Source organism: Podarcis muralis, chromosome 3, assembly GCF_964188315.1.
Source record: "Podarcis muralis chromosome 3, rPodMur119.hap1.1, whole genome shotgun sequence".
NCBI classification, from domain to species: Eukaryota; Metazoa; Chordata; class Lepidosauria; order Squamata; family Lacertidae; genus Podarcis; species Podarcis muralis.
In genome coordinates, this window is record NC_135657.1 from 6,207,516 (window position 1) to 6,326,329 (window position 118,814).

At 47.0% G+C, this 118,814-nt stretch overlaps 3 protein-coding genes across 4 annotated transcripts; all 3 read left to right on the forward strand.

Annotated features, from left to right (window-relative positions):
* Positions 1-6,535: 6,535 nt before the first annotated feature.
* Positions 6,536-64,049, forward strand: GATA4 (GATA binding protein 4). Its single transcript, XM_028725185.2, has 7 exons — positions 6,536-6,848; positions 12,568-13,327; positions 55,380-55,546; positions 57,878-58,003; positions 59,300-59,387; positions 61,303-61,454; positions 62,289-64,049. Exons 2-7 carry the CDS (start codon positions 12,805-12,807, stop codon positions 62,469-62,471), a joined length of 1,239 nt encoding a protein of 412 aa, XP_028581018.2. The 5' UTR covers positions 6,536-6,848; positions 12,568-12,804; the 3' UTR covers positions 62,472-64,049.
* Positions 64,050-71,510: 7,461 nt separating this feature from the next.
* On the forward strand, positions 71,511-83,767 carry NEIL2 (nei like DNA glycosylase 2). Of its 2 annotated transcripts, XM_077925417.1 has the most exons (5): positions 71,511-73,934; positions 74,872-75,227; positions 76,358-76,554; positions 79,222-79,421; positions 82,899-83,767. In XM_077925417.1, the coding sequence occupies exons 1-5, from the start codon at positions 73,797-73,799 to the stop codon at positions 82,923-82,925; spliced, it is 918 nt and encodes a 305-aa protein (XP_077781543.1). In that variant the 5' UTR covers positions 71,511-73,796; the 3' UTR covers positions 82,926-83,767. The 2 variants fall into 2 exon arrangements, with proteins under 2 accessions (XP_077781543.1, XP_077781542.1); XM_077925416.1 differs by lacking the exon at positions 82,899-83,767 and having other exon boundaries at positions 79,222-80,140.
* A 10,974-nt stretch (positions 83,768-94,741) lies between these two features.
* On the forward strand, positions 94,742-112,178 carry FDFT1 (farnesyl-diphosphate farnesyltransferase 1). Its single transcript, XM_028725182.2, has 9 exons — positions 94,742-94,895; positions 96,327-96,444; positions 100,674-100,771; positions 105,580-105,763; positions 107,164-107,292; positions 107,964-108,155; positions 109,313-109,489; positions 110,044-110,196; positions 111,517-112,178. Exons 2-9 carry the CDS (start codon positions 96,343-96,345, stop codon positions 111,736-111,738), a joined length of 1,257 nt encoding a protein of 418 aa, XP_028581015.2. The 5' UTR covers positions 94,742-94,895; positions 96,327-96,342; the 3' UTR covers positions 111,739-112,178.
* The last annotated feature ends 6,636 nt before the right edge of the window (positions 112,179-118,814 follow it).

A 118,814-nucleotide genomic window follows, 5' to 3' on the forward strand; every position in this document is an offset into this window, starting at 1 on the left:
TTTAAAAATTAAAAGGGGATAGCCACCAAAACAAAAACCCCTGTAGCTACTTGCCTGCAGTGTGGCGCACTTTATACCATGCCCCATATGGGGAAAAAACCCAGAAACAACACTTTATGGCCATTTTGAAACATTTTTAAGTTTAAAGTTGTTAGCATGAAAATTCCTTGATCTAGCTGTCAAAAAGCAACAACAACAGGATTAATCCCTTGTATAGGGACTAGCACAACTGCAAAATTCACAATCCAAAGACCCAAATTTATTGTATTTATTTGTTTGTCTGTATACACCACTCTTCCTCCCAAGATCTCAGGGCGGTTCACAGAACATTGTGACCATTTTGGCTACCCAAAGAATGTCAAGGATTTGCATATTCCAGACTGTGATCTGGATTCAGTTACGGCGCAGGCCAGATTGGGTCCAGTCCAAATCAGGTCTGATCTGGATTGACAAATCAGACCCATGAATCACACAAAGGCTACTTCTTTCTTCAGAGCAGTCTCCTTTGTAATCTTTGAGCTGCAGGGCTCTAACAAACGCATGACAGTGGTACCTCTGGTTAAGAACTTAATTCGTTCTGGAGGTCTGTTCTTAACCTGAAACTGTTCTTAACCTGAGGTACCACTTTAGCTAACAGGTACTCCCGCCATCGCCGCGCCACAATTTCTGTTCTCATCCTGAAGCAAAGTTCTTAACCCGAGGTACTATTTCTGGGTTAGCAGAGTCTGTAACCTGAAACGTCTGTAACCCGAGGTACCACTGTACAACCACTGGGAGCTGCAAGAGAATGTTGCAGCATGGAGTCCCCCAGCCAGGACACTCCATTCCATTCCACCTCCCCACTTTTGGTTTTCTGCATTCTCCCCTTTTCCAACTATCTGTCAGTGCCTTCTGCACCCATAAGGAGTTTTTAACCCAGGGGTCAGCAAACTTTTTCAGCAGGGGGCCAGTCCACTGTCCCTCAGACCTTGGGGGGGGGGGGGCTGGACAATATTTTGAAAAAATAAAATAAAATGAACGAATTCTTATGCTGCACAAATAACCCAGAGATGCATCTTAAATAAAAGGACACATTCTACTCATGTGAAAACATGCTGATTCCTGGACTGTCCATGGGATGGATTTAGACGGTGATTGGGCCGGATCTGGGCCCCGGGCCTTAGGTTGCCTACCCATGGCTTAACCCTTGTTGGGCTGCTTAGTTACTTAATTCTGTTGTCCTTCTACAACATTTGGGGGTTCCACTCCCCAGCTTGCTTATCCCTCCCTCTGTGGATGATGCCTTTGGGGCTACTTAAGAACCAGCACACACAGAATTGAGTTTGCATTTGTCATGAGTGCTTTAGTTGAGGTTCCTGCATCGCAGGGGGCTTGGATTAGATCACCCTCAGGGGTCCCTTCCAACTCTGTTGTTGTTGTTTAGTTGTTTAGTCGTGTCCGACTCTTCGTGACCCCATGGACCAGAGCACGCCAGGCACTCCTGTCTTCCACTGCCTCCCGCAGTTTGGTCAAACTCATGTTAGTAGCTTCGAGAACACTGTCCCACCATCTCGTCCTCTGTCGTCCCCTTCTCCTTGTCCCCTCCATCTTTCCCAACATCAGGGTCTTTTCCAGGGAGTCTTCTCTTCTCATGAGGTGGCCAAAGTCTTGGAGCCTCAGCTTCAGGATCTGTCTTTCCAGTGAGCACTCAGAGCTGATTTCCTTCAGAATGGATTGGTTTGATCTTCTTGCAGTCCATGGGACTCTCAAGAGTCTCCTCCAGAACTCTTCCAACTCTTCTGATCTTTGCTATCCCAGGAGACAAAGTTCAGAGTCATTGGGGGTGGGGGTATGGGGCTCCACTCCTCAGCAGTCTCTTATCCAGGCCATGACCCCGCAGCCCCCCACTTTGCTTCAGCAAGGGATTGGTATCACGTGCCACGAGGCTGTTCTCTGTCGTCCTTAGTTGGACCTGTGCATGTGATTATACGTCAGGCAGACAGAAGGGTCTAAAGGTTAATAGAGTAATAAGAGAGCAATATTGATGCATTTAAAAAAAGGGGGGGAGGGAGGGATATCATCCATTATTCTGCAGCCTTCAAGACTGATAACAGGAAAAAACAGCCCTTGATTCTGGGCAACCATGATTTATCATTTCCTTACTGCTGGTTTTCATGTACTGGGTTTATTTAAAAAAAATAAATAAATGAAAAGTTGCTATCTTAATGCATTCTGTCTCCATTTTAAAAAAATAATAATTTATATGCTGCTTTACACGCCAAAATGCCAAACTCCTGTCTGCAAGTTAGCAGGGCTAAACCTCTGTTATGTACTGAGTTGAATAGGATCCAAAAGGCAGCAGTCTGATTGGTCCTAGAACAATAGGGTCCAGAATGCAGCAGTCTGATTGGTCCTAGAACAATAGGGTCCAGAACGCAGCAGTCTGATTGGTCCACAGGAGCCACCCAATCCAGCTCCAGGTGGAAGTGAATCCGCAACCTGATTGGCCTACAGGTGAATCCTGGAATTAGCCAATCATGTGGGGCCCATAGTGTAAATAATGTACAGTATATAAAGCAGACATTCTGGGGGAACTTCCATTCCTCCTCACCGCTATGAGCTGAATAAAGAGCATGAAATCCACTCTTGACTCCGAGTATATTTCAACCCCCAAGTAGGAAGCTAGGCTGGCAAGTCTGCAAATCTCATGGACAAGAAAATTATGGTTATTTTGCTTCCTCAATGCAAGTTAATGGGATTTCTGAAGATTTGTGTCCACGTAGATGGACTTCCTCTGCCCTTAACCCCCCCCCCCCCCCCGATATTGATTCATTGGAAACGTATGGCTCAGTCAGTAGAACATGAGGATTTTAATCTCAGGATTGTTGATTCGAGCCCCTCTCTTGGTAAAAAGATTCCTGCATTGCAGGGGTTGGAATAGATGACCTTGGCGGCCCCTTCCATGATTTTACGAGAATACCATGGCCCCCTTCCATCAATGGATAGAAGACACAACAGCTCTTGCAACATGCAAGTAGACGCAGAATGTGCATGGATAAATATAACAACGTTTGGAATTCATTTATAAATAGTATAATGACTTGTTCATAATTTTGTTGGAATAACTGTATTACTTTCGGACCCATATATCGTATTGGATCACAATTTCAATTTCAAGCTTTCTTTGTTAGTCGCTTGCTTTGTTTTCTTTCACTTCCTCACTGAAAACTTTCAGTACTGTATGTTTTGTGGACTAGGCTCTGGATCAGTCCGGATGAAAGAAGGTGTGATCCAGGTTTGCAAATCAAGCTTTATAAATTGGATGTATTTAATAACCCTGCCCTGCATAATGAATCACAAGACACAGCATTTGAATGGCAATGATGACCATCAACTTTTGGGGGACCCCAGCACCCGCAAATATTTTACCAGGGGGGTGGGGGTAGAGGGACCTCAGCCCCTAGGACTTGGCTTCTATGCTAGTAGCCATCTCTAGCCCTCTCCCCCATGAATTTGCCTAAAAGGTAAAGGTAAAGCGGCCCGTGACCAATAGGTCCAGTCGTGGCCGACTCTGGGGTTGCAGCACTCATCTCGCTTTATTGGCCGAGGGAGCCAGCGTACAGCTTCCGAGTCATGCGGCCAGCAGGGACTAAGCCGCTTCTGGCGAACCAGAGCAGTGCACGGCAACACCATTTACCTTCCCGCCGGAGCGGTATCTATTTATCTACTTGCACTTGACATGTTTTCGAACTGCTAGGTTGGCAGGAGCAGGGACCAAGCAACGGGAGCTCACCCCGTCGCAGGGATTCGAACCGCCGACCTTCTGATCGGCAAGCCCTAGGCTCTGTGGTTTAACCCACAGCGCCACCACGAATTTGCCTAATCTATAAAAGCCATCTAGCTTGTTGACCAACACTGACTCCTATAGAAGTGAGTTCCATAGTTTAACTATGTGCTGTATGATGAGAAAGACTTTCCTTTTATCTGTCCTGAATTTCCCAGCATCCAGCTTTCATGAGTTCAGCAGCATAGAAAGGCAGGGACAAGGTGGGAGGGGCACACCGGGGATTCGCAGGGTGGCACATGGGGGGGGGGGAGCTGCAAGATGGCACAGGCTCTGTGCTGGGCCCTTGGGTAACCCATGAAATGTGGTCCAGAACCAATCCAGAATCCAAAGGTTCTGCTGGGAGTCAGTCTGGCAGGGCCAGGGCAGGACATGAGGCAGGAAACCAGGCAAGGACAGGCACAGGATCTCAGGCAGGATCTGGCATACAGCAACATTGCTCCTGCAACCTGGGGCGGGGTCCGACAGCCTTTTATCTTTGTCAGGGTAGCGGCCGGTCCTGATCCCCCGGCGACTCACCTCCCTGTTTCGCCCGAAGGTGAGCACTCCTCCTGCGAGTACTCAGGTCTCTCCTTCTCTCAGACCTTAGTCTCTGCAGCTCGGGAGATGTCGGTGGGTTACTAGACCCAGGGGCCACCTCAGCCTCCCCTGACCCAACTGGTAGTGGAGCAGCTGTAAGTGATGGCCCAGCGGAAGGCAACGAGGGAATCCCCGCATCTGGAGCCAGGGCAGGCTCAGGCCCCTGACTCAGCCCAGCTGGTGTTTGTTGCAGGGGAACCTGTGCAGACTGGGACTCTTCAGGATCAGGCCCCAGACTTGGTTCAGATGATGCCTCAGGCTAAGGATCCAGTGCAGACTGAGTCTCCTCTGGTTCCGAGTCCGAGCCTGAGTCCCACGCCATCACAGGCGCTGTCCTTCCCTCAAAAAGCTAGCTAAGCAAGTTGTGGAGATGTTCCCCCAAAAAACTCAGTTTAACAACTCTGGCTGATCTCCTAAGAAAAGCTCAAGGACTTTGGGTGATCTCTTAAAGAAAGTCCCACCTCTTGATCATTTCAGTTGCCCTTTTCTCGATCTTTCCCAATGCCACAATATCCTTTCGAGGCCCACACTCACAGCATGTTCCCACTCCTGTCTCAGTGACATCTATCCTGGCTTGGTCATGTCCATAGAATGGAAAATTTCGGGATCCCCAAGGACTTGCTGGCCTGGCTGTGTGGGAATGGCACAAAGCCTGGAGACAACCAGTAAGGTTGCTCATCCGTAATAGTGACCAGCAGCAGAATGAGCACTGGGAAGACCACTTGAAGACTTGACGTTTTCATCCCCCAAAAAGTTTTTGATTTGTGTTTCCATTGAAATGAGGCTGTATTTTAATGCTTTGATGTCTCAATGTTGTATTTTAATCTTGTTTTTAAGTTGTATTTCAATCAATTTGTTTTTATATCGGGTGTTAGCCACCCTGGCTGGGGAGGGTGGGGTATAAATAAAATTTATTATTATTAATATTAGAGGGAATAAACCACTATGGGACACCTCTGTCTGCCACAAAGCATGCCTCTCCCATAATGGTCTCTGCCAAGACAGACAGGTGCCAACAACAACAATAATAAGACCTTTATTTATTCAGGGACCTAATGAGAATATCCATTAAAAAAGCAACTGTACCAAAAGGAATTCTTGTGAAAATAAGTAATATTTAGGTGGGGGGCAGGAATTTTGTCCTTGTGCTATACTGTATTACCTAATAATATTGCCAATCTATCTATCTATCTATCTATCATCTGTCTGTCTGTCTGTCTGTCTGTCTATCTATCTATCTATCTATCTATCTATCATCTACACATAGACACAGTTTCCATCCGATCTGGTGGAACACTCTGTCACAAGAGACCAGGGCCCTGCGGGACTTGACATCTTTCCGCAGGGCCTGCAAGACAGAGCTGTTCCACCAGGCCTTTGGCAAGGGCACAGCCTGACTCCCTCCTTCGGCAATCTTCGCGGAGCTCTGGCCCAATGGCTGCCAGTGGCTTGAATTAATTAATTTTAGAATGAATGATTTTAGAGTGTTGTTTATGCTGTACTTTTGTACTGTTTTATTGTTGTTAGCCGCCCTGAGCCCGGCTCCAGCTGGGGAGGGCGGGATATAAATAAAATTTATATTATTATTATTATTATTATTATTATTATTATTATTATTATCCCCTGCCCCCAAAGGAATGAAGATTGGCTCAGTTGCGCAGCAGATACACTCCCTCGTCGAAAACGCATCTTTTGAAAAAGTGGAGGAGCAGGAGGTCCCAGGTTCAGTTCCCAATGGCATTTCCAGGCAGGGCTGGGAATCATAGAATCTTTGAGTTGGAAGGGACCCGACGGTCATCTAGTCCAACCCCCTCTCAACCCGACGTGCCCCCATCCAATGTGAAACCTGAGCAGACCCTTCTGAGCTTTGCAAATGTGCCGGCTGTTCCGTTGCTGCGACGCTAGCAGGGTGCCTCCTCCTTGCCTGAAACCCTGCAGAGCTGCTGCTGCCGGCCCGTGCAGACGCTACTGAGTTGGCTGGACCAATGGTCTGAGTCATGGGAAAGCAACTCCCTGTGTGTTCCTATGGTGTGGCGAGGCCAGGAGGCAAGAAAGTGGGGAAAGGGGAGGGGGAGGACCGGAGGAGGAGGAGGGAAGAGGTGGGAAGCGTCAGCAGAAGCCCTGCTTGGCGAGGTCCTGGGCGAGGGGGCTGGGCCGGAGGCGCCTGACGCCTTTGCACCTCTCTCTTTCTCTCCTCCGGCAGGAGCGAGGCGTGTTGCTCCTGCGGCCGCCCGAGGCAGGCAGCCTGCAGAGACGGGCCAGGAGCCTCCCGCGGGCCACTTGCGGGCTTTTTCAGCTGGGTGACCAGCGTGATCTAGGCTCCCTGGCCCCCGGAGCGCGGGCGCTGACACAGCAGGCTGCGCCTCGGCGCTGCTCCGGAGTGGAACCGGCTTCGCGGGGAAGAGAGCCCGACTCGGAGCAGGCAAACGGAGACGGAAGAAAGCAGGTCGGTTGGATCTCTCCCTCTCTCTCTTGCAGACCATTTTTCTTTATTTTTTTCCCCCTTGCTCGCCGCCGCCACCGCTTCTCTCCTCGCCAACTCTTCCCAGATATATATATTTTGCGCGCGCGCGTACTGGACCTTTATACGTAGAACCGTAGACCTGTAGAGTGGAGAGGGATCTCCAAGTGCCATCTAGTCTACCTTCTGCCACGCAGGAATCGCAGTGAAAGGGCGCCCAAAGAACATTACCCACCCTCAAAGAATTCTGGGCTCTGTAGTTTAGGATGGGCTGCTGGCAATTGTCACCCTGCGAGGGGAAAACTACGGTGCCCAGAATTCTTTGAGGGAAAAACTGCTCTTTGGATATATTCCATGGGTACGCGGATCGAGAAAATCTGGTCGTTCTTCTCTGCGTCTGACACTCGATTCTTAGGGCAGCACATGTCTCTCCCTCTTTGCGCAGGATCCACTGTTCCTTTGGATAGGTTCCGATATATTTTTTCTCCAGTCTCTCCCTCTCCGCAGCCAACCCGGCCTTTCCTTTCCCAGCTGAAACTGTAACCTTCTCCATGATTGAGGATCGCTGAACCCCACGAGGCGAGTAAAACGAGCTTAGGATCGCACTGCGAGGATTTCACGACCCCCAGCTTCCACGTTCTCGTTCTTTCTCCTTTCCAGTTTCATTTCGCCCCTTCTCGTTCTCTCTCGCTCCTTCTTCTCCTCCTCGCCAGCTCCCTATATCTCCGTTCGCTTTATTTTTATATCATTCCCTTGCTTCTCACAATGCAGACATTCTTTTCGCTTAAAAAAGAGAAGAAATCAGCGACTGGAAACGCAACGAGGGTCCCTTTTTAGAAAAGTGAAAAATTAAGCTTCTTAAATCCTACCCAATTTTTATAAATAATCCCATCGCGGTAGTTTCGGCAGGATTTTATCTCTCTCTTTTTCTTTTCTTTTCTTTTCTTTTCTTTTTTTTTTTTTTTTGCGCAAATCTCCTATACCTCTAGTTATCCCCCTCTTAAAGTTAATAGTGGTTGATGCAGGATTGAGTCAGTCAAACGTGAAAACTTTTAAACTCCGATCTCAGCTGGATTGATAGATGTCGTGTAGAAATCGATGGGGCTGAACTGTGCGTAATAGGAATTATTATTTCTATTCTTCTAATATTCTCCCAGGTCTCCTTGCTGTTTTGAAAGTCTTCCTTGTTTGCCTTCTTTTTAGCTACTTGCTACTATATTTATTTATTTATTTATTTACTTACTTATTTAAAAGATTTGTGTAACAAAACCTATATGCCGCTCGAGAGTAATAAAACTTCTAAACTGTTTGCAATAAAATATCCAAGCGGCCTTAGATCATCATTGGCTACTTTGTAAACCGCAGGTTTTGCTGATAGAGATTCTCAATGAACGGGGAGGATTTTCATTTTTAAAGGGGAGTTCTTGTTTAAAAGGTGATTTTTCTCCCCCTCTCGCTTCTCAAAGAGGGGTGTTTTTTTGGGGGGGGCGGCAATAAGAAACATTTTTTAAAAAAATAATAATAATAGTTAATTATTATTTCCTAAACAGTCTCTGCTTTTTGTGATCTCTTTTTAAAAGCAGGGAGCAACAAATATCCGATTTTGGAAGTTAAAAACCCCTTTTGAGGGCGGGACGGAGCCACTCAGAGGATCTGATTCAGTATTCTTATTTTTACTATGATTTCCGCGTAAAAAGAGGGTTCCGTTCCGAGTAAATCGCTCTTGCAGTATTTCCAAGTAAAGCGGGGGGGGGGGGCAAGTGAGTGAATAAACCTCCGCTTATTCCCCACGTTCAAATCTCCTTCGTAAAACGTAATAATAAAAACATTCCGATCTTAAAAGAGGGAGATGGAAACGATGGGGAGGACAAACCCCTGTAAGGATAGATTGAAAAAAAACCAAACCATTCCAAATATTTCTAGTATGTTTATCCTGTTTGGATTCCCCCCCCCCCCCAATACACACACCTTTAAATTTTGCAAAGTTTTCAACCCAAATCACTTTTTCTTCTGCCAACTATTTGCATCTACATATAAAGTGGGGGTCTGTTTATTTACATCTGGGTTGGAGTTAATTGAATTTCAGAATTGCAAAAGCACCTTTTTTAAACCCCGCTGGGAGAAACGTAGTGGGACACACATTCGTTTCTAAGTCGACCTCCTGCTTTCAGTTTTGAAGTGTTCAAAGTTGGCTGGAGCGTGTCCGTGTTTCCTGCTCGTCGTGCTATTTTGTGTGATCATAAACTCTACGCTTCTCAAGGCTGCAATGCAACGCTGAAGGTTATGCCTTAAACCGCAATATTTTGTGCGTAAATTGCACGATCGCCGTCCACAGATTTTATATTTGTGCACGTTGCAATTTAGATTTGCTCCTGCGTCGTCAGAAAATATTCATTATTTTGAAGAGTTTAGTTCTACAAACATTTTCTGGAGGAGATTGCTGAAATATATTAGATCAATCCGATTTATGAGTGAATCAATATAAGGATATGATTTATTTTTTTAAAGGAAAAAGTGTGGGGTTGTTTTTTGTTTTGTTTTTTAAAAAGGAACGCTGGAGCCGATTTCTAATTATCTGTTTGATAAATCTGGAACGGAAACGGCTAAAACTTTGAACGAATGCTGCGGGCGTTTCGTACAGACAGACTTGTGTTAATTTCAAGTTACTTTTTAAAAGGGGGGGGGAGATTTCCCCACTTAAGTTTATTTCTGCAGTTATTGAGCAGCAGGGGATAATTGGGGAAGAATCTTCGCGACGCTTGAATTCGGTTTCACCTACGGGGAATAAGGAGGGGGGGGGAGTGTTAATTCGTATTAACCTGGAAAATCTGGAAAGAGAAGGTTTGTTCGCTTCACCATGGCGCAAAACCAGCGGGCATGCTGGGAACAGTTTTTGGGGGGTGGGGAGCTGAGACCGCGTATGATCCGATTTAAAAGAGAAGCCACCCTATCCATAAAAATAAAAATTCCCTAAACTCCGTTTACGTTTCATTTCCACGAGAATCTCCTTTGGGGCCGATTGGCAGGAGAGAGAGAGACTGGGGAGGGCGGCGAAGGAAGCGGTCTCTAAATTCAAATCGAATTCAGTGTGTTTTTGAGAAGAGCTCGATTTTAGACATGAACGCTGGCCCGTCTCTTTGGGAAAGAAGCTTTTCCGAGAGGTTTCAGGGACTGGATCTTGCAGTTCTTGGGAGTCAGGCTATCAAAGTCCACGTGCTTAGATGGTGGGGGTGGGGAGCTGGAGAGCCAGGCAGTGATTGTTCAGCAGTCTGGGGCTGACACTTTGCACATGCCCAAAGGTTGCCGGCCCATCGCCTTGCGCAAGAGTCAGCCCTAGCGTGGAAAGCAGATTGTGTTTGTGTTCGAAGTAGGTTGCTAGTTCCTGTGTCTCCTAATGGGTTGTCCATGCAATCCTTTTCAGTGACCCCATCAGCCTCTGCCCTTTAAAAGATTCTAGTCCTCTCTGTTTCAGGCATTATGTGTTGAGGAGATCATTTGAGAAGAGAGTAGAGGTGGCCTCGCTCCCTTGGTAAAGGTAAAGGGACCCCTGACCATTAGGTCCAGTTGTGGCCGACTCTGGGGTTGCGGCGCTCATCTGGCTTTACTGGCCGAGGGAGCCGGTGTACAGCTTCCGGGTCATGTGGCCAGCATGACTAAGCCACTTCTGGCGAACCAGAGCAGCGCACAGAAATGCCATTTACCTTCCCGCCGGAGTGGTACCTATTTATCTACTTGCACTTTGACGTGCTTTTGAACTGCTAGGTTGGCAGGAGCAGGGACTGAGCAACGGGAGCTCACCCCATCGCAGGGATTCGAACCACGACCTTCTGATCGGCAAGTCCTAGGCTTTGTGGTTTAACCCACAGCGCCACCCGCATCCCTCTCACCCTTGGTGCCTGCATGCAAAATGCAGACTGCTTAAGGGGTCTGGTTTTTTGTGTTGCGGGGCAGGCTTCCAAAGGCCTTGGAGAGACATTGTGGCACAGTGGTTAGAGTTGTGATTACACTTTGGCTGGGGAGACTCTGGGTTCAAATCCCCCACAGCCACGAAGCTCACTGGGTGACGATTGCACCCTCTCCATTTAATCCACCTCGCAGGGTTGTGGTGAGGATGAAATGCAAGAGGCTTGGAGGGATGGTAGGACATGAAGGTTAAGAACAACAGGAAAACGACACCTTCATATTCTCCTGCGTCAACAGAAGGATGAGCAATTAATGTTAGTTAGCCTGTCCTGCGTTTCCTGCTGCTGTTTTGAACATGTAGATGTACATGCATTGAAGATGGGGGTCACACATGTGTTCCATGCATGTGTTGCAGTGCTCCTGCGCACAATTATGCAGTATGCACATCCCACATGGGTCCTACTTCTTGCCTCTCTAAGTGGGCAGAACTGGCAGATCTTAACTGCACAGGAGGAAATCATGACTCATTACAGTTGCCTTTTGATGTGTGCACAAATGTGCATTTTGACAAGCAGGGAGAGGGGTGTTGTTCAAGGCTGCAAGGAATAGCTCTGTAATGAACATTCCTCGCCCTCTGAGCACGCACAGAAGTCATGAACCTGGGAGGAATTGTGGCCTGTGGCATTTTCATCCCTGAGCATGCGCACAGTTTCCAGACGTCCCATTTCTGTGTTGAAGTGAGCCTCAAACGGAGCTCTGGTTCACAGAGCGGGGATTCCTCCCTTGAAGGTTGGACTAGAAGACCCTCGGGGTACCCTCTCAACTCTACAATCTTATCCTTCCTGGAAAAGTATACACCTATGCCACAGCACACAGGGACCTAACTGACTCCCATCTTTCTGTGTGCAAACCGTCTTATACCTTTGCTCACCTGCTTTCTGCTGCCTGCCTCCCCCCAAAACAATTTTTTCCATTTTCTCCCCCCCCCCCACCAAAGACAAAGGTTGGATTCCACAATTGCAAATCTGGAGAACCTCAAGCCATTCCTAACCTACCTAACTCTAGGCTCCAGTTTCAGTCCTTTATTATTTTCACTCCCTTTCCCAAAAGGACACCCTGCTGCTGTGATGTGATTTCAGATCAAGCAGCCAGACTTGGTCCAATTAGCAGCATCTATACCCCCAGGGACAAAGGTTTGGCTGTCCTGGAGGTGCCCTCTAACCGTCTCTCACCTTCCCTAAGTTTATTATACCTGCCTTAAGTAGGACGGTGGCAATGTGGGTTAAACCACTGAGCCTAGGACTTGCAGATCAAAAAGTTGGCTGTTCGAATCCCCATGACAGGGTGAGCTCCCGTTGTTCGGTCCCTGCTCCTGCCAACCTAGCAGTTCGAAAGCACGTTAAAGTGCAAGTAGATAAATAGGTACCGCTCCAGTGGGAAGGTAAATGGTGTTTCCATGTGCTGCTCTGGTTCGCCAGAAGCGGCTTAGTCCTGCTGGCCCATGACATGGAAGCTGTACGCCGGCTCGCTCGGCCAATAAGGCGAGATGAGTGCCACAACCCCGAGTCGGCCACGACTGGACCTAATGGTCAGGGGTCCCTTTACCTTTATACCCCCAGGGACAAAGGTTTGGCTGTGCTGATGGTGCCCTCTAACTGTCTCTCACCTTCCCTAAGTTTATTATACCTGCCTTAAGTGGGGAAGGGAGCCTTTTTGAACCACATTTTCTCTCCCTCTTTCTCCTCCCCCCCCTACCCACACTTTACCTGCATGTCTCATTCTGTCTCCCCTTCCTTTCTAGGTGTGAACCAGGCCCAGAAGGGAGAGAAGGATGCCAGACCACGGAAGCCACTGCTGGCCCTGATGCCTGGAACCACCTTGAAGGTTAGGACCTGTTAGGACCCGGAAAACTGCTTCCCCACCCTATCCTCTCATCCTGGACCTGATTGGGAACGGCGCACGGTCACCTCCTGTCTTGATTTTGGAGGTAGACTCTCTCTCCCTCTAGCCCACTTGGATCTCGCCTGCTCCTCCAGAGATGTACCAGAGCTTAGCCATGGCTGCCAACCATTGCCCTCAGGCCTACGAAGGTGCGAGTGGCTTCATGCACGGCGCGGCTGCCACTTCTCCTGTCTACATCCCGACCACGAGAGTCGGCACCATGATTCCCAGCCTTCCTTACCTCCAGGGGTCTGCCTCGTCGCAGCAAGGCAGCCCCTCCGGCCACTCCATCTGGACTCAGCCTGGAGCCGAGAGCACCTCGTTTAACCCCGGCTCGACGCACCCGTCCGTCTCACCCAGGTTCTCCTTTGCCGCTGGCTCCCCCATCCCGACCACCACCTCTAGAGAGGGGGCCACATACAGCAACCCCCTCAGCATCACAGCCAACAGCAGGGAACAATATGCCCGCAGTTTCAGTGGATCTTACTCTAGCCCCTACCCAGCCAGCTACATGACCCCAGAGCTGGGGGCCACTTGGACTTCCTCGCCTTTCGACAACCCCATGCTCCATAACCTCCAGAACCGGGGAACCCCAGGAGGGACTAGACACCCCAACCTAGGTAAGATCCGCTCTCTCTGTTAGCTTTACGATACGATACAATAATCTTTATTGTCACTGTCCCATACAGAAGAACGAAATTGAAAAAATGTACATCAGACATTCAAAAACCAACAAGGCTGCTATCCCAGCTATCCCAACCTGGTTAGCCTCTAAAAACTCTGATACCCCATAATTGAATACAATATACCCACATAGAGACTACCTTACACTGTGTTTAAATTGGAATGGCTTGCATTAAATTGTAATGAAATTGCATTTGGATAGAAACTGTTTCTCAGGCGGCTAGTCCTAGTCTTTATAACCCTGTACCTTCTTCCAGAAGGCAGAAGCTGAAAGAGATCGTTTCCGGGGTGCGCACTGTCCTGCGCTTTCTCTGCAGCTTTCTTATGGCACCTGGAAGCATAGATTTGATCCAAGGTGGGAAGAGTGCACCCAATTATTCTCTCCGCAGTCTTTACAACCCTGGACAGCATTGTTTTTTCCCTGACTGCGCAGCTCCCAAACCACACACACAGACCATAAGTTAATACACTCTCAAGAGTACAATGGTAAAGTGCCATCAACAGGTTCTTTGAGTGATTATTTTTCCAGAGGATTCTCAGATTCTTTAGTTGGGGTCTTTCTAGAAAGAAAGAAAAAAGCTACATTGCTAAGCAGGTTCCTGGTATGTTGATTTTGAACTGACCAGCATCTAACCAATTAACAAACTGAAACATTTATCTGGAGAAGAGGGCATTTTGAAATAATATTTTTATGCTTAACGGCAAAATCGTAGATGTGAACAAATAAGGTGCAAGAAAGCAAATGAAAGCATCTGTTTACAAACGTTTGTGTTGGTTAGAGTGTGATGCTGATAACTCCAAGGTTGCAGGCTTGATCTGCATAAGGGACAGCTTCTTATTCCTGCATTGCTGGGGTTGGACTAGATGATCCTCAGGGTCCCTTCCAACTCTGTGATTCTTTGATTCTTGAAATGGAAGGCTGCATAAGGTTGAGCTTTGCTGCTAAACCTCTTGTTCCAAATCATTACGATAAATGCCCATCTTTCTATTAACTTGTTGGGTTGATTTATGTGTGTACTTTTAAAATAAGTTAGTCATTTTTACTATAGACCAAACTTTTATGAAAGCATTCAATGTACTCTCCGTCCCTCAGTTTTTAGCTATCGTGATTCTTTCTGCCGACTGCTATTTCCTGCTCATACATTTAGGTGAACTCTGAATATTCTACTACCTGGTTATTTGAAAGACGTTATCTCTGAAAACGAGGACGTTTAAAAAATATCTTTCTTTTCCCTGAGTGTGAGTTAACTTAACCATGAATAGTAATTAAAAGGCTACTCTAGGAAAAGAATTGGGAACATCGTACATTCCACTTTAAGAAAATATAAACAGAGCTAATTCTTTCTTTTTTAAAGTTCTGGATCCATCTATCTTGCTAAGTAAAAACAAAAATCTGAATGATGCTGATTTCAGAGAGAATGCCTTTCCTTCAGTTGTTGGTTTTTTGTTTTGTTTTTTGTTTTATTTAAAAAAAATATTCATTTTATAACACAAATAGACAACACAAACAGAAAAACAATACAAACAAATTCTTGTCTTATCCTCATTTTTTCTAAACATTGTAAGGCAGGGTCCCCCAAGTCCCCCCTATCTGATTTTCATTTTACCACATCTTTAGCAGTTTACATATATCATAATTTCTAACCATTTTTTAAAAAAATCACGCTTACTTTAACCATAAAAATCTTCACGTTTTATCACTCACAAATAATACTATTCAGTTGTTGGTTTTGGGGAAAACCTGATTCAGTGCTATGAGGTTTCAAAGTTTTTTTATATGCATATGTTTGTTGTTGTTTAGTCGTGTCCGACTCTTCGTGACCCCATGGACCAGAGCACGTCAGGCACTCCTGTCTTCCACTGCCTCCCGCAGTTTGGTCAAACTCATGCTGGTAGCTTCGAGAACACTGTCCAACCATCTCTGTCGTCCCCTTCTACTCATGTCCTCCATCTTTCCCAACATCAGGGTCTTTTCCAGGGAGTCTTCTCATGTGGTGGCCAAAATATTGGAGCCTCAGCTTCAGGATCTGTCCTTCCAGTGAGCACTCAGGGCTGATTTCCTTCAGAATGGATACGTCTGATCTTCTTGCAGTCCATGGGACTCTCAAGAGTCTCCTCCAGCACCATAATTCAAAAGCATCAATTCTTCGGAGATCAGCCTTCTTTATGGTCCAGCTCTCACTTCCATACGTCACTGCTGTTATTTCTTTTAAATGCAGAGGGACTGAACTTGAGCATGCCTTGCCTTAAGGCTGCTAAAGACCCAGCAGTCTGTGGGTGGGGCCCTGATCTGGTAGCTCCAGGCTGGAAAAAAGCAAGCTTCCTGCTTGATTTAGGACACAAAGGGAAAGTGATGAGTTTCTTTCCCTGTAAGGATGGAAGCAACTAAACACTTTGTTGAGGCCATAGGGTGATTTTTAATCTGCTGCTAACGATGCCGTATTTTTTCCTCTCTCCTTTAACTTTGGAGCTTCTGTTGAAATGAATTAAAACTATTTGACAGGTAGGGTTCTAATCCCAGGAGACTTTGTTAGCAATAAGAAGGTTACCAGGTTGCTCAAGAAATCCAGCCCATACACAAACACACCACAACATCCTGTTGCAAAGGAAGAAATTGGGAGTGAAATCAAATAGGGAGACTAAGCATTTTGATGTGGTTCTGATGTGTCTGAATCTGGGAGACAAAGGTTGGATTCCACAATCGCTATTCTGGAGGACCTCAAGCCATTCCTAACCTACCTAACTCCTAGTCCTAACCTACCTCTCATGGTAGTTGTGAAGGTAAAATGGGGAGCGGGAGACCTTGAGCAGCTTGGAGAAAATGTGAGAGCTACATGTAACAAAATTAAAAAGTGAATAAGAAATCATGTTTTCAAACAGGCAGCAGCAACAAACTTGCAGCACCTTAAAACTTGGCATTTTGCAAATATATCTCTTCCCTGTATGGCAGGACAACATTGTAGTTGGTGCTAGCCAACATTGAATTAGTGGGGTGCCAATAATAATAATAATAATAATAATAATAATAATACCCCACCCTCCCCAGCCAGAGCCGAGCTCAGGGCAACTAACACCAATAAAATTTCAGTAAAAACATAAAAGGGGGGGGGACACACAATTTAAAATACAAGTTAAAATGCAATTTAAAATGCAGCCTCATTATAAAGTAGCCCATAGATCAAAACCATAAGGGGAGGGAAACATAAGGGTCAGACTGAGTCCAAACCAAAGGCCAGGCAGAATAGCTCTGTCTTGCAGGCCCTGCGGAAAGATGTCAAGTCCCACAGGGCCCTAGTCTCTTGTGACAGAGTGTTCCACCAAGTCGGGGCCAGTACTGAAAAGGCCCTGGCCCTAGTTGAGACCAATCTAACCACCTTGCGACTTGGGACCTCCAAAATGTTGTTATTTGTGGACCTTAAGGTCCTCCGCGGGGCATACCAGGAGAGGCGGTCCCGTAGGTACGTGGGTCCTAGGCCACATGGGGCTTTAAAGGTCAAAAGCAGCACCTTAAACCTGACCCTGTACTCCACCGGGAGCCACTGCAGCTGGTAAAGCTCTGGATGAACGTGATCCCATAGCAAGTACCACATAAGGAGCCTCGCCACGGCATTCTGCACCCGCTGGAGTTTCTGGGTCAGCTTCAAGGGCAGCCCCGCGTAGAGCGAGTTACAATAATCAAGCCTGGAGGTGACCGTTGCATGGATCATTGTGGCCAGTGATCAACGAAGGAGGTCCATCTCTCAGATGATATCACAGAACTGCAAAGTTGGAAGGGACCCCCTCTGCAATGTAGGAATCTCAGCTAAAGCATCCATGACAGATGGCCATCCAACCTTTGCTTTAAAATATTCAAGGAACTCGGAGACATATCCCCAGATTTAAGATTTCAGAGACCGGAGGGGATCTGGTGGAGAGCCTTGACTCCAAATGGGACATTTGTGTTTGGAGAAAAGGCGATTCAGAAGTGGCACGATGATAGAAGTTTCTGAGTCATGCATGGCACAAAGGAAGGGAACAGAAGAAAGGATTTGTCCCTCTCTCATAACACTAGGACCAGAGGCCATACAATGAAGCTGGATAGGCAAAAGAAAGCACTTCATAACAAAGGGGGAATGGTTAAGTAAACTTTGTGAGTACAGTGGTACCTCGGGTTAAGTACTTAATTCGTTCCGGAGGTCCATTCTTAACCTGAAACTGTTCTTAACCTGAAGACCACTTTAGCTAATGGGGCCTCCTGCTGCTGCCGCGCCGCCGGAGCCTGATTTCTGTTCTCATCCTGAAGCAAAGTTCGTAACCTGAAGCACTATTTATGGGTTAGCGGAGCCTGTAACCTGAAGCGTATGTAACCTGAAGCATATGTAACCCGAGGTACCACTGTACCTGGAGTTAGCAAAATTGATGGATTTAATAAGGCATAAGTCAACAGTTTTAATTCAGAAACAATAGAAATGTTTAAATGATTAAGCAGAGCTCAAAAACAAAAGTTTTGTTGTGTCTAGACTAACCTTGTGAAGAATACAGGGAACATAAAGAATTGATTGATTATGAAAGAATCTAAGGAAGGGAAATGATTGAAGAACAGATGTAAATGCGAGTAAGACAACTAAGAGACATGCGGTGAATGTGGTGGAAGTCTTTTATAATATTTTAACTAAGATTTCTGTACTTGCAGTATTTGAAGCAAGAATTTGGTAATATTCCGGGTTATGAAAAGTATTTTTTCTTTTCTTTTGTCTTTATATTTTTTATTTTTCCTTTTCTTTCTTTTTATTTTTATTAGTTTTCATTCTGGTAAATGTTCTTATAGTGTTATGTATTTTTCTTTGTTTAATTTCTCTTTTTTGAAAAAATTAATAATAATAACAATAAAAGAAAGCACTTCTCTGCACAGTGGTGGAGTTCAACTGTGGAACTCCCTTGAGACAGGGATGGCCACCAATTTGGATGCCTTTAAAAGAGGATTAGGCAAATTCATGGAAGAGAGGTTTTAATGATTGCTATGCTGGAGCTGGGGACGCGGGTGGCGCTGTGGGTAAAAGCCTCAGCGCCTAGGACTTGCCGATCGTATGGTCGGCGGTTCGAATCTCCGCGATGGGGTGCGCTCCCGTTGCTCGGTCCCAGCGCCTGCCAACCTAGCAGTTCGAAAGCACCTTCGAGTGCAAGTAGATAAATAGGGACCGCTTACTAGCGGGAAGGTAAACGGCGTTTCCGTGTGCGGCTCTGGCTCACCAGAGCAGCGATGTCACGCTGGCCACGTGACCCGGAAGTGTCTCCGGACAGCGCTGCCCCCCGGCCTCTTGAGTGAGATGGGCGCACAACCCTAGAGTCTGTCAAGACTGGCCCGTACGGGCAGGGGTACCTTTACCTTTATGCTGGAGCTGTGGGTTAAACCACAGAGCCTAGGACTTGCCGATTGGAAGGTCAGCAGTTCGAATCCCCGCGACGGGGTGAGCTCCCGATGCTCGGTCCCAGCTTCTGCCCACCTAGTAATTCGAAAGCATGTCAAAGTGCAAGTAGATAAATAGGTACTGCTCCGGCAGGAAGGTAAATGGCATTTCCATGCGCTGCTCTGGTTCACCAGAAGCGGCTTAGTCCTGCTGGCCACATGACCCGGAAGCTGTACGCCGGCTCCCTCGGTCAGTAAAGCAAGATGAGCGCCACAACCCCAGAGTCGGCCACGACTGGACCTAACAGTCAGGGGTCCCTTTACCTTTACCTATGCTCTGCCTCAAAGAGATACTTCCAAATACTAGTTGTTGTAAACCCCAGGAGGGGAGAGGGCTCCTGTGTTCGAATCCAGAAGGCTCTTCTTATGTTCCTAATCATTTAGACAGGCTGATGCAGTAGCTGAGTGTGGTCAGTCCTTTATCTTTGAAGATAAGGCTGTCCATGGATGCTGGCCACAATGGCTATGTTCCCAGTTCCGTGTCGGAAGCACGATGACCCTGAGTGCCATTTGTGGAAATCCCCAGTGGGGAGAACACTATTGCTTGTGGGACTCTGTAGGCATGTGGTTAGCTACACAAGATGCTGGAGAATTTGAGCCTGTGGCATGATCTGACGGGGTCTTCCTTACATTTTTAGGTGCGTATGAAAACACTCAAGACCGCTTAGTGTCTGGGCCAATAGCTGTGTTTAGGGCAGTTGGGAGAGCATGAGACTCTTAACCTCAAGGTCGTGGGCTTGAACCCCACGCTGGGCAAAAGATTCCTGCATTGCAGAAGTTTGGACTAGATGACCCTCACGGTCCCTTCCAACTCTACTACAATTCTATGGTCCCAAATGCTCAGAAACATTTCAATAGGATTTAGGTTCTGTTCCAGTTCTGATGGCGTCAGGGCCAGATTTAGGTCTGATGAGGCCCTAAGCTACTGAAGGTCATGGGGCCCTTTATATGTCCAGCTCTCCTTTGTCAACAACAAACTGTCACTGTTTTTTTTGTGTTGTCATTTATGGACCTAATAGGTCTCTCAAGCCATTTGCACATGTGGCCATGCGACCAGTCCATGCAGAATGTAGGCACCCTATATATAGAAAGGAGCAAACCTGTGATATTTTAGGGAGCAGGCGGGGCCCATTATTTACATCATAGGTGCCTACACAACACAAAACACTGTTGCTGCATGTAGGTTTTATTTGTTTTTTATCTTCTATTTTGGAAATGTACATCTAGTTTTTCTCCATTTAATTTTTTTGGGGCCCCCCAAGAGAGGGGGCCCCTAAGCTATAGCTTGTTTATAGCTTATATGTAAATCCGGCACTGGATGGGGTTTGTATTCAGAGTGGCCTGGACTTCCCAGGATACCCTCAGACATCTCTGCTGTTTAGAGTGTTGGAGTAAGACACAGAAGACCAAGGTTCAAATATCCACTTGGATATTTGGGGTGACCATGGGCCTATCATGAACTTTCCGCCTAACACACCTCACTGGGTTGTTGTGAAAATAAAATGGGGGAAGGGGAGCAACATGTACGTCCCATTGAGCTCCTTGGGGGGAGAGGTGTGATATAAATGCAATTGATATAAGGAAGGGCCATGGTTTAGTGGTTAAGCATCTGCTTTGCATGAAGGTTCAATCCTGCTGGCATCTGCAAGTAGAACTGGGGGAGACCATTGCCTGAAATGCTTGAAGGTTGCTGTCAATCAGTGTAGATGCTACTGGGCTCGATGGACCAATGGACTGGCTTGCTGTACGATAGCTTCCTACGCGGTTGGCATCTGTCTGAGTGCAGGAGTGTGCCTTTGGGGGTGAAGTCAAAATATTATTAATAATAATAATCAGAATAATCAGAATAATAATCAGAATAATTTTTATTTGTACCCTGCCCTCCCCAGCCAAGTCCGGGCTCAGGGCGGCTAACAACCAATAATAAAAACAAGTTGAATGAATGAAACTTAAAAACAAGATTAAAATACAACATTAAATATTGAAAGATTAAAATATTAAAATGCAGCCTCATCATAGGAGGAGAAAGGAAAAAGAAAAAAGAAAAAAGAAAGAGGGGGAGGGAATCAAATTGGCCCCAAGCCAAAGGCCAGGCAGAACAACTCTGTCTTACAGGCCCTGCGGAAAGAAATCAGATCCTTCAGGGCCCTGGTCTCATGAGGCAGAGCGTTCCACCAGGCCGGAGCCAGTGTTGAAAAGGCCCTGGCTCTGGTTGAGGCTAATCTAACTTCCTTAGGGCCCGGGACCTCTAGGGTGTTGCTATTTATGGACCTTGAGGCTCTCTGTGGGGCATACCGGGAGAGGCGGTCCCGTAGGTACGAGGGTCCTAGGCCGTGAAGGGCTTTAAAGGTCAAAAGCAGCACCTTAAATCTGACCCTGTACTCCACCAGGAGCCAATGCAGCTTGAGAAGCACTGGATGAATATGCTCCCATGGCAGAGACCCTGTGAGGAGCCTCGCTGCAGCATTCTGTACCCGCTGGAGTTTCTGGGACAGCTTCAAGGGCAGCCCCGCGTAGAGCGAATTACAGTAGTCAGTAATTGGAGAGTTACAGCACTTGCTGCGACTGTAGAGACTGATACGGGAGAGGCATGCTTATGTTGCACCTGGAGCAGACAACGTCATCCAGTTTCGCAGTTACAGATGCACGTGTATGCAGTGGTACCTTGGTTCTCAAACTTAATCCCTTCCGGAAGTCCGTTTGACTCCCGAAACGTTCTAAAACCAAGGCGCGGCTTCCGATTGGCGCAGGAGCTTCCTGCACTGAAACGGAAGCCACGTCGGATGTTCAACTTCCGAAAAACGTTCGCAAACCGTAACGCTTCTGGGTTTTTGGTGTCCGGAAGCCAATTAGTTCGTCAACTAATCCGTTCGAGAACCAAGGTTCCACTGTATACATTAAACCCGCAACTTGCATGCATTTAACTTGTGTGCATTCAGCTTTACATGCTGGGCAAACTTTAAAAATAAAAAGGAGCTGTTGTCTGGGGCGGGGGGGGGGGGAGACTTTGGCAGTCCCACCCACAGTTGCGCCCAGTGGGTTTTGACTATATGCGATTTTGGCTTTAGGCGCGATCCCCGGGACATCACTGCCTCCTAATTTTCAGGCTCCCTGCCGATTTTCTGCTGGGATGCAGCTGTTTGTTCCTGGGTCTGGCCTTCAATGCTCAGGTAACGCCTGTGACTTTGTACTTTGCTGCAAGGCCTGATAGTTCAGCCCTTCCAAGCGCACCCAAATATGCAACACAAACACACTGCGTTCAATCATGGCCTTTTGTTGATGTGACAAGGACAATTTATTGGCTGGTGTTGGAAAAAGAGCTGGCAGAGTTGTAAAAGGAACATGCAAATGTTTGCTTGGGCCTGCTGAGAAGGAGAATAGGACCCACCCCCACCCCCCTGAAACCTGGCTCCCTTCCTTCTGTAATAATACATCATTCAAATAGCAACTCCAGGAACCTCTAACTGGTAGGCAGGAGGTGTTGCTTGCAATTGGATTTGGCTGCTCTCCTTAGCAGGGATTTAAGGAAGGCAGGAGTTGGGGTTTCCTCCCTTTTTAAATGGGAGGATCCAGAGATACTTAAGCTTTGAACTTAAAGAGTCTTTAAGCCTGCAGTTGCTACCAATTTGCACTTCTTATAGGTTCTCACTTGTCGGGAGCTGTGGGCAAGGGACTTAGCTTGGTGGTAGTAGAGGGTTGCCAGAAGACGATTTCAGGTTCCATCCCTGGGTGTCTCCAGGTAGAACGAGTGTCCGGCCTAGATGGGCCAGTGGTAAAAACAGCTTTCTGTGTCAATCAGAATTTGAAAACCCATATTGGATCCACCTTGACCATTCCGCTCCCTCACACCCTCTGAAGGCAGAATTGCACATCCAAGCCAACTGGAAATGATCCTGTCTTTGCATCTCTGTGTTTGTCTGTCTAGCTCCTGCTGCTTCTTTGGCAATCCCTCGTAGCCGAGTAAGATTGTCTTCCATAAACACGGTTTTAACAATGAGTCCGTAAGTGAGTGTGGAGGCCAGTTCTGGATCCACACGTCCTTCCACAGTGGGGATATTGGTTTCCGGATGGGAGTTGATCACGGTGTGGATTTGCCAAGCGTGCCTTCCTCTTAGCACATTTCTCCCTTGCGTCCCAAGTTTGAGTGTCTTCAAAGCCCATGACACCTTTGGAAAAGGCTGTTCTCCAGTTGGAGCACTCACAGGCCAGTGTTTCCCAGTTGTCAGTGTTTATACTACATTTTTTAAAAAATTGCCTTGAGCCAGTCTTTAAGCCTCTTTTGTTGACCACCAGCATTACGCTTTCCATTTTTAAGTTCGGAATAGAGTAGTTGCTTTGGAAGACGATCATCAGGCATCTGCACAACATGACCAGTCCAGTGAAGTTGATGTTGAAGAATCATTGCTTTGACACTGGTGATCTTTGCTTCTTCCAGTACACTGACATTAGTTCGCCTGTCTTCCCAAGTGATATGTAAATTTTTTCGGAGACACCTTTGATAGAATCTTTCAAGGAGTTGGAGATTAAATAACTAACCATTTGCTGCCATTTCAAAACACCCCATACAAGGCCATTTCGGTGAGGTGAGATGGCTGCCCGAATAGTAATAATAATTTATAATAATAATTTGTCTGTTTGACTTCCGAAATGTTTGAAAATCAATGCACAAGCTTCTGATTGGTGCAGGCGCCCCAGAAACAATAGCCATCAGATGTTTGGCTTCCAAAAAACATTTGAAAACCGGAACACTTACTTCCAGGTTTTTGGCGTTTGGGAACCAAGGCATTTGAGAACCAAGGTACCACTGTATGCATCCCCACTAAAGACCTTTAGATCATCAGGCTGGCTCATGTTTTAGGTTTAGAAGTGGTTGTCCTAAATGCCGACAGCATGCTAGTGGAGGGCTTTGCCATATACATAATTCTCAAAGGCAGATGAGTGTTATTTGTTTGGGATCTATGAGATCTCCTCTTCTGTACTGCAGTAAGTCCAATGGAAGCCAGCAGCGCAAATTCAACTCAGAGTGGTGTTGTTGTTTTGTTGTTGTTTGCCTTGGCTCTGAACGTTTTTCAAATAACCAGCTTCTGGTTTCGGTTCCTATCGCCTTCCTCTACAAGCAGAATTCTAGGATTCGGTCAACAGAAGACCATAATCTGAAAACAGTCCCTGACACAGTTCCCTTGTTTGTGGCAGATTCAATTTTTGCTACAGCTGCAGCTGCCTTCATGTCCAGCTTGGTTCATGCGAATGTTCCTTCCCCGGGAGAAAATAAGCAAGACCGTGATGAATTTTTTTAAAAAATGGAAGGTGCCAGGATTTGAAGTCAACACTCTTTGGCCAGAGAGCAAATTCCTAAATTCAAGAGGTGCATTGTCAATATTATTGTTGCTTCTTCTGTTCCTGGTGTTTCAGCACGGACGTCAAATTCAATCCAAGGCACTAGTCCTCAGTGCTGCTGCATTACGGTGACCGGATCTCAAGTGAGCTGCAACAGTGGCACTATATGATGCAGATATATTATGAAAAATCGAGAAACGGGTCCCTGGATGCATGTTTGGGGGTAAAGGCAGGTCTGGATCACAAAAGGTTGAAGATTGCTGTTCTAAGAGCAGATTTCTTTTTTTTTAAAATATTTTTTATTGGTTTTACAACATTTTTATAAACAATACAAACAAATAAAGAAACAAACAAACATGTATAATTTCCTCTCCTTTTTTTCATAAACCTCTCTTCTCCGACTCCCCCAAACCTCCCCTTTCTACATCCCAATTTCCAAACTTATTTCAGCAAATCCTAAATTTAATTTTAATAAATTTATCCCTTATTGTTCTTTTCTTTAACTTAATATTTTGTCGCTGTAATCTCCTTTTCTTACAAAAACCTCAACATTTTAACATTCATTAATTTTATGATATTTCTTTAGATAAGCTTTAAACTTCTTCCAATCCTCCTCCGCCGTCTCTTTCCCCTGTTCACGGATTCTGTCAGTCATTTGTGCCAATGTCATATAGTCTATCACCTTCATCTGCCATTCTTCCAGAGTGGGTAATTCTTGGATCTTCCAATACTTTGCGATGAGTATTCTTGCTGCTGTAGTAGCATACATAAAAAAAGTTCTGTCTTTCTTCGACACCAATTGGCCAACAATGCCCAAAAGAAAGGCCTCTGGTTTCTTAGGGAAGGTACATTTAAGTACCTTTTTTATTTCATTATATATCATTTCCCAGAAAGCCTTAATCTTCGGGCACGTCCACCATAGGTGGTAGAAAGTACCTTCAGTTTCTTTACACTTCCAACACTTATTATCAGGCAAATGATATATTTTTGCTAGCTTGACTGGGGTCATGTACCACCTATAAATCATTTTCATGATATTTTCCTTTAAGGCATTACATGCTGTGAATTTTATACCGGTGGTCCACAACCATTCCCAGTCAGCAAACATAATATTATGACCAATATCCTGTGCCCACTTGATCATAACTGATTTGACTGTTTCATCTTGTGTGTTCCATTTCAGCAACAAGTTATACATTCTTGACAAATTCTTAACATTGGGTTCTAACAGTTCAGTTTCTAATTTTGATTTCTCCACCTGGAAGCCAATTTTCCTGTCTTGTTTATAAACCTCCATTATTTGATAATAGTGGAGCCAATCTCGTACTTTTGTTTTTAGTTTCTCATGACTCTGTAATTTCAGTTGATCCCCTTCTTGTTCCAAAATTTCCCAATATTTTGGCCATCTGACCTCCATATTGAGTTTTTTCACCGCTTTAGCTTCCAAGGGTGACAACCACCTTGGAGTTTTATTCTCCAACAGATCTTTATATTTAGTCCAAACATTATACAGTGCTTTTCTGACAATGTGATTTTTAAAAGCCTTATGCACTTTGACCTTGTGATACCATAGATATGCATGCCAACCAAATGCATTATTAAAACCTTCTAAATCCAAGATATCTGTATTCTCGAGGAGCATCCACTCTTTAATCCAGCAGAACGCTGCTGATTCATAGTACAGTTTTAAGTCTGGCAGGGCAAATCCCCCTCTTTCCTTCGCATCTGTTAATATCTTAAATTTTATTCTGGGCTTTTTGCCCTGCCAGACAAATTTCGAAATATCCTTCTGCCACCTCTTGAAACAGTCCATCTTGTCAAGAATTTGTAATGTTTGAAACAAAAATAACATTCTAGGCAATACATTCATCTTTATAGCTGCCATTCGGCCCAACATTGAGAGCTTCAGATTTGACCATATTTCCAAATCCTTTTTAACTTCCGACCAGCATTTCTCATAATTATCTTTAAATAAATTCAAATTCTTAGATGTCATATGAACCCCCAAATATTTCACCTTCTTAACCACCGTCAAACCTGTTTCATTCTGAAACTTCTCCCTTTCCGTGACTGATAGATTTTTTTCCAAAACCTTAGTCTTTTGTTTGTTCAATTTGAACCCGGCCACTTGACCAAATTCTTGAATTAACTCTAAAACCCTTTTCGTACTAGTGTCTGGCTCTTGTAAAGTAAGTACTAAGTCATCTGCAAATGCCCTTAACTTATACTGTTTAGCTCCGACCCGAACCCCTTTAACCAGCTGATCACTTCTAATCATATTTAGCAACACCTCCAGGACTTCTAAGAGCAGATTTCAACTGAATAGAGTCATTTTCAGATATACGTTGGTGAGGTTTCTATGTCTGATGTTCAATGATAATTAAATTGCTGCCGTTACGGTTAAAATAAAGACATAAATCATTTTTAAAATGTGGTTTGCTTAGGGGTAGTGTGCTTCCTGATACTTTCTTTTATATATATATATATATTGGCTCCTGCCAATCTAGCAGTTCGAAAGCATGTCAAAGTGCAAGTAGATAAATAGGTACCGCTCCAGCGGGAAGGTAAACGGCGTTTCCATGTGCTGCTCTGGTTTGCCAGAAGCGGCTTAGTCATGCTGGCCACATGACCCGGAAGCTGTACGCCGGCTCCCTCGGCTAATAAAGCGAGATGAGCGCCGCAACCCCAGAGTCGGCCATGACTGGGCCTGATGGTCAGGGGTCCCTTTACCTTTACCTTTACCTCGTACACCTCTGTGGCTACCCAAAGTCCGCTGAACTTCAGAGCTCACGTGTGAATTATAAGCAACCCCAGAACAGTTTTATGAATATATGCCTCCACTTTTAATTGTGGGGAGGGGGCAGAGAGATGTACCCCAGTGAATTCTTGAGAATCGCATTTAGGTTGCTGTTTGGTTCTAAGTTGCCTTGGGTTAAAGAGAAAGCTACCAGCAAATTTTGCAAATGAATCAATACACAAGCAAGCAGGGAGCGTGACATTGTAGCTCTGAAAGAAATGTGAAACTTGCTGCAACACACACAGTCCCACACTCATCCTTGACAAGCAGCTACAGTGGTACCTCGGGTTACATACGCTTCAGGTTACATACGCTTCAGGTTACAGACTCCGCTAACCCAGAAATAGTGCTTCAGATAAAGAACTTTGCTTCAGGATGAAAACAGAAATCGGGCTCCGGCGGCACGGCAGCAGCAGGAGGCCCCATTAGCTAAAGTGGTGCTTCAGGTTAAGAACAGTTTCAGGTTAAGTACAGACCTCCGGAACAAATTAAGTACTTATTGTTTTGTAGTCCTCATTGTTTTGCATCCATTACATGTGCTCTCAATGTTTCTCTGTGCTTTGGGGAGTGGGGGTTGGGCCGGGGGTCAGCCTGAGCGTTGTTTTCAGTAGAGGAAACCTCTGAGCTTTCCTTGGCTGCAAACAGTTTATTCTAGGCTCTGCAGCTCTGCAGATAACAACAATGAAGTCCTGTTCATGTTGCAATTGCCAGCACTTTTTATATGCCACTGCCAGAGATACGTTTGAAATACACAAGCCAAACGGGATGAGAATGAAAGGAGACCACTCTTGGCAGATTGCAAAAAAAATAGTAATGTTTTGGGCTTTTAACGTGCCTATGATGTGAGTCAATAAACCTTTTCGAGGTCTTATATTTGCAAGGTCACTTGTGAATCTCCCTTTCAATCCAAATTTCTATGGTGGTCCGAGACCATCTCAAATAGCTTCTAATCCATTTCACTGCTCCTATTTTGTCCTGATTTTGCTTGGGGGGGAGGTTACCTTCTTAAAAGCGCATTAGTACACACATCCATGCATTAGAGCTGCTTTTTAAAAGCTGGTCCTTGTTGTCAATACAGCATCAGCGTGCATAGCATTTTGCTGAGAATAGGAGGGAAGTCAGGTCTCTGCCCCAAGGAACCTGCAATCCAAAATTATAAGTGGAGATGAACGGAGGAAGGGGAGGCAGGGATATGCACAATGGAATTGCTCCAATTGTACATTCTTGAGCAGGGGCAACACGCTCTGCCCAACAGTGAAATTGGGCTTTTCTTCTTTCTTAATAATAATAATTAATAATAATAATTTATTATTTATAACCCACCCATCTGGCTGGGTTTACGCAGCCACTCTGGGCGGCTTCCAACAACATATTTAAAATACAATAAAATATTTGATTTGGATTTGATTTTAATGTTTGAATCCTGCTTGAGCTCAAAGCAGCTCGTGATAATCACAGTAGCATTAAAAACAACAAACGTAGGAATCATGATAATATCAAATACAGTGGCTCATAAATAAAGGAAACAGCAACAACAAAATCATCAAGGCAACCAATGCAATTCAATAAAGTCGTCATACTTTCTTGTTTTTAACCACTGTACCATACTGCCCCCTGCCAGTGTTGGAGAATCTGTTCTTCCCTTCCAAAAGAAGACTCAAAACTAATCTCCTAGACCTGGAGGGCTTACTTGAGTAATGCGTCACCAACTGGCACAAAGAGTGCTGTGCTGTTTTTATCATGTATATTTTAATAGATTTTAAAAGTATTTTTAATTACTTGCGAACCAATTTTCTTTTTATATGTTTTTAGCTTTCTGTATTTTATCTGTGTTGTAAGTTACTTTGAGTCCTGGTCTGGTGGAAATGTGTGATTATAAATTATTATTATCATCATTATTCAAGCAGGATATTTCAGCTGCAAATGGGCATTGTACGTTCAGAGTGTACATATGTGTTCAGAGTGGCTCAGTCAGTAGAACACAAGACTTTTAATTTCAAGAGTCAAGGGTTCAAATCCCACGTTGAGCAAAAGATTCCTGCATTTCAGGGGGTTGGACTAGATGACCCTTGCGACCCTTTGCAAACTCTGCAGTTCTGTGATTCTATGACTGCTACGCCAGGAAAACATCAAACCATGCCCTTGGATGTGCTTACAAGCATCGCTGCAATTCTCAGCCCCAAGGCTGACTCTCAAGGTGTTGGAAGGCCAACGGTGGGAGAAAATCGAGCAGCTGTGGGGAAGGAAAGGTGCAAAAAGAACCCTGGAGTGATTTTAGGGAATCAAATGACAGCAAACATATGGAAAGAAGCATTTTTTCCATTTACCCTGCTTGTGTGCTTTTAAAAAATCCTCCTAAGGCAACTGAACAAGAGGAATGCCTTTTGCTGTGGCAATCTCTACAGCACCTCTGCCTAACTTCCTATTTAAAAAGTCAAATAACCGCAGCACAAGACATCTGCTTGAACACTGTGAGTCACAGGCCTTTGATCTGACCCTATATTCCTAAAATTTCTTGCATGCTAATGGGTGGAACCTCATAGCTGGATTTTCAATGCCTGACATAGGAGATATCATCTATTAAGGGGTCCATTCCACCTCCACCAGGTGGGATGGACCTTTCTCCTCCCTAGGTAAAGGTAAAGGTACCCCTGCCCGTACGGGCCAGTCTTGACAGACTCTAGGGTTGTGCGCCCATCTCACTCAAGAGGCCGGGGGCCAGCGCTGTCCGGAGACACTTCCGGGTCATGTGGCCAGCGTGACATCGCTGCTCTGGCGAGCCAGAGCCGCACACGGAAACGCCGTTTACCTTCTCACTAGTAAGCGGTCCCTATTTATCTACTTGCACCCTGGAGTGCTTTCGAACTGCTAGGTTGGCAGGCGCTGGGACCGAACAACGGGAGCGCACCCCGCTGCGGGGATTTGAACCGCCGACCTTTCGATCGGCAAGCCCTAGGCACTGAGGCTTTTACCCACAGCGCCACCCGTGTCCCTTGTTCTCCTCCCTAGCAGGTTTTAAATCCCAAGCCGGAATTAAGATTGCTGGAAGAAATATCAACAACCTCAGATATGCAGATGACACAACCTCGATGGCAGAAAGTGAGGAGGAATTAAAAGAACCTTTTAATGAAGGTGAAAGAGGAGAGCACAAAATATGGTCTGAAGCTCAACATCAAAAAACCCAAGATCATGGCCACTGGGCCCATCACCTCCTGGCAAATAGAAGGGGAAGAAATAGAGGCATTGAGAGATTTTACTTCCTTGGGCTCCATCATCACTGCAGATGGTGACAGCAGTCACGAAATTAAAAGATGCCGGCTTCTTGGGAGAAAAGCAATGAAAAACCTAGACAGCATCTTAAAAAGCAGAGACAATGCCTTGCTGACAAAGGTCCGTGTAGTTAAAGCTATGGTTTTCCCAGTCGTGATGTATGGAAGTGAGAGCTGGACCATAAAGAAGGCTGACCGCCGAAGAATTGATGCTTTTGAATTATGGTGCTGGAGGAGACTCTTGAGAGTCCCATGGACTGCAAGAAGATCAAACCTCTCCATTCTGAAGGAAATCAGCCCTGAGTGCTCACTGGAAGGACAGATCCTGAAGTTGAGGCTCCAATACTTTGGCCACCTCATGAGAAGAGAAGGCTCCCTGGAAAAGACCCTGATGTTGGGAAAGATGGAGGGCACAAGGAGAAGGGGACGACAGAGGACGAGATGGTGGGACAGTGTTCTCCCACTGTTCCCCTCAGAGAGCTACGATTCCTTTTTATTTATCTATTTTTAAAATCATTTTTGAATTGAAAGTTTTTCATTTGATATGCAATAACAGCCAAACTAATGTAAAAAAAGAAAAATAGGAAAGGAACTGGAAAAGAGAAAAAGAAAGAAAAAAAGAAAAAAGGAAAGAAAGAAAGAAAGAAAGAAAGAAAGAAAGAGCAAAAGAGAGAGAGAGAAAAGAGTATAATAATATCAAGCTCTTCGCATCTTTATTCCACATACAGAAGCCTTGCCTCGCCCCCTTCCCTCAGTCTCCCAGTTTGAGGGATCCAAAGAACTACAATTCCCAGAGCTCCCTGGGAAAGGGGGTTAATAGCTAAACCAGTGTTCTTTCACTCAAAGTGCTCTCTTTTGCACCAGGATCTGGTTTGTTTTCTTTTTCTGCTAAAATGCAAGTTCTACATTCCCTGGTTTACATTGTATCACACACCACTTTTAACAAGTCAACAGTTTCCCCAAAAAGAACCCCGGGAACTGTAGCTTTTAAAAGGTACCAGACATTGTTAGGAGACAGAGCACAACAGTTCCTAGAGTTCCTTGGGAAACGGGATTGATCTCATCATTTTGCAGGATATCTCTGCTCGTTTTCTGTACGCAGAGTCCTCTGCAACCAAGGAGCAGTAATTGCTCTCTCTCCTGCATTTCTTGACATTTAAATGGCCCTTTGCCTTCAGCCAGCAGGAGATGGAAAGGGGTTTTGCTAATGAGGACAGTCAATCTCCAAGTGTTGATGACCAAACCTGACCTGAAGGTTTGCTGAGCCAGTGTGAATGTTTGGGATCAAGGTGCCAGTCTAATTTAAGAGGCAGGCGCCAAGTCTTCTGAGTTTAGCTTCCCTGGATGTGGGAATCCTAAATGTAAACTGCTAATGGGTACACAGCAGGCCTTAATTCTCAAGGAGAGGAGGAGCAGCTGGGATCTGGGGCTGGTGGGTCTTCCTGGTTGTTGTACCTGAGTAGCTAAAGGTTAGAACCATAGAGTTGGAAGGGTCAACTAGTTTAATCTCAGCTAAAGCATCTAGGTTACTCACTGGGGATGGGGGAAACTTTACTGTTTTTCTTTTTAAAATATCAATGCCCCACCCATCTGGCTGGGTTTCCCCAGCCACTCTGGGCGGCTTCCAATAGAATATTAAAAACACGATAAAACATTAAACATTTTAAAAATTTCCCTATACAGTGGTACCTCTGGATGCGAACGGGAGCCCCATTCGCATCCTGAAGCAAATGCAACCCGCGCCCACGGGTCGCGATTGGCTGCTTCCGCGCATGCGTGTGATGTCATTTTGTGAGCGTCTGCGCATGCACAAGCTGCGAAACCCGGAAATAACGCGCTCCGTTACTTCCAGGTCGCTGCAGAGCGCAACCCGAAAATGCTTAACCCGAAGTTACTTCAACCCAAGGTATGACTGTACAGGGCTGCCTTCAGATGTCTTCTAATTGTCAGATAGTTGTTTATTTCCTTGACATCTGATGGGAGGGCATTCCACAGGGCGGGCGCCACTACCGAGAAGGCCCTCTGCCTGGTTCCCGGTAACCTCACTTCTCGCAGGCAGGGAAGCGCCAGAAGGCCCTCAGAGCTGAACCTCAGTGTCTGGGCTGAATGATGGGGGTGGAGACACTCCTTCAGGTATACTGGACCGAGGCTGTTTAGGGCTTTAAAGGTCAGCACCAACACTTTGAATTGTGCTCGGAAACGTACTGGGAGCCAGTGTAGGTCTTTCAAGACCGGTGTTATATGGTCTTGGTGGCTGCTCCCTGTCACCAGTCTAGCTGCCGCATTTTGGATTAGTTGTAGTTTCTGGGTCACCTTCAAAGGTAGCCCCATGTAGAGCGCGTTGCAGTAGTCCAAGCAGGAGATAACCAGAGCATGCACCACTCTGGCAAGACAGTCTGCAGGCAGGTAGGGTCTCATCCTGAGTACCAGATGGAGCTGGTAAACAGCTGCCATGTTCGGGTGCCATTCGAGCTGTGTTTTCACCTACTTCTCAGTTTCTCTGGCTGGACTGTGGCACTGAAAGCAGGACCCTGTCTCAAAAGGGGGGGTGGCCTGTCCGACGTGGGAGGCCACAGTCCAGGGTTCAAATCCTCACTCAGCCATGTAAGGTCAGTGGATGACCTTTACCCACTCACCTACCTCACAGGGTTGTCGTGAGGGGGACCAAACTGAGGGAGGCAGTGAAATACAGGAGTGCCTGGCATGCTCTGGTCCATGGGGTCATGAAGAGTCGGACACGACTAAACGACTAAACAACAACAACAATGACTTCCCTTGATCTGGAAACTATGCTTCTGTTGAAATATAGTGTTATATACATGATGTATGATACATCAGAAAGGCCTATATGGTATATACAGTGGTACCTCGGGTTAAGTACTTAATTCGTTCCAGAGGTCCGTTCTTAACCTGAAACTCTTCTTAACCTGAAGCACCACTTTAGCTAATGGGGCCTCCTGCTGCCACAGCACCGCCGGAGCACGATTTCTGTTCTCATCCTGAAGCAAAGTTCTTAACCTGAAGCACTATTTATGGGTTAGTGGAGTCTGTAACCTGAAGCGTATGTAACCCGAGGTACCACTGTACATTGCTAATGGCTACATGGAAATGCCTGCTATCTGCAATGCGGCCTTTCTTCCTCATGCATAAAAATGTAAGGCTGTCGTCACGCAACCTCCATTGGAGGGTTTTTGTAGTGTCATGTCACAATCCTGGGTTTGGTTGAAGTCAGGGTGGAGCAAGGGAGCAAAAAAGAAGGCAGGTTGCACAACAGCAGGGGTCAGCAAGGTTTATCTTGCCTAGGCCGGATCAGTCCTGAGGAGATCCCTCCGAGAGTGCGCGTGAGTGCGCGCGCCTGCGAGCGAGAAGGGAGGAACAATGAGAGGCAGGAAGTGGTGGATTAAAACAGTGGCAGAAGCTCGAGTACAGCAGAGATGGAGGAACTTGCATTCTGCATTTGAAAAACAGCTAAGTTCTGTTATCTGTTTAGATTATGCCAGCAAAGCAAAGATGGGTCGATTAAATAGAAGGCAGAGGAAAACAAAGAATTGTGTGTGCATCTTTCATAGAATTATGCCTTATCGCTGGAAATCCTGCAGTGCAAACTCATTGACTCCAGGGCTGGCATGCAACTAGGTATTAACGCTGCTATTAATAGATCTAGCACACGTCATGTTCATTAATTTCAGTGGGTCTACGCTGAGTAAAACGTAGCTGAATGCCAACCGCTGGAATTTACCGGGTGTTTGCAAGGGGTGAGGTGGGGCGGCGAATGATCTCTGCTCAGTGCTCTGCACTCAAGAAGGTCCCAGGTTCAGTGCAGTTTAAACACAAGGGAGTAGGGGGAAGAACCAATCTTCTCATAGAGGAATTCCTGAACAGCTTCAGAGGATACCCGGGGTTTGTGTTGCAACAGCTACAGAGTGTTGTCGAGCACTGTAGGACTTTGAGAAGCTGGTTATCACTGGATCAAGTTCACCAGGTTTTTAAAACTCAGTTTTATTAAAGGTTTTCAACATATAATACAATAAAAACTAAGTAAATCTTATATCTGTCTGTCTGTCTATCTATCTATCTATCCATCTATCTATCTATCTATCATCTATCATCTATCATCTATCTATCTATCTATCTATCTATCTATCTATCTATCTATCTATCTATCTATCATCTATCATCTATCTATCAATCATCTATCACATATAATACAGTAAAAACCAAACAAAGCTAATATCTGAAGAGAACAAAATAATAAAAAAGAAAAGGGGAGAACGAAAATAAAGAAGAAGAAAGAAGCACTCCCACGCAAGCACAAAAGCTCATTGTATAATAATAATAATAATAATAATAATAATAATAATATCCCGCCCATCTGGCTGAGTTTCCCCAGCCATTCTGGGCGGCTCCCAACAGAATATTAAAAACACAATCAAACATCAAACATTCAAAACTTCCCTAAACAGGGCTGCCTTCAGATGTCTTCTAAAAGTCAGATACAGTAGTTGTTTATTTCCTTGACGCAGGTTGTTCCACCGGGCAGGCACCCCTATCGAGAAGGCCCTCTGCCTGGTTCCCTGTAATCTCATTTATTGCAATTTGCCAGAAAGCCCTCAAACCTGGACCTCAATGTTCTCAGTATAACTCTGGGCCACCTAAAGTTGTATGAACCCAGTTTGCTAATCTGTCAAATGGGTATAATAGAAATCTACTTTCCTGGAGCTGTTGAGAAGGGAAGATCTATATCCCCAAACATTTGTCTACAAACAAATACTACTTTTCACCTCCACAGTTCCTGGCTACTTTCAGCTCTCCTCCTTTCCAGTTTTCCTTCTCCACCCAGACTATTATTCTGACCTCTTCTCATTCATTTCTCCCAAGTCACAGCATTCATTTCCTTTGATCAGTCATGCTTATTTCTGACTGCATAGGTTCTCCTTGGAAAGCAGGCTGGAGCCACTTAGTTTAAGCTGCAATGTTACCCATTAGCTTTTATCAGAAATGCAAACAATCCCGCAAAGAATGGGTAGCCTTTATAAACCGCTAGTGTGAAGATGGAACCCCCTTTAAGAAAAGGAAAGAAGTACCCAGCCTCTGCTTGATTATTTTCCTTTCACTTCAGTGGCGTAGCGTGGGGGGTGCAGGGGGGGGGCCGGCCGCACCGGGTGCAACATCTGGGGGGGGGGCGCGCTCGCACTCGCAGCTCTCTGCCCCTACCTGGCTCACTCACTCTCTCTCAGTTAGGGGGCTCAAATTACTTGCCTTGCCCCGGGTGCTGACAACCCACGCTACGCCACTGTTTCACTTCCTCTATGCTAATCTGCCTCGAACAGTAATAATGCTTGAAAGCTTCTTTATCACTTCATTCAATGCTTAGTGAAAGTAAGGTCTGTCAGTCAGCTGCAGAAGATGGCATCATTTGCTGCTGCTTTTCAAAAGAGTCCTGGATCTGTGCTCTCCAGCATCATCTCCCACCTGCACCATGGTCTATGCCAATTTTTGGACCACTCCACTGCCTTTTAAGTCTTCTGCATCTTTCCCCTCCTCCTTTCCTATTCCCTTTTGCTTGTTTTTCTTTCCTCTGCAATCGCAGCAGCTCAGCCAATGGCGGCCTTCTGCCTGCCCCGCTTCTCTGTGACATCAGCCAATCAGGGCCGTCTTTCTCCACGGAATGTTCCATTTGGGAAGCTCCAGGGGTGAGCTCCCATTGCTCGGTCCCTGCGCCTGCCAACCTAGCAGTTCGAAAGCACGTCAAAGTGCAAATAGATAAATACCGTATTTTTTGCTCTATAAGACGCACCAGACCACAAGGCGCACCTAGTATTTGGAGGAGGAAAACAAGAAAAAAAATAATTCTGAATCTCAGAAGCCAGAACAGCAAGAGGGATCACTGCGCAGTGAAAGCAGCAATCCCTCTTGCTGTTCTGGTTTCTGGGATAGCTGCGCAGCCTGCATTCGCTCCATAAGACACACATACATTTGCCCTTACTTTTTAGGAGGGAAAAAGTGAGTCTTATAGAGCAAAAAATACGGTAGGTACCGCTCCGGCGGGAAGGTAAATGGCGTTTCCGTGCGCTGCTCTGGTTCACCAGAAGTGGATTAGTCATGCTAGCCACATGACCCGGAAGCTGTACATCAGCTCCCTCAGCCAATAAAGCGAGATGAGCGCTGCAACTCCAGAGTCGGCCACGACTGGACCCTAACGGTCAGGGGTACCTTTACCTTTACCTTTAGGTAGGTCCATCTCTCCTTTCCCTCGCTCTCATCCTTTGCCATCTTTCTTCATCCCTTCCTCCCCTCTTGCCCTCTCTCTTCTCTCCCACACTTCTCCTCCAAACAAACTTTGGCACCTCCATTCTGAGACTTGATCGATAGGGACCAGCTTACCAAGTTAATGATAATCACAGAATAAACGCTGGTGTTTCAAAGTTCACCCAACTTTAGCAGCGGTTCGGATTCCCACTCCCCAACCCCCTGGCAACACACATAACCAAATGACCCGAGCCACGAGGATTTCATCGATCGGGTGGAGGAGTTTGAACTTACCTTGCGCTCCTCTCTCTCTCTCCCTCTCCTGGCCCGATCTGATCTGGGTTCAAGACTGCTTTGATTCTCTTCCTTATCGAAAACCTTTTCCCCTATCTTATAATGTCTGTTATTTTAGATAAAAAGCCCAATCAATTGAGCCCGAAAGTTTTATTTCCTTCTGATAACTCCGGTCCAGGCTATTTTAACGGGGAGGTCAGTGTATTTGCAGAGTTTGGAACTGACCCCTGCAGATACGTGTCAGCTGCTGCAAAAAAATGCATGTTGCCGTTGTTATTAATAATGTTAATATAGGTGCAGCCTTGCACCAGTTGTGAACAGATGCAATGCATGAGCCATGCATTTATTCATTTCTTCTTTTGTGGACTAACATAAGGAGAGCAGGCTGGATTGGCCCATCTAGTCCAGCATCTCATAAACCTTAGTGCAGGGGTCACCAAACTTTTTCAGCAGGGGGCTGGTCCACTGTCCCTCAGACCTTGTGGGGGGCCAGACTATATTTTTTTTGGGGGGGGAATGAACGAATTCCTATCCCCCACAAATAACCCAGAGATGCATTTTAAATAAAAGGACACGTTCTACTCATGTAAAAACACACTGATTCCTGGACCGTCCACAGACCAGATTTAGAAGGCTGTTGGGCCTGATACAGCCCCCAGGCCTTGGTTTGCCTACCCATGCCTTAGTGGGACAGCTGAACATATGCTCAAATACCTCTCATTTAAAGGTAAAGGGACCCCTGAACCATTAGGTTCAGTCATGGCCGACTCTGGGGTTGCGGCGCTCATCTCGCTTTATTGGCCGAGGGAGCCAGCGTACAGCTTCCGGGTCATGTGGCCAGCATGACTAAGCCGCTTCTGGCGAACCAGAGCAGCGCACGGAAACGGCGTTTACCTTCCTGCTGGAGCGGTACCTATTTATCTACTTGCACTCTGACGTGCTTTCGAACTGCTAGGTTGGCAGGAGCAGGGACTGAACAACGGGAACTCACCCCGTCGCGGGGATTCGAACCGCCGACCTTCTGATCGGCAAGTCCTAGGCTCTGTGGTTTAACCCACAGCGCCACCCGTGTCCCTTTACCTCTCATTTACAAAGCCCTAAACACCTTGGGATTTAGGCCCTTAGCAGGCTGATGCTTCCGGATGCAGGTTTCTCTCATGCTACCTTAAGACACTTCAATCTTATGCAGCCGTGCAAATCTGGGGATTATAACTCAAGGGCAGTTTGGAGCTCCTGTTCACTTCCTTGCGTTTCATGAGAAAAGCTGGCTGCTCAAAATGCGCGACGCCTCCCTTTCTCAGCCCCACCCACTTTCTCAGCAAGCCCCGCCCAGGCTCTCTGGCAAGACGACGCCCCTTATTTTGCTCTTCCTTCCACGTTTCCTGCACAGGAAACACTCCAGCAATGCTGTGGCCAAAGTTCAAGGGCAGCCGTGCGAGAGGAGGAGGGATGGTTTTCTTGGAAATGTTTTTTTCCCTCCCGTCCCAGGAAGTCAACAGGATGTGATCTTTTTGCCTTGATCCTTAAAAGGGCTGGCTCTTAGAATATGTGCTGTCTGGAAAGAGTAACTCCACGTGACTGAAAGCACCAGATCGTCCTTTTAGCTGATCCTTCCGCTTTGCGATGGTCTATAGCAGGGATCGGCAAAGTTTTTGTGGCTTGGGCCGGTTCACGGTTCTACAGACACCGCGGTGGGCCGGAGTGTGCATGCACGCATGCGCAAACGCTATTTCCGGCGCTCCTTCCAGCGCGGAGGAGGCGTGCAGAGCTTCTCATTTGCTGCAGGCCCTCGTTGCGGAAGGCGGTCTCCACTGTGCTCCATGCCGGTGTAGTGTGGCGCACGGGAGCCGACCGAGCGGGCGGCAGGGATCCATGAGCTGGTTAAATGACCCCCATGGGCCTCTTGTGGCCCATGGGCCTTAGGTTACCAACCCCTGGTCTATAGGGTGTGAAGCAGATGAACAACTTTTGCTGCCCCACAACAACACAGTGAAATCAGCCATTAATGGCCCCCCATTTTGCAGATGAAGAAGCTGAGCCTGAGATACTTCTCTGAAGCAGGACTGCTGCCCTGTGTCTTCTGGGAATAAAGTAGGATAAAGGTAAAGGGACCCCTGACCATTAGGTCCAGTCGTGACCAACTCTGGGATTGCGGCGCTCATCTCGCTTTATTGGCCGAGGGAGCCAGCGTACAGCTTCCGGCTCATGTGGCCAGCATGACTAAGCCACTTCTGGCGAACCAGAGCAGCGCACGGAAACGCCGTTTACCTTCCCGCCAGAGTGGTACCTATTTATCTACTTGCACTTTGGCGTGCTTTCGAACTGCTAGGTTGGCAGGAGCAGGGACCGAGCAACGGGAGCTCACCCCGTCATGGGGATTCGAACCGCCGACCTTCTGATCGGCAAGTCCTAGGCTCTGTGGTTTAACCCACAGCGCCACCGGCGTCCCACAGCGATAGCTGCTCCCAATTAGTCTACTTTCAGGGAACAATCTTCTATGTAGATTCAACTCCCTATGGACCCCTGCATGTCTACCAAGCAACCCCTTTGTGGATTCTGCAAAGGATTCTGGGGGGTGTTCTAGGGCAGGGGTCGGCAAACTAAGGCTCGCAAGCCAGATCAGGCCCAATTGCCTTCAGGATCCGGCCCCCAGACTGTCCATGGATCGGTGTGGGGATTCTGAAGGCTGGAAGACTCAGGACAGAGAAGGAGGTATTTCTTCACGCAGTGCATAGTTGAACTGTAGAACTCCCTGCCACAGGAGGCAGGGTTCAACCTGGATGGCTTTGAAAGAGGATTAGACAAAAATCATGGAGGAGAGGGCTATGGTTGGCTCCTGGCCATGATGGCACAGTTGGAGGCAGCAATGCTTCTGAATACCACTTGCCTGGAAGCCACAGGAGGAGAAAGGGCTCTTGTGTTCGAATCCTGCTTGTGGGTTTCCCACAGGCATCTGGTTGGCCCTTGTGGGAAAAGGATGCTGGACTAGATGGACCATTGGACTGATCCAGTAGGCTCTTCTTGTGTTCTAGGGACGTGAGTGGTGCTTTGGTCTAAAGCACTGAGCCTCTTGAGCTTGCCGATCGGAAGGTCGGTGGTTCGAATCCCCGTGATGGAGTGAGCTCCCGTTGCTCTGTCCTAGCTCCTGCCAACCTAGCAGTTCAAAAGCACACCAGCGCAAGTAGATAAATAGGCCCCAATGTGGCGGGAAGTTAAACAGCATTTCCGTGCGCTCTGGCTTCTGTCACGGTGTCCCATTGGACCAGAAGCGGTTTAGTCCTGCTGGCCACATGACCCAGAAAGCTGTCTGTGGGCAAACGCCGGCTCCTTCGGCCTGAAAGCGAGATGAGTGTCACACCCCATAGTTGCCTTTGACTGGACTTAACCGTCCAGGGGTCCTTTACCTTTCTTGTGCTCTTAAAAATAAAACTCTGTGCATTTGGCTTCAGACCAATTTGTTGTTGTTTTAAGAAAAACACATCTGCCCATACGATCAGCTATGTTTTCCATAAATTGGGTGATGGCTGAATTTTCGTTCAGTCGTAAGCTTCTGGGAAGTGTTGATCTAATCTTAGCGGTGAAAAACATTTATTTTATTTCTACATTCGTCAGAACTCTTTTCAAGACGTGCCCCAAATCGAAGGGCTATGGGGCATGTGCAGATTGTGTCTGCAGATTGTGGAAGCAAAATTTGGGATCCTCTCAAACCTGTGCCAAAGTTTTGCAGAGGTTTTTTTTTGGGGGGGGGGGGCGGCAGCGGCAGTGTTTTAACTGCAAAACTTTGGCATGGATTTGGAGAGGATCCCAAATTTGGGGGTTCATGAGTCCGATAGTGGACTCTTGTGGGAAGACTTTCAAGTTGTCTTCCAGCGCTTACATTCTGTAGGAGCACCCGAAATGCACAATTGGTGGCCAGGGTGTCTTGTGACAGACAGACCTAAATATGTGAACTATTCCTGATAAGGCCATCAAAGGCAGGTCGGACACAAAAGTAATCCTGTTTGTTTTAACGTACAAAGGCTCCAGATTCTTCAAGACTGGGCTGGTATCAAAGGAAAGGTCTGGTCTGATGTCCTACACGTTCACTCAACTGCTGGTCCTGGGACAGAATGAGGAAGCCTCCTTCTTGCTGGGGTTGTCTCCTCGTTGAGTGCTCTTAGTTAAATTTTAACCGCTCAGACCTCCAGACTGCCCATCCCAGCCCCACCCTGCAGCTCTGCAGACATCTGGTGTAGGAGCTTTGCAGAAATCCTATAGGCAATTGATTTGGATCAAGGGCTCCTGGTTCAAAATGCTGCCATGCAACTTTTTCAGACTTTGGTCTCCTGCTCCAACCTCCCGGTCAACCCGGCCCATGTAAGTCCTATGATTATGTGAGCGATTGTCAGCTTTCATGTATTTTCTTTTCCAGGCTGTGCGAACAAAGCTCTAAATAAGGCCGGCTTAAGTGAAACCTATTGACTTTGAGACTTAAAAGCATTCTTTCAAACAAAAAAGCCGGGTGGGTGGAAATCTCATGATTCTAAAGCTAGGCTCGGGATTTTTTCAACGCCCAGGTTGCAGTGGGCGCTGGACATCGCCTTTGCGCGCAATACTGCCCTCTGCAGGATGAAGCGCTGAATTGTGAGCCTTCGATGATGAGAATTAAGACACAGAACAGGTGGGATTGAGCCTTAGATGGGTGGAAGATTACCGGGCTGAGGTTCGCCAAGGCGAAACTCTTGATTCTGGACTCGAAGCGTGACTGCAAGTCATTGGCACTGATTTCTGGTGATTTCAGAGTGGTTTCTTGTGATTTCAGAGCTTTACTGCTTGTATAATTTGTTTGCTTTTCATTTCATAAATTTGGTTATACCGCCGGATTGTAGACAGACAAACCTCAGAGTGGTTACTTCTTTTTCTCCACCATGGATAGCTCAGTTGGTTAGAGCGTGGAGCATGTAAACGCCAAGGTTTGAAGTTCGACCCCTGTATGGGACATCTACAAATTCCTACATCACAGCGGGGTTGGACTAGATGACCCTTGGGGTCCCTTCCAACTCTTCAATTCTTTGATTCTATTCTATGATTTATTCCAGTATTTTGAACAGGAGGCTGAATGAGATGTGCCATTGGCCGCACCCAGCAGGCACCTTCTTATGTCCTGACGTAGAATGTAGACGTGTCTTTTAATCTGGTTTTTAGCTTATCCTTGATTTTAATTAATGTGATCTTTCGGGGTTTAGAATTCCTTAGTTCATTGTTTTATTCTTCCTGTAATCGCTTTTGAGGTTTGGGGGGGGGCGTATTCTCCTAACAATCAAATATACAGTGGTACCTCAGGTTAAGTACTTAATTCATTCCGGAGGTCCGTTCTTAACCTGAAACTGTTCTTAACCTGAAGCACCACTTTAGCTAATGGGGCCTCCTGCTGCCGCCGCGCCACCAGAGCACTATTTCTGTTCTCATCCTGAAGCAAAGTTCTTAACCCAAGGTAATATTTCTGGGTTAGCGGAGTCTGTAACCTGAAGCGTATGTAACCCGAGGTACCACTGTACAGTGGAAGCTCGGGTTGCGAACGTGATCCGTGCGGGAGGCACGTTCTTAACCCGCAGCGTTCACAACCCACAGCACTGCGTCTGCGCAAGCACGGGTCACAATTCGGTGCTTCTGCTCATGTGCAAAGCGCGATTTAGCACTTTTGCTCATGAACAAAGCACCGAAACCCGGAAGTAACCCGTTCCAGTACTTCCAGGTTTGGTGCGGTGTGCAACCTGAAAACGTGCAACCTGAAGCATCTATTACCCGAGGTATGACTGTATATGATCTATTTGAAACAAATAATCAATAAATGGTAGCCCAGAACATCTGGAGAGCACTGAGTCGGTCTAGGCTGCTTTTACTAATACCTGCATTATGGTGCCTTAAGCCATCATTTAAAAAAAAACTAAAAAAAAAAACAGAACCATATGAGCTTTATTTTATTTTTTAATGTCAAAACCAGCTCACAGCCTGGATAGTTTGAGAAGGAAACCTGTAGGCAGTCTCCTTTTTTTCCAGCAGACCAAATCAATCATGCGTGGGGGGTATTTTTTCTGGACATGTTTCCAAACACAAAAGTGTTGAAGGAAGAAAAGGAGGGCACAGGGTTTTCCAGGGCAGGTGTTTGCACTTAATTCTGCAGAATTCGAAAGGTGGATTTTTATTATTATCATTCCCAGCCATACGGAAGGAGGCTGAGCATCTGAGAGTAGGGCTCCTTTTTCAGGTTGAACTAAGGGTCTCCAGGACCAATATTAAGTTGCCAGTAGTGACCAGCCAGTTCCCTCCCCCCCCAAAAAAAAACCCTCACAGGCAGAGTAGATAATGGGGGTGGGGCACTTCAGTTGGATCCGGCCCTCCATACCTTTTTCTCTGGCCCTCAGAACTCTCTCCCAAGCCCCACCCTTCACATCCTCCATGGGTGCTTTTGTCCCCGTTGAAATTCCATTTTGTTAGCTTGCCCTCACAGGCACTGTGGTCTAAACCGCTGAGCCTCTTGGGCTTGCCAATCGGAAGGTCGACTGATGGGGTGAGCTCCCGTTGCTCTGTCCCAGCTCCTGCCAACCTAGCAGTTCGAAAGCACACCCGTGCAAGTAGATAAATAGGTACCACTGTGGTGGGAAGGTAAACTGTACGCCGGCTCCCTTGGCAAATAAAGCGAGATGAGCGCCGCAACCCCAGAGTCGGTCACAACTGGTAACCTAATGGTCAGGGGTCCTTTTACCTTAACCTTTATATTATTTGCAGTATTCTTCTATTGCATGGTTTGGACTCGATGATCCTTTCCAACTCTGCAATTCTACAGTGCTTTAAATGGATGGTTTGAACAGATGCTGCAATAGAAGGACCCAATTTGACCCAATTCAGCTCTCATCCTCTTCTTCCTTACGTACAGGGCCGGATTTAGGTTTGATGAGGCCCTCAGCTACTGAAGGTAATGGGGCCCTTTATATGTCCAGCTGTCCTTTGTCAACAACAAATTGTCGCTGTTTTTTGTTTGGAATATATGCTATATGGTAATTTATGGACCTAATAGATATCTAAAGCCATTTGCACATAACAAAATATATACATCATAGGAGCCTACACAACACAAAACAATGTTGCTGTATGTAGGTTTTATTTTATTTCTTTTTTATCTTATATTTTGGAAGTGTACATCCAGGTTTTTTTTGGAAGTGTACATCCAGGTTTTTTGGGGGGCCCCAAGAGAGTGGGGCCCTAAGCTATAGCTTGTTTAGCTTATACAGTGGTACCTCGTGTTACAGACACTTCAGGTTACAGACTCCGCTAATCCAGAAATAGTGCCTCAGGTTAAGAACTTTGCTTCAGGATGAGAACAGAAATCGCGCAGTAGTGGCGCGGCGGCAGCTGGAGACCCCGTTAGCTAAAGTGGTGCTTCAGGTTAAGAACAGTTTGAGGTTAAGAACGGAGCTCCGGAACGAATTAAGTTCTTAACGTGAGGTACCACTGTACGTAAATCCGGCACTGCTTACGTGGTCCTACTTGATATGCCAGTCCTTTTCATTTAAACCAACACTTATGCAATGTGCATTCAGCAGAATTTAAGCACCGAGTTTGTTAACTGCACGCCAGGCCTGATAGCTAAGGAACTGGGGCGGAGGAGGTTACCCAAAACAGCCAGAGAACAGGTGTGCACAGACTGGATGCTCTGCAGCCGGGATATTTTCCACATTGCAGGAAGACCTTGACATTCCTCTCCCTTTCCAACCAGCCCTTGCTTGACATTCATCTTTGCAGGATTTCGCGAGGCTGGGTACCATTGCACCAAAGTCACCCCCTTATCGTAGCAATTTGTCGAAGGAAGAGCAGCTTCTCAGGGTTTGAGGACTCTGTGGAAGTGCTCCTCTCGAGATCTGTTTAGACGGAGCCTCTTAAGGAGAGCACAAATCCCTCCTCCGCCGAGGCGATTTGCCCATCTGGGTGTGTTGATATTAAATTTCCCTCTGCCTGTAAACAGAGCGCCAGGGGCAGGATGAAGGAAGGCCCCTTGGCATTGGGGAGGAGGTGGAGATGAAAGCAGCTGGGATGATGAAAGGGAGTCCAGATAACTGATGGGGGAACAGGCAGATTCCAGCCATCAGTGCCTGAACTGGGTACCTGGGAGGCAGCTCACCAACCCCCCCTTGTGGCTGACTGTGGATTCCTTTTTTGTGTGCAAAACTCAACTTTCTCTCTCTTTGGTTCTTGGGGGGCTAAGAAGAAATTGGAAAATAATAGCAATTAGGGCCTCAAATAAAAACTGTTGCCGCACAGAGTGCTGCTGTTTATTTTTATTTTATTTATCTCGTTTTCGCCATCTTATTATTTGTTAAAACTGTATCATTTATTATCTAACAAATGCCATAACATTTGTACCCCACTGGGCCGTGGAAAAAACCCAACCAACCAAATGAAAACACCTCAAAGCGGTTTACAAAAATGAAGAAGATAAAACGATTAAAAATCACCCATAAGAAAAATTAACGGCAATAATTTTGCCAACTTTTAAAAAGTTTAAAAAAAAAACAAAAAAAGGCTAAAACCAAATTAAAATTGTTTTATAACTGCCGTAAGCCCCTCAGAGTGGCTAGGGAAACCCAGTGAGATGGGGGAGTATAAATAATAAAATTATTATTATTATTATTATTATTATTATTATTATTATTATTATACCTGCATCAACTTTCTAAACATCTGGGTAGGCTTGTCTAAGCAATATTTTTTTAGCAGGTGCCTTCACTGTGTACTTTCCGGTGTCTGCCTTGAACAGCCCTCCTGGCTAGTAGCCATCAATGGATCAATCAAGTGCGCCTTCCTCTTAGCATGTTTCTCCCATGCAGTCCTGAGTTTGACTGTCTTCAAAGCCCATGACACCTTTGGTAAAGGTTGTTCTCCAACTGGAGCGCTCGCAGGCCAGTTTTTCCCCGTTGTCGGTGTTTATACTACATTTTAACCTCTTTAAACCTCTTTTGCTGACCACCAGCACTATGCTTTCCATTTTTAAGTTCGGAATAGAGTAGTTGCTTTGGAAGACGATCATCAGGCATCCGCACAACATGACCAGTCCAACGAGGTTGACGTTGAAGAATCATTGCTTCGACAACTGGTGATCTTTGCTTCTTCCAGTACACTGACATTAGTTTGCCTGTTTTCCCAAGTAATAAGTAATTTTTTTTGGAGACACCATTGATGGAATCTTTTGAGGAGTTGGAGATGGTGTTTATAAGTGGTCCATGTTTCACAGCTGGTGATCTTTGCTTCTTCAAGTACACTGACATTAGTTCACCTGTCTTCCCAAATGATGTGTGTAAAAATTTTCAGAGACAAAATTTAACTATGTGCTGAGTGAAGAAAACCTTTCTTTTAACCAACCTGTATCTTCCAACATCCGTGGATGTCCACAAACTTGACTCTCCTGTTGTTGTTGTTGTTTAGTCGTTTAGTCATGTCCAACTCTTCATGACCCCATGGACCAGAGCACGCCAGGCACTCCTGTCTTCCACTGCCTCCCGCAGTTTGGTCAAACTCATGCTGGCAGCTTCAAGAACACTGTCCAACCATCTCGTCCCCTATCGTCCCCTTCTCCTTGTGCCCTCCATCTTTCCCAACATCAGGGTCTTTTCCAGGGAGTCTTCTCTTCTCCTGAGGTGGCCAAAGTACTGGAGTCTCAGCTTCAGGATCTGTCCTTCCAGGGAGCACTCAGGGCTGATTTCCTTCAGAATGGATCAGTTTGATCTTCTTGCAGTCCATGGGACTCTCCAGAGTCTCCTCCAGCACCAGAATTCAAAAGCATCAATTAGCGGGAGAGCAAATATTCCCTGCGACAGAAAGAGGGTTTTTTTTAAAAGCTCCAAGAGCAACATAAATCTTTTCTGAATGGAATGTGCTCGCCTGCTGCAGCTATTGTTCTGTTGCCGGGCAGGAGCTCTCCAGACCCTTTGCTGCCTTGAATAAGCATTTCCTTTCCAAGTTGTTGGGACACCCACGGGAAAGAATCGGTGTCAAGAGGCCTCATAATGACAGGATTTAGAGCCGGTGCCAGAAGCCGAAAGCCATAAATTGAGACGCCTTTGCCTGCTGCTCTTGGCACAGAGAACAGGCTTCTGAGTCCAATGGCCTCTGCAGCTCCTCTTTTAAAATTTGCAAGAAGTAGGTGAGGGGTATGGCACTGTGGCTGGATCTACGCTGATATGAAAAACGCTATAAAAATGCAGTTTATCGTTGGCGATGGACTGCTGCTCTGCGGCGCCCTCTGGCGTCACATTTTTATAATGCATTTTTTAACGTTCTGATTGACCCATGTACCTGAGTCCTGTGTCATGAAAAGAATCCTTACCTGCTACCATAGGAGTCAAGTCCTAGGGACCAAGGTCCCTGCAGGGGCTGGGGGCCCCCAAATTTGAACGCCATTGCAATTCAAATAGTGTGCGTACGCCACGTCATGTGATGGATTCTGTAGGGCGGAGCTTACCTGGACCCCACAAGTTTTACCCAAGTTTTACCCAGCCAGGCTTTGCAAAAGGGAGAAAAAGCTGGCCAAGGCATCGAAAGAGCCTGCCCAAAGATTAGACAATCTACTAATCTACTAATCGCAATGGCCACAGCTGGTGGTGCTGTGGGTTAAACCACAGAGCCTAGGACTTTCCAATCAGAAGGTCAGGCGAGCTCCCGTTGCTCTGTCCCTGCTTTTGCCCACCTAGCAGTTCGAAAGCACATCAAAGTTCAAGTAGATAAATAGGTACCGCTCTAGCGGGAAGGTAAACGGCGTTTCCGTGCACTGCTCTGGTTCTCCAGAAGCGGCTTAGTCATGCTGGCCACATGACCCGGAAGCTGTACACCGGCTCCCTCGGCCAATAAAGCGAAGTTAGCGCCGCAACCCCAGAGTCAGTCACGACTGGACCTAATGGTCAGGGGTCCCTTTACCTTTACTGTGTTCTACCTGCACAGTTGGAAGTAGCAATGCCATATTTCATAAAGTGGAAAACTGGACACAGAAGTTGTTCTCCAAAAAGAAATTGAGTTTTTGAGCTTTTTGCGGGGGGGATATAAAGGAACACTTCCAACATGGGTTGCCATACACCCAGGTTTTCCCAGAAGTTTTACCGATTTATATGCGATTGGTGCCTGGATGCTATTTTTGACAGGCAAATCCCAGCTACGTCTGGACATATACACCAAAGAAAATCCCGTGTTGCAAAACAGAACACTCTGAACAGCGTACAGTACATGGCCATGAATCAGCTATCACTAAAAAATGTACGCTTTTTAGTGATAGCTGATTCATGGCAATTTGATGTGCCTTTGGTGACTGTTAATTTGCTGGTGAAGGTTTCTCATTGAAACAGTTCATGACCCTGGAAGAACTGTACTGCCTGCTGCTATGCTTGGAGCACCCTATTGCAACGTTTGGAGCACCCATCATCTCACCTTTGTAGGATATTCAGCTCAGAAAGTCATTCTGCCTCCCATTTCAGTGATCTTTGACCACGACTCACCATTCCTGTTCATGGAACATTTATTTGTTTCTTACTCGTTTGTGACTCCATGTACATATTACCAGATTTTTTTCAATGAATTCGGGGACACTTTAATCAGTTAATTAATTAATTACTACACGTTCGGGACATTGATGCTGCAGCGATAGCGGTGGCAGAGGGGCGGCCGCTGCCTTGACCTCAACCGCCACATTCCCCCTGGGCAGCCCCTGAGTTGTTGGTTCTTCGGTGGTGGTGGTGGGGAAGTGGTGCGCGGTGGGTCAGGCATGGAAGGCGGAGGTGGAGGGCCGAGGGCAGCGCGATGCCTCCCTTCCCATCGGAGCAGCCCCAATCCCATTCCTACTTGCGTGCAAGCAGGAGCGGCCAGGGATCCCTCAGCTGGGAAGTGAGGCTTCACACTGCTTTCAGAGCAGCCCCATCCTAACTCCTACTTGCGTGCAAGCAGGAGGGGGCAGGGATCTCTGGCAGCGTGATACCTCTCTTATATAATAATAATTTATTATTCATACCCCGCCCATCGGGCTGGGCTTCCCCAGCCACTCTGGGCAGCTTCCAACTGAATATTAAAAACAATACAGCGTAAGACATTAAAAACTTCCCTAAACAGAGCCACCTTCAGTTGTTTTTTAAAAGTAAAATAGTTGTTTATTGCCTTCACATCTACTGGGAGGGTGTTCCACAGGGTGGGCGCCACCACTGCGAAGGCCCTCTGCCTGATTCCCTGTAACCTCACTTCTCGCAGTTAGGGAACCGCCAGAAGGCCCTCGGAGCTGGACCTCAGTGTCCGGGCTGATTGATGGGGTTGGAGATGCTCTTTCAGGTATACAGGACCGAGGCCGTTTAGTGCTTTAAAGGTCAGCACCAACACTGGAGCAGCCCCAATCCCATTCCTACTTGTGTGCAAGCAGGAGGGGGCGGGGATCCCTCAGCTGGGAAGTGAGGCTTCCTGTTGCCTAACTGAGAGATCCCTGGCCCCTCCTGCTTGCAAGCAAGCTCTGATAGGCAGCGTGAAGCCTCCCTTCACAGCTGAGAGATCCTTGCACTGCCCTTACTTGCACACAAGTAGGAGTTGGGAGGCTGCTCCAATAGGCAGCATGAAGCCTCCCTTCACAGCTTAGTTGCTGGGGTCAGGGAAGGTGGAGGCAGCCCAGAAGCTGCATCTTAGGGCCCCTGCACCACCATCATATGGGGATTTCCGAGCAGCTCCTGAAGCCAGCCAGAGTGAAATATACTCTGAGTCAAGTGTGAATTCCATGCTCTTTATTCAGCTCATAGTAGTGAGGAATAGAGGTTCCCCCAGAATGTCTGCTTTGTATACATTATTTACACAATGGGCCCCACGTGATTGGCTAATTCCGGGATTCTCCTGTAGGCCAATCAGGTTACGGATTCACTTCCACCCGGAGTTGAATTGGGTGGCTCCTGCGGACCAATCAGACTGCTGCATTTTGGATCCTATTGTTCTAGGACCAATCAGACTGCTGCATTCTGAATCCTATTGTTCTAGGACCAGTCAGGCTGCTGCAATTTTGATCCTATTCAACTCAGTACATAACACAGTGCCAACTGCTCCGGGCTGCTGAGACTGCCGCCGCTGCGTTTCCCAGGGACATTAGATGAAATCCGGGGACATGCCGGGGATGGGATTTGTCCAGGGACTTAATTTGCAAATCCGGGGATTGTTCCCCGGAAACGGGGACGTCTGGTAACCCTAGGCTGGGTGAATGTTTGGTTTGGTGGACCTCAACTTCTTCTTTGCACCATCTTGGAAAGGAGAGCGAGTCCATTCCAACAGCACAATTAGCAGGGCGGAATTTGATGCGTTGCAGCCTCCAAGGCCTGCAGCTGTTATTTTTAAACCATTCCACTCCATAGCCAGTCCCCCCCCCCCCACCTCTGCAAGTGATTCCAGCTTCTGTCTGGCACAGGACTGAAGCTGAATTTCTTCCAAAGAAAAGAAGAAATGCATTTCTTATCAGCTTGGGCCTGGACGTTATGTATGCTCTGCCTAAGAATTGCAGCGTGCAGCACAAACAGCCCTCTGTTACTGCATGGTTATAAATCCTGGGCCACATATAAATCCACAGCATATCAGATGGCAGGGGCATCGCTTAGGATTATTTTCCTAATAACGTGAGAAGAGCATACTCTCCAACATTTCTCTGATGAAAATAGGGACATCCTATTCTATCATTATCATTATTGTTATTGTACTGTTTATATCCCACCCATCCAGGGCCGGATTTAGGTTTGGTGAGGATTTAGGGTTGATTACTGAAGGTAATGGGGCCCTTTATATGTCCAGCTCTCCTTTGTCAAGAAACAATTGTCACTTTTTTCTGTTGCATATATGCTATATGGTAATTTATGGACCTAATAGGTATCTCAAGCCATTTGCACATGTTGCCGTGCAACCAGTCCATGCAGAATGTAGGCACCCTATATATAGAAATGAGCAAACCACTGATATTTTCGGGAGCAGGCTAGCAGGCGGGGCCCATGACTTACATTATGGGAGCCTACACAACACAAAACACTGTTGCTGCATGTAGGTTTTATTTTATTTGTTTTTTATCTTATATTTTGGAAACGTACATCCAGGGTTTTTTTCCCTTTAATTTTTTTGGGGGCCCCCAAGAGAGTGGGGCCATAAGTTATAGCTTGTTTAGCTTATACCTAAATCCGGCACTGACTGGGTTAGCCCAGCCACCCTGGGCAGCTTCCCACATATATAAAAACATAATAAAACATTAAGCATTCAAAAGAAAGCCCCTTCCCTTTACTGGGCTGCCTTCAGGTGTCTTCTAAAGATCTCCATGGCTCAGGGGTTGCGTAACTCCCTACCCACCCAAAATTTCTCCAATGAAAATAGGGACGTCCTAAGGAAAAGCCGTATAGTTAAAGCTATGGTTTTCCCAGTAGTGATGTATGGAAGTGAGAGCAGGACCATAAAGAAGCCTGATCGCCGAAGAACTGATGTTTTTGAATTATGGTGCTGGAGGAGCAGTGGCATAGCGTGGGTTGTCAGCACCCGGGGCAAGGCAAGTAATTTGCACCCCCTAACCCGTGGATTTGCGCCCCCTAACCCTAACCCCCAGATGTTGCGCCCGGTGCGGCTGGCCCCCCCGCACCCCCCACGCTACGCCACTGAGGAGGAGAGTCCCATGGACTGCAAGAAGATCAAACCTCTCCATTCTGAAGGAAATCAACCCTGAGTGCTCACTGGAAGGACAGATCCTGAAGCTGAGACTCCAGTAATTGGCCACCTCATGAGAAGAGAAGACTCCCTGGAAAAGACCCTGATGTTGGGAAAGATGGAGGGCACAAGGAGAAGGGGACGACAGAAGACAAGATGGTTAGACAGTGTTCTTGAAGCTACCAGCATGAATTTGACCAAACTGCGGGAGGCAGTGGAAGACAGGAGTGCCTGGCGTGCTCTGGTCCATGGGGTCACGAAGAGTTGGACACGACTAAACAACAACAAAGGAAAAGCGGAACATTCTGCAATCAAATCAGAAATCAGGACGGCTTCTGTAAATATGGGGCTGTCCCTGGAAAACAGGGACGCTTGTAATAGATAGAACGGACAGAGGCTTTTAAGTAGAAGTTTTGTAATTGCAATTCCTGCAATGCCGGGGTTGGACTAACCCAAATACCTGCGGGAAGCAGGAGAGGTGCACAAGAGCAGTCTCCCTTCTCGCAGTTTTCAGTATTAAAAGCTTTTTCAAAGCAACTTATGACTGCAGAAATAAGCTGGGTCCTAAAAATATGCACAAAACCACCAGGAGCTTCTGCGTGGAGAAAATTTTCTAATAAATGCAGAGAGACATAAAGGGGGGGGGGCTTTTTACACATCTGCACCTAGGAATAACACCCCTGAGACTTTTCTTCTGCTGTCTGAAACATTTGTTTAAGCAGGAAACCTCCACCAGTCTCTCACAAACTTATTTTTCGCACTGATACCTCAGTTTTCAATCAGCTTGGAGCTCGAACGACTTGGAGCCTTGCCTGCAAGCAGGGGTGGAGGCGGGGATCTCTCAGAAGTGGAGCTGGCTGGGAGGCGGGGACGGGGGCGACATCCCTTACCTGCCTGATAGGGCACTAGGGATGCAGGTTTTGGACGCACCCGTTCCATAGGTTTGCCACCACTTGGCTAGGTGACCCTCAGGGTCCCTGCCAACCTGACAATTCTACGATTCCCTATGAAACTTGCCCTGTCCATTCTTCTGGCCTAGATTGGGATGATGCCTCCCCCTAGTGGCTGCACTGTTAGCAAGCAGGCAAAGTTAATTTGTGCTGGTGATTCTATACAGTGGCACCTCGGTTTACAGACGCTTCAGGTTATAGACTCCGCTAAGCCAGAAACAGTACCTCGGGTGAAGAACTTTGCTTCAGGATGAGAACAGAAAAGGTGCAGCGGTGGTAGCAGGAGGCCAGGTTAGCTAAAGTGGTGCTTCAGGTTAAGAACAGTTTCAGGTTAAGAACGGACCTCTGGAACGAATTAAGTTCTTAACCTGAGGTACCACTGCACAAAGAAGTCCTGTACAGTGGTACCTCGGGTTACAGATGTTTCAGGTTACAGGCGTTTCAGGTTACAGACTCCGCTAAGCCAGAAATATTACCTCGGGTTAAGAACTTTGCTTCAGGATGAGAACAGAAATTGTGTGGCGGCAGCAGGAGGCCCCATTAGCTAAAGTGGTACCTCAGGTTAAGAACAGTTTCAGGTTAAGAACGGACCTCAGGAACGAATTAAGTTCTTAACCCGAGGTACCACTGTACAGCTTTGGGACCAGGGTACTTAAGATAAGGCTGCCATACATTCAGAGTTTCCTGGACGTAGCCGGGATTTGCTCTGTGGAAAATGGCATTCAGGCGGAATTTTTGAAAACCGATTAAAATGCCTGAGAAAACCCAGGCATGTGGCAGTCCGTATTGGAAGTGTTGATTTTCAGGGGGCAATTTTCCTAAATAAATTGGTGGAAACTTCATTCTGGGGGGAGATTCTGAAGGGGAAAAAAATTGCAACAATTTTGCCCACCCCACCCCCCAAGAAAAGCTCAAAAAAAAAAGTTCAACTGATTTTTACTTTTTTGAAATTTATCTCCTTATGTTGTACCCATCTGCACTTCTGCATCCATCATCTTATCAGGAGAGCTGTTCCATACAATGTAGGAACAGGTCTGGTGTGGCACTCAGCTTTTAGAATACCTTCCTGTAATATATAGTTTTATTATAGTTGCATTTTATAATATATATGTATCGTAATTCTGTCCCATCCCATCCCCCTCCGTGCCTATATTTTGGTCACTGTCTCGGGTGTACCCGGTCCAGAAAGGTGGCTTATAGATTTTTAAATCAAAAAGTGAAATCAAGAACTGTAATCCCTTTGAATCCTCCTTCCTGGAGCTATATGCACTTAATCTTGATTGGCCTCGGGGCAGGAGAGTCAATCGACTCAGATTTGCCTATTATTCTGTGTATCACCTGAATTGGAAATGCATTTCCAGACCAAGCCTTATGAGGAACAGTTGAAGGAGTTGGGTATGTTTAGCCTGGAGAAGAGGAGACTGAGAGGAGATTGGATGTTGTTGTTGTTTAGTCATTTAGTTGTGTCCGACTCTTCGTGACCCCATGGACCAGAGCAGGCCAGGCACTCCTGTCTTCCACTGCCTCCCGCAGTTGGGTCAAACTCATGCTGCTAGCTTCAAGAACACTGTCCAACCATCTCGTCCCCTGTCGTCCCCTTCTCCTTGTGCCCTCCATCTTTCCCAACATCAGGGTCTTTTCCAGGGAGTCTTCTCTTCTCATGAGGTGTCCAAAGTACTGGAGTCTCAGCTTCAGGATCTGTCCTTCTACTGAGTACTCAGGGCTGATTTCCTTCAGAATGGATAGGTTTGATCTTCTTACAGTCCATGGGACTCTCAAGAGTCTCCTCCAACACCATAATTCAAAAGCATCAATTCTTCAGCGATCAGCCTTCTTTATGGTCCATCTCTCACTTCTATACATCACTACTGGGAAAACCATAGCTTTCACTATACGGACCTTTCAAATATCTTAAGGGCTGTCCCATGGAAGATGGAACAAGCTTGTTTTCTCCATCTCTGGGGGGGTAGGACTCGAACCAACGGCTTCAAATTACAGTGATACCTTGGTTCTCAAACGCCTTGGTACTCAAACAACTCGGAACCCAAACACTGCAAACCTGGAAGCAAGTGTTCTGGTTTGCAAACTTTTTTCAGAAGCCGAATGTGCTTTGTTTTGAGTGTTACGCTTCCGTTTTGAGTGCCACACTTCCGTTCTGAGTGTTTATGCTGAGGTCTGCCTGTTTTTGCTATTTATTTTGCGTTTTTGTTTTTGTCGCTCTTACGGTTTTGTTTTTGTGACTGTGTGGAACCCAGTTCAGCTACTGATTTTTTATTGCTTTCATTTTATGGTTCAATGGTCTCGTTAGATACTAAAATCCATGTTAAATTGCTGTTTTAGGGATTGTTTTTAAAAGTCTGGAACGGATTAATGCATTTTGCATTACAGTCATACCTCGGGTTACAGACGCTTCAGGTTGCGTTTTTGCGGGTTACGGACCTGCCGAAACTCGGAAGTACTGGAATGGGTTACTTCCGGATTTTGGGAGTCGCGCATGCGCAGAAGCACTAAATTGTGCTTTGCACATGCGCAGAAGCGCCGAATCGCAACCCACATGTGCGCAGACGGATTAATTCATTTTGCATTACTTTCTATGGGAAAGTGCGCCTTGGTTTTGGAACGCTTTGGTTTTGGAACGGATTTCCGGAACGGATTAAGTTTGAGAACCAAGGTACCACTGTACAAGAAAGGAGATTCCGACTTAACATCAGAAAAAGCTTTCTGAGAGTAAGAGCTGTTTGACCATGGAACGGTCTCCCTCAGGAGGTGGTGGACTCCTTGGAGCTTTTTAAGCAGAGGTTAGATCTATCAGGGATACTTTCACTGTATTCCTGCATCACAGGGGGTTCCTTGCAATGCCGCAACTCTATGATTCTGCAAGACCAACTTTTGTTTCCTCTTTCTCTCCCCCTTTCCCTCTTGCTCCTGCAGATTTTTATGACGATTACTCCGAAGGCCGGGAATGCGTCAACTGCGGAGCGATGTCCACCCCGCTGTGGCGGAGAGACGGGACCGGCCATTACCTGTGCAACGCTTGCGGTCTCTACCACAAGATAAACGGCATTAACCGACCGCTGATCAAACCACAGAGGAGGCTGGTAAGGAAACGCCTGCGCCAACCTAGAATGCCGTCTCTGAACTCAGCCCGAAAGCGAGATCTCAGTTTCTGGCGGCCAATTAGAAATTCCCATTCCCTAGTTTATGATATTGCATAATTGCTTGTTATAAATTTTCATGTTCAGACCCAGAAACCACCCCCCTAAACAAATTCACACTTGACTCAAATTTTGGTTTTTGGCAGAATTTAGGCCACAACTTTATTGATTACAGAAAGTGAATGGTTGTATAGGCTCTGGTTCGACCTGCTCCCTGCCATGCAGGTAGCGCTGACCCAGGGTTCCAGCATAGGTCAGCCAAGGGTGAACACCTGGATAAGCGGAAAGCCGGGAACAGGCTATCTCTGCCACCCAAATGTCCCCCTGGACTCAGGCATGGTCACAACCCCCTCCCAGGGGTTGACCAAACCATCGAGTTCCTAGATTCCTTTAACGGAATACCCGTCACATAGGGATGGCGAGAGCGTTCTCCCATCCCTATCACCTGAACCAGAGCCTATCTGCAACCTTACAAGTTGTGACGATTTGCTACGCGGCAGGCGAAACCCAAATGGCAACAGCCAATCAGCCAAGTGGGGAAAATTCCTGCTGTGCCTCTGTCCCAATGACAGACGACACATGACGGCATAGCAAGGTCAAGCGCACAAGCGCTAAACGTAGGGAGAGGTGGGCGGGTGGTCCGAATGCACACGCCGAAAGAGGAAGCTCTGGGTCACGTGCATAGGCATAAATAGGTCCCTTGAACCGTTTGGACTGTGTCCCATTGGCCAGACTGCACCCAGCTACGAGGGACCTACCAATAGGGGATTGTGGCTGAGCAATCGTACCCACCCACAACACAGGGAGACGGTTGTCCAGGTCTCACCGCAATACATGCCCTCTTTAAGGGAGGACCCGATTTAATACAAAGGTTCCCAGAGTGGAAAGTAGCGCCCCCTAGTGGCGGTGGGATTACCTAGGAGGCGCTAAGATGCTTGAAGAAAGTAAAAAGTAAAGTAAAAAGACAGTAGGCGGTTGCTGGAGATGTAAATGACTATCAGACTCTGATAGTCTAACAAGGCAATAAAACAACACAGTAACCATCAATTGCACGTTCCTCCAAAATGCAATGAAAACTAGTTTAATTAATTCAACAAAATGATGAACTTGATCCAAGTTCATCAGTTTTGTTGAATTAATTAATTAATTAATTTAATTAATTAAACTAGTTTTCATTGCATTTTTGAAGGAACGTGCAATTGATGGTTACTGCGTTGTTTTATTGCCTTGTTAGTGGGTTGTGCAAACTGACATTCTGAATAATGCCTTTTGTAAGGGGTTGCAGGGACAGGAATAGGGTGGGCCCTGAAAATGCATGTCTCAGATGTCCAAGGTCAGGGTAAGAAGGGACCCTGAGGATCATCTAGTCCAACCCCCTGCAATGCATTAATATGCAGCTGTTCCGTAAGGGGATCGAACCTGCAACCTTGGCGTTATCCGCACCATGCTCTAACCAACTGAGCTATCCGGGTTGCATCTTCAGCATTCGCAAAAGCTGTGTAGCGAAGAAGCCAGAGGCAGCTCTGTGGGGAGGGAATTCCACAACTTAGGGGCTGCTGCAGAGAAGGCTCTGTCCTAGGCCACTCTGGCTGAGCTTCTGAGGGTGAAGGAACGACCAAGGGGGCCCCCTCTGTGGATCTTAATACCCGAGGGGATCTGTAGGGAAGGAGCCGGACTCTCAGATGCTTAGGGCCTGAGCACCTTGAATTGGGCCCAGAAACAAACCAGAAGCTGACGCAGCTGTTTTAGAACAGGGGTTTTTGTGAGATCTAGGGGTGACCACAGCCAGGAACCCGATCTCTGCAGACTTTAAAAGGTAAAGGTACCCCTGCCCGTATGGGCCAGTCATGTCCGACTCTAGGGTTGCGTGCTCATCTCGCTCTAGAGGCCGTGAGCCGGCGCCGTCTGAAGACATTTCCGGGTCACGTGGCCAGCGTGACGAAGCTGCAGCTGGCGAGCCAGCACCAGCGCAGCACGCGGAAACGCCGCTTACCTTCCCGCTATAAAGCGGTACCTATTTATCTACTTGCACTTAGGGGTGCTTTCAAACTGCTAGGTAGGCAGGAGCTGGGACTGAACGACGGGAGCTCACCCCGCCGTGGGGATTCGAACCGCCGACCATACGATCAGCAAGTCCTAGGCACTGAGGTTTTACCCACAGCTCCACCCGCGTCCCTCTGCAGACTTTAGGTATTCTTAAATAAGAATGGTTTGCCCAAGACCACTGGTGAGTTAACAGCCATTTGTTCTCTCTTCCGACCCTTGTTCCCGCAGTCGGCTTCTCGTCGGATCGGACTCTCATGCGCCAATTGCCATACCACTACGACCACGCTGTGGCGCCGGAATGCAGAAGGCGAGCCGGTCTGTAACGCCTGCGGTTTATACATGAAGCTCCACGGGGTAAGAGCAACATGCCAAAGCAGAGCATTCATTTTGCAGTCTCTCTGGAGCATGGGATATGTAGTGTACGAAAATGGCTTTTCCTGCGCGTTGGGGAACCTTTTTATTTTGTTCAGTCCTTCCATTTGTTTCCTCACCCTTCCTCCACGAGGTAAGAGCGGCACACCAAAGAAGAACATACGTCTTGCAGTCTCTCTGGAACATGGAATATGTAGTGTACATGGCACCATGGAACTACTGCCCGTGCTTGGCTTTCCTCTGTGGCGTGAGATGCGTTGTGGAACTATTTGATTTTGTTCGGCCATAAAATGAAAAGAAAACACTTATTCAATTAGTGCACAAGTTACCGTATTTTTCGCTCCATGGGGCGCACCTAGTTTTTAGGGGGGGGGAATAAAGAAAAAAAATTATTCCCCCCCCCCACCAGCCCCAAAGAGCAAAGAAGCCAAGACAGTGAGCAGGATCCATCCCGCTGGCTGTCTTGGCTTCCTCTTTAGCCACGCGCAACCTCTCCAGCCGGGAGAGGCTGTGTGTGACTTTGTTTTTAGCCGCGGGGCTGGGGAAGCCCAAGCTTCCCCCGACCCCAGCCCCCAAAACAGGCAGCTCTCCGCAAGCCTTCTGAGCGCAGTGGGAACTCCTGCTGCACTCAGAAGGCTTGCAGATAGCTGCCTGAAGCCTGGAGAGCGAGAGGGGTCGGTGCGCACCGACCCCTCTCGCACTGCAGGCTTCAGCAAAAGCCTGCATTCACTCCATAGGACGCACACACATTTCCCCTTCATTTTTGGAAAAGTGCGTCCTATAGAGCGAAAAATACGGTAATACTGTGGAACTCCCTGCCACAAGATGGCCACCAAGCCGGATGGCTTTGAAAGAGGATTAGACAAAATTCACAGAGGAGAGGGCTGTTGATGGCTACTAGACACAGTGACTATGCTCTGCCCTTCACAGTTTGAAGCAGCAATGGTTCTGAATACAGTTGCCTGGAAACCACAGGAGGAAAAAAGGCTCTTGTGTTCGAATCCTGCTTGTGGGTTTCCCACAGGCATCCAGTTGGCCCTTGTGGGAAAAGGATGCTGGACTAGATAAGTCCTTGGCCGGATTCTGCAGGCACTTCTTACGTTCAGATGTTCTTACCTTGTCTTCCTTGTGGTGAGATGAAAACCAGCTACGAAACAGTTCTGCCTCATTTCCTGGATTTGCAGCCCAGCTCCCGTTAGCCATGGACTGTTGTAATATTGGGAGGGGTTCATGTTCCTGGGTTTTTGTGCATGCTCTAAAAGGTTGGTGTCTCCTTAGGTCCCGAGGCCTTTAGCAATGCGGAAGGAAGGAATCCAGACCAGGAAGCGGAAACCGAAGAATTTAAACAAATCCAAGGCGCCATCAGGTGACTGCAGGGTTGCTTGCTTTGCAAAATGTATATACAGCTTCACAGCCCAATTCAGAAACAATGGAACAATTTGTACAGATCACAGAGCCATAGAATTTTAGTCCCAACTACAGTCATACCTCATGTTACGTCCGCTTCATGTTACGTTCTTTCAGGTTACATCCCGCTGTGACCTGGAAGTACCGGAAAGGGTTACTTCCGGGTTTCGCCGCTCACACATGCGCAGAAGAGTAAAATGACGTCACGTGCATGCGCAGAAGCAGCAAATTGGGTTGCGCTCTTTTCATGTTGCGAATGGGCCTCCGGAACGGATCCCGTTCGCAACCAGAGGTACCACTGTAAAGAAGAATGGCAATTTAAGCTGATGGAATATGCGCAACTTGCCAATTCAACATATAATAATATACTACTAAGAATAGTTTATTATTTCATAGAATCATAGAATCATAGAGTTGGAAGAGACCACAAGGGCCATCGAGTCCAACCCCCTGCCAAGCAGGAAACACCATCAGAGCACTCCTGACATATGGTTGTCAAGCCTCTGCTTAAAGACCTCCAAAGAAGGAGACTCCACCACACTCCTTGGCAGCAAATTCCACTGTCGAACAGCTCTTACTGTCCGGAAGTTCCTCCTAATGTTTAGGTGGAATCTTCTTTCTTGTAGTTTGGATCCATTGCTCCGTGTCCGCTTCTCTGGAGCAGCAGAAAACAACCTTTCTCCCTCCTCTATATGACATCCTTTTAGATATTTGAACATGGCTATCATATCACTCCTTAACCTCCTCTTCTCCAGGCTAAACATGCCCAGCTCCCTTAGCCATTCCTCATAAGGCATCATTTCCAGGCCTTTGACCATTTTGGTTGCCCTCCTCTGGACACGTTCCAGTTTGTCAGTGTCCTTCTTGAACTGTGGTGCCCAGAACTGGACACAGTACTCCAGGTGAGGTCTGACCAGAGCAGAATACAGTGGCACTATTACTTCCCTTGATCTAGATGCTATACTCCTATTGATGCAGCCCAGAATTGCATTGGCTTTTTTAGCTGCCGCGTCACACTGTTGGCTCATGTCAAGTTTGTGGTCAACCAAGACTCCTAGATCAATACCCCACCCATCTGATGATGATGATGATAATAATAATAATAATAATAATAATAATAATAATAATAATAATAATAATACCTTTATTGTCATTGTACAACCTGTGCACAATGAAATTAACACAGCCACTCTGGGCGGCTTCCAACAAAAGATTAAAAATACATTAAAACATCAGTCATTAAAAACTTCCCTAAACAGGGCTGCCTTCAGATGTCTTCTAAACGTCAACAAGAAGAACATACACTTAGAAAAGACTGGAAAATGTTTATTGAGTATAGCGGGGGTGGGGATTGTGTACACTTGAAAAAGGTTCGCAGCATTTAGATAAATTCAACCATGTAAATAAGTTTTGATGGATGTAATAATGGTTTAGTTTATGTAAAATGCGCAGGGATTTATGGCATGCCAAATGAACCATGGAAAGAGAAGAAGGGAAGTCATTGATATTTTAAGGTTGTTCAAATGAGTATTCTAAATTGTAAAACAGAAAATTCGAACCACCAGCCTTCTGGTTAACAGCAAAACCCATTGCGCCACACAATTAATATTCCATAAATGACACATAAACATCTTTCCAAACATCACAACATTGCAATTTATGTAATTTCAGCTGATTCCAGAGGACTTGAGCTGCAGTGCTAAAAGCCCAAGGGAGAGCCACCAGATGCCCAGTTTGTTATCTTTGCAAAAGAACGGAAGGCTCCCCACCCCCACCCCGATGAAAAAATTGACCACAACAGAATCTGGCACAGTCTCAAGACAGACCTAGTTTAACGCATTGTTGTCTTCTCCCTTCTCTTCTGCCATGTCCAGGGTCTGCCAGTAGCGACAGCCTCCCCTCGTCCGTCAGCTCTGCCCCCTGCACCACCACGACAACCACCACAACTGCCATGGAAAAAATGCACCCCATCAAAATGGAACCGGGGATCTCCCCTCATTACGGGCACCCGGCGCCCATTCCACAGGTGAGGAAGGAAGGAACCGCCGCAGGAGGAGCGGGGCAAAAGGGAAAGATTGTGGGCCCAACTCGTGCGGCGATTATAGAATCATAGAACTGTAGAATTAGAGGGGACCCTGCAGGTCATTTCTGCAATGCAGGAAGCGCACCTAAAGAGTCCCTGATGGATGGCTACCCACAGGGCCAGATTCAGCTTTGATGTGGCCCTCAGCTACTGAAGGTAATGGGGCCCTTTATATGTCCAGCTGTCCTTTGTCAAGAACAAATTGCAGCCAATTTTTGTGTTGAATATATGCTATGTGGTAATTTATGGACCTAATAGGTATCTCAAGCCATTTGCACATAAAGAATGTAAGTAAAGGTAAAAGGACCCCTGACCATTAGGTCCAGTCGTGACCGACTCTGGGGTTGCGGTGCTCATCTCGCTTTATTGGCCGAGGGAGCCGGCGTACAGCTTCCGGGTCATGTGGCCAGCATGACTAAGCCGCTTCTGGCGAACCAGAGCAGCGCATGGAAATGCCGTTTACCTTCCCGCTGGAGTGGTACCTATTTATCTACTTGCACTTTGACATGCTTTCGAACTGCTAGGTTGGCAGGAGCAGGGACAGAGCAACGGGAGCTCATCCCATCACAGGGATTCGAACCGCCGACCTTCCGATCGGCAAGTCCTAGGCTCTGTGGTTTAGACCACAGCGCCACCCGCGTCCCTTGCACTATTAAGCATATTATTGTGTATAATTGCGAGTTGCTGCTGTTAATTACTTTCTTCCCCTGCGCTTCCATTGATAATCTGTTTTTCTCTCTCTTTCTCCGTTCCACCTCCACACCCCCCCAAAATCAGGCATTCTCAGTCGCTGCCATGTCTGGACATGGACCTGCTCTTCACTCTCCCATGCCAAGCCTCAAACTTTCTCCACAGAGCTACCCGGTATCTATGAGCCAGTCTCCGCAGCCCAGCTCCAAGCAAGACACCTGGAACAGTTTGGTCTTGGGCGAAAGCCATGGAGACATTATCACGGCATAACTGTCTCTGCGCCGCAGCTTCAGGCTCGGGATACAAAGGCGTCTTTCCACCATCAGACAACACAAGAATGCTTTCTTTGTTTCCTTTCGCTTGCTTTCTCCGGCCACTTTCCTGAGGGCTGTAGATCCCGATCCGAGGGCACGCCGTCCCTTGAAAGCCTCTCCGAGGCGCATTCTTTCTCGCAAAGGATTCTGGGTACTGTGGTTCGCCCCTCACAGAGTCTGGATTCCCAGCAACCTTTGGCAAACTACCGTGCCAAGAATTCTTTGAGGGGGACAAATGTGCTTCGGAGGTGACTGAAGTGTACACAACCGTTCCAGATCATGCCATCGAAAGGTTTTGTTTGGGGGCTTGCTTTGAAAAAGACTTCGGTGAAGTTGCCGCCACGCTTGGAATGAACGAGGTCTTCAGTTGCTTCAGAGCCTCGAATGACAACTGCCTTCAGAAAAGCTGACAGAAACTCCAGTTAAAAGTATGTATACACATGGACAAATCTGGCCCTGCAGTCTTTGTCGGCTTTTGCTATTAAATTCCCCACTCTGGCCCAGCAGGTGAAGAGAAGATTCCCTTGCGCTGGCATTCCCTGAAATACAGAATCCTAGAACCAGAGAATTTTAGTGTTGGGACCCCAAAGCTTCATCTAGTCTAACCCCTTGCAATGCAGGAATGACGATCATTTCCAAGATGATTCCCAGGGCAAGCTTTGGCTGTATGAATGGGTTTTCCAGACATCTGATGCTCACTGAAATACCCAAGGTCAGATAACTGCAAGATTATGTGTCTGAGCTGTCAACAGATCTATCCCCTCCGACGGATCTTTCACCTTGCCCAATGCCCCTGGAAAGGCAGCCAGGTTTTTCCACACAGCTTATTGATCGAATCTTGAAAAAGCAAAGCGATGGACGTGAATTGTGCAAAGGCGGGAGGAGAAGAGAGAACATGTGGACCAAACAATACCCCAATACTTACGAGTGATGGGGAGACGGTCAGCGGCTGGCGGCCCCCATGCACAAATCTGGCTCCTCTCAGTGGTGATATTTGCCTACTCGGTTGCTAGCAGTCGATTCTTTGAAACGAAGGGTGAGTAGACTCACGGGGGACTAGTTGGGGCGTTATCCCTCCATGTCCCCCGTTCGATTGTCAAAATGTCCCCACCCACAATGCAAAAGAGAACTTGTTGCTGGGCAGGACTCTCGAGTTACCGTCGCTGATGACTGCAACGCCGAATGAATACTTAAGATTTATTTGGGGTTTTCTCCTTCCCTGAATGGAGGACTGAAATCCCATAATAGGCCAGGATGGAAAAGGAGCTGCATTGTACAGCAAATGCCACAGATAAACACTAAGTGGGAGACTTCAGGGTCTGGAAAAAGACACGAGAGCTGGGATAGAATTGCCGGGTTCTGGATACCACGGCTAGTGACTATCGCAAGAGGAATCTGGTGCACCCAGCAGTTTTGCAACTACCTACACTGTGCCAGTGTTAATTTAATTGCTTTTCCGACTTCTTGATTATGCCTTCTCCTCTTCCTCCTCTCCCCACCCATTGCTATCAATAAATCTTTATTATTATTATTATTTTCAAAGCGGCTGTTCCCACCAGGAATGGATCAGAAAGAGGGATTTCCTATCGCCCTTAGAAACACAGGACCTGAGTCAGACCGCCGCTCCATCTATCTCAGTACTGTTGACACAGACTGGCAGCCGCTCTCCAGGATCTGCAGACTGGGGTCTCGACCAGCCCTATCTGGAGATGCTGGGGATTCATAGAATCATAGAATCTTAAGAGCTGGAAGGGACCCAAGGTTAATCTAGTCCAACCCCCTGCAATGCAGGAATCTCAGCTAAAGCATCCATGACAGATGGCCATCCAACCTCTGCTTTAAAATCTCCAAGGAAGGAGAGCCCACCACCTCTTGTGGGAGTCTGTTCCACTCCCAAATAGCTCTGACTGCCAGAAAGGTTTTTCCTAATGTTTAGTCGGACTCTCCTTTCTTCTAACTTGAAGTCATTGGCTTGAGTCCTACCCTCCAGAGCAGGAGAAAACAAGCTTGTTCCCTCTTCCGTGTGACAGCTCTTTAAATATTTGAAAGTGGCTCTCATATCTCAGTCTTCTCTTCTCCAGGCTAAACATACCCAGCTCCTTCGACCGTTCTTCATAAGGCATAGTTTCCAGACCATTGATCATCTTGGTTGCCCTCCTCTCCACACGTTCCAGCTTGTCAACATCCTTCTTAAATTGTGGAGCCCAGAATTGGACGCAGTATTCCAGATGTGGTCTGACCAAGGCAGAATAGATTGGTACTATGACTTCCCTTGATCTGGACACTAGACTTTGAACCTTGATTGAACCTTGGCCCTTCTGCATGCAAGGCAAATGCTCTCTCCTTGCGCTATGGCCTCCCCAAATTAAATTCTCTTTCATTCTCACACAAAACGCTCTTGCTTTTTTGAAAGGAAGAGGTGAAACGTAGGTCACAGGTGGCGCAGTCCTTAAACAGCAGCTCGCTTGATCGGTGATCAGCTTTGTTTGGACACAACGATTACCATCATTTAACCAACGCTAATCCTGGCATGTTTAAAAACAATATTGCAAAGCTGCTGTTTAAGGCTGGCATTCCCACTCCTGCAAACATCAAGGAGCTATAAAGCGCTTGAGCCGATTTAAACAAAAGCAAGCCCAGCCTTGCCTATCTGAAAGCAAACAGAATGGCTTTATTAAGATTAATCCTCAAAGCTTTTCGGTGCATTTTGCACTTGACCTCGTTCAATTTGGCCCTCCTTTGCAAATCTTACAGGCTCCAGACTGTAATCAATTGATGGCAAAGATGGTTGAGCTCAGTCTTTAGATGAAAGTGGTTCAGTCATAGAGGGCGTATTTTGCATACAGAAGAAGCCAGATTTGATCCTTAGCATGGCTAGTTAACTGAATCAGATGGCAAGGGATAGAGAAGATATGAGAGTCCCTGGATCAACGTCTTTGGACTACAACTCCCATCAGCCACTGGAAGGCACCACCTTGGCAAACGCTGCCCTAGAGGGCTGCTGCCCATCAGACAATACTAATCTAGATGGACGCAAACACCTTTCCAGTTATAGTCTTCAGTTCTGCATCAAAGAGAACTTTCATCTGGCTCCACGGTTTGGACGTTGTAACTGAGGCCACAAACCTTGTGCGACTCGCCCAGCCGAACCCTGGCTGGCGTTCTTCCTCAGTGGCACTCCCGTCAATCTGAAGGCAGCGTTTGGTTAGCAAGCCACAAGTTAGATCTGTTTGTGCCCAGCGCTGAAACGACAAGATGGTGGCAAAGGGCTTTCCTGCAGGAACGCTTTTAGAAGGCAGGCATATGATTTTTGCCTAAGGTCCATGCATTTCATAAAGGGCCCACTTACATTTTCTCCAATATTTCAGGCACTAGGGAGTCCCAAGACCTGATCCCCTTCTGCCACCAAATGAACATTAATTAAAACACATCGCAGCTTTTGTAAAATCTCTGCTAAACCCTGCTGGCCAGTTTCATGCAGCTCATTCCCCTTCCCTCAAAGAAACAGTCGTTTTTCTGCCATGTTTGTATGGATGGTAGACATTTGTGAGGGGCATTAAGCTAAATCGTTTACGTTGCTGAGAGCTGTTGTCCCTTCCTTCTAACATGAAAAAATAGCCTTTGCAGCCTCTGGGGCTGTCACACTTGCAAGGATGAACTCATGGTGTAACTTCTTCCCTGCTAAACATTCCAGGAACTGTAGCAGCTGGGGAGGCTGCAAATTATTTACATGTGCAAGCACAAAATGGGAAGACCAGCCTTCAAACCTCTACACTTCAACCCAAATGTCCAGCAGAACATTGGCTGTCATTTTTGGAATGGAATTAAGACTTATAAACCTGTCGGTATGTTGTCTTTCGGTTAAAAGAAAAGAATAAAATATAGATACAGTAAACTGAAAGGAGAATTCCCTGGATGCCTAGCTCCAGGTTTGGGGCGAGTACTCTTTGGTGAGAGAGCCCCAGCAGAAATTTAAAATCACAAAAGCATGCAGCAAAGTCAAGCATGGAAACGGAGCCTTTAAAATATCCACTTCTAAGTTGCTTCCAAAGTCCCCCAATTCCCTTAGCATAGAAAGAGACCATAGATTTGGCAAGTCAAAAAATGGTTTACTTACAAACTCTTTAAAGGTCAGATTCATGTGCTTTTCCATACATCAGTCAGAAAACACGGGCAGTCAAACTTAAGATTAGTTCCAAAGTGGTAAGGGTTCCTAAATTAATTGTATAGAAACACGAAGATGGATTGCTTAAGCCACACGGTCTCCTTACCGGAAGGGTTCACGTGATACAAGTGTGGTGGAAAGTGGGAGAACCGAGAGTTTGATAGCCCTCCCTTTGAATGTGAGCAGAGGTGACCTTGTCAAACCTTGCAGGACAGCATACACTCTGGTCTTAATCCTTCCATGCATTAATTCGAGTTGAGCACACTGGTTACAAAACCCAGGGGACAGTGCCAGGGTTTTGCTGCATTTTCATTTTTAAAAATAATGTTTTGCATCATTCAGACGCTTCGCTAAGGGAGCCTCCTTTTGTACATATGCGGAGCATGCCAAGATCTGCGGAGATGGAACGGGCATGCGCTTTTCATCCCACAGGGCTGTTTTTTCCTTTTCTTTTTAATATAGTACATTACTCAAAACGTGTGCCCTAAAATTCAGCTGCGCTGAAAATTTATCCCATGTTCCAGCTCCAGCCATTTCCAGAGGCTTATTATGGGGTGCAGGATTTGTCCTTGCTCTGACAGCTGGTCTGGGGAGAAGGGTGGCTCCTCCTCCTGGAGAGGAGGCAAAAGACAGGCAGGGACCTGATCCATCGCCAGAGGGAGGTGCCATCCATCAGTTTATAGGGGGAAAGAAATTGCTTTCTGAAATTATGAAAGCGGTAGAAAAACTTGGGTGAAATTCTTGTGGCTTTTTGCTGTGCATACCTTACTCTCGGGATGCGGGTGGTGCTGTGGGTTAAACCACAGACCCTAGGACTCGCCGATCAGAAGGTCGGCGGTTCGAATCCCCGTGACGGGGTGAGCTCCCATTGCTCGGTCCCTGCTCCTGCCAACCTAGCAGTTCGAAAGCACGTCAAAGTGCAAGTAGATAAATAGGTACCACTCCAGAGTCGGCCACAACTGGACCTAATGGTCAGGGGTCCCTTTACCTTTTTTACCTTACTCTCAGGGTAACTGAGGGGTTTCTTTCCTTCTGCAAAAGAATGTGTTGGACTCTTCAGCCTTGCTGTTTGCCTGTGTTTCCCCAAACCTCACGGCATTCTCAAGTTGGCTTTCCCATTTGCACGAGAAGGTCAGGTACTGTCTATTCTGGAACTGCTCTTTTGGGGGGGGGGGTTGCATGAAATTTTCTTAACTTTTAAGCAAATCCATGTGGATTTAAAAAAAAAAGTATAAAGGGGAAGACTTCCCTTAAAAACAAAATCAGCAGGCACCCTGATCTCCAGCACTTGGTAGCTGGCTTCCCTAGTTTTCTATGCTTCAGTTAATGCCCAGGGGTAAATGTCATAAGTAAGCCATTCAGAGGGTTGGACTAGATGACCCTTTGGGTCCCTTTGAATTCTATGAATCTGTGACTCTTCCCATGGGGCTTTTCTTAAAGATAAATAAATCAGGAAGCTCAAGTAACCAGGTAGGCTGCAGAGAGCTGGAGAAATGTCGAATGGGGAAGTGACCCTCCCCACTGTTTGCATCACTCTGTGCCAAGAAACGCTTCACCTGTTGAATTTCCATGTATTTTACAAAAGAAGTGACAGCCAAATTTCAATGTGTTCTGGGTGACCCATGCTGGAGCTTAGCTGAGGATGCAAACCTGTGCCTTTACCGCGCCAGGCTGCAGGAGGTCGGTCGTATTACGCAAGACTTCCACCATGCTGTAAATAAAGAAGTTAACAGACGCCCCCTGCAGTTAGAAAACTAGCTTCTCAGGGAGAGGGCCGGAGGGGAATGTTTCTCCCTGACTTGCTAGTTTTCTACGTGCAGGGAGTTTGAAGCATTTGAATATGTGAGCCCCACCTGCAGGTGGAAGTGCTGGAGTCCAGAAACAGGTTGACCACCTCCAAGTCGAACTACTTTGAACTACAAGTTGAACTTCTTTGAACGTAGTTCGCCCTAGTTGGCAGCCCTAGATGCTTAGGCTAGGGGAAATTGACCAGCATCTTTGGGCCTATAAACTGGCTGGTAACTTTAAGTGACATTCATACCATTTCTTTAATAATAATAATAAAAACAATCCATATATTTTTGCGTGATAAGAGTCTGTGGAAAGGTGCCGTTCCAATAAGATGCTTGCTTGAATGGTCGATGGCGAGGCAGGAGCCCGAACAAGTTTAAGATTATTTAAAGTTATAATATATACGTGTGAATATCTCTCTCTGTATTACAATGCAATATGACTACCGATCTGCATACTGACTTCACCTGTTAGAATGAACGGAAATAAATGGACAGGCATTCATTTCCAAATCGAGAACGTCTTTCTTCTTTGTCCTTTCGCTTCTCAAAATCTCTTCGCTGCAGCGATGAGGGTGCCAAAAATCCAGAGTTCTACGCATGCGCATGCACACTAGAAAGCAACAAAACTCGCTAGTACATGCTGCAACTGCGAGCACATTTGCAATGTGAAGCAGGATCTGATATGGCTTCAAACATTTTGCAGGTTGAAAACTCACATTTTGCACCAAGAGAAACTGAACTCTGGGTGAAAGTTCAGCATAGGTGCATCATTTACGTTGTTTTGCATGATTCATATCACCATCATCATCATTTTTAATTTGTATACCGCCTTTCTATCTTACAATACTCAAGGCGGTTTACAAGCTGAAGAAACAAAAAATGTACATCTAATGCAATACAAAAATGTGATAATGAAACATAACTTTAAAATAGGCAACCTCCATCAAAAAAGTAACATTCAACAATCATTAGAATAGTATAAAATAATAATATCGACATATAAAAGTTAAACAGAAATCCACTCAACAGTTACAATAATATCTAAACTATAATCAGTAAAACAACGGCAAGCCACAGTACGTAAAACAATACAACATAGCTGTCAAGCGTCCTTTATTTGGCGGGACAGTGCCTTATCCCAGCGCCATGTCCCACTGCTGTCCCTTATTGATGAGGCTTCGTTTGGTTGCTGGCTGGGCTTTCTGCCTTTGGCTCAGAGGGGCTCAGAAGTTGAACATACCTTTGCCCGGAAAATCCCTTATTTTGGCTGCTGATCCCTTATTTTCGAGGCTGCTGGTCCCTTATTTTCAAATCTGTAAGTAGACAGCTATGCAATACAATACCCATTGAGAAGTAGATAGTGGGGCAAGGCAGGTGGAAGGAGGCCTTGCCTGGTGGAGTCTCTCCCCTCACACCACACAACACCCCCATTATTTAATTTATCGCATTTACAACCCACCTCTCAGTCAATGAGCTCAAGGTAGCATACTATGTAGTAATAGTAATAATAATAATTTATTATTTATACCCCACCCATCTGGCTGGTCTTCCCCAGCCACTCTGGGCGGCTTCCAACAAAATATTAAAATACAGTAATGCATCAAACATTAAAAGCTTCCCTAAACAGGGCTGCCTACAGATTTCTTCTAAAAGTCTGGTAGTTGTTGTTCTCTTTGACATCTGTATGGTTTTCCATCCCTCATTTTATCCTCGTAACAACCCAGTGAGGTTACGCTGAGCAACAGCGAGTGGCCTAAGCTCACCCAGTGAGCTTCATGGCTGAGTGAGGATTTGAACCAGTTTCTCCCAGGTCTCAACCTACTACGCCACATTCGCTCTCCTCATACAATTCATTCTGGCTATTTTGCACGGTCTCATTCATGAAAAGTGGTGGGATTAGCTCAGGGGCCGGATTCCCTCCTGGAAACTAACCAGGGGTCGCAGGACAGATGCAAAAGTGGGCGGGGCAACATCTTCGACTTGACTTTGTGCAATAGGCTACATTCCAGCTGGTCACAACAGAATTTGAGGAGGGAATGGGCAAGCCCAATGAGGGCTGCGGCTTGGGAAGGGTGTATAGCTAGGGGAGCGTCCTGAGGGCCAGATAGGAGGGAGACAGGGGTCACAACTGGCTACCAGGTCTGAGGCTCCCCCATTTCTGTTCTACAAATGAACCAGGGATACAGAAGGTGAGCTTGTGGAGACCAGGTGAGCCATAGGGGACATGAACTGAAGATTCCCCAAGGGACAAAGTTTTATGGTCTTGGCAAAACTTCCAGAACAGGGGGATGTAAAGGAAAGGAAGGCAGGCAAAAGGGGTGGGCAGTTTTGGTTGTTTTGCACTCTGCACATGTTCAGAAAACCCTCTCTCATCACATTCCCTTAAAAGTTCTTTTCCATTTAAAAAAAACAGCAATTTGCACATTATCAGAATCCCTTCAGTATTTTTAAAATCACCTGTCTCCCACGCAGGGCGGGATAAACGCTCTGTGCATGCTCAGAGGCACAAAGCCCAAAGTGCAAAAGTGTTGTTGTTTAGTCATTTAGTCGTGTCCGACTCTTCGTGACCCCATGGACCAGAGCACGCCAGGCACTCCTGTTTTCCACTGCCTCCCGCGGTTTGGTCAGACTCATGCTGGTAGCTTCGAGAACACTGTCCAACCAATCTCGTCCTCTGCCGTCCCCTTCTCCTTGTGCCCTCCATCTTTCCCAACATCAGGGTCTTTTCCAGGGAGTCTTCTCTTCTCATGAGGTGGCCAAAGTATTGGAGCCTCAGCTTCAGGATCTGTCCTTCCAGTGAGCACTCAGGGCTGATTTCCTTCAGAATGGATACGTTTGATCTTCTTGCAGTCCATGGGACTCTCAAGAGTCTCCTCCAGCACCAGAATTCAAAAGCATCAATTCTTCGGCAATCAGCCTTCTTTATGGTCCAGCTCTCACTTCCATACATCACTACTGGGGAAACCATAGCTTTAACTATACCGACCTTTGTTGGCAAGGTAAGTACTAAAGTGTTTTTTTTTAAAAAAAAAAAAAAAAAAAAAAAACCAAGAGGACAACAACCCTGAAGGGACTTGTCCTGACCTCTAGGTGGCATTTTGGGAGAAATCAGCTGCTCAGAGAGACATCACCATGAACAGCTGCAAGGAAAGAGCGTAGCCCAAAAGAGGTGGGGTAGGGCGGGGAGGGCAGGGCGCTCTGACATCGATTGCTCCGGAGACGCGCAGTTCGGTGCTCTGCTGAGTGGGTCTGCCGGAGCAGCTGCTTTGAGAAAGTTAGTTTCGCATCCCTGGAAAGGTATAGAGTCCGGATTCCTCCCCCCCCAAAAATCCTATGATTTAGGCAGAAGCCTAAAAAAAGAGAGAGAGCCAGAGAGAAACCAGGTTGGCTGAGCACACGGAGCGTTCACACGTTCAGTAGCTTCCCGCTTATGCGCGTGGCGGCTCTGACACGCGGGGTACACGTGTGCACGGCTTCCTTCGGCAAAGCATTGTGTTCGCGGGGGGAGGGTGGGGGTGCTATCTGACCTCTGCAATCGTCGAGGGATGTGAACACGTACACGTGTTGGACGTGGAAGCTTTCCGGACGTACTATCCATGCCAGAGCTTGATTGCGAAATCGGAGGAGATGATAGGATCATAGAATTGCAGTGTTAGAAGCGACCCTGAGGATTATTTATAGTCCAACCACCTGCAATACAGGAATATGTCAGCCGCACGAGCTTCACCGTTTAATTGTTTTTTTAAAACTCAACAACAAAAGTGCAGGCGGTGCTGCACCAAAAGGTAGATTTCTTGCAAATGTGAAACAGTTTGCACCTGTCAGAGTGTCAGTTGCAAAAAGAATGAAATGGTTAAAATCAACGTTTAAAAAGTGATAAACTTAAAGCAGATTTAGACACCACATCAACATTCCAGATACAGTGGTACCTCGAGTTACATACGCTTCAGGTTACATACGCTTCAGGTTACACACTCCGCTAACCCAGAAATAGTGCTTCGGGTTAAGAACTTTGCTGCAGGATGAGAACAGAAATCGTGCTCCGGCTGCGTGGCAACAGCAAGAAGCCCCATTAGCTAAAGTGGTGCCTCAGGTTAAGAACAGTTTCAGGTTAAGTACGGACCTCCAGAACGAATTAAGTACTTAACCTGAGGTACCACTGTACCTGGGTAGTCTTCTGGAAACCAAAATGGTTTTAACAAGTGCTGAACAGAGTACAGTGAAGCCACCTGCCTGTTATCAATCAGCAAGGAGTTCCAAAGTGTAAGCGCTGTTGCACCAAAAGGCAGATTTCTTGCAAATGTGAAACAGTTTGCACCTGTCAGAGTGTTGCCTATCCCTGATCTAAACAGCTTTCATATGGAGGATGGATCCAGTTTGCTTTCTCCTGCTCTGGAGGGTAGGACCCGAACCAATAGATTGAAGTTACAAGGAGGGATATTCCGACTAAACGTCAGTAAGAACTTTCTGAGGGCAAGAGCTGTTCAACAGTGGAACTGTCTCCCTCGGGAGGTTGTGGACTCTCCTTCCCTTGCAAGTTTTAAAACAGAGGTTGGATGGCCATCTGTCATGGACGCTTTAGCTGAGGTTCCTGCATTGTGGGGGTTGGACTAGATGACCCACGGTCCCCTTCCAACTCTATGATTCTGCGATTCTATTATTCTTTATATTCCACAATTTTTTGTGCCTGTACATCATGGGTAGGCAAACTAAGGCCCGGGGGCCAGATCCGGCCCAATTGCCTTCTAAATCCGGCCCCCGGTCGGTCCGGGAATCAGCGTGTTTTTACATGAGTAGAATGTGTCTTTTTATTTTAAATGCATCTCTGGGTTATTTGTGGGGCCTGCCTGGTGTTTTACATGAGTAGAATTTGTACTTTTATTTAAAATGCATCTCTGGGTTATTTGTGGGGGATAGGAATCCATTCATTCCTCCCCCCCCAAAAAAAAAAAATAGTCCGGCCCCCCCACAAGGTCTGAGGGACAGTGGACTGGCCCCCTACTGAAAAATTTTGCTGAAAAAGTACAGGCTTGGAGTTGGCCCTGTTGGTGGAAAGTCCATTGCACAAGAGCTGTGTCTTTGAGTGCTTACCGTATTTTTCGCTCTATAACACGCACCCGACCATAACACGCACGTAGTTTTTAGAGGAGGAAAATCCATAGGCATGCCACCCGTAGGCATTCCCTCCATAACACGCACAGACATTTCCCCTTACTTTTTAGGAGGAAAAAAGTGAGTGTTATGGTGCAAAAAATGTAACTTGGCCCCTTTCAGCTTCAGGGACTCGGCTGCCACCCCCCAACTTTCTCCCTCTCCTGCAGCAATGCCCGAGGGCCCGACTGTGAAGAGGTTCCAGCTTCAGTGCTCCCCATTTGTGGGGCAGGCCGTGACCAAAGTAGGGGGAAGCACGAAGCAGATGAACCCGGATGATCTGAAGGGGCTGGTGCTGCAAGACACTCAGGTGAGTCTCGCACCCATTTGGCTCCCCCAAATACCTTGTGTACAGTGGTACCTCTGGATGCGAACGGGGTCCGTTTTGGAGGAGACCTGAATCACAACCTGAAGCACTTCCGGCGGGAAGGTGAACGGGGTTTCCGTGCGCTGCTCTGGTTCGCCAGAGTCGGCCAGGACTGGACCTAATGGTCAGGGGTCCCTTTACCTTTACATCACTCAAAGCATCATCTTGAGCTTAGCCTAATTAAAACTTAATACAGTACATGCTAATTTCAGAGGATTTAGAAACACCCAATACCAATGTCAAAGCAGCTTATCTTTAGTAGCTGTTGACGTGCCCAACAGCTTAAAAACACATTGGGTGTGCCAACCTAGTTTTAATACTCCAAGCATTAATTAAATTCTAGCACCCACTTGATTTCAGAAATTTAGGTCAAGTCTAGTGCCCACCAACTTACAGCAATATTATTATTTTTTTCCCTTTCTTTTTTTTAAAAAAATAATTTTTATTAAGAATTTCAACATAACAAACGCCGGCTCCCTCGGCCTGAAAGCGAGATGAGTGCCGCAACCCCATAGTCGCCTTTGGCTGGACTTAACCGTCCAGGGGTCCTTTACCTTACCTTTTTTTTACCTAAATTGATCCACAAAATGAAAGCAATAATCAATGTACTGTACTATAAAATAAAAAAGGCAGTATTGTAGATGATAAAAATCATCATCCACACAGTCACGAATGAACCAAAAAGGCCTCGGAAACAAAAACACAAAATAAATAGCAAAAACAAAAGCACCAAACTTAATCTGTTCCGGAAGTCCGTTTGACTTCCAAAACGTTTGAAAACCAAGGCGCAGCTTCTGAAATTTTACATCTCTACGATGAATACAGTGTGAAACAGAAAACGCAGAAAATGATGCCTTCTGATATCCCCGATTTTTTTCAGGTCCATGGGAAGAATTTGTTCCTGGCTTTTGGTGGAGTTCAGGAAGCAGCGCCCAGCAGCGAGGACTCGTCTACAGAACCTCCCGAACCCGGGTCAAGCAGCCAAGGGATGGGCCATGGCAGAGGCAGTCCCATTCTCCAGAGTTGGGAAGGAGGCAAGGCCGACTCTGGGAGTCCGCGGCGCCCCCTGCAGGAGGAGCATGAAGCTGATTTGCCGTCATTTATGGACGACGCTGCTGGACCCCCTTGGAAATGGCTACGATTCCACTTTTGGCTGTATGGGAGCATCCGTGCCAATGAGTTTGCAAGGGCCAACAAGGCTAATAAAAGAGGGGACTGGAAAGATCCAGTTCCCAGGTACGAATTTGATAAGTGCTACGCTGTGCAGATGCCACACAAAAAATAGGCCCAGGTAGCTTCCTGATTGCACAGAGTTGTGAGCAAAAACTGCCATAAGTCTCAGCTGGTCCTAATGCAAGTGTTAGCCTACAGTGACATGGATTTCAAGCACTGGCAAATAGACCAAGGCAGCAGTTTATACTTTTTCTAAACCAGAGGTGCAGAACCTTTGGTTCACGGGCTAATCTTTTTGCAAAAACACGTCCAGCCACCCATCAGCTGATTGGCTGGGTCAGGGCCAGATTTAGGGTTGTGCAGGCAGTTCCCCGTACCGGGCATCAAGCTAAGATGGCACAGAACAACAACAACAACAACATTTATATGAGTACCTACTGAGAAGATCCACAAAAATGTAACTTTACCAAAAAGAATTATTGTGTAAATGGGAAATATTTAGGGATGGGGGGACTAAATTTCCTGCTTGTTCAGGGTGCCATATTACCAAAATCCACCCCGTCTGGCTTGGACTTCTAATTTAAGCAAGCAGGTAGGACAGAGGAGTCTGTGCAGTGTGTCCTCTCTCCTGTTGCTCACTTGAAGGAGAAGTGTGCAGCTGCTTCAAAGAGCACTTTTGTGGAGCTCTTTAAGAGTCCCTGGGCTCTGTTTTGAACCTCTGCAGGCTCTTTAAAGCAGTCTCCCCACCTCTTTCAAACATTGGCTGGGTGGGGTGGAGTTGAGGGGAGGATGCTTCAGTCTGCAGTTTTGCAAAGCCCCTTTCTAAACATTGCTGAGCAATGTTAAAAGGAAGGGGACATTGCTTCAAAGAGTGCTTTTGCAAAGGGGTTTCAGACAGGTCCCCTTTGACGCAGACAGCAGAGCAGGGTGAATTGTCTTAAAACCCCTTTGCAAACAGTAGAAGGACTACCAACAGCCCATGTCTGCCTGATGCTTTCAGACCCTGCACGTGGGATTTGGAAAGATGAGTGGAGCCACCCACCTGTCAATCATCTGACACCAATTGACTGACATGCAGGTGGTCCCTGCTTCTCAGATTTGGCTGGATCACAATAAGACTCTGGATCATAGAGACCAAAATGTTTCCCCACCCCTATTCTAAGATAATAAGATATTCTTCGTTCGACTTTCAGGCTTGTTCTGCATTTTGATGGAGGGGGCTTTCTCGTCTTTTATAACTGCCGGATCCATAGCTGTTCTTCTCCTACCGCTGAGCCGGCTACTGACATCCTGAGCTTGGAGTTTGATCAGGAACGTGCTTTGGGGGCCCTGTGCAAAGCTGTACCTGTGTGCCACACTCTCCTGGACCAAAGATATTTCTCAGGGCTTGGTATGTATCGGGTTGTGCAGTATCTCTTTAGTTTTCTTCCCAGTACAGTGGTACCTTGGTTCTCAAACATAATCTGTTCCGGAAGTCCGTTCCAAAACCAAAGCATTCTGAAACCAAGGCGTGCTTTCCCATAGAAAGTAAGGCAAAATGGATTAATCCATTCCAGACTGTTAAAAACAACAACAACAACAACAACAACAATAATAATAATAATAATAATAATAATAATAATAATAATAATTTATTATTTGTACCCCACCCATCTGGCTGGGTTTCCCCAGCCACTCTGGGCGGCTTCCAACAAAGATGAAAGATACACTAAAATGTCACATATTAAAAACTTCCCTGAACAGGGCTGCCTTCAGATGTCTTCTGAATGTCAGGTAGATGTTTATCGCTTTGACATCTGATTTGACATGAATTTTACTATCTAAGGAGACCATTGATCCATAAAATGAAAGCAATAAAAAAATGTACAGTGGTACCTGGGGTTACAGATGCTTCACATTATAGATGCTTCAGGTTACAGACTCCGCTAACCCAGAAATAGTACCTCGGGTTAAGAATTTTGCTTCAGGATGAGAACAGAAATCGCGTGGCAGCAGCGGGAGGCCCCATTAGCTAAAGTGGTACCTCAGGTTAAGAACAGTTTCAGGTTAAGAATGGTGGTGAAGGTCCTGTGTGAGATGGAGGCGGTTGGAGGATGGATGGCGGCTAATGGATTGAGGTAGAATCCTGACAAGACAGAAGTACTGTTTTGGGGGGGCAAGGAGGCGGGTGGGTGTGATGGACTCCCTGGTCCTGAATGGGGTAACTGTGCCCCTGAAGGACCAGGTGCGCAGCCTGGGAGTCATTTTGGACTCACAGCTGTCCATGGAGGCACAGGTCAATTCTGTGTCCAGGGCAGCTGTTTACCAGCTCCATCTGGTACGCAGGCTGAGACCCTAACTGCCCACAGACTGTCTCACCAGAGTGGTGCATGCTCTAGTTATCTCCCACTTGGACTACTGCAATGCACTCTACGTGGGGCTACCTTTGAAGGCGACCTGGAAACTACAACTAATCCAGAATACGGAGCCAGCCAGACTGGTGACTGGGAGTGGCTGCTGAGACCATATAACACCAGTCTTGAAAGATCTACATTGGCTCCCAGTACATTTCCGAACACAATTCAAAGTGTTGGTGCTGACCTTAAAAGCCCTAAATGACCTTGGCCCAGTATACCTGAAGGAGTGTCTTTTTTTGGTATCTCTTTGCCCACTATACCCCGTAAAAAGGCTTCTGGTTTTTTTTAACAAAAGTGTTTTTAAACATTTTATTTCACTCATTATACAGTGGTACCTCAGGTTAAGAACTTACAGGTGAAACTTGGAAAATTAGAATATTGTGGAAAAGTTCATTTATTTCAGTAATTCAACTTAAAAGGTGAAACTTATATATGAGATAGACTCATGACATGCAAAGCGAGATATGTCAAGCCTTTATTTGTTATAATTGTGATGATCTTGGCGTACAGCTGGTGAAAACCCCAAATTAACAATCTCAGAAAATTAGAATATTAAATGAAATCAGTAAAACAAGGACTGCAAATAGAGCAATATTGGACATCTGAGAAGTAGAAGCATGCATATGTACTCAGTACTTGGTTTGGGCCCCTTTTGCATCAGTTACTGCCTCAATGCAGCGTGGCATGGATGCTATCAGCCTGTGGCACTGCTGAGATGTTATGGAAGACCAGGATGCTTCAATAGCAGCCTTCAGCTCTTCTGCATTGCTCGGTCTCATGTCTCTCATCTTTCTCTTGGCAATGCCCATAGATTCTCTATGGCGTTCAGGTCAGGCAAGTTTGCTGGCCAATCAAGCACAGTAATCCCATGGGCATTGAACCAGGTTTTGGTACTTTTGGCAGTGTGGGCAGGTGCCAAAGTCCTGCTGGAAAATGAAGTCAGCATCCCCATAAAGCTCGTCTGCAGAAGGAAGCGTGAAGTGCTCCAAAATCTCCTGGTAGGCGGCTGTGTTGACCCTGGACTTAATGAAGCACAATGGGCCAACACCAGCTGATGACATGGCTCCCCAAATCTCTTTTCTGATGAGAGCAGCTTTTGCATTTCATTTGAAAACCAAGGACCCAGAGTCTGGAGGAAGAATGGGGGGGGGGGGGGCACACAATGCCAGATGCTTGAAGTCCAGTGTGAAGTTTCCACAGTCTGTGTTGATTTGGGGAGCCATGTAATCAGCTGGTGTTGGTCCACTGTGCTTCACTGAATTACTGAAATAAATGAACTTTCCCACGATATTCTAATTTTCCGAGTTTCACCTATAATTCATTCTGGATGTCCGTTCTTAACCTGAAACTGTTCTTAACCTGAAGTACCACTTTAGCTAATGAGGCCTCCCGCTGCTGCCGCCGCACGATTTCTGTTCTCATCCTGAAGCAAAGTTCTAAACCCGAGGTACTATTTCTGGGTCTGTAACCTGAAGCGTCTGTAACCCGAGGTACCACTGTATATCATTTCCCAGAAAACCTTTACCTCTTTACAAGTCCACCACATATGGTAAAAGATACCTTCCTTTTCTTTACATTTCCAACACTCACTAGATCTTGCCCTATACATTTTAGCAAGTTTTGATGGTGTTAAATGCCCTGTTTTAAACATTTCATCCCAGGGAATATCATTAAGAACGAGGCCCTGTACCTAGCGAAGATCCATCCGCTCTCCCTCGGATCCCTCCTGCCACTCCCGGAACTCAGATCCCTGCTTGACCATGCTGTTCGCTTCACCTCAGAGTGGTTCATCAACAAGCAGCAGAGAGGGAGGCAACATTGCCAGATCTACCAGAAAGAGAGATGCCCTGAAGGGCACCAGGTGAGGAAAGAAGCCGTTGGTCCTCCGGATGGACTGAGAAGACTTACCTGGTGGTGTCCCCAGTGCCAGCCTCAAGTTGCTCAGGAAGAGGATGAGGACCTTTCTACTCGCGGCAGCTGAAGGGTTAAGCCTCTCTGACCTCGGTTGAATTGTATTAGGATGCTAAAATTTGAAGAGAGGGCAGGGCGAGGTGGGCGGGCACATGCCCGCGATTGCTACGGAGAAGCCACCCAAACCCCAACCATTTCCACCCTGGTTTTAATACAGACGAGTACTTACCAAGCAGCTAGTCCTCATCGTATTGTGGCATTCACGTCCCCAGTCCTCGCTTGGGTGGTGGTGGGGTGTTGTTGTTTCAAATGTGGCCTTGGGCCATGTTAAGCGTGAGCCGGACCACAGTTCAATGTAAGATGTTGGGCTAACGAAAATGGAGACGGCTGTCAAACTTTGAGTTTCTCAGTCTGAAAGACAGATTTTTCAGTTAGTGTAGCAGCCAAGGCTGTTGCAATAGACAGCAGAAGTTTAGCATTCTGCCTCTTTGGAGAATGAGAGCCCCATATAGATGTTGAGAAGTTCCTGGTTTCTGTATTAAAGTTTTATTCGTTCCTTGATGGAAATGTTACTCGTGCGTGTTTCTTCCAAGGGTCAGGGGGCTGTGGCTAAGGCTCTGTGTTGAAAGAGTTTCACTGCAAGTGAGCAGACTGCAATTCTCAGGCTCGTTTGAGGGGAAGCTATGGCCTTTCAAGTGGCATTTATTATTATTAATAATAATAATAATAATAATAATAATAATAATAATAATAATAATAATAATAATAATAATATACCCCACCACTTTGGCCGGCTTTGAAAACCTCCTGATACAGGGCTGCCTTCAGATGTCTTCTAAAAGTTGTGCAATTACAGTGGTGCCTCGCAAGACGAAATTAATCCGTTCCACGAGTCTCTTCGTCTTGTGGTTTTTTCGTCTTGCGAAACGGCTATTAGCGGCTTAGCGGCTATTAGCGGCTTAGCGGCTATTAGCGGCTATTAGCGGCTTAGCGGCTATTAATGGCTTAGCGGCTTAGCGGCTTTAAGAAAAAGGAAACAAACTCACAAGAACTGGCAAGACGTTTCGTCTTGCGAAGCAAGCCCATAGGGAAATTCGTCTTGCGGAACGACTCAAAAAACGGAAAACCCTTTCGTCTAGCGAGTTTTTCGTCTTGCGAGGCATTCGTCTTGCGGGGCACCACTGTATCTCCTTGACATATTATTATTTTTTAATAATAATAATGATAATGATAATAATATGCCCTGATGTGAGTTCACAGTGCAGAGACAACCTTATTCCTCATCCTCAATCAGCAGACCAAACGAAACCCTAGGAGAAGGGAGACATTTCGTGTGGGTGGGCATGCTGGTCTCACAGAACAAAATTGTAGAAACAGAGAATTGTAGAGTTGGAAGGGACACCAAGGATCATCTAGTCCGACCCCCCGCAATGCACATATATGTGGCTCCCCATTTGTGGGATGCTCTCCCCAAGGAAGTTTGCCTGGTGCCTTCATTAGCGTGTATAATGGTTCCTCTTTAACCAGGCCTTTGGTTGACTGACATTCAATGCCCTTTTAAAGTGTGTCGGGGATGGGGGAATAATTGGGTGGTTCTTGTTTTTATTTGGATTGTGCATTTGGCATTTTTATATTGCGATTTTATCGCGTGAGCCACCCTGAGTCCTGCTGGTATTGGGAGGGACCTACAGATTTAATAAATAATAATAATAATATAGTGGACGCTCAGGTTGTGAACATGATCCGTGTGGGAGGCACATTCGCAACCCACAGCGCAGCGTCTGTGCACGCATGGGTTGCGATTAGGCACTTCTGCACATGCGTAAAGCATGATTTAGTGCTTCTGCGCATGCATGAGTGCCGAAACCCGGAAGTAACCCGTTCCAGTACTTCCAGGTTCGGCGCAGTGCACAACCCGAAAACACACACCCTGAAGCGTCTGTAACCCGAGGTATGACTGTAGTAATAATAATAATACACACATACGTATGTAGCCACCAAATTCCTAAGGGCCGCCCAATTTCTAGGGACTGTGGGCCAACTAACCCCGGTGTAACATAAGAAGGAATACCTCATGATGTATGGGCAGAACTTGTTGCCCAGGGAAAGGTCGAATGGTTTGAAAAATTGGGATTTTGTGATTGTATCAGGATGTAAGGAAATGCTGAAGGCTTGAGCTACCTGGAAAAAAACCAAGGGCTTGGGTTTGTCGAACTTTGTTCTTAAAAGAAGAATGTGGGTGGTTGGGTTTGTGTGTGAGAGAGAAAGCAGGGAGGAGGTTCTTCTGTTGCAATGAGATCTACCTAGGACTTTGCAAAGCCAAGAATGGATGACACAGACCGCTTAAGAGAGTTTTGTAGTTTATAAGCAGTCTACACACCCTGTACATCTGCAAAACGATTGATACTGATACATTGGAAGGACAAAAAGATTACAGGTATCTCTTTTGTTTGATGGATAGATGACATGGGAATTCTTGCAACCCATGAACGGATTGCTTTTGGAGAAAGATTAAAAGGTAAAGGTAAAGGTACCCCTGCCGGTACGGGCCAGTCTTGCCAGACTCTAGGGTTGTGCGCTCATCTCACTCTATAGGCCGGGAGCCAGCGCTGTCCGGAGACACTTCTGGGTCACATGGCCAGCGTGACAAAGCTGCATCTGGCGAGCCAGCGCAGCACACGGAAACACTGTTTACCTTCCCGCCAGTAAGCGGTCCCTATTTATCTACTTGCACCCGGGGGTGCTTTCGAACTGCTAGGTTGGCAGGCGCTGGGACTGAGCAGCGGGAGCGCACCCCGCCGCGGGGATTCGAACCGCCGACCTTTCGATCGGCAAGCCCTAGGCGCTGAGGCTTTTACCCACAGCGCCACCCGCGTCCCGGAGAAAGATTACGCATGGACAAATTTAATGAACCTATTTATTGAAACCATCGTGAGTCATGCATCAATGTCTATTTGAGGGAAACAATAAGTTCATCCATCTACATATATGTTACATAGTTCTGTAATCTTAATTATATTTTGTTGTCATATAGAATCATAGAAACGTAGAATGGTAAAGTTGGAAGGGACTCCAGTCTGGTCCATCCCTCTGCAATGCAGGAATCTCATCTAAAGCATCAGTGACAGATCATATTGTTGTTGTTTTTCCCAATTGTTTTTATTAAAGATTTTCCTGGGTTACGGAAGTACATACATCGCCTCAACTTTCATATCATAAAGTCCTTTCTGCAGGTCAGTTATATTCGATATGAGACTTCAGTACCAGCCAGATGGGTGGGGTATATTTAATATATTGTTGTTGTTGTTGTTGTTGTTGTTGTTGTTGTTGTTGTTGTTGTTGTTGTTGTTGTACAGATCATATTGTTCTTGTTGTTTTCCTCTACCTTTTAAAATGTCTTTATGCATTCTATATTTTTTTCCTTTAGCTCGCGGCTAGATTCTTAATGAAATAAATCAATAAATGGGATCTGCCAAATCGTGCATCATCAGGAAGTCTTCCAAAATTTGCTTGTGCTTCTCTTTCGCTACCGAAAGGTTTGCTGTGCAAGCTGTGCCACGCACTTGCTTTGCCCCACACCACAGGCGGGTGTGGCTGGCACTGCCCTCCTGCTCACCTATGCAAAGAACAGGGAGGGGTGTTTGAAGTTGAACATGTGTAGCAACCAACCACCTGCGCAAAGCTAAAGAGCTGTGCTTACTGTTCCATCTGGCTGGCATGCCGCCCTCGGAAAGTTGCTCAGGAAGGAACGGGGTCACAGCTGTCAACTTACAGATTTGAAAATAAAGGACCAGCAGCCTCGAAAATAAGGGATCAGCAGCCAAAATAAGGGATTTTGCTTGACATACATAAATCCGCCACTGATGGATCCATGCTGCTTTTGCTGCGACTGACTGTGTTATGCAGGGGGTCGGACTAGATGATCCTAAGGGTCTACAACTCCGACCAAAGAAGAGTGGCAGACCAAACTGATGAATGACTTTGAGATGGCAAAGCTTACTGGCAGAATTAGAAACCAGGAAGAGGACCTCTTTAATAAAGAATGGGGAAAGTTTATAATTTAGTTGAAAAGCTGTTGTAAAGAGTTACATACCTTGGTAGGATTGACAGAAAACTTGTAGTAAAAATTTGAACTATGGATGGACAAATGATTTATAAAAATAGAGTTATGAAAGGGATGCAGAGGGGGAAATCACTACATTAAGATGCTGCACTGGTTGGAGGGGATGCTAAGCAGCACGTCGGGGCTGCCATCCTCCTGGCGCGAGGAGTTCCATCGGCCCTTCCCCGCCCGAGAGGGAGGGAGACTCTCGCCCACGCTGCCCATGAGCCCGGCATGAGGTGGTTGTGGCGCCGCCGTCTCCTCACGACGCGCCCCTGAGGGGGAAAAGGGAGAGATGGAGACGAGGCAGCTCGTGCACACGCTCTCGCTCTCTCTCGCGGCGGAGGACCCTGAGACACTGCTTCCCTTCCGAGCCGGGCGAGCATGAAACCCGGGAAATTTAAGGGACATCATCAATAAGGGACAGGAGTGGGACACGGCGCTGGGATAAGGGAGTTTCCCGCCAAATAAGGGATGGTTGACAGCTATGAATGGGGTTGAAAATCCTTCCCTACTCCAGAGCTACAGCACCCTGAGTCCCTTTCCAATGCGGTAGGGGTTAAAATCTAATGGAGAATTTTGCTGGTGGAACTAGTCAGATGAGTTCCTCTGCAAGATAAGGGGAGGGGGAAGAGAAGCATAACTACAACAACAACTATTTGACTTTTAGAAGACATCTGAAAGCAGCCCTGTTCAGGGAAGTTTTTAATGTTTGATCTTTTATCATGTTTTTAATATGTTGGGAGCTGCCCAGAGTGGCTGGGGAAAGCTTCCGGGGTCTGTTACCTTTACCTTATATCATAAAGATCCCACTGTCTCTACTGTGCCAAAAGGTAACAAGGACTTCAGCTGAGCACCTGGAACCTCTAGAACAGTGGTGGTGAAGCTATGGCAAGCGTGCCCAAGTGGGCACTCAGAGCCCTCTCTGTTGGCACACACACCATTGGTCAAATGCCCCCTAGAGTTCTGCCTGGACACTGAGGGCCTTCTGGCAGTTCCCTCGCTGCGAGAAGCCAAGTTACAGGGAACCAGGCAGAGGGCCTTCTCGGTAGTGGCACCCGCCCTGTGGAATGCCCTCCCACCAGATGTCAAAGAGAAAAACAACTACCAGACTTTTAGAAGAGATCTGAAGGTAGCCCTGCTTAGGGACGTTTTTAATGTTTAATAGACTATTGTATTTTAATATTCTGTTGGAAGCCACCCAGAGTGGCTGGGGAACCCAGCCAGATGGGCGGGGTATAAATAATAAATTATTATTATTATTATTATTATTATTATTATTATTATTATTATTATTATTATTTAGAGTCTCCGACGCAGCTTTGAGTTGGTATCACTTCCTTGATTGTGCTCTGCCCGCAGTGGTGTTTGCTTGAGATGCGGCCCCGCCAATCAGGTGTTTCGTTTGTGCGTTGCTCCTCAAAAAGGTCAACAACTTTGGTCAATCCTCCCAAAAAACGCTCAACAACTCTATGATAAATAAGTGGGTTTTGGGTTGCAGTTTGGGCATTCGATCTCAAAAAGGTTCGCCACCACTGCCCTAGAATTTGCACCACTTGGGAGACTGAGATGGTATGCAACATTATGTTCACTTCTGGACAGCTGACCTTCTCAGGTGGGCACCATTACCATTCCAAGAGAACGAAGGAGAAGTTCCCGGTGATCTCTGGCACCTTCTGGTAAAATATTACTGCTCCTAAGAACACAACCTGTGTTCAGTTCTTGGTGGTAATGCGCCCTGCGGGGCAGATGCTTATCACTAAACACATGTAAAATGTCAAAAGCAGGAACAATTTGTTCATGCTCTCTTTTGTTGCCAGAGTTCTAGTTTTTCTCTGTCTTGAGGGCATATTCCCTGTTGTTTTAAAAAGAAAAATCCCCAAATGGTGGTCTTGAGACTCCAATATTTAAAAAAAGAAGAGAAAGGTTTTCGAAAGATGCTTGCATAATCTTTTTATCTGCAAGAGGAGCTCAGCAAGTTTGAAATTTAGGAAACTCCCTGGAACTGAACAACTTGTTCTGTGCTCTCTCGGAAGCCTGAAGGTTGCACTTAACCTTTTGTCAGAGCAGACTAATTGAAGTTAGCAGCCACAATTATCTTAGGGCCGTTAATATCAACAGGAACACTATGAGTAAAAGTTAGTTGCAGCAACCCAATATGCTCTTGTCGTAGAACAGAACTTTAACTCGACTCCGCAGAGTTGTAGCTTCAGTTCTTAACAATCCTGTTGTGTAGACTATTTTTTTCTTTTATAATAATAATAATAATATCACCACCACCCATCTGTTAAATACGAAGAGGCCAGGCTGCTTTGCGGGCAGAAAACTCGCAACCTACTTTGGCGATTAGAAGAGGTAAATTAAAGTAATTCTGTTGAAACCAGGGTGTTGCAAGCTTGCAAGCGTTTATCTATGGTGCAAAAAAAAATGTGACCCAGCAGGTCCAGTAGGCAGTGAATAAGAAAATGTGTGTCTAAAGTGCAGGACTCTTGGGCAGAGGGACCCTTTCCCCATTATTTGCTGGCTAAGAGGGGATTGAGCATAGCCAGCTGTTCCTGCAGTGCTGGCCAGTGTTAATCCTCCAGGAAGAACCATAGCAAACTCCCCTTAAATCAACCCCAGCAAGAGTGGCTACTGTTGTTGTCATCCGAGAGACAATGGAGTATGCCGCTGGGGGTGAAGTAAAACTGTTGCATTAGCTGCACTGATGTGACCTCCCTGAGGCACAAGCCTGGGCAATGTGCTTGAGGTCACACAGAGCCGGTGTGGTGTAGTGGTTAAGAGCAGTGGACTCGTAATCTGGTGAACCAGGTTTGAGTCCCTGCTCCTCCACGTGCAGCTGCTGGGTGACCTTGGGCTAGTCACACTTCTCTGAAGTCTCTCAGCCCCACTCACCTCACAGAGTGTTTGTTGTGGGAGAGGAAGGGAAAGGAGATTGTTAGCTGCTTTGAGACTCCTTAGGGTAGTGATAAAGCGGGATATCAAATCCAAACTCCTCTTCTTCTTCTTCCTGGGCTGCCAAGACAACAAGACTCCTTTCTCTCAGCCTGGAATTGTTCAGCGACCACCTGCTCAATCACCTGGCCCTGGAACGGAAGATTTGAGTCTGGGCAATAGTTGGCCATGATGACCAGGTCCAAAAATGGTTTTGTTAAGAACCGGTTTAATAAAGGTGACTGGGAAGACTCAGAGAGGGAAGCATTCACTACCCCACAAAGCCCATTGCCCAGCCTTGCCTGGCTTGTTTTTATGAGCCAGGATGGGCAAGGATCAAGGAGACAAGTGGTTGGTTTCACTCATCCAAGCAGCCTGTCCACATCCTCGGAGGTAACACTTTGGAATTGATCCCATGCAACTGTCGCGTATTCCACGCGGCGCTTTCAGCGAGACACTAAGAGTTCCAGGTTTTTCCAGTGCAGTCTTTTTAATGTGAGCTATATACAGGCATTTACAAAAGAAACAGTCCATACAGAGTACTTACAAACGAATACTCTCCACCACAGCACCACCACACTACAGCACAACCACCAACAACACCCACTGTTAAACAGGCTTTCCTTTTAAAACAGGTGATAGCCAATCACACTAATCACACTCCTGCTGAGTCACTCTGACCCAGCAGAGTATTGCATCATCCTGTTGGAGCCTGCAGACTTATCCAGTATCCTGCGAATCCCAACACTCCTCCTTAAGTCAAAGGCTTGAGACCTAATAATTCTCTTAAGTCTCGAAATTTAGGAGCATCCAAACATTTTGTATACAAATCTGCCACATTACATTTTGTGTTACAGTGCTGTACCTTTAACACATTTCTTTCCAAAGCATTTTTCACATTTCCGTATCTTATAGCAATATGTTTACTCTTGCTTTTAAAGTTCTGTTGGTTAGCAAGCTGTTGTGCAGCCATGTTGTCACTTAGCACAGTGATTGGCATTTCTGAAGGTATTCCAAGCTCTTTTGTTAGGCAAGCAAACCATTCTATTTGTGATACACATTCGCTTATGGCTGAGTACTCTGCTTCACAAGTACTTGTGGCAACAAATGTTTGTTTCTGGGATTTCCACTGAACCAGGGCATTTCCAATATATATGGCATAGCCAGTGGTAGACTTTCCATTTTCTCTGTCCCCCCAGCTGGCATCAGCGTATGCATACACTTGCTGATCATATCCTGTATCCAGCACCAGTTTGTAATCTTTTGTGCCTTTCAGATACCTTAGGATTCTTTTAAGTGCTACCCAATCTCTCTGAGCCGGGTCTGCACTTCTTTGGCTTAACATGTGCACTGCCAATGTTATGTCGGGTCTTGTCCAACAACTTAAATATAACAGAGAACCCAACAGAGAATGAAACGCTGTTGCATTCTCACATTTTTGCCCTTCTGGTTCATTTTTGTACTGGGTAGTTATGGGAGTGTCAACCTCATTTGCCCTCTCCATTCCATATGTCTTCAGTAACTTTTCGATTTTCTCCTTCTGACTCAGAGAGTAGACGCCCTCTTCATTTCTCTGAACCTCTACTCCTAAGTAATTCTGAATCTCTCCCAAATACTTCAGTTTGTATTTGTTACCTAGGCTGTTTATAAACCAAGACACTTGCTTTTGTGCAGTTGTTATTAGACAGATATCGTCAACATACAAAAGTAAATAACAAACACTTCCTTGCACCATTGCTGAATATAAGCAGGAATCAGCCAGGCTTTGTTTGAATCCCATCTTTTTCAAAGTAGTGTCTATGCATTCATGCCATAGACGTGCACTTTGGTGTAAACCGTATAGTGCCCTTTGCAGTTTTAACACCATGCTGTCTTTTTCCAGCTCATAACCTGGTATTTGCTGTAAATACACCTCGGCATCAATAGGAGCATTTAAATATGCTGAGGCAACATCAAAATGATTAACTTTTAACCCTCTCAGACTTGCCATTGCTAAAACTGATTTTACTGTTTCAGCCTTTGCTGTTGGGGCAAACACTTCATCATAATGTATCATTTTCCTCTGTGTAAAGCCCCGTGCAACCAACCTGGCTTTCCTCTGACAACTACCATCAGCCAGTTTTTTCAGTTTAAAAACCCACTTACAGCTTATGGGCTTTTTACCTTCAGGCAATTCTGTAGGTACAAAGACATTGTTGTTTAGCAGAGAGTTATACTCTGCCTGCATTGCCTTTAACCACGCCTCTTTCTCTAGAGTAGGTAACTCTTGCACTTCTTCAAAGTTTTCTGGCTCAGTTACACAAACCTGGTTTATGGTGGCTGGGAACCCATAACGGTCTGGAGGTTGACCTTTATTACTTCTTGCAGACCTCCTTGGTTCATTAATCTCACCCCCTGGGCTACCTTCAGGACTGCTTTTGGGGTGGATTGACTCCGTAGATCTACCTCCTCCTGTCCCTGTTGCACTTTCTTCTCTCCCCTGCTCCATGCTAGCAGCTGGAGAAAAATGCTCAACCTTTACCTCCTCCCTTTCAGTTTCTCTGGGAGAGCTGCCAATTCTTAGCTTTGTTTCAACTGCCTTATCAGGTATGGTCGGCAGTAAAACTTTTTCTGGCAGCAGGTTTGCATGTATCTTGGGCCAATTTCTTTGCTCATTAAAGCTGGCTGATCGACTATAACTCAAAAGATTTTTATCATCTTCAAACCTATAGGCTTTCGTACCACTTTCATACCCAAGAAATAGCAACTGCTGTGCCCTTTTCCCACCTTTTCTTCGGTTCTTTACAGGTATGTCAACCCATGCCTTTGTCCCAAAGATTCTCAAATGTTGCAAACTGGGACTTTTGTTATAGAGAATTTTATAGGGTATGTCATCTAGTACCCTTGACCACAAGCGATTCCCAATATAATTTGCGGTCTTAATACTCTCAGCCCAGTACTTAATTGGAAGATTTGCATCTGCTAACAATGCTTTCATTTGTGTCTGCAAGACACCTCCCCTACGCTCTGCTACCCCGTTCTCCTGAGGCGTCGCCACATTGGTAAGCCTATGTTTAATCCCTTGGGAACGCAACCAGTTTCTTAGGGAGCTTGCCATAAACTCTCCTCCCCTGTCTGTCTGAATAGAGCACACCTTTTCGCCAAGTTGCCTTTCTACCCTTCTTACCCAAAACTTCAAAGTTTGGGCAACGTCAGACTTTTGCTTTAATGGATAGACCCAGCCAAATCTAGAATAATCATCCACTAGGATCAAACAGTACTTGTTGTGGGAGACACTTGGTGGAAAAGGACCAGTTACATCAGCATGAATCAACTCCAGTGGTTTTTTGGTTTCTCTCTGGCTTGCTCTTGCTACTGGGCAAGCCCTGCTTTTAACCTCCTTGCAGATATTGCAGTCTAAGTAATTATCACAACTTTTTATGTTTTTCATCCCCCCACACAACTCCAATGTTTTGTTCAGCACCTTATAGCTTGCATGAGCCAGACGCCTGTGCAGGAGATGAATACACATATCATGGGTTGGGACATTTTGCACATTCGCAACCTTAGACTCACACTGCAGTACATACATATTAGCTCTAAGGTTAGCATTTGCCAACACTGCCCCATTTTGCTTTATCTGGCACTGATCTCCCACAAAGTTTACTTCAAAGCCTGCTTTTGCCAAGTCAGGAATGCTCAGGAGATTGTTTTGCAAACTAGGCACACACAACACATTCCTGAATGTGTGTCCCAGCTGTGGGAACACAACCTCCCCCTCACAAACCACATTAGCTTTCTGGCCCGTAGCAAGACTTACATGTTTTTTGTTTGAAGCCCTAGCATCAGTTAGCAGTCCTTTTCTTTTACAAAAGGTTTGAGAAGCTCCACTGTCCAGAACCCACAGCTCTTCCTTTTCTTGACCATCTGCAGACACCCAAGCGGTAGACTCCGTCTGCTGCCTCCTGTGCTTCTGCTGTTTTTGTTGTTTTCTCGGGCAGTCTCGCAGCAGATGTCCACTGGACTTGCAGCAAAAACACCTTCTTACTTTGTTGACCACCGGCTGGTCTGCAGCAGCTCCTCCTGGCTGTTTCTCTGGCTCCCAACACCTTTGCTCTTCCCGGCTGTTGTTCCCTCTGGGATGCTCCAACAGCTGGGCTGAGGTCATCTTTCGCTCTGCACGCCTGTCCTCCTCTGCATACAACCGTCCGGTAACGTATTCCAGAGTCAGCTTATCAGTCTCTACCGACTCGAGGGAGTTGACCAGCATATCATAGCTGTCATCAAGGGAACTCAGGACTATAAAGACTTTGTCCTCTTCCCCCATAGGCCTCCCTCTTAAGGCTAGCTCCTGGAAACAGCCTGTTAGGAATTTTAGGTGGTTTACCAGGGAGTCCCCCGGTTTCTTCCGACACCGGTACAGTCTCCTGGTCAGTGTTATCAGTGAGCCAGCTGTCTCTCGCACATGGACAGCCTTGAGCGCATTCCACGCCTCACTTGCCGTCACCTTATCAGCTACGTAGACTAGCTGGCTGTCGTCCACTCCAAGGATGATCGTAGCCAAAGCTTTCTCATCCTTTTCAAGCTGGGCCTCTGCTAGTGCCAGCTCTTCATCGTCGTCCTCCCACTCCTCCTCCTCCTCAGGGGGCTGCGGTGGATCTTCCACCACCTTCCACAGGCCCTCACGCTTGAGGAAGTGTTGCATGCGGACCGACCAGATGCTGTAGTTCGTGGCCGTTAGCTTCTCCAGCAACATGCCAGTTCTGGACTGCTCCATCCCTGCAGCTCACCTCCAGCACACACGGCTAGATAACTGCCACCTGTACTCTTGCGCAGCGGAAGCGTGCTGGGCCCATAACCCTGTCGCGTATTCCACGCGGCGCTTTCAGCGAGACACTAAGAGTTCCAGGTTTTTCCAGTGCAGTCTTTTTAATGTGAGCTATATACAGGCATTTACAAAAGAAACAGTCCATACAGAGTACTTACAAACGAATACTCTCCACCACAGCACCACCACACTACAGCACAACCACCAACAACACCCACTGTTAAACAGGCTTTCCTTTTAAAACAGGTGATAGCCAATCACACTAATCACACTCCTGCTGAGTCACTCTGACCCAGCAGAGTATTGCATCATCCTGTTGGAGCCTGCAGACTTATCCAGTATCCTGCGAATCCCAACAGCAACTTGGCTAGGCAGAGCTCTGGTACTCTCCGGCCGTGGCCCTGCTCCCACGGTGGAGTCTACCTGTTTCTGAAGTGCCTTTCTGAGTGCCTTTATCTGCAAAACAAAAACAAACAAAAAAAACCAAAACCTTGCAAAATCATTGCAGGAGATCTTGGGGTCCTCCCCAGATCCCAATGGCAAAGGTAGTTCTGTTAAGACTATGGGCCATCTAGTACCAGGAAGAATGGACAAAATTTAATGACTACTTAGTTAAATATGTTAAGTTAAATTAATTAGAAAAAGCTTGCAAATACCGGATAGGCTCAGGATTTAAATATGTAAAGTGATGAATTAATATGTTTAATGCTGAACTGGAAAGAAAGAAAGATGTTAAGTGATTAAGTTACTTTTATAAGAATATCGATTTGGAAAACCGTTATAATGAGATACACTGAAACCTAACCAGGGGGATACGAGGAAGTCACTTAACAATGTTAATTAGATTAGTTTTAATAAGGTTATGATTTATGTTTGTTTGTCTATTCATCTGTGTGTTTAAATTTTTGTGAAAAAAACAATAATTTTTTTTTTTGGGGGGGGGAGGACTATGAACCATCTAAAAGAGTCTCCTGGTACTGTTTTCTGCAGATGCAATAGAGTTGACAAAGAAGGTCCTCTTCACCATCACTGTCACCGCTCGGCAGGCTCCATGTTGAGCTCTAACCTGTGTTCAGTCTGCTTCAGAGTGAGTTTTTCACCACCAGCACTCTAGCCATCTCAGCAATTGTTTCATCACCCTTAGCTCTGGGGAAAATCAGGGGACCATCCAGGTTCCATGCAAACAGAGAGGATGCTTTGGAACCAGGCAGCTGGGTTAGCCCATAGCTATCAACCGTCCCTTATTTGGCGGGAAAGTCTCTTATCCCAGCACTGTGTCCCACTGCTGTCCCTTATTGATGATGTCCCTTAAATTTCCCAGGTTTCAAAGGAAGCAGCTCCTCTCCCTCCCTCCCAGCCGGCCAGGGAGGAGGGAGGCTCCATCTGGGTTGCTTTGCTGCGTTGCTCACCCATTAAGGAGTCTAAGAATGACTGGGGGTGGAGCTTGCATGCCTTGTGCCAATCAAATCGGCCGCATTGCCTGGGGACTCTCCTCTGCTCAGCGCTTCCCAGCAGAGAGGTGATGGTGGTTTTCCTTGCTGCATCCCCTTTGCCGGGTTGCTGCGCTGTGGGAACCACCGGTTGAGGCTTCGTTTGGCTGCTGGCTGGGCTTTCTGCCTTTGGCTTGGAGGGGCTCAGAAGTTGAACATACCTGTGCTGGGAAAATCCCTTATTTTGGCTGCTGATCCCTTATTTTCGAGGCTGCTGGTCCCTTATTTTCAAATCTGTAAGTTGACAGCTATGGGTTAGCTCCACATAACAGTGGGCCACCAGGGAATCTGCTGCAAGGCCATCAAGATAGGAGCCAACTCCTAGGGGCCTCCAATCAAATATTTGAAGGGGACATCCCCTAGGGTTGCCATATTTCATGAAGTAAAATTCTGACACCTGCTTAAAAACCACCAAGATTGTTAAGCTTTTTGGAGGGAAACAAACCCAAATTGCTGAGGTGGTGGTTTTTTTGGCAGAAACCTAACCCGGAAATAAGTGATTTGGAACTGCTTTTCCCATCACGTTGCCATACATCCGAACTTTCCCAACGTTTTTACACCAAAAAACCAGGACACTTCATGTCTGGAACTTCATGTTATCAATTATATGCAGGTTGGAGTTTACCTCCGCTGCAATATTTTATTCAAGTTGGCACCCCGGCCATAAAACATGGGCCATCCTATAGCATTGCATCTTCTCAGTATTGCACATTATAGTCCCCTTTTCACAATGGTGATCATAATAATAGCAATATCGCATATGCAGTTGTTGTTGTTGTTTAGTCGTTTAGTCATGTCCGACTCTTCGTGACCCCATGGACCAGAGCACACCAGGTACTTCTGTCTTCCACTGCCTCCTGCAGTTTGGTCAAACTCATGCTGGTAGCTTCGAGAACACTATCCAACCATCTCGTCCTCTGTCATCTCCTTCTCCCAACATCAGAGTTTTTTCCAGGGAGTCTTCTCTTCTCATGAGGTGGCCAAAGTATTGGAGCCTCAGCTTCAGGATCTGACCTTCCAGTGAGCACTCAGGGCTGATTTCCTTGAGAATGGAGAGGTTTGATCTTCTTGCAGTCCATGGGACTCTCAAGAGTCTCCTCCAGCACCAGAATTCAAAAGCCTCAATTCTTTGGCGATCAGCCTTCTTTATGGTCCACCTCTCCCTTCCATACATCACTACTGGGAAAACCATGGCTTTTATACGGACCTTTGTTGGCAAGGTGGTGTCTCTGCTTTTTAAGATGCTGTCTAGGTTTGTCATTGCTTTTCTCCCAAGAAGCAGAAGTCTTTTAATTTCGTGGCTGCTGTCACCATCTGCAGTGATCATGGAGCCCAAGAAAGTGAAATCTCTCACTGCCTCCATTTCTTCCCCTTCTATTTGCCAGGAGGTGATGGGACCAGTGGCCATGATCTTCGTAGCAGTAACTCAGTAGCAGTAGCGCAGCTTAATTATCAGGTACCCACGAGGCGAGATTTAGATTGCACATAACACAGATATTCCTGGCTGTTTGTGAACACACGTCACGTTTCCTATTGCACCATCGCCTCCAGATATATTGCACCATTGCCTTTGTGTTTATTTGTGTGGGTCTGCGTTCTTCCTTCCTCGCCCCACAGCGATCCTGGGGGTCACACGCAACCTTTGCAAGGATGATGGAACGAGGAAGAAGCGGCGGCGCAAGAGCGAGCGGGCGGGCGGGCGCGTGGCCCCTTTAAGGAACCCGGCTGCTTGCGAAGCCCCGCCCCGCCCCATCTTCGCCCATGCCTCCTCCGAGCCAATCCGGAGGCGCCGAGCAGCCGTCACGCTAGCCCCCGCGACGGCCTCATTGGGCGACGCGGCCCTGGCGCCAGCGCCGCGCGGCCACCGGGCTGCCTATCCGCCCTCCGAGCCGGGTGCGGCGCCCGGTGATTGGCTGCTGCTAGGGGACGGCCGTTGAGGGCACAGGAGGGGAGGGGGCGGAGGAGGGAGGATGGCGATGCGATTTCTTCAGGGCTGCCCGGGCATCTCGGCAGAGGAGGCTGTACGGGCGGGGAGGGAGGAAGAGGAGCCTCCAGGGACCCATAGGGACTAGAAACCCTTCCAAGGAGACGGTAAGGGTGGGCGGGGGGGGGGTGCAGATGGGGCAAAATAAGAGGTGGGGAGGAGGGAAACAGCGGGGTCACAGGTAGGTAGGTATGGGGAGGGAAGACCTCATAGGGACTAGAAACCCTCTCAAGGTAAGGGTGGGCAGGGGGAGACGGATGGGGCAAAATACAGCAGGGGCGGGGCGGAGTCACAGGTAGGTAGGTAGGTAGGTGGGGGGAGGGAGGGAAGACCTCATAGGGACTAGAAACCCTCCCAAGCAGACGGTAAGGGTGGGCAGATGGGGCGGAATAAGTTGGGAGGGGCGGGGGGGGAGGAGGGAAACGGCGGGGTCACAGGTAGGTAGGTAGGTATGGGGAGGGAAAACCTCATAGGGATTAGAAACCCTCCCAAGGTAAGGGTGGGCAAGGGGGTGCAGATGGGGCAAAATAAGGGGGGAAGGAGGGAAACGGCGGGGTGACAGGTAAGTGGGAGGAGGGGAGTGGGGGAACCTCATAGGGACTAGAAACCCTCTCAAGGAGATGGTAAGGGTGGGCAGGGGAGACCGATGGGGCAAAATAAGGCAGGGGACGGAGTGGGGGCAGGAGGGAAATGGCGGCGTCACAGGTAGGTAGGTAGGCAGGTTAGACAGGTATGGGGAGGGAAGACCTCATAGGGACTAGAAACCCTCACAAGGAGACGGTAAGGGTGGGTGAAATAAGGTGGGGGCGGGGTGGGATGGGGCAGGAGGGAAACAGTGGGGTCACAGGTAGGTAGGTAGGTAGGTGGGGGAAGGGGAGTGGGGAGACCTCATAGGGACTAGAAACCCTCCAGGGAGCGTAAGGGTAGGGGGACAGAGAATGAGTGAATTAAGCCAGGGGGATGGGGTGGGTGGGAAAGAGGAAAATTACAGGATAACAGGGAGGGAGGGGAGGGAAGACCTAATAGAGATTAGAAACCTCCAAGGAGGGTAAGGGTGGGGGGGGTGTAGAGCAAAGGGAGGGAAAGATCTCATAAGGACTAGAAACCTCCAGGTAAGGTAAAGCAGGAATAAAGAAGGGGTGAATTAAGGCAGGTGGGAAAGAGGAACACAGCAGGATCATAGGTAGGGAGGGAATGGGAATGGGAGGACATCAAAGGAACTAGAAACCAGGGAGAGGGAGGCTAAGGGTGGGTTGGGATCTAGAAGGGGTGAATTAAGTCAGGAGACAGGTGGGTGAGAAGAAGAGTGGGTAAAAAGGAAAGTAAAAGGTGAGGGGAAGGCTAGAGTAGGGGAAGGAAGCCAGGTGGAGGAGGAGGAGGAGTAAGAAATTGGGAGTGGGAGAGGAAAGAAGAATTAAAAGGAGAAAAGGAAATTGTTGATTCCAAAGGGTGGAGAAAAAAAGAGGGATTTGGGAAGAAGGCTGGGCAGGGCAGGTCCTTATTAAATCTTATCGCTCTGGACACCCACAAATTGACAGGTGAGACTGGAAGCTGATGGAGCTGTTCAAGAAATGGCTGGGCCACCCAGAGGAGCTCTACAACCTGGTGAGGTTTAAGATGGGAGGCTACAAGACGGTGATGCCTAAGATGGACCAGGTGAGTGCGCGACAGTGCACTGTGTTGAATGGGTGTGGAAAGAATGGGTTGTCTTGTTCCCTGGTTTTTAATTTTGCTGGCTAGGAAGGCCCTTAGCTCGGTGGTTACAGTGCCTGAAGGTCCCAGGGTCGATGCTCAGTGTCTCTTAGGCAGGACTGGAAATGTTCCCGTCTGAAACTCTGGAAAGCACTGCCAGTCTCTGATGGTTCAGTATCTTGTTGCTCCCAGCGGCCAAAGGACCTTATAGGGCCAAAAGAACTCATAGCAGCCAGACAGACACTTCCAGGGAGCCCACCATCAAGCCATTAAGAAAATTGCATTCCCACAATGTTTTTCCTGCCCTCCAGCAACTGGCATATTAAGTGATAGCCTGCCTCTGGACATGGAAGTTCTATTTAGCGGTGTGGCGAAAACATCTGCTTGCCATGGTTTTTTATTGGATTGGTTGTGACTCTCCTCGAGTCTCTCATGTTCAGGCAGAAAAGCAGAATAAAAATATTTTTTTAATAGATAAAATAGACGGGTAATAGAAAAAGATGGAGATGAGGAGTTGTTGTATGTCTTATTTTCTCTTTTCCCATTCTGTTTTTTCATGCTTCTACCTTGTCAAGGAAGTGAGAGAAGAAATAATGGTTTCAGAAGGGGGGGTGGGGCTGGAGAGACTGTGAAATCTGTAAATTATTTTCAGACATATTTAATACACAACTTTAGTCTATTAATTGCAGCCGTTAGCCAGAGACAATGGATTCATACTGTTTCCCAAAGTCCACAATCTAATGTCAGACATGCAGGATTTGGAGCAGGGGAGGCAGGAAGAAAGACAGACAAAAAATAATTGGAAAAAATATTAATTTATAGCAATCAAATAAAATTCTTTATTGTGAAATTACAGTGCTAGACAGGTCTTAAATTGGACCATCACTATTGGCTCATGATATGATGAAGCATTCTTGCACCTTAATTATGAATTGCTGCCTGTCAGATTTTATGAAAGGTATCAATTATATTTCGTTATTATGACTTTTTATGTGCAGTCAACTTGCCTGTCCTCTGGACAAATGGTTTTATTCCATTTTCTTCCTTCCTCTTCCTTTCTCTTCTTTAAAGCGAAAAGCCCTTTCCCTCCACCAAATATCTCCAGCAGGATCTCGGGCCAAATCGCACTATGCTGGAACTGCTGTTTTGGAGCACTTGATGCAATTTTCTTCTTGCAGAAGCAGCTGGGTGGGGGGCTACTTTGAATGCCAGGTGCAGTGAGGTGGGATCCAAACCTTCCTGCACAGCTCCCTTGCCTCATTGCTTTTTCACATTGCCCCAAATTCTCCAAGAAATCTTTGAAAATGAAAGGCAATTAAGTAAAACCCTTGTGGTTATATTTATTTATTATTTATCTTCTGCGCTTGTTTCTTGCATTTTTACCGAAGCTTTTTCCTCCAAGGAGCTTAATGTGGTTCTCCCCTTCCCCATTTAATCTCCACAACAAGCCTGCAGTGTAGGTTAGGCTGAGAAGCAGTGACTGGCCCAAGGTCACCCAGTGAGCTTCATGGCGGAGTATTTGAACCCTGGTCTCCCAGGTCCTTGCCCAACGCCCAATCCTCCTGCTGCTAGTTCTTTCTGATTTCAGAGCAGAAGATTTAATTTAAAGAGAAAAGGCAGGAATTGTGCGTTCCCCTTCTGCTCCTAGGATGTGCAGAGTATCCACACACCCGTTTCCTTTAGTGCGGGGCCACATTCCCTTTCCGGGAATAATTATAATTTCCTCCTTTGCATGGTAAGCAACTTTTACAGGCACATTTCACAGACCATTCTGTATCCTTCATCTAGGCAAGCCAAAGGCATCTCGTTGGAGGTTTCGGCCAGACCAAAACGGATCACAAGCCTTGGGTGGAGTGGGCCCACTGGCTGGGGAGAGCCACGTTTAGCACACACACACCCCCCCGGGGTCTGAGGTTCCCCAGCCCTGCTTTTAGTGCAAAGAGTTAGCTGGCCAAGGTCTGGCTGAGTCCCAGGGCTGGCTCTGTGCCTGCAGGGTTCCCTGGCAACTTGCCAGTCTGTGCATCCCGGTGGGAGCAGCTGAGACTGGGGACCCACCATCATGTCCTTTTCCCACAGTGCTCCAAGGTGACGCCCCATCGGATGCTCTGGGATCATGTAGGAAATTTAAAACTCTGTGAGTGTGACTTTGTGGACCCAGCCACTGCTGCCAGACAGCGGGTTTGGGAGCTTCCTTCATCTGAGGATCACAGGGCGGTTTAGAACATAAAAATACAAAAATAGTAACAAACAATAACACACACACCCTCTTTAAAGGCCAGAGATGGTTTAATTAGCCAGAGGCCTGGGAGATGAGGAATGTTTTCCCCGGGCGCCTAAAGATATACAATGAAGGTGCTGGGCGAACTTCCCTGAGGAGAGCATCCCACAAGCAGGGAGCCACCACAGAAAAGGCCCGTTCTTGTGTTGCCACCCTCCAGATCTCATGGAGGAGGCACACAAAGAAGGAGTTCAGATGATGATTGCGGGGTTCAGGGCAGTTCATACGGGGAGAGGTATTGGAGCCCGGGAATGCCCCCAGGGTGCAGATGTCAGCCCTGCTGAATCCTCTCCACTAGGTCTTTGTTGGGCTACCTCTCTCGTCATCCCTGTTCACTTCTGGTGGTGTGTATATTTATGTGTGCTCGCACAACGATGGGAGTTGAAGGCCCAAATCACAGATTTCCTCCCCCCCTCCCCCAACACTGAGACGCCAACATCTAAAGTACAGCAGTAGGCATGTTGACTCTGAAGAGAGCATCGCTGAATAGCTCTGGCACTAACTTGGCAAGTAGAAAAAGCCAGCAGGGGACTTAAGCCCCAGGAAATTAAGTGCCAGGAAGCTCAGAGGGACTTGCTTCTCAGCAAAGGCACAATCTTTAAATAAATGTTATTAAATTATTTCAGCACATAACAACTAATGAACCATCCCACCCTACTCCCAGAAGCTGGTCTTCAAGCAATGCATACAAAGCAACAACCAAATAACTCAACTTCTTACACTAGGCTACTATTTGGATAAAAGGCGATACTCAGTTTAAGTCAAGCAAAAAGTTTTATAAGGCTGTTTTTGTTATTAGCCGCATACGCAATATGTACCTAATGCTCCAGGCAAAACCATACCTCTTCTTCCAGGCCTTTGGCTAATTAAGCAAACTAGGACGTTTCAAATTCGGCATGGGTATGGGGGAGAAAACGTTTGTTGTGTCTTTTTGTGATTTTTTTACACCGAAAACTGCCCCCTCATTCTAAGAGGAAGGGCAGTATAGAAATTTAGGAAGTAACAATCGGAATAATAAAAACCGTGCCGTTCGGTTACGCAGGAGTCTCCATGCGCTCCAAGATGCGCAAACGGTAAAGCCAAGTGCTGTTTAGTGGTTAAGGCGTCGGACTAGGACCCTGACCGCGTGAGACCCGAGTTCAGATCCGCACGCGGTCTCCCGCCACTCGGAACCTGACCCACCTCGCAGGGTTGCTGGTTGTGAGGATAACGCGGGGAGCAGGAGAGGAACCTTTGGCTGTTGGGGAAAGGTGCGAGAAATGAGATGGCAATTTAAAAGCGCCTAAGATCGCGCTGTGGATCCCGCTGCGCTTTCGTGGCGTGGGGTGGGGGGATCTCTTTCCCCTTGAATGAAGGGAAAGAAGGAGGAAAGGAAAAGCTGGAGTTTGTTTCGCCCAGAGCGCTTTTGCACAGAGCCTGCAGGGAGCGCTCCGGGTTGGTTAAGTCGGCCAGGCGCGGCGCTGCGCCCGGGGAGGGAAGGAGGCGGGCCGGCCTCGGCTGCCTTCCCTCCCCGCCGAGGGAAGGGGCGGTGGGTGTGTCCGCTTCCCCTCTGGCTGCGCGCGCCCCGGATCCTTTCCCCCGCGCCCATGGCACGGGGCCAGGCGGGGGCCGCGTTGCTGGCCCGCTGAGCCGTGCGCCCGGGCGCGCCCCTCGTTCCCTCTCCATGGCCAGCGGCCCCTCCAAAGCCGCAACCTCCCTTTTCAAGCGTACTTTGGCCCTTTCCCCGCCCCGTGCTGGAGGAGCAGCAGGAGGATCGGGGCCGGGCGGCGGCTGCAACAGCTGCTGCTGGGCCGGGGGCCGGGTGCGCTCGGCGTCCGGCCCGCACCGCCTCCAGCAGCCCCAGGCTCCGCCACCGCTGGCTTCCCGGGGGACCCGTTTCCTGAGCGCCCCGCCGCCCTCTGTGCTCTTCTTGCAGGACTCGCTCAGCGACAGCCTCCGCCGCTGCTACCAGTACTTGAACCAGACCAGCCGGAGCTTCGCCGCCGTCATCCAAGCCCTCGACGGGGAGCTGCGGTGAGTTCCCCGGGCGGGTGCGGGGCGCAGGGAGCGAGGGGCGTGCAAGCTTGCACGGTGGCTAAGGATGGAAGGGGTTAACTGCGTTGGTCTGGCAAGGAAAGGGTTAACCGTGCGCGCGCACGGGTTTTGTTTTGGTTGCAAGTGGTTTTTCCCCCTCCCCCTGGGGGAGGAGTGAAATCCGAATCGAAGTCCTGTGCCAGGCAGTGCGTGCCGAGTGATCGCGAAAAAAGAAGCCTTGCTCCTGTGCTCCGCTTGGCACCGCCTGCGGGCTGGAGCCTGGAAGTTGCAGCGCTGCAAAGCTTGGAATGGTTTTCCTTCAATCTGGCGACCTCTTGCTAGACTACAACTCCCATCAGCCCCCAGGTGCTGAACATGCTGGCTGGGGAGCTGAGAGAGTCCCAAACTCTTCCGGAGGCACAAGGTTCAGAAAGGCTGTCTTGTAATACTGCACCCTCCAACATTTCTCTGATGAGCACAATTCAAAGTGTTGGTGCTGACCTTTAAAGCCCGAAACGGCCTCGGTCCAGTATACAGTGGTACCTCAGGTTACATACGCTTCAGGTTACAGACTCCGCTAACCCAGAAATAGTGCTTCAGGTTAAGAACTTTGCTTCAGGATGAGAACAGAAATCGGGCTCCGGCAGCATGGCAGCAGCAGGAGGCCCCATTAGTTAAAGTGGTGCTTCAGGTTAAGAACTGTTTCAGGTTAAGAACGGACCTCTGGAACGAATTAAGTACTTAACCCAAGGTACCACTGTATACGAAGGAGCGTCTCTACCCCCATCATTCTGCCCAGACACTGAGGTCCAGCACCAAGGGCCTTCTGGCGGTTCCCTCACTGCGAGAAGCCAAGTTACAGGGAACCAGGCAGAGGGCCTTCTCAGTAGTGGCACCTGCCCTGTGGAACAACTACCAGACTTTTAGAAGACATCTGAAGGCAGCCCTGTTTAGGGAAGCTTTTAAAGTTTGATGCATTACTGTATTTTAATATTTTGTTTGAAGCCGCCCAGATTATTATGATGATGTACCCCAGCCACTCTTGGCAGCTTCCAACATATATAAAAGCATAATAAAGCCTTAAACTTCCCTATACAGTGCTGCCTTCAGATGGCTTAGGGGTTGGCTAACTCCATACCCTCTAACATTTCTCCAATGAAAATAGGGACATGCTAAGGAAAACGGGGACATTTTGGGATCAAATCAGAAACCCGGGACTGTTTGTGCAAATCCAGGGACCCTTGGAAATACATAGAATGGACAAAGGTTTTTATTTATTATTATTTATTACATTTTTAAGTAGAGGTTTTGTCATTGCAGTTCCTGCATTGCAGGGGTTTGGACTAGATCACCCTTAGGGGTTCCTTCCAGCTCTCTGGTTCTGTGTAAGGCAGCCTCTGCCTGATGGGGCTGTTTTCTCCGTTGACTGCCCAGGGCTGTCAGCTCTGACCGGCAATGGCTCTCCCCAGGAGATGGTGGGTGTTGCGCCTGGGTCCTTCTGCATGCCAAACAGCAGTGCCCTTAGCATGGAGGGAGGTCCCAGAGCATGCGCTGTGCTTGCTGACCAGACAGCTCCTCCCACAAACAAGGTTTTGGGTTGGCCTGTGAAATCAAGAGAACATCGTGGTTTGGCAGCTTCCACCGACTTAAAAAGATCCGAGTTCCATTTATTAGGAGGCAGTGAAAACACAATTCCAGGAAGGAATTGCATCTGGCTTAGCCTCCTGGTGCAATTCTCAAACTTCCAGCATCAACCTTTCTTAAGACCCTAAGAACAGCTTGCGCAATAAGCCAGCGGCTCACCTAGTCCAGCATTCTGCTTTCACAATTGCCTTTTGCTGGTGCAATGCCAGTCTCCTCTGGAGTAAGGATATGGGAGCCAGCAGCATGCAGTCTAGCCCCTACTGAAATCTAGATTGCTTTTTTGTTGCTGTAAATATTGAATTGATTCTGTTAAATCGTTGGCTTTGGACCTCTTGGAATTCCCTGACATGCTCTGCATTTTGTCTATTTGAATTCTGAACGTTTGCTGTTACTTGCTCTGGGCCTGTGTCTTTTGCAGCCTATTCTGGCACAGCACACACCTGTTGCATCTTAGCAAATTCAAGATATTCTCTGAGCTGCCCTTTGCATCACCGCAAATGGGCCTCCTCCTCCGCCCTGTTTTATGCGTACACATGGGTTTGCTCCAGAGCAATTAACTTTAATTCAGCCGCCTCAGAGAAAGAATGAAAGGCTAAGTGCAGACAATGACTCCGTTCCCTATACATAGCGGAGTGTGTGTGTCTGCGTGGGGTAAAAAAATGCAGGAGGTTTTCTGCAAATTGCTTCAGCCAGACTGCAGAGGGTGACCCAATCTTGCTGCCCATTTAACGAGCTGGCGCAGTTAAATATATAAAAATGAAGTGTTTCATCCAGGAAAGTGGGGCTGATCTGTAATCGTAATAGCAAAGAACTGGACTGAATTTTGGAAAGTTAAATAAGATAAAAATATATTGTCCAAAACCGGTTTGAAGTCCATATTGTGGTATCAGTTATTGACCTGGCAATATACAGTGGTACCTTGGTACTCGAACGGCTTGCCTCCCGTACAAATCGACTCCCGAACGCTGCAAACCTGGAAGTAACTGTTCCGGTTTGCAAGTGTTTTTTGGAAACTGAACGTCCGACGCAGCTTTCATTTGAGGGCAGGAAGCTCCTGCAACCAATTGGAAGCCACACCTTTGTTTTCCAATGGTTTCCAGAGTCGAACGGACTCCCGGAACGGATTAAGTTCAAGAACCAAGGTACCACTGTATTGTGAATCAAGATGTGTGCATGCAAAAATCACCATGCGGGAAAAACCATGAAGCCATCCAATGTTTCTCTCGGTTCCTGCAGCCTCTGTTAACTCTGCTGGCTCATATCTCTCAGGGGCAGCAAATCACAAGAGCAGGTCTTGGCAAAAGTCACAATACAGGAAAAACCGTGAAGCTAGCCAATGCCTCTACATAGCTCCATCCTTATTTCAGACATGGTGATATATCGGTATATTATGATGTTTAGCTGGTTATAGATTATGATATTGGAACCCAGATATCAGCCAGTGCTGTGCGCTGTCTCCACAGTCAGAGGCTGTCTGCTGCAGAATTTCAGTTGTGGAAACTGCAAATGGGTGGGCCTAGGACCCACATACCTATGGGACATACCTACCTGGTATGCCCCGCGGAGTACCTTAAGGTCCACAAATGACAATATTTTGGAGTCACAAGATGGTTAGATTGGTCTCAACTAGGGCCAGGGCCTTTTCAGTACTGGCCCCGACTTGGTGGAACGCTCTGTCACAAGAGACTAGGGCCCTGCGGGACTTGACATCTTTCCGCAGGGCCTGCAAGACAGAGCTGTTCCGCCTGGCCTTTGGTTTGGACTCAATCTGACCCTTATGTTTCCCTCCCCTTTTGGTTTTGATCTATGGGCTACTTTTAAAATGAGGCTGCATTTTAATTTGCATTTTAACCTCTATTTTAAATTGCCCCCCCCCCCATTATGTTTTTACTGTAATTTTTACTGTTGCTAGCCGCCCTGAAGCCCGGCTTTGGCCGGGGAGGGCAGGGTATAAATAATTTTTATTATTATTATTAGTATGCTGCAGCCATGATGGTCTCTTGGCTTTCCTGTAGGGGACAGGATGCCCAGACTAGATGGGCCCCTGGGCTGATGCAGCTCTCCTTAGGTTCTGCCAGGTTGATGCTGGCACTCTTGAGTTGCACCAGGAGGCTAATCTGGAGCCGATACTCTGTTCCTTTATTTGCAGCTGTGTGCTGCAATCCCTCCTAATAGAAACGAATGATCCACAGAGCTTTCACGCTGGCTGAAGTTGCCAAACAAAATGTTCTCTCTCTCTCCTCCTTGCCTTCCCATAATTTCATAGGCCAGTCTAAGGCCTGGTTTGTGGGGAGGAGTAACCTCTTGGTAGCACATGCTTTGGGGAGAAGGGACCTCGCTCCGTGGTCCAGGCACCTGCTTTGTGTGCAAAAGAAGCCAGGTTCCATCTCCAGGTAGAAAGGGCCAGGTGGCAGGAGAGAGCTGCTGCCGGTCAGAGTAGAGTATTCTGTGTTGTGGGTGGATAGATGGCTACCAAACAGTCTCAGGTAAAGGTAAAGGGACCCCTGACCATTAGGTCCAGTCGTGGCCGACTCTGGGTTTGCGGCGCTCATCTCGCTTTATTGGCCGAGGGAGCCGGCGTACAGCTTCTGGGTCATGTGGCCAGCATGACTAAGCCGCTTTTGGCGAACCAGAGCAGCGCACGGAAACGCCGTTTACCTTCCTTCTGGAGTGGTACCTATTTATCTACTTATACTTTGATGTGCTTTCGAACTGCTAGGTTGGCAGGAGCAGGGACCGAGCAACGGGAGCTCATCCCATCGCGGGGATTCGAACCGCCGACCTTCTAATCGGCAAGTCCTAGGCTCTGTGGTTTAACCCACAGCGCCACCCGCGTCCCTAAAACAGTCTCAGAGGCAGCCCTAAATAATATCCTGTCTCTTTAGGGCCTATGGAGACATAGGAAGCTGCCCTTTACTGAGTCAGACCATCGTTCCATCCAACTCAGTTCTGCCCACACTGACTGCCAGCAGGGGGTTGGACTAGATGGCCCTTAGGGTCACTTTCAATTTTATAATTCTATTAGCTCTCAAACAGGACTTTCCCAGCCTTTTCTGGAGATGCCAGGGTTCGAACGTAGGAAGCCAGCTGCTTGCAAGGTGGATGTTCCACCCCCTGTGCTAGGAGAGTCCTTCAGCTCAGACCTCTTTCCTCCTCGTCCTCAGCCATGCCGTGTGCATCTTCTACCTGGTGCTCCGAGCCCTGGACACGATCGAGGACGACATGACGATCAACCTGGAAACCAAGGTCCCCATGCTCCACAACTTCCACTCCTACCTGTATCAGCCGGACTGGAAATACATGGACAGTAATGAGAAGGACAAGCAAGTTTTGGAAGACTTCCCAACGGTTAGCAATTTGGCCGGTTGGTCTCGTGTTCGTGCGGTCTTTTTAAGTTAGCTGTGCAAATCCTGACATTGCCAGTTTGCTATAGTATCTGCAAAATGGGTGCTTGCTGGCAGCAGATAGGAAGTTGGTTTTATGATGGTCTCTTTCTGAGCCATCTCTTCTCAAGGGGGTTTAGCAGCACTTTTAAGGTGGGGTGGCGGGGAGAAAAACAACAGTGTGGCCCCCGAATTCAATTAAGTGCCTCCAAGGATGCTTCAGTCTTCAAGGGATAAACACAGATCTTAGACTGGCCTAACTACTGCACGTTCTGGTAAATTGCTCGCCTGATTGCTAAGTATTTGGACGCCTCTTGAGATATAACTAAATTTCCTGAGAATGAAGAGCAGGTTTCCGTCTGTGTTTGGATGCAGTTGGGTGCCATTTTGAGATGTGCAAATTTTGTTCTGTTTTGTTTTGTTTAAATCATTTTTATTTGATTTTACAATACAAAATTATTTTAAAAATTCAAAAACATAACCATATACAGAGATTCCCCGGAATCTCAGGACCCATTCTAATCAATTAAAACTGCATCTTCTTCCATACTCTATTATATCAATCCATATTTTCCATGGTGATTGTTGCACTACAAGTGAAATCAAAATCCTTCCAGTGTTTCCATCTGCTTACAGTAGTCTTTTTAAATAGCTTATAAATTTCCCCCATTCTTTTGTAAAGTTTTTATCTTCTTGATTCCCGAGTTTTCCGGTCAACTTTGCCATTTCGGCATAGTCCATCCGCTTGGTTTGCTATTCTTCTAGTTGGGTCCCATCAAGATGGCGAGCTGGATCTTTCACAACTGACCTGATTTTAACCACTGGTTTCAAAACCACACTGACATTTTGGGTTTCTTAGAATTTGTGAGCAATGTCAGAGGCAAAGCTGCTGGTTCCCTATTAGTGCGAAGGCAAGATTCGACAATTGGTGTCTTGGAAAACTTACGACATCAAATGCGTCCTTAAAGTTGTGGCTGGACAATAATCTGGTCCTGAACCAAGGGGCGAGGGAGACTATGGCCCTCTAGATATTACAGACTCCAGTTCCCATCAGTCCTAGTGAGTGATGAGAGATGATGGGAGTTGTAGTCCAATACTGTAGGTTCTCCACCCCTGCCTTCAAGTTGCTATAATTCCTGGGCTCTTTGTCTGCAATCCCATGACCGCTTTCCCGGGAGCAAGCTCCACTGAACTGGATGGGACTTGACTTCTCAGTAGACCTGTGCCTACTCTCAAACTGGTTACACTTTGGCCCTAGAAAGAGGTGTATAGGTCCGTTTCCCTTAAATGCTGAAACTTCATCCTTACCCTTGTTTTGAACTGGCTCATTTCGTTTCCTCCTGTCACTTGTGGTTATCGCCTTAGATCTCCTTGGAGTTCCGCAACCTGGCAAAGATATACCGAGATGTGATTGCTGACATCTGCCACAAGATGGGTCTGGGGATGGCTGAGTTTTTGGAGAAGAAGGTGGATTCTGAGAAGGAGTGGGACCAGGTGAGTAGACTTGGGAAGGAGGGGTCCCCAGGGAATCTACTTGGGGCTGAAACCTATGTGTTCAGGAAATGTGCCGAAATGGATCCAACTTGCAGTGTGGGATGTCCTTCATAGGTGTAGCAGTTGGCGGGCAAAATTGTGCGCCCCTTGCTCCTCGGGGTGTTTCTTATTCTTTATTGCGTTGTCCTGTTCCAATTGCTGCTGGCGGTTCCCTCATTGCGAGAAGCAAGGTTACAGGGAACCAGGCAGAGGGCCTTCTCGGTGGTGGCGCCCGCACTGTGGAACGCCCTCCCATCGGATGTCAAGGAAATAAGCAGCTATCCTATTTTTAAAAGACACCTGAAGTCAGTCGCACAATCACACAAGTAGCTGAACTGTGTTCCACACAGTCGCAAAAACAAATGAACTGAAAAGGCCTCAAAAACAAAAACGCAAAATAAATAGCAAAAGCAAAACAATAAGAAATTATTTTGAGATTTACGCCGTAATGCTTTTTTTCCATTGATGTGGAAAACTGGCAGTCATGTTTGTGCTTATGCAAACCCTCCCTTACCGTGTGCCAAAGGAGTGAGATGGAAAGCCTCAAGTGCTGCAGCTCTTTTAATAAATAGATCAAACAAACAAAAAACCCATGCTATAGCTAGGATTGATTGATTGATTTCTCTCTCTAGTATTGCCATTACGTCGCTGGCCTGGTGGGCATTGGCCTGTCCCAGCTCTTTTCTGCGTCGAAGCTGGAAGACCCCATCGTCGGGCAGGACACGGAGCTGGCCAACTCTCTGGGGGTTTTCCTGCAGAAAGTCAACATCATCCGGGACTACTTGGAGGATGAGCTCGAAGGCCGGGAGTTTTGGCCCAAAGAGGTAAATCAAGGGGCGACAAGAGAGAAGAGAGGGAAAGCTGTGACATTTGGTCCAGGGGATGGAGACCACCTGTTTTGATGGAACACGAGAAATGGGCCTTTTCCGCGGTGGCTCCCCACTTGTGGAGAGACTTGCCTGGCATATCTTTAGATGCCAGGCAAAAACATTCCTCTTCTCCCAGGCCTTTGCCTAATTAAACAACCTATGGCCTTTTAAACTCTTATGTGTGTGGCAGGGTATTGTCTTTATTTGATGATGATGATGATGATATATAATTTATTTATACCCTGCCCATCTGGCTGGGTTTCCCCAGCCACTCTGGGTGGCTCCCAACAGAACACCAATATCAGTAATAAAAAAGCAACAACATCAAATATTAAAAACTTCCCTAAAAAAGGGCTATGATACTATGGTATGTATTTTGTGGTTTTTTATAAAATAATAAATAATAATTATAATAATTTTTATACTCCGCCCATCTGGCTGGGTTTTCCCAGCCACTCTAGGCAGTTTTAAAACATATCTAAAAATAATAATAATAAATCAGTCATTAAAAACTTCCCTAAACAGGGCTGTCTTTGGGTGACGGGCAGTACAGAAATTTAATAAGTAAATAAAAGTAATAAATATATATATACAATAAGCCTCCTCCCCACAAGGAACGAGATATGTAGGCTGTTGCTGGGTATTCTGATCTGCTTCTACTTTATTGCCGAATTTATTTAATTCCCCACCACCTGCAACGTTTAAAATATTTTCTTTCGGCTAGGTTTTTTGTTTGTTTTGTTTTTACCAAGAATTGTATTGCTTTGTTCTCTTTGTAAACCCCTTTGAGGTTTGCTTTTTTAAAACAAAACAAAGAAAGTGGTGTGTGGATTTTACGAAATAAATATATAATAAATGGGGACAAAATGTATCGAGTCGGATAAAAACCAATCATTTAACAAAACTGGAATAAAATGAAAGTTGCCAACGAACAGACAGACACCACACAAGCTTAAATACGTAAGCAAAGAACTAGTGGGAAGAGGAAATTCTCAGGGCAGGGCTGCATAGCCACTCTCAGTTCACATCCTGCATCAACGGGGGTCAGACTAGATGACCGTTGGGGGTCTCTTCCAGTTGTATGACTCTGATAGCCTCTTGGTGTCTCCCAGGTTTGGAGCAAGTATGCGAAGAAGCTGTCTGACCTGACCAAGCCGGAGAACATCGACAAGGCCGTTCAGTGCATGAATGAGCTCATCACCAACGCCTTGCACCACGTCCCTGACGTCTTGACGTATTTGTCCCGCCTGAAGAACCAGAGCGTCTTCAACTTCTGTGCTATTCCGCAGGTGGGTAGGGGCGCGTGGCTTGCAAAGCTGTCTCCCGCTTCGGAGGTGCTCTTCTGTTTCCCTTCATCTCCCGTTAACAGGGCCGTCCTTTGTCAACAACAAATTGCCACTGTTTTTTGTGTTGAATATATGCTATATGTGGAAACAAAACAAAACAAAACAAAATTCCTTCCAGTAGCACTGTTTAGATTTGGGCAGCTTTTCTGCTGTACAGTCATACCTCGAGTTGTGTTTGCTTCACGATGTGTTTTTTCAGGTTACAAATGTGCTAGTAAGCTTTCCTTTGCAGAGTGCTGTACATTGCTCTGGATTTATTTGTATCTAATGACCTTTTTTTTTTATAAAAAAAAAAAAGCTTTATTAGAACAATACATACATTTTACAAAACAATAACAACAAACTGAAACACCAAGAACATCACATGAAGTTCAGATAACACAAGGGGATGAATGGAAGTCAAGAGAACATGTATCTAATGACCTTTGATAGCCCAGAGTCAAGCAGGTTGTTTTGGTGACTTCTCTTCTTCTCCCCCCTCCACTCCTGGTCCCCAGGTGATGGCCATCGCCACGTTGGCTGCCTGCTACAACAACCAGCAAGTCTTCCGGGGAGTGGTGAAGATTCGGAAGGGACAAGCCGTCACTCTGATGATGGACGCAACAAACATGCAGGCTGTTAAAGCCATCATGTACCAGTATGTGGAAGAGGTGAGTTCATAATCGCCGTAGGTTTTATTTCTGTGCCTCTTTTCCATGGTAGAACCATACTCAAAGCGTCTTACGCCAACATACAGAATAAAATACAGCAACATTTCAAGGTAAGTTACAAAACCGAACCCAACTTAAATGAACATCAACAGGGCAAAGAAAGACTTCTAAAAGTTGCATAGTGTGGTTATAAACTTGAGATTGGCACACCTCAGTCAGTTGACCTACAGGTGGGGCTGGAAATTAAGGGCAAACAAATTTGGGGGCTGCCTGCTGTGGCGTTTGCCTCCTAGGTGGGTCATAAGGAGAGGGTTAAAATGAGTGTGATGTGATTGGCCAGTGGAAACTGATAGGAGGAGTTAGAGTGAGAGTGGGTGTTGTGTGGAAGTTAGTTGGGAGTTGAAGACGGAAGAGGGAGGATAGAAGTCTGTGGGTTGGTCGAGTTGTGTGGTGAAAGAGTGAGAGGAAGTGTTAGGTGGAGTCAGATAGTTGGGATAATCAGTTTGAAGTTGTTAGGAACGAATAGGACAGTTAAGGAACTAAGATTAAGAAACTGCCAAGAAAAATTAACTGAAACCATAAGCTTGTTCATGCCTATAAAATAAACTTGATTATTTGTTAATGATACCAACTGACTGGACTCCGTGTGTACCCGTGAGGAGAAACGGGTTGGTGGCAGCGAAGAAAGCAAACACAGCGGTGGCACAGGGTCAATAGACCACCAAACGTCCGGGGGCCCTGTGTGATCGCCACACCTGCTTTATTTGTTTTGAGGTGAATTTGCTACTAGTTTGTTGCTGTAATAAGACAAGGCTACTTTGCTTCTGGGACGCGGGTGGCACTGTGGTCTAAACCACAGAGCCTAGGACTTGCCGATCAGAAGGTCAGTGGTTCGATTCCCTACGAAGGGGTGAGCTCCCGTTGCTCGGTCCCCGCTCCTGCCAACCTAGCAGTTCAAAAGCATGTCAAAGTGCAAGTAGATAAATAGGTACCGCTCTGGTGGGAAGGTAAATGACGTTTCCGTGCGCTGCTCTGGTTCGCCAGAAGCGGCTTAGTCATGCTGGCCACATGACCTGGAAGCTGTACGCCGGCTCCCTTGGCCAATAAAGCGAGATGAGCGCCGCAACCCCAGAGTCGGCCACTACTGGACCTAATGGTCAGGGGTCCCTTTACCTTTACCTTTACTTTGCTTCTGGTGTGTTAAGGCAATAAAACGCGGCCACTTGGCTTCTGGTGTGTTGCTGTTATTAAACAATAAATAACAGCAGAGCTGTTTGGACGAATGCTGCCTTAGTGAAAGCTGGTTCTTCTCTCCTGCAGATCCATCAGAAGATCCCAAGTACAGATCCTTCCTCCAGCAAGATACAGCAGATCATTACCTCTGTCCGATCCGTTAGCCTACCCAGCGGCGCCCTGGTCTCCCGGACCCATTACTCTCCCATCTACCTGTCCTGCGTGATGCTCTTAGCTGCGTTGAGCTGGCAGTACCTGAGCACCGTGTCGAAAGCCGCAGAGGAATACGTCCATACAGGCGAGAACTGAGAGCAGATTTCCAAGGATGCCTATGCCCTTCGCTGCGGGATGGAATATGCTGCTGTTATTATTTCCTTGCCCTTTGGGAACGGGAGAACTCATAGATGTCCCAGGACTGTTGGAGAAGGGCTTGGAATCTTGCAAGCTAAAGTTGGAGCCAGAAGATTTCACCTAGAAAGCAATTACTTGCTAGCTTTGAAGCGTCTAACAAATTGCAGTTTCCAGACCTCTAATTTTTTCCTTCCTCTTTTGGAGGAACTGGTTACCGGCAAGTCTGTCATTGGAGTCTGTCTTAATATATTTTTCCTTCCATTTCTTTCCTGCAGACCCGTTTGGATCTGCGTCTTTTTTTGTGTTTTTGACATAGAGTGTTTTTTAACTAGAGTGTTTGAAGGTGCCTCTTTGTTGCTCGTGAATTTTGACAGTAAAAAGGGAAAGGAAAAAAAATACTGCGATGAAGCCTCCTGCTCTCTTTTTCTTCCGTGTTTATTCAAGTTGTTCAAATTCAGCGACCAAAGCAGCACAAGAGTCCATGGTGTGGTTACCTTGAGTTGGGCTTATTTAGAAATCACAGCAAGTTCTAATATTTACCAAGGATTTACCCTGGCTAATTTTGGAACGGGGCCTTCTCTGCAGTGACTCCCCGTCTATGGAATGCTCTCCCTACGGAAGTTCGCCTGGCGCCTTCATTATACACCTTTAGGTGCCAGGCAAAAACATTCCTTTTTAGCCAGGCCTTTGGTTGATATTACTGACATCCAACACACTTTTAGAATGTGGTTCTTTTCTGGAAGGGTGTTATTGGGTTCTTGTTTTTGGTTTGATTTTATATGTTGTGGTCTTGCTTGTGAACCGCCCTGAGACCTCCGGGTATAGGGCGGTGTATCAATTGAATTAATCATTAATCATTAATAATTAATAATTATTAATAATAAATTTATTATTTGTACCCCGCCCATCTGGCTGGGTTTCTCCAGCCACTCTGGGCGGCTACCAACAAAGATTAAAAATTCATTAAAATATCACACATTAAATACTTCCCTGAACAGGGCTGCCTTCAGATGTCTTCTAAATGTCAGGTGGTTGTTTATCTCTTTGACATCTGATGGGAGGGCGTTCCACAGGGCGGGCGCCACTACCAAGAAGGCCCTCTGCCTGGTTCCCTGTAGCTTTGCTTCTTGCAATAAGGGAACCACCAGAAGGCCCTCGGTGCAGGACCTCAGCGTCCGGGCAGAACGATGGGGGTGGAGACACTCCTTCAGGTATACTGAGCCGAGGCCAGCAATCAATCACTCAATAATAAATGAGTAGACCTTTGACATGTTTTTCCCACTACAGACCCCTCTGGCAAACCTTAAAGGTTAGATTTCTATATTGTAAGAAGCTAAGCTAAGGGATTTTGTGGTAGTAACAAAACACATATTGTGGGTGGCAGCCTTGTTTTCACGGGATTCTGTTTTCACGGGATGTGGAATGTGGATTGCAAAATGCACACAACTGGCAGGCAAGTTCTTTGCTTCTGGTTGGTGCAAAAGTCTATAGAGTTTGAGGGTCAGCATTTGAGAAGCAGGCTCACTTGCTTTCGATCCTGCAACTGGCTTTATTCTAAGATGCTCGAGGTTCCCAGGTGTTGTTGGACTACAGCTCCCATGATCCATAGCCAGCAAAGGCAGCAGTCATGGATGATGGGATCAGTAGAATCATAGAATCATAGGGTTGGAATAGACCACAAGGGCCATCGAGTCCAACCCCCTGCCAAGCAGGAAACACCATCAGAGCACTCCTGACATATGGTTGTCAAGCCTCTGCTTAAAGACCTCCAAAGACGGAGACTCCACCACACTCCTTGGCAGCAAATTCCACTGTCGAACAGCTCTTACTGTCAGGAAGTTCTTCCTCATGTTTAGGTGGAATCTTCTTTCTTGTAGTTTGGATCCATTGCTCTGTGTCCGCTTCTCTGGAGCAGCAGAAAACAACCTTTCTCCCTCCTCTATATGACATCCTTTTATATATTTGAAGATGGCTATCATATCACCCCTTAACCTCCTCTTCTCCAGGCTAAACATGCCCAGCTCCCTTAGCCGTTCCTCATAAGGCATCGTTTCCAGGCCTTTGACCATTTTGGTTGCCCTCCTCTGGACACGTTCCAGTTTGTCAGTGTCCTTCTTGAACTGTGGTGTCCAGAACTGGACACAGTACTCCAGGTGAGGTCTGAGCAGAGGAGAATACAGTGGCACTATTACTTCCCTTGATCTAGATGCTATACTCCTATTGATGCAGCCCAGAATTGCATTGGCTTTTTTAGCTGCCGCGTCACACGGTTGGCTCATGTCAAGTTTGTGGTCAACCAAGACTCCTAGATCCTTTTCACATGTACTGCTCTCAAGCCAGGTGTCCCCCATCTTGTATTTGTGCCTCTCAATTTTTTTGCCCAAGTGCAATACTTTACATTTCTCCCTGTTAAAGTTCATCTTGTTTGTTTTGGCCCAGTTCTCTAATCTGTCAAGGTCGTTTTGAAGTGTGATCCTGTCCTCTGGGGTGTTAGCCACCCCTCCCAGTTTGGTGTCATCTGCAAATTTGATCAGGATGCCCTTGAGTCCATCATCCAAGTCGTTGATAAAGATGTTGAATAAGACCGGGCCCAAGACAGAACCCTGTGGCACCCCACTAGTCACTCTTCTCCAGGATGAAGAGGAACCATACTGTAGTCCGACAACATCTGGGAGACCAAGTTAGAGAATGCTTTAGACCAGTCTTTCTCAATCACCTCTTATTTGGAGAAGAAAGTCTATTGCGTCTCAAAAAGGTCTGAGGCCAGGCTGCTGAGATGGGGCCCTTTAATGAAAATAACTTGAGGACAATCACAGTTTGATCACTTCTGCTTTGCATCTTCACTTTCTGGCCCATTTCCTCTAGAGCGGCCTTCCCTAGCCTGGTCCATGCCAGATGTTTCGGATTGCAGCTGCCCTGGCTGGCGCTCATGGTGTTGCCATTCACAACATCTGGAACGCATCGGGCTCGGGAAGGCTGCTCCAGAGTAGACCTGGCAAACCTGTGGCCTAGCTGCAGACTCCTAGCTCCTATCTGCCCCTGCCAACATGGCCACTTGAGACTTGTAAGCCAGAAGCATTGCCGGTCACAGGTGCCCCAGGCCTACTCTAGAGGAAGCCCTCTTTCAGTACTCTGAACCATATCTATCCTGGCCTTGATCCATTTTATGCTTAATGGCGGTGTTTGTGTGCATGTGTTTTCCATTGGGGGGGGGGGGAGACCCAGTGGAGCAACTTCCCAAAAGAAAAATTCAGTTTGTCAAACCCCCTTGGCTGCTTTTCCAGACCTTAAGTTTCTGCAAAATGTGGATCCCCTCGATCTTTGGTTTTTGACAAAACTTGGGACGGCTGCAGCTTCGCTTGAGAGAGCTCTGATTAGTTTGCCAAATATTCTATATTCTTGAATAGCGTAGAACTCAAGCATTTCATAAGAGGGGGGGAAAGTTGCTGTGTTACATAGATCTTGCAAGAACCAGTCACCTGATGACATCGGGGGGGGGGTGTTGCCCTTTGAACATCTTGCAGCTCAGGCCTTGAGTTATATCTCCCGGGAAGGTCAGGGGGAGGCCAAGAAATATAACCTTGGGAGTAAAGAGTTTGTTGACTGTCTCGTCTGCATGAAGATTGCTGAATCAAGCAAACACTGAACTTTTCCAACAGGGCACCTGCATTGTATCATATCCAGGCTAAGCTGCACCTGCAACAAAATGTTGCAGTGCTGGGGAGATGCTGTTCACACTCACCCATCTAGTAATTTAGATCTTTGCCAAAAAAATCAACCCCCTCCCCTATTTCCAGCTTCCTAACCCTACCTCTTTCCTGCCAACCTAGAATTCGAAAGCATGTTAAAGTGCAAGTAGATAAATAGGTACCGCTCCGGTGGGAGGGTAAATGGCGTTTCCGTGCACTGCTCTGGTTCGCCAGAAGCGGCTTAGTCATGTGCAAGTAGATAAATAGGTACCGCTCCGGTGGGAGAGTAAACGCGTTTCCGTGCGCTGCTCTGGTTCGCCAGAAGCGGCTTAGTCATGCTGGCCACATGACCCGGAAGAGGTACGCCGGCTCCCTCGGCCAGTAAAGCGAGATGAGCGCCGCAACCCCAGAGTTGTTCACGACTGGACCTGATGGTCAGGGGTCTCTTGACCCTTGACCTTGAACCCTACCTCTTAAGTAGTGATAAAACATCTACTTCACATGCAGAAAACCCCTGTGGAAAACACTTTGCCAGATGGACCAAATTGCTCTGACTGTACATAAAAGCAAATTCCCATGTTTGCCCCACAAGCCTCCTATGGGCTCTTCTCTTGGGCATGGGTTGTGGTTGTGTTAGCATCCACAACACACGGGCCAAAAAAGGGGAAATGACAGGTTGTCTTTAAAGAGGGGAGTCTCTGCTTTGCTTTGTACATGTGGAGCACGCAGCAAGTAATAATAATAATAATAAATTTTATTTATATCCCGCCCTCCCCAGCCGAAGCCGGGCTCAGGGCGGCTAACAATAAAACAGTACAAAAGTACAGCATAAACAACACTCTGGGACGCGGGTGGCGCTGTGGGTAAAACCTCAGCGCCTAGGACTTGCCGATCGCATGGTCGGCGGTTCAAATCCCCGCGGTGGGGTGCGCTCTCGTCGTTCAGTCCCAGCGCCTGCCAACCTAGCAGTTCGAAAGCACCCCCGGGTGCAAGTAGATAAATAGGGACCGCTTACCAGCGGGAAGGTAAACAGCGTTCCGTGTGCTGCGCTGGCTCGCCAGATGCAGCTTGTCACGCTGGCCACGTGACCCGGAAGTGTCTGCGGACAGCGCTGGCTCCCGGCCTATAGAGTGAGATGAGCGCACAACCCTAGAGTCTGGCAAGACTGGCCCATACGGGTAGGGGTACCTTTACCTTTACCTTAAACAACACTCTAAAATCATTCATTATAAAATTAATTAATTCAAGCCACTGGCAACCATTAGGCCAGAGCTCCGCGAAGATTGCCAAGGGAGGGGGTCAGACTGTGCCCTGGCCAAAGGCCTGGTGGAACAGCTCTGTCTTGCAGGCCCTGCGGAAAGATGTCAAGTCCCGCAAGGCCCTTGTCTCTTGTGACAGAGTGTTCCACCAGATCGGCTCCACAGCCGAAAAAGCCCTGGCTCTGCTTGAGGCCAGCCTAACTTCTCAGGAGCCACAATGATTGCTAAAATACCTTTGGTGGAAGACCAACCTTCCTGTGGCAGGGTTTTTTGACTATTTGACCGCTTGGGTCCCTTCCAGCTCTACAATGCTATAAGCTTTTTCTAGTGTTGGGAGAATTTGTCTCTGTGTGTGTTGGGCTGTATGATGCCAGAGTGCCTTCCAACTCCTGGATTCAGCAAGGGTTAAAATAATAGATGACCCCCCCCTTCTCCCCAAACCTTATACTGTATAAGGTAAAGATAAAGTTACCCCTGGATGGTTATATGGGGTTGCAGCACTCATCTCGCTTTCAGGCCGAAGGAGCCAGCGCTTGTCCACAGACAGCTTTTCAGGTCATGTGGCCAGCAGGACTAAACCGCTACTGGTGCAACGGGACACCGTGATGGAAGCCAGAGCACCTGGAAACACCATTTACCTTCCTGCCACAGTGGTACCTATTCATCTACTTGCACTGGTGTGCTTTCGAACTGCTAGGTTGGCAGGAGCTGGGACAGAGCAAAGGGAGCTCACGCCGTCAGGGGGATTCGAACCGCCGACCTTCTGATCTGCAAGCCCAAGAGGCTCAGTGGTTTATACCACAGCGCCAGCCTCGTCCCTGTATACAACAGCAAAAGTCTCACATCCAATATTACTGATCTGTAGACTTTACAATCTGAAAATAGACACAATCGTGTTCTTTTGTAACCCCATAAAATATTTAATATATATAAAAAAGCAACCCCACTGCTGAATTAGCCAGGCAAGGACCCCTAAGTATGGATTATTCAAATGAGAAAGCGTCCTAAAGATGCCAGTATCTCTGCAGTCCCTCCTTCCAAGGAAACAAAACCCTCGGTAAACATCTGGAACCGCTGGAATCTTGCGCTGATCAGAGATTGTTGGTGCTGTGCAATTCAGCATAAAGGCTGAAGTGGTCATTGCTTAACGAGCATAGTTGGGAAGGAACAGATTGTGGATCAGAAACAGAAGTCGAAACTTAAAAGCAGCCAGGAGAGAGATTTCAAATCTTGTCACTGCAATTGCCAATAGACTTGCACAAGAGGAAGAACTGAAGTTAGGTGGCCATCTGTCAGGGATGCTTTAGCAGAGATTCCTGCATTGCAGGGGGTTGGACTAGATGACCCTCGGGGTCCCTTCCTACTAAGATTCTATGACTGATCAGATTGCTCGGCCTTTGATGAATTTGGGCCCCTCTAAGATGTCTTGGAGGGACGTGGGTGGCGCTGTGGGTTAAACCACAGAGCATAGGACTTGCCGATCAGAAGATCGGCAGTTTGAATCCCTGCGACGGGCTGAGCTCCCTTTTCTCGGTCCCAGCTCCTGCCAACCTAGCAGTTCAAAAGCATGTCAAAGTGCAAGTAGATAAATCGGTACCACTCTGGCGGGAAGGTAAACGGTGTTTCGGTGTGTTGCTCTGGTTCGCCAGAAGTGGCTTAGTCATGCTGGCCACATGACCCGGAAGCTGTACGCCGGCTCCCTCGGCCAATAAAGCGAGATGAGCGCCGCAACCCCAGAGTCTGCCACGACTGGACCTAATGGTCAGGGGTCCCTTTACCTTTAAGACGTCTTGGACCACAGTTCCAACTGGGCTCAGCCATCACAACTGGAACTGTGGTTCGAAACAGCTGCAGAAGGCCCAGTTGCTCAAAAGCTGGCCTAAAGGTAAAAGGTAAAGGTACCCCTGCCCGTACGGGCCAGTCTTGACAGACTCTAGGGTTGTGCGCTCATCTCACTCTAGAGGCCAGGAGCCAGCGCTGTCCGCAGACACTTCCGGGTCACGTGGCCAGCGTGACAAGCTGCATCTGGCGAGCCAGCGCAGCACACGGAACGCCGTTTACCTTCCCGCTGGTAAGCGGTCCCTAT

Coding starts and splice junctions, on each gene's coding strand:
- NEIL2 (XM_077925416.1), top strand. CDS start 73,797: ATGCCCGAGGGCCCGACTGTGAAGAGGTTCCAGCTTCAGTGCTCCCCA. Junction 75,228..76,357: donor TGGAAAGATCCAGTTCCCAG/GTACGAATTTGA, acceptor TTCGACTTTCAG/GCTTGTTCTGCATTTTGATG. Junction 76,555..79,221: donor AAGATATTTCTCAGGGCTTG/GTATGTATCGGG, acceptor ATTTCATCCCAG/GGAATATCATTAAGAACGAG.
- FDFT1 (XM_028725182.2), top strand. CDS start 96,343: ATGGAGCTGTTCAAGAAATGGCTGGGCCACCCAGAGGAGCTCTACAAC. Junction 100,772..105,579: donor GCCCTCGACGGGGAGCTGCG/GTGAGTTCCCCG, acceptor CCTCGTCCTCAG/CCATGCCGTGTGCATCTTCT. Junction 107,293..107,963: donor CTGAGAAGGAGTGGGACCAG/GTGAGTAGACTT, acceptor TTCTCTCTCTAG/TATTGCCATTACGTCGCTGG.
- GATA4 (XM_028725185.2), top strand. CDS start 12,805: ATGTACCAGAGCTTAGCCATGGCTGCCAACCATTGCCCTCAGGCCTAC. Junction 59,388..61,302: donor CAAATCCAAGGCGCCATCAG/GTGACTGCAGGG, acceptor TGCCATGTCCAG/GGTCTGCCAGTAGCGACAGC. Junction 61,455..62,288: donor ACCCGGCGCCCATTCCACAG/GTGAGGAAGGAA, acceptor CCCCAAAATCAG/GCATTCTCAGTCGCTGCCAT.